Source organism: Myodes glareolus, chromosome 2 (assembly GCF_982192425.1).
Source record: "Myodes glareolus chromosome 2, mMyoGla1.1, whole genome shotgun sequence".
In the NCBI taxonomy this organism is placed as follows: Eukaryota; Metazoa; Chordata; class Mammalia; order Rodentia; family Cricetidae; genus Myodes; species Myodes glareolus.
In genome coordinates, this window is record NC_142027.1 from 91,204,789 (window position 1) to 91,348,967 (window position 144,179).

General features: G+C 38.2%; 1 protein-coding gene and 1 pseudogene across 1 annotated transcript; both read right to left on the minus strand.

Annotated features, from left to right (window-relative positions):
• Positions 1-18,145: 18,145 nt before the first annotated feature.
• LOC125396176 (vomeronasal type-2 receptor 26-like) lies at positions 18,146-95,866 on the minus strand. The gene is made up of 6 exons (XM_085678392.2): positions 95,646-95,866; positions 69,429-69,720; positions 67,333-68,145; positions 48,301-48,528; positions 45,433-45,556; positions 18,146-19,053 (listed from the first exon to the last, which is right to left on the minus strand). Exons 1-6 carry the CDS (start codon positions 95,864-95,866, stop codon positions 18,146-18,148), a joined length of 2,586 nt encoding a protein of 861 aa, XP_085534518.2.
• Positions 95,867-107,955: 12,089 nt separating this feature from the next.
• LOC146895564 (uncharacterized) lies at positions 107,956-108,882 on the minus strand (annotated as a pseudogene).
• Between the last annotated feature and the right edge of the window lie 35,297 nt (positions 108,883-144,179).

The window sequence follows — 144,179 nt, forward strand, 5'->3', positions numbered from 1 at the left end:
CAGCCCTCTCCATTTAACCCTTCCTGCTCCAGTATTTCCAGAGTCCTCTTCATACCACGTGTGTTCTATTCTCCTGCTATGGCATCCCCTCTCCATTTCATCTTACTAGTTTACTGACTTATGTGTACTCCAGTTAAGTAGAGACACTGGAAGACTCAAAACAAGCATCTGTGTATAAGAGAAGGAATTTGGTTTGCCTTACTGTATCTGGGTTATATCATTCATAATGATAATTCCAGCTCGATCTATTATATGTATATTTCATAATTCCTTTTTTGCACCCAAATAAAATTTGCACTGTGTATATGTACCACAGTTTCAATAGCCACTCAACAGTTAATAAATATCTAGTTTGCTTCCATTTCATGGGTATTGTAAGTAGAGCAAACAACATGGATGATCAAAATTTTCTATAGTATAATATGCAGTCCTTTAGGTATATGGCTAGGATCGATAAACATAGAGGTTATTGAAGATAACTTTCCACACTTTCAGAAAGCCTCCATACTAATGTTTATAGAACCACTACCAGGCCATGGTCCCTTTAGCCCACAAAAATGGCAGCATTTGTTGTAAATTATGTGCTTGGGTAAAATAAAACCTCAAAGAAACTTAATTTCACATTTCACTGATTTCTTTTTTTTAAAGTTTATTAAATTATAAAAGTTTCCATTTCCGCCCCTCCTCCCAACACCCTCCCACTTCCCCGACTCCCTTTCCTCCTCCCTCTCCATCCCTAAGAGTAGTCAGGGTTTCCTGCCCAGTGGGAAGTTCAAGTTCCTCCCCCCTCCCTCCAGGTCCAGGAAGGTGAGTATCCAAACAGACTGGATCCCAAAAATCCAGTATATGCAGAGGAAACAAGTCCCAGTGTCATTGTCAATGGCTTTTCAGAAAGCCTCAGGGCCAGCCACATCCAGGGAATCCGGCCACATTCAGAGAATCTGGTTAGATCACGTGCTCATTCAGTTCCAGTCCAGCTGGCTTTGGTGACCTCTCATTAGATCAGTCTCCTTGTAACAGTGGGTGATGGCACCCGTCGCATTCCTGATTTCTTTTTTCATTTTCTTCATCCTTCTGCTCCTCATTTGGACCGTGGAGGGTTCCGACCGGTGCTCCAATATGGGTCTCCGTCTGTATCGCCATCCAACATCGGATGAAGGTTTCCTCTGCTCTTGCCCTCTTTGTTCACGTTCTCCTTCCTTCTGCCTCTCGTTTGGACCTAGGGAGCAAAGTATTCATCAGTATGGTTGTGGGCCAAGGCCGGTTCAGGCACCCTCTCCTCTGTCCAGAGAACAATCTGGGGATCTCTCCTAGGACCTGGGATCCCCTTTATACTCAGGTCTCTTGTAAACCATCAAAATGACTCCCTTAGTTGAGGCATATACTTCCCTGATCCCATATCTATCCATTCTCCCTCCCCCCCATCCCAATCCACCGATCTTTCCCCATTCCTCCCCTACTCCCTTCTCTCTAACCCTCTCCCCTTCCAACAGCCCCCCCCATGCACCCGAGGTTACCTGGCACTCTTGTCTATTTCCAATCTCCAGGAGGATAGCTACATGATTTTCATCAGGTTCACCTTCTTATTTAGCTTCTCTAGGATCACGAATAATAGGCTCAAAGACCTTTAATTACGGTTAGAATCCACTTATGAGTGAATACATACCATATTCCTCTTTTTGGGTCTAGCTTACCTCACTCAGTAAAGCGTTTTCTATTTCCATCCATTTGCATGCAAAAGTCAAGATGTCATTGTTTTTTACTGCTGAGTAAAACTCTAATGTATATATGTTCCACACCATTTTTAACCATTCTTCTATTGAGGGGCACCTAGGTTGTTTCCAGGTTCTGGCTATTACAAATAGTGCTGCTATGAACATAGTGGAACAAATGCTTTTGTAGTATGTTAGGGCATCTCTTGGGTATATTCCCAAGAGTGGAATTGCTGGGTCCTGAGGGAGGCTGACTCCCAGTTTCCTGAGAAACCGCCACACTGATTTCCACAGTGGCTGCACAAGTTTGCATTCCCACCAACAATGGATGAGTGTTCCCCTCATTCCACATCCTCTCCAGCATAGGCTATCATTGGTGTTTTTGAGTTTGGTTATTCTGACAGGTGTAAGATGATACCTCAAAGTTGTTTTGATTTGCATTTCCCTGATCGCTAAGGAGGTTGAGCATGACCTTAAGTGCTTTTTAGCCATTCGAAGTTCATCTGTTGTGAATTCCCTGTTCAGATCAGTACCCCATTTTTTAATTTGGGTTGATTAGTGTTTTAGTGTCTAGTTTCTTGAGTTGTTTGTATATTTTGGAGATCAGACCTTTGTCTGTTGAGGGGTTTGTGAAGATCTTCTCCCAGTTAGAAGGTAGCCGTTTTGTCTTACTGACAGTGTCCTTTGCTTTACAGAAGCTTCTCAGTTTCAGTAGGTCCCATTTTTTTATTGTTTCTCTTATTGTCTGCGCTCCTGGGGATCTGCTTAGGAAGTGGTCTCCTGTGCCTATGTCTTGTAGACTACTTCCTACTTTCTCTTCTATCAGGTTCAAAGTGGTCGGATTAATGTTGATGTCTTTAATCCATTTGGACCTGAGTTTTGTGCATGGTGATAGATATGGATCTATTTTCATTCTTCTACAGGTTGACATCCAGTTATGCCAGCACCATATGTTAAAGATGCTATCCTTCTTCCATTGTATAGCTTTAGCTCCCTTGTCAAAAATCAGGTGTTCATACGTTTGTGGGTTAATACCTGGGTCTTCTATTCGATTCCATAGGTCTACTTCTCTGTTGTTATGCCAATACCAAGCTGTTTTCAATACTGTTGCTCTGTATTAGAGTTTGAAGTCAGGGATGGTAATGCCTCCAGAAGTTCCTTTATTGTATAAGATTGTTTTGGCTATCCTGGGTTTTTTGTTTTTCCATATAAACTTGATTATTGTTCTCTCAAGGTATGTGAAGAAGTTTGATGGGATTTTGATGGGAATTGCATTGAATCTATAGATTGCTTTTGGTAGAATTGCCATTTTTACTATGTTGATTCTCCCAATCCAAGAGCAGGGGAGGTCTTTCCATTTTCTGGTATCCTCCTCAATTTCTTTCTTCAAACACTTAAAGTTCTTATCAAATAGGTCATTCACTTCATTGGTTAGAGTTACCCCAAGATACTTTATGCTATTTGTGGCTATCATGAAAGGTGATGTTTCTCTGATTTCCCTCTCTGCTTCTTTATCCTTTGTGTATAGGAGGGCTACCGATTTTTTGGAGTTGATCTTGTATCCTGCCACATTACTAAAGGTGTTTATCAACTGTAGGAGTTCTTTGGTAGAGTTTTTGGGATCGCTTATATACACTATCATATAGTCTGCAAATAACGAAAGTTTAACTTCATCCTTTCCAATTCGAATCCCCTTGATCCCCTTATGTTGTCTTATTGCTATTGCTAGAACTTCAAGCACTATATTGAAGAGGTCTGGAGAGAGTGGACAGCCTTGTCGCGTTCCTGGTTTTAGAGGAAAGGCTTTGAGTTTCTCTCCATTCAATTTGATGTTAGCTGACGGCTTGCTGTATATTGCTTTTATTATATTTAGGTATGATCCTTGTATCCCCAGTCTCTCCAACACCTTTATCATAAATGGGTGTTGAATTTTGTCAAATGCTTTTTCAGCATCCAATGAAATGATCATATGGTTTTTTTCTTTCAGTTTATTTATATGATGGATTACATTGATAGATTTGCATATGTTGAACCAGCCCTGCATCTCTGGGATGAAGCCCACTTGATCATAATGGATAATTTTTCTAATGTATTCTTGGATTCGGTTTGCCAGTATTTTATTGAGTATTTTTGCGTCAATGTTCATGAGTGAGATTGGTCTGTAATTCTCTTTCTTGGTTGTGTCTTTGTGTGGTTTTGGTATCAGGGTAACTGTAACCTCATAAAAAGAGTTTGGCCATGATTCTTCTATTTCTATATTGTGAAATATGTTAAGGAGTATAGGTATTAGCTCTTCCTGGAAGTTTGGTAGAATTCTGCATTGAAACCATCTGGCCGTGGGCTTTTTTTGGTAGGGAGATTTTTAATAACAACTTCTAATTCTTCACGACTGACAGGTCTGTTTAGATTGTTCACCTGGTCTTGGTTCAACTTTGGTAAATGATACTTATCTAAAAAAATGTCCATTTCTTGTACATTTTCCAACTTTGTGGCATATAAATTTTCTTAGTAAGATCTAATGATTCTCTGAATTTCCTCTGGGTCTGTGGTTATGTATCCCTTTTCATTTCTGATCTTATTAATTTGCATGTTCTCTCTCTGCTGTTTGATTAGTTTGGATAGGGGCTTGTCGATCTTGTTGATTTTCTCCAAGAACCAGCTTTTTGATTCATTGATTCTTTGGATTGTTTTCTCTGTTTCTATTTTGTTGATTTCAGCCCTCAGTTTGATTTTTTCCAGTCTTCTACTCCTCCTGGGTGAATCAGCTTCTTTTTTTCTAGAGCTTTCAAGTGTGCTGTTAAGTCTCCAATGTGTGCTTTTTCTGTTTTCTTTAATTGGGCACTTAGTGCTATGAACTTTCCTCTTAGCACTGCTTTCATAGTGTCCCATAGGTTTGATTATGTTGTGTCTTTATTTTCATTAAATTCAAGGAAGACTTTAATTTCTTTATTTCTTCCTTGACCCAGGGGTGATTCAGTAGTTGACTGTTCAACTTCCATGAATTTGTTGGCTTCCTGGGTGTAGCACTGTTGTTGAATTCTAACTTTAATCCATGGTGATCAGACAAGACACAGGTGGTTACTAATATTTTTTTGTATCTGTGGAAGTTTGCTTTGTTACCCAGTATGTGGTCAATTTTCGAGAAGGTTCCATGAGCTGCAGAGAAGAAGGTATATTCTTTCCTGTTTGGGTGGAGTGTTCTATAGATGTCTGTTAAGTCCATTTGGTTCAATACCTCCAATAATTCTCTTATTTCTCTGTTAGGTTTCTGTCTGATTGACCTGTCCATTGGTGAGAGAGGAGTGTTGAAGTCTCCTACTATTAGTGTGTGAGGTTTGATGACTGCCTTGAGTTCTTGAAGTGTTTCTTTTACATAAGTAGGAGGCTTTATATTAGGGGCGTAGATATTCAGGATTGAGACTTCCTCCTGATTAATTGTTCCTGTTATGAGTATAAAATGTACATCTCCATCTCTTCTGATTGATTTTAGTTTGAAGTCAATTTTGTTGGAAATTAGAATGGCCACACCTGCTTGTTTCTTAGGTCCATTTGCTTGAAAAACCTTTTCCCAGCCCTTTACTCTGAGTAGATGTCTATCTTTGTGTTTGAGGTGTGTTTCTTGTAAACAGCAGAATGTTGGATCCTGTTTTCGTATCCAATCTCTTAGTCTGTGCCTTTTTATAGGTGAATTGAGTCCATTAATATTAAGTGATATTAATGACCAGTGGTTGTTGACTCCGGTTATTATTATTTTTTGTTTATTTGTTTAATAGAGTTTGTATGTGTCCCTTCTTTGAGTTAAGCTCGTGAAGGGTCGCTAGATGTCTGAGTTATTGTAGGCAGTGTTGGCGATGTTGGATTCCTTGGATTGCGATTTTCCTTCTATTACTTTCATTAAGGCTGGGTTTGTGGCTACGAATTGTTTAAATTTGTTCTTATCTTGGAATATTTTGTTTTCTCCATTGATAGTGAACGATATCTTGGCTGGGTATAATAGTCTGGGTTTGCATCCATGCTCTCTTAGTTTCTGCAGTACCTCTATCCAGGACCTTCTGGCTTTCATGGTTTCCATAGAGAAGTCCAGTGTAAGTCTGATAGGTTTACCTTTATAAGTTACTTGCCCTTTTTCCTTTGCAGCTCTTAATATTCTTTCTTTAATCTGTATGTTTTGTGTTTTGATTATTATATGGCGAGGGGATTTTTTTTTTTTGATCAAGTCTATTCGGTGTTCTGTATGCTTCTTGAACCTTCATAGGAATATCCTTCTTTATGTTGGGAAAGTTTTCTTCTATAATTTTGTTGAATATATTTTCTGGTCCTTTGATCTGCAGTTCTTCTCCTTCTTTGATCCCTATTATTCTTAGATTTGGTTTTTTTATTGTGTCCCAGATTTCTTGAATGTTTTGTGATGAGAATTTATTGGATTTGCTGTTTTCTTTGATCAGAGCATTTATTTTCTCTATGGTATCTTCAGACTCTGAGATTCGTTCTTCAATCTCTTGTATCCTATTGGTCATGCTTGATTCTGTAATCTCTGTTCGTTTACCTAGATTTTCCATATCCAGCCGGCCCTCGCTTTGTGTTTTCTTCATTGACTCCATTTCAGTTTTCAATTCTTGAACTGTTTCCATTACTTGTTTGATTTTTTTTCTTGGTTTCCCAGTGTATCATTCATGGATTTACTCATTTCTTCAAACTTTTTGTTATATTTCTCATCCATTTCTTTACTCATTTCTTCAATCTTTTTGTTGTACTTCTCATCCAGTTCTTTAAGGGAGTTATTCATATCCTGTTTAAGGGACTCTATTGCTTTCATCATGGCATTTTTTTCCCAATTCTTCTGAATTAAGAGGTTCAAGACCTTCTATTGTAGGGTCATTGGTATCTGGTGTTTTCATGTTGTTTTTAGATTGTTGGAGGAGTTCTTGCCTTGGCGTCTGCCCATCTCTTCCTTCAAATGCTCTCTATTGGAACCGCTGGTACCAGGTAAGGTTCCTTTGTTGTGCAGGGACTTCACTGACAGAAGGTCTACCTTTCAGCAGGTAGTCTATTGAAACACAGGCACTCCCTTCTGCCGAGTTGCACTCACAGCCCCGGCCAAGCACGCAAGGGAGCTGCTCTGGGGAGATCTTGTGGCCCCAGAGGGAAGGGGGGAAGAGAGGAAGGTGTGCCTGGATAAATACTGGGACAGGATTTGGGAGAGCTCTGCAGGGAGGAGCCTCCTCTGCCTGGTGACCAGAAAGTCGAGGGGGGTGGGGAAAGTCTGAATTCCTCCTAGCCAAAGCCCTCGGGCCAGTAGCAAACTCACCCCTCCTCCAATGGATGACTGCTAGAAGATTACTGTCTCTTGCTGACCAGGAGTGTGTCTGAGCTGAGACAGAACTTACCTGTCCTCAGGCAGGCTCTCAAAGCAAAGGAACTGCCCCTGCCAGCCTGAGCCCACAGCCCAGGCCCAGCGTGCAAGGGAGCAGCTCTGGGGAGATCTTGTGGCCCCAGAGGGGAGGGAAGAAGAGAGGAAGGTGTACCTGGATATAGTCTGGGATAGGATTCGGGAGAGCTCCGCAGAGAGGGCCCACCTCTGCCTGGTGACCAGAAAGTCGAGGGGGGCGGGAAAAGTCTGAATTCCTCCTAGCCAAAGCCCTCGGGACAGGAGAAAACTCACCCCTCCTCCAATGGATGTCTGCTAGAAGATCACTGTCTCTTGCTGGCCAGGAGTGTGGTTGAGCTGAGACAGAACTTACCTGTCCTCAGGCAGGCTCTCAAAGCAAAGGAACTGCCCCTGCCGGCCTGAGCCCACAGCCCAGGCCCAGCGTGCAAGGGAGCAGCTCTGGGGAGATCTTGTGGCCCCAGAGGGGAGGGGAGAAGAGAGGAAGGTGTACCTGGATATAGTCTGGGATAGGATTCGGGAGAGCTCCGCAGAGAGGGCCCACCTCTGCCTGGTGACCAGAAAGTCGAGGAGGGCAGGAAAAGTCTGAATTCCTCCTAGCCAAAGCCCTCGGGACAGGAGAAAACTCACCCCTCCTCCAATGGATGTCTGCTAGAAGATCACTGTCTCTTGCTGGCCAGGAGTGTGGCTGAGCTGAGACAGAGCTTACCTGTCCTCAGGCAGGCTCTCAAAGGAAAGGAAATGCCCCTGCCGGCCTGAGCCCACTTCCCAGGCCCAGCGTGCAAGGGAGCAGCTCTGGGGAGATCTTGTGGCCCCAGAGGGGAGGGGGGAAGTGAGGAAGGTGTACCTGGATAAAGGCTAGGACAGGATTCGGGAGAGCTCCGCAGGGAGGGCTCACCTCTGCCTGGTGACCAGAAAGTATTTCACTGATTTCTAAGGAGAGGGAGCTTATTTCTCATCTTTCTTATCCATTTGCATCTTACTTTTCTGAATTCTCATTTTAGTTCCATGTGTTTTAAATTGGGTTCTTCATTTTATCAATAATTTAATCTATGGGTATTCATAAGATATTGGGACTTCTGTTTCTTGTTATCTCAGCTTCTCTGTTTCAGGATCCATTGAGAATATTTGAGATGCTGTCTTTTTTTTTTGTAAAGATTCATTTGCTTATTATGTATACAACATTCTGCGTCCATGTATGCCTGCACACCAGAAGAGGGTGACAGATCTCATTAGAGATGGTTGTGAGTCACCATGTGGTTGCTGGGAATTTAACTCAGGACCTCTGGAAGAGCAGACAGTGCTCTTAAGTACTGAACCATCTCTCCACCTCCGAGATGCAGTCTTTAATTCATTAAGTATTGATGTGTGAATGGGTTATCTAGAATGTTTGTATAGGGGCTTCTCTCACCCTATTGGGTACCCATCACATGGAAAGGGATGGTACTCCTTTGTGATTTGGGTCATTTCCCTCTGACAAAGCTCTAAGTTTATTTGAAGATACCCTGGATTAAAATTCTTGTCATCAAGACACTTGTTCTCTTCTCTCCCATTCTGACTCCCCCTGCCAACATTTTCTCTGCCTACTCTTTGTTCTTGTACTGCATACTCCTCATGTGTGATCTCTAATCTCTTTTCTGTCTCAGATATAGAGATTCCATTAATCCTAGTTGTTGTATTAAAAATGGTTCGACCTCATATCAGCTCAATGACCAAAGATGGTACATTGGATTTCCAAAGGCCCATAGAATGGAACATCTCCTGCCACTTCACAGCCGTATAATCCAGAAGTTCCTCATTTCTAAACTCTTTCTGCTGTCTACTGTCAAAAATCTATTATATCTGTGTTTCCTTTGCTCCACAATCTTGTCTTCCTGTGGAACTTCTTTGTTCTCTACTTGCTCTAGTCACTTTGTCTGATTACTGGAAATTTGTTTCGCAGAAATTCAAATACCATTTGGGTATGAAGCTACTAAAAACTGTTTTATTCTGTTATATCCTATAAATAAGGTGGCTCTGGGGGTTGGTGTTAGCCCTCCCCGTCCTGACATGAGCATGCTGTTTAAAAGTTTCTTTCAAATCTGTCCCTGAATCTACGACCATGAGAAGGAAGACAAAACAGGAAATGGCATTTTGTGGCTTAAAATATCTAAAAAGAAAACCAGAATATTTTGTAAAGTTTCTGTATCTCTGGATTTCTAATATCTTTGGGTGTGGTTTAAAAATTTGTAGAATCTCTCAGAAAAGTTTAAAATTTGTAACAGAAAGGTCTGATATTTAAAAATCTCTAAATGCTTAAGTGTAACTTGGATTCGATTCTTTTTCAGAAAAATTCATATTGCACAGCATAGTGTACATTTTACTTGGATTTAATTCTTATTTCTTGAAAATAGAGTTTAGCAATGGCCAGTGTTTGATGAAAGTTTATGATTCCTAAGGTTATAAAAGTCTATAAAGGTTAATAGAAACCAGTTTAGAGATTTATGCCTAATCAGTTATGTGATTACTGAAAAACATACTAAGATTGTTCAGGCTAGCAGAAACTGACTTGAAGATGGAAGTATACCCTCTTTGTGTTTGTTTTCTCTGTTAATCTTTAATGAACAAACCAATCCATATAAGAAACTGATATTCTATAAATGTATACTACGAATGAGCCCAAGGTAATGTTCTCAGGCTCACTGTGGAATGCATTTATGGGTCTAAGCTTTTATTTCAGTGTTGAAGGATGTTCAATTAAATCATCAGTTCAAAATTTTAAGGCTCAAGCTTAACAGGGATAAATCTAAAATTCTAATCTTATAAAAGCTACCAAATTTTGTAAACAGTAGTAGATAATTAAGCCATGCAAGCTAATGGTCAGTCATTTTATAAATGATCTAATTCTTTAGCATGCTCAGAGCTGTGCTTTTTGTTTTTCATTATGATGAGTACAAATGCAGTTCATTTACAAAGGACAAACTTTGGCCTCCTGTATATACTATCAAAGACAAGTCTGAAGCAAGTTACTGATATAAGTAAAGTTGGTTTCAAATAAGGTATAGTTCATGAGTTATAAATGTCACCCAATTTCCTGGTAGAGACCTGCTGTATATGTAATTTAATGTATTTAAAGAGATAGACTCCCCTTGATAGACAAAAAGAGAATAAAAACAGCTAAACAGCTTCTAGAAATAGCAGCAGAGGCTATAAACAAATACGGTCGGTATGATGGGTGACACAGGCTCCCCCTGGATGTCACCTCAGCTGTGGTGATGCTGACCACTGAGATAATAATTGGCCTATGCCTCACCCACCCAATAATAATTGGTCTATGCCCAAACTGTGGATATTGTTGAGTTGAATGCCCTACTTTGTCTAACTAAGGTAGGTCAGTTTTCCCAAGTACTTTCTCCACAGAAAAGTCTCCCAGATCTCATGAATCTGATGATTTAAGGCTGATGCTGTCCTGCATGGCAGCCAAAACCTAAATGTTGTCATGTGTGACATCCAAAGACTGACAACATATGCTCCTAAGAAAATCATTGAGATCACTATGGAGAAAATCACCCAGATGATTGGCCAGGTATCAGGCAAGTCTCTGTCATTTTTACTGATACAGAGGCAATTTAGATTATATTGCCTGCTCATATTTATTTATGTCAGATCTCTCACGGTAATACTAAGAAGTTGTAGCTTTATTAGTTTTAGCAGCAGCAAGCAGACCTACTCAGTTCCTCTTAACAAGTCTGCAGCTGCATGGTCAGTTCATATCATATGTGAAAATCAGGTCTTGCTTTTTTCTATAACTAATATGTCCTTTACTGAAGAAGGCAGACTCACAGGCAGGTTTACCTTGGTGAACGGCTTCACACTGATAAAGACAATCTTAAAAAATAGGTTTAAATAAAAATCATACTGAAGCTATCATGCTATTACTAGCCAAACATTTACTTTTCACTATTCCATTATTTAAAAGAACTTGTTTTTCAATCATTTCTCCCATTAATTAACCATGCTTGTCTCCTGGTAAAAAATCAGGGGAATAAAAAAAGGTTTAAAGTTGATGGTAGTTTTGAAGGTCTAAGAAAATGATTTCAGATATGTAAATAAAAGTGGCAGAGATACAAGGAAGTGTTTTAACGAATGTGAAAATGAGACATAAAGACTTCAAATGTTCAGAGTTTTATCACATCAATAAGTTCTGAGAGTTTGAACAAGCTATTAATAATAGACTTGATAAAGTACTGCCTACTATTGTCATACCCAAAGGACAAAATTTTTAATTTCTTTTGATTGTTTTCTAAATACAGTTTTAAGTGTGGTTCTCATTGTGCTAAATCACCTCTGATATATATGTACACACACACACACACACACATATATACATATATACATACACACACAAATACATATATAAAACCCTGACAGAAGAAAGAGGCAAAGAATGTCCATCTTTGTATCCATTTTGGATCCCCCAAGCTTTGCTATGGCTCTAAAGCATTAGTCTACCTACAAAAGCTGTTTACAGGCATTGGTAAACTGCTTTTCTACAATGATGTTTCAGTGCAGATTAAAGACAGTGGTCATGCTAATATATCTAAAACTTTTATGTCCATATGTAAACTTAAAAATATTAATATAAGTTTCAGCAACTCATAAGATTGATTCATCTATGAAAGATCAAAGAGACTGCAGATACAATCAGTTGTTCAAGCTTTTCTGCCTACTGCATATACCTGAGGATGTGCTCTCTTCTCCTGGTCTTGGGATTCCTTCCACTTCTTGCACAGTGGGTACTGAACTAGAGACTTTCTAAACTGCAAAAGCTTCCTAAGAGTACTTTATGTGTTAAATAAATCATGCATCTTAGAATTTTTCTCTTTACATACTTCATAACACTCTACAAGAACTACAGGCCTAGAAGAGTGTTTTCTGTTCACAGAGCAGTGCATGGGTTCAACCTGCAAGAAGATACCTCTCAGTAGACAACCGTCCTAATCTAGAATTGATGTCAAAAGAACAAAGACACCAATTAGAGTAACAATTGAAATAAACAGTAAATGTGAAAAAGCAAGACCAAACAACTCATCTACAAAATCATAACTAACCAAAAAATGAACACAAAGAAGTTCAGAGAGATCAAATGCCTGATGAGTAATTCAAAAAGTAATAAGATGAATTACCAAAAAGAAGATAACAAGGTGACTTCAATTGGGGATTTAAACAAGATGCAGTGCTGTATAGGGGATCAAAGAAAGAGTAAAAGAGCAACTTATATAAAGGACTCAGTACCAAGAAAGACAAATTCTAAAGGGAAATTGAGATTCTGGGGGAGAGAAAAAGAGATAGAAATGTTGTAAATGAAAAACACAAATCCGACAATGAAATCACAGTGGAAAGTGACCTCAGCAGAACTGACTAAGCAGGAAACAAAATATTAAGTATGAAGAATGTGATTGTCAGAACACTACATTAAAACATCAATAAGAAAAATCTAAGTAACAAGCCTGATCACAGTGTTCAAACTCTGAAATACTTTAAAGAGAAAAATGCAAGAACATGTGGGAAAAGAGATGCTAAAATACAAACTAAAGGCACAGAGATTTAGCAGAAACTCTCCAAGTTTGTAAAAAGAAACACACATTCAAACACAACAGATTTAGATTCCCAAAGATACGTGAAGAGGGTGAAAGCTCTCCTTGACATATTAAAGTCAATCTGTAAGAAATTATAAGCCTGACTATGGACTCACAGCCTGGACAGACACAAATAGTGGTAATTTTCCTCTTTGATCTCTACTTGACTGGAAAAATAAAGAAGAGGAGAGTAAAGGCCTGTAGAAACATCACAAATGAGGAAAATTTGCAGCTGAGTTTCACATTTCTGTGTATACAGTTCATTATTCTTATATTCATTATATACAGTTCATTATTCTTAAAGGCATGTGCACAGATACACTGTTATGTATCACAAGCACCCTCAGCCCTGCCACACAAGTAGTTACATAAAGATTTCAAATAGTAGATTTGTTTTTTTTCTCAAAAGGTATCTGGATTTCCTTAAGTCCTTCTAGTGTGATGTAGATGGGGATAAATGCACCTAGGATTACTTCAGCCTTCATGTAGGTGCTGGGCTTCCAGTACTAAGAACAGCTTTGGTTAGTCATTTCCCCTAATGTAAACAAAGATTGTAGGTGTATCATGATACACAGCAAAGGAAGTGACATGTCAGAGTGTACACTACACAGAAGCAATGCTTTCCACCTAGGATGAACCAAGGAGATTATTGACTTAGCTCACAGAACAGACTCAGACATCAACAGTGTCAGAGAATACTCTGTATGCTGCTGTTGGTTTCTGATGTTGCATCAGTCTCTCAGGCTGCACATAGCCTATGGTTCTCATGCCAGACAAGAGCACTGAGAAAAGCAAAGTCCTGACAAGTGAGGGTAAATCAGAGAACTTAGATTTTCCTTTAACTGAAACCAGAGTGGGCCTGAAGGCACTGGCTTTCTGTTTTCCTCTCATACATGCCCTCTGGGGATCTAATAGCCCTGGGATTCTGCACCTGCATCCTCTATGCTGGTGAAAAACATGTTTATTTCTTTCCTTATTTCCCTACCTCTATGATTACATAATTCTTCACAGTGACTTTGGAGAGCACTATAGTCTGAGACTGACCTTTATGTCTCAATTCAGCTTGTTTGATTTGGATTGCTGTTTTGGAAGACACATAGAAGAAGTGTGAACAGGTGAGAGAAAAAGTCATAGCTGGACCCAAAAGAAGCACACACTTTCAAAATTCCATGAAATGCTTTTATGAGAGGAAAAAACAATGATGTCAGTTTCTAGTGTCTGCCATGCAGAAACTCATTTACCTTGTATCTGCCTTGATTCCCTAATTTCTCCTCCTTGTAGCACTAATTATGAAGATGTAGAAATGAGTAAGGACATTCCAGACAATTATAAAAGATCATCTCTCCTCAGCCATTCACAGTATTAAGTTTCCAAGTAGAAATATGCTATTAGTGCACTCTGGTACAGCTCCTCCCCCACTACATTTGTAACAAATAAAAACTAAATAGAATAATACTTTATACTATTTCCTATTTCCTGTAATACTATTTATTGTGAATGTACTTCATATAAATTCATGGTTTGTTATATATTACTAATAATTATAGTAGAAGACAAACCAAATTTTGGTATATGTTGCATAGGTCACAACAATCCATGGAAATTGAGGCCATGAGTTTCAAAAGAGTGAAGAGGTGTACACTGTCTCTAGAGGGAAGGAAACAAATGAGAAACCATATAATCATATATCAATACATGAATGAATGAGTAAATAAATAAATGCAAGTCTCTTATGTATAATCTTACAAAATTTACTTATTGGAATCCTTAAAACATACACAAAGTATTTTTCAACTGAACAATATGTTAATATTATTAATTGTTCTACACACGGCTTGAGGTATTACTTTAAATTATTTCTCTTTTGTCACTGAAATGTGTTCTTTGACAAGTAGTTGCAAAACACTCTGATGTCCAGACTCTCACAGTCACCTTTCAAACTTATTTCAGAGCACTGAGAGCTTAGGATTCAGTTGTGAGTGAGGTCAGACAGCATTTGATTTCTGTGCCTAGTTCATGTCGCTGAAAATAATTTCTGCATCCATCTACATACACAAAACAAATTAATCACTGTTCTTGAAAAGTTGAATGTCATTCATATGGGTAAAGGAATACAGATGTATATATACATATATAAACAAATAAGCATAATGCATGTAATAACAGTTACTCATGATATAAGTCCTCAAATTAAAAGAGCATATGAATAATTTGGAGAGAAGAAAAGGAAGTGTGAGAGAATATGATTATTCTACAGTCTCAAAATGTAAAAGTGTTTTCTATGAATGGAGGGAGGAAGGATGAATATGGGAGTAGGGAAGTATATATCTCAACTAAGGGAGCCATTTTAGGGTTTGCAAGAGACTTGATTCTAGAGGGGTTCCCAGGTCCAAGGAGAGATCCCCAGATTGTTCCCTGAGCAGCAGAGGAGAGGGTGCCTGAACTGGCCTTGTCCCATAAACATACTGATGAATATTTTGCATATCACCATAGAACCTTCATCTGGCGATGGATGGAGATAGAGACAGAGACCCGCATTGGAACACTGGACTTAACTCCCTAGGTCCAAATGAGAAGCAGAAGGAGGGAGAACGTGAGCAAGGAAGTCAGGATAAGAGGGAACCTTCATCCAACGATAGATGGAGATAGAGACAGAGACTCACATTGGAGCACTGGACTGAGCCCCCAAGTTCCAAATGAGGAGCAGAAGGAGAGAGAACATGAACAAGGAAGTCAGGAACGTGAGGGATGCGTTCACCCACTGATACAAGGGGACTGATCTAATGAGAGCTCACCAAGGCCAGCTGGACTGGGACAGAAAGAGCATGTGATCAAACCGGAGTCTCTGTGGCTGACATGGAGACTATCTGAGAAGCCATTGATAATGGCACTGGGACTTGTTTCCTCTGCATGTACTGACTTTTTGGAATCCTAGTCTGTTTGGATACTCACCTTCCTAGACCTGGAGGGAGGGGGGAGGAACTTGAACTTCCCACAGGGCAGGAAACCCTGACTGCTCTTAGGACTGGAGAGGGAGGAGGAGAGGGAGTGGGGGGAGTGGGAGGGTAATGGGAGGAGGGGCGGAAGTGGAAAATTTTATAAATTAATAATAAAAAAGAATGAACAGCTTGATGGCAGTCCCGAAAAAATAAACAATATTCATAAAAAATGAATAATATAATACCTTGCATTCTTTTTTAATTAATTAATTTATTAAAAATTACCACCTCTTCCCAGCCTCCCTTTTCCTTTTTCCTACCCACCTCCCCCTCCCTACCTCTCCCTCCTTCTGTAGTCTTAAGAACTGTCAGGGTTCTCTGCCCCGTGAAAAGTTCAAGGTCCTCCCCCTTCCATACAGGTCTATAAAGGTGAGCATCCAAACAAACCAGGCTCCCACAAAGTTAGTCCATGCAGTAGAATTAAATCCCAATGCCATTATCCTTGGCTTCTCAGTCAGCCTTCATTGCCAGCCACGTTCAGAGTGTCCATTTTGATCACATGCTCTATCACTCCCAGTCCAGCTGGCCTTGGTGGGCTCCCATTAGATCAGTCCCACCATCTCAGTGGGTGGGTGCACCCCTGATGGTCCTGACATCCTTGCTCATGTTCTCCCTCCTTCTGCTTCTCATTTGGACCTAGAGAGCTAAGTTCAGTGCTCCAATGTGGGTCTCTAGAGACATCTCCATCCATCGCCAGATGAAGGTTCTATAGTAAAATACAAAATATTCATCAGTATGGCTATGGGACAAGGCCAGTTCATGAACTCTCTCCTCTGCTGCTCAGGGAACAATCTGGGGATCTCTCCTTGGACCTGGGCACCCTCCAGAATCAAGTCTCTTGCAAACCCTAAAATGGCTCCCTTAGTTGAGATATTTATTTCCCTGCTCCCATATCCATCCTTCCTTTATCCCATCCATCCCATCCCCTCAAGCTATCCCGAATCCTCCCATTCTCCCTTCTCTCTACCCATCTCCCCTTACATACAAGCCCATACCCCTGACACCCAAGTTTGCCTGGCAATCTTGTCTACTTCCAATATCCAGGAGGATAGTTATATGATTTTCTTCAGGTTCACCTTCTTATTTAGCTTCTATAGGATCACAAATAATAGGCTCAAAGATCTTTGATTATGGCTAGAATCCACTTATGAGTGAATACATAGCATATTCCTCTTTTTGGGTCTGTGTTACATCACTCAGTAAAGCGTTTTCTATTTCCATCCATTTGCATGCAAAATTCAAGATGTCATTGTTTTTTACCGCTGAGTAAAACTCTAATGTGTATATGTTCCACACATTCTTTAACCATTCTTCTATTGAGGGGCACCTATGTTGTTTCCAGGTTCTGGCTATTACAAGTAGTGCTGCTATAAACATAGTTGAACAAATGCTTTTGTAGCATGATAGGGCATCTCTTGGGTATATTCCCAAGAGTGGAATTGCTGGGTCCTGAGGGAGGTTGACTCCCAGTTTCCTGAGAAACCGCCACACTGATTTCCAAAGTGACTGCACAAGTTTGCATTCCCAACAATGCATGAGTGTTCCCCTCACTCCACATCCTCTCCAGCATAGGCTATCATTGGTGTTTTTGGTTTTAGCTAGTCTGGCAGGTGTAAGATGGTATCTCAAAGCTGTTTTGATTTTCATTTTCCTGATTGCTAAGGAGGTTAAGCATGACCTAAGTGTCTTTTGGCTATTTGAATTTCTTCTGTAGAGAATTCTCTGTTCAGTTCAGTACCCCATTTTTAATTGTGTTAATTATAGTTTTAGTGTCTAGTGTCTTGAGTTCTTTGTGTATTTTGGAGAACTAACTCATTATTTTGCTCCTCCCTTGAGAAAATTATTTCTTTCACTCTCAGCCTTTATTCATGCCTTGTAGATTCTTGTGTAAGGTTGAAACCTAATGGTTTCTTCCTAGTCCAGTTCAACATCTGTATTATCATTTCCCTTGTTCAGTTCATGTTCATGCAGTCATATTGGTAATGCTTATGGGTGTTACTTCTGACATTATTAGGAGACACAGTTTCAGTTGTAATCTCTGGTAGCGTGCCTTTTACAATATTTTAGTTCCATGTTGTGCATGTCTGTGAGCCATAAATATTATCACACAAAGCCCTGCTATACTATAAAACTAAATGACTGAGAGGAAAATCATTTAGTTAATGTGTTATTTATCTAGGTTATTATCATATAATGTATATTGAATATTTATAATGGCTACAACTTAATAAGTGACATGCATGACTTACTAACATGCATTTTCTGTAGTAATGGCTATTCTGAAATAGGTTGTCTCTATGTGAGATATAGCAAGGGACTCTTACATTTTTGTTTAAACAACATTTCAAAAACACACTGAGAAGTAGGTAATAGTTTCACTTGACTGTACTTAGATTTTATGAGAGAGACTTAGTTAATTCATCAAAATAATCAGGTTTTACTTGTTTTGTTCTTAAAACATTTCAAAGAGTTCTTATCAGGTCTTAGGAGTATTATGTAGCACTTTGGAAAAAAGATACAGCCTAGCAGCCCTGCACTGGAAGCCAAGATGGAGAAGACTTCTACAACCACCATGGTCCTGTCCTTGGTGCTGTGGTGGACAGGGAGGAAGGTGACCCAGACGCTGCAAAACACCAGCATGCTGAATGTCAGAAACCTGGCTTCGTTGAAGGTATCAGGCAGGTTCCTAGCCAGAAAAGCAACAGAGAAACTCACTAGGGCCAGGATCCCCAAGTATGCCAACACACAGTAGAAAGCAGTGACAGAGCCCTTGTTGCACAAAATGATGATGTGACCATATTCAGAGTGTGCATCTTCTTCAATATAGGGAGGCGAGGTTCCAAGCCAGAGTCCAAGGAGAATGAGTTGGATCAGGAGACAGATGGGGATGACAGAGTTATAGATGCCTGAGGCAAGGAGCCTTCTCAGTGTTCTCCCTGGTGTCATGGCTCTAAAGGCCAGAATTACTGTTATAGTTTTGGTCAAAACAGTGGAAAGAGCCAGAGTGAACGCCAGAGCAAATGTAATTTGTTGCAATATGCAGGAGGCTGTGTTTGGCTGGCCAATGAAAAAAAATGGGCACAGGAAGCAGAGGAGGAGGGAGATGAGCAGGATGAAGCTGAGTGTCCGATTATTGGCCTTAACGATGGGCGAGTCTTGGTGCTTGAGAAAGATTCCCAAAACTACAGCTGTGATGAGAGACAAGCATAGAGCTGTGCAGGCCAGAGCCATGCCCAGAGAATCCTCCAAGGACAAGAATGTCACTGACTTGGGCAGGCAGCTGTTTCTCTCAGGGTTTGGGTACTCTTGAATTGGGCAAGGGATACACTCCTGCTGATCTATGGGAGGAAATGAACCAACATGTCATCTCCTACAATTATTTACTCATTTCACAATCATGGCACAAAGAATGCCTTCTACTGTTGTGCTTTGTAGCCTGGCACATTCTGCTTTACTCTAGTGCCAAGAACGATAGTAACTATTTAAGAAGCCCATTTCTACTATTTGTCATGTCTACCTCAGAATAAGCCATGTCCTGTCAAGTTTATTACTGTTTTTCTAGAGAAATGAGAGTAAAATTGTAATCTACTTATTTAGATGAAATAAAACTGTCAAACAATCCTTTAAATAATTCTAAAATTAAGCCACACCAGCTTGTTCAATCTGTAGATGCACAGATTCAGTCCAAACCAGTCAGAGGAACATGAACCTCCTTCTGCAAGTTGAAACTAACTGCCAGAGATCACACCAGCCACCAGAAATCTAGGGCATGAAGAAAACCAAAGAAGAAATAAAAAATAAAAAAAAATACCCACCCAAGAATGACAAACTAAGAAATCAGTAACTAGAGCTAATAATCCCAAACCCATATGCCTAAATGTCCATGTAAAAATAAAATCAATGACAGCCAGGGCAATGTGGAGCCACCACAGTCCACCTACCTTATGACAGCAAACATGAGTTATCCAACACAGGCAAAACACAATAAAATGAACTTGAAGCAACTTTAATGTGGATGATATATATCCTTAAAGAGGAAGTAAAAACTCCCTTAAAAAATCAAGAAAAAGTATCCAAAGAATTAGAGAAAAATTAACTAATACATAAAAAATGCCAAGAAAAGATAAGAAAAAGAAACAATTGGAGGAAAATATTCATGACATAAAAAATCAAAATAGAAGCAATAAAGAAAACACAAAGTGATAGAATTCAGGAAATGCAAAATGGTTTCATGAACAGGAACTACAGATGCAAGCATCACCCACAGAATACAAGAGATGGAAGTGAGAATCTCAAACACTGAAGATACAGTAGAAGAAATAGATTCCTTGGTCAAAGTAAATGTCAAACCAAACAAATTCTTAACAGAAATATCAGGAAATTGGGACACCATGAAAAGACCAAACCTAAAAATAGTAGTACTAGAAGAAGGAGAAAAATCTCAGCATAAAATCCTAGAAAATAATTCAACAAAATCATAACAAAAATTTCCATAACTTGAAGAAGGATATACCTATGAAGGTACAAGAACACCAAATAGATTAGGTTAGAAGAGAACGTCCCTGTGTCACAAAATAATGAAAATGCTAAATGAACGGAACAAAGAAAGACAATTAAAAGCTGGAAGAGAAAAAGGCCAAGTAACATATAAATGCACACCTATATGTATTACACCCAACTTCTCTCTGGAGACTTTAAAAGTTAGAAGTGTTTGGAAACATGTTTTGTAGACTCTATAAGATCATAGATGTCAGCTCAGATTAATATATACAGCAAAATTTTAAATCACCATAGTTGAAAAAGAGAAGACAAGATACTGTATTATAAAGTGAAATGTAAATATCTATCCACAAATCCAGCCCTACAGAATGTACTAGAAGGAAAACTCTAATTCAAGGAAAAATAACTACACCTAGGAAAACACAGAAAATAAATAATCTCACACTAGCAAAACCCAAAGAAGGAACACACACATCTACACACACACACACATACACACAACCACTACTACCACAAACAACATTATAATAACAATAATTAACAATTACTTGACATTAATATCTCTCAAATACCAATGCACTCAGTTTCCCAATAAAAAGACAGAGCTTAACACAATTTATACCAAATAGCATAAATCCTTCTTCTGCATACAGGAAACATACCCCAACATCCAAGATAGATATTACCTCAGTGTAAAGCATTGGAAAACAATTTTTCAATTAAATGGACCTAACAAACAAGTTAGTGTAGTTATCCTAATATCTATCAAAATAAACTTCAAAAGAAACTAATTAATTAATTAAAATAAATAAAAAATACAAAATAAATAAAAAAGAAATTAATTAAAAGAAATGAAGAAGGACATTGCATATTTGTTCAAGGAAAAATCTACTAGGATGATATCTCAATTTTGAGTATATATGTCCCAAATGCAATAGCACTCACATTTGTGAAAGAAATGTTACGAAAGCATAAATCACACATTGAACCCCACACATTAGTAATGGCAGATTTCAATACCCCACTCTCACTCTGACATGTCATCGAGACAGAATCTAAACAGAGAAATAATGGAATTAATAAATTATATGATTCAAATGGACCTAACAGAAATTTACAGAAATTTTCACACAAACACAAAAGAATATGTCTTCTTCTAAGCACTTCATGGAACTTTCTTCAAATAAATCTTTGGGGGCTGGAGAGACTGTTCAGTGGTTAAGAGCAGGGGTTGTTCTTTCAGAGTTCCTGGGATCAATTCCTATCACTCACATGGCAGCTCATAACTCTCTGTAACTCCTGTTATAGGAGAACCCTATACCCTTACACAGACATACATACAAGTAAAACACTAATGCACATAAAATAAAAATGAATAAATTATAAAATTATATCCTCAGTCACAAAGAAAGTCTCTACAGATTCAAGAAAGTAGAAATCATCCCCTGTGCCCTATTAGACCACTGTGGATTAAAGTTGGTTTTCAAGAACAACAGAAACAACAGAAAGCCTACAAATTCATGAAAACTGAACAAGTCTACTGAATGATCATTAGGGCAAGGAAAAGAACAAAGGAAGAAATTAAAAATCTGTTAGAAAGAATTCAATGAAAATGAATGCACATCTACACAAACTTATGGGATACAATGAAAGTGGTGTCTTGGAGGACCCAGAAGGAGAGAAAGAGAGAGCTAGAGGGAAGATGCGCGGCCAAAAGGTTGGGGGGCGAGGCTTTTTGAGCCAGGAAAAGAACAGTGGCAGATGCTATAGTAGTTGCTTGTGATTCACTTCAGCTTATTTGTTGTTGTAATATTTATTTTTATTTTTTTCATAAATGGTAAAAGAAATCGCTAACATCTGATTCTCAACATTGGGCATTGTTAGACCACATGATAGTGCATGGTTCTGTTATGCCAACTGCTATCTGCAGAGGGGTGCCCGGGTGTACACTTCATTTTTTCCCCATCCCCCTTCTGAGATGCTTTCCTACATTTGGGGTTTTCCAAAGCCCTCTCTGGGCTGCCAATTCACGCAGCTTGACTCACCTTGAGACTGCTTGCCTTGAGACCTTAGAACCTTGGAACTTTGCAACCGCTGTGACCAATTCACTGGAGGTAGGCAGAAAAGTCAAGGTATGTGTAACAAAGCTGCACCTCTCACTCTTTTCTGCCTGATACTTACAGGCAACAGGGTGTAGGCTAGCCCAGGTGCTTGGCTGAACCGCCCCAACAGGGTCACCATGGTTCCTGGCTGGAATGAAATACCTTCATGATATACAAGCCTTAGAAAGGGTTACTACTCATAACATGCAGACTTTCAATTAATTAATTTTAACTGATAATGTAGGTGGAAGTTGATAAAATACAAACTTTAGGAATATTTACTGATGAAGAGAATGAAAAGGTGACTGATAACAGAACTTTAGAAAAATTTACTACATATAAGATACAAGCCTTACAAGATACAAACCTTAGATAAGTTACTACTGATAATATGCAAGCCTTTAAACAATTACTAAATGAGATTGTCTGGGAGGTCCTTGGCCCAGGAACAGGAACAGGTCCTGCTCCTTCACTGAGGCTATCCACCCAGAGGGGTGAGTGCACACCCTCCCAGCCAGAGGGGAGTGCAGGGCACCTCCAGCTCTGCTGCAGGGGCTTCTTGGCTCTGCACAACTCTCCCATTCCCCTCAAGTTAGCCCTTTTGTCTGCAGGGTCCTTAGACCTCCAAGAGTTCTGTCCCTGTGCTGAGGACAAACTTTCAGACTGGCCAGCCGGAGAACAGTTCCTGTACCTGCACTGAGGAGATCCACCCAGAGTCAGTCACAGCAAAGGTTGGACCAAGACACCAAGACTCTCCTGGCTGCATTTGATGGAAGTGATGGGCATACGCCAATGGAAAAATTCCTCCAGCAGGGGTTCTCAGACCCAAGGAGAGGTCCCCAGATTGTTCCCTGAGCAGCAGAGGAGAGGGTGCCTAAACTGGCCTTGGCCCATAACCATACTGATGAATAATTTGCATATCACCATAGAACCTTCATCTGGCGATGGATGGAGGTAGAGACAGAGACACATATTGAAATACTGGACTTAACTCCCTAGGTCCAAATGAGAAGCAGAAGGAGGGAAAACATGAGCAAGATAGGCAGGACCAGAGGGAACCTTCATCCGATGATGGATGGCAATAGAGATGGAGACCCACATTGGAGCACTGAACTGAGCCTCCAAGGTCAAAATGAGGAGCAGAAGGAGGGAGAACATGAAAAAGAAAATCAGGACCGTGAGGGATGCATTCACTCACTGATACAAGAGGACTGATCGAATGAGAGCTCACCAAGGCCAGCTGGACTGGGACTGAACGAGCATGTAATCAAACCGGATTCTCTGAATGTGGCTGACATGGGGGCCCAGTGAAAAGCCATTTACAATGGCATTGGGTCTTGTTTCGTCTGCATGTACTGGCTTTTTGTGATCCTAGTCTGTTTGGTAGCTCACTTTCCTAGACCTGGAGGGAGAGGGGAGGAACTTGAACTTCCCACAGGGCATGAAACCCTGACTGCTCTTAGGACTGGAGAGGGAGGAGGAGAGGGAGTAGGGGGGGGAGGAGAGGGAGTGGGGGGAATGAGAGGGTATGGGGAGGAGAGGAGGATGTGGAAATTTTTTTTCAAAGTTTATTAAATTATAAAAGTTTCCATTTCTGCCCCTCCTCCCAACAACATCCCACTCCCCCAACTCCCCCTCCTCCTCCCTCTCCATCCCCAAGAGCAGTCAGGGTTTCCTGCCCTTTGGGAAGTCCAAGTTCCTCCCTGCTCCCTCCAGGTCCAGGAAGGTGAGCATCCAAACAGACTGGATCCCAAAAATCCAGTGTATGCAGAGGAAACAAGTCCCAGTGTCATTGTAAATGGCTTTTCAGAAAGACTCCGGGCCAGTCACATTCAGAGAATCTGGCCACATTCAGAGAATCTGGTTGGATCACGTGCTCGTTCAGTCCCAATCCAGTTGGCCTTGGTGAGCTCTCATTCGATCAGTCCTCTTGTATCAGTGGGTGAACGCACCCCTCGCGGTCCTGATTTCCTTTTTCATGTTCTCCCTCCTTCTGCTCCTCATTTGGACCTTGGAGGCTCAGTCCAGTGCTCCAATGTGGGTCTCCGACTCTATCGCCATCCATCATCGGATGAAGGTTCCCTCTGGTCCTGCCTATCTTGCTCATGTTTTCCCTCCTTCTGCTTTTCATTTGGACCTAGGGAGTTAAGTCCAGTGTTCCAATGTGGGTCTCTCTCTCTATTTCCATCCATCGCCAGATGAAGGTTCTATGGTGATTTTAGTTAAACAAATATATAAAAAAAGAATTCCTCCAACAACCTGAAAGGCAACATGACATCACCAGAATCCAGGGATCATGAAACAAGAAGAATTGCACACCCTACTACAACAGAAATAGAAGAATTCGACTTTAAACAGAATTATATGATAATAATAGAGGAACTTAAACAGGAGGTGAACAACTGCCATAAAGAAATGGAGATAACAAACAAAAAGGGAGATGAAATGAATAAATCTCTCAAAGACACCCAAGAAAACCAAGAAAAAGCAAACAAACAGGTAAGGAAAACAATTCAAGACTTGGAAAATGAAATGGAGGTAATGAAGAAAACGCAAACTGAGGGAAGGCTGCATATGGAAAATTTGGGTAAATGAACAGGAACTGCAGAGACAATTATTACCAACAGAATACAACAGACAGAAGAAAGAATCTCATACACTGAAGATAATATCGAGGAAATAAAATTACTGATTAAAGAACAAAACAAATCCAACAAATTCTTAACACAAAACATACAGGAAATCTGGGACACCGTGAAAAGACCAAACCTAAGAATAATAGGGGTAGTAGAAGGAGAAGATTTACAGCTCAAAGGCCCAGAAAATATATTCACCAAAATTATTGAAGAAAACTTTCCCAACATAAAGAAGGATATTCCTATGAAGGTACAAGAAGCATACAGAGCACCAAATAGACTGGATCAAAAAAAAATCCCCTGGACATATAATAATCAAAAACAAAACATACAGAATAAAGAACAAATATTAAGAGCTTCAAGGGAAAAAGTCAAGTAACGTATAAAGGGAAACCTATCAGAATCACAACTGACTTCTCAATGGAAACCATAAAAGCCAGAAGGTCTTGGATAGATGTGCTGCAGAAACTAAGAAACAAAAGATGCAAGCCCAGACCACTATACCCAATGAAGCTTGCATTCACCACTGATGGAGAAAACAAGATATTCAAGGACAAAAACAGATTTAAACAATACGTAGCCACAAACCCAGCCTTATAGAAAATACTAGAAGGAAAATCACAAACCAAGGTAGCCAACAACACCCATAATAACACAAGCATCTGACAACCCTCCACCAGCACAACTCAAAGAAGGGAAACATACAAACACTACCACCATGAAAAATAACCAGAGTCAACAACCACTGGTCATTAATATCGCTTAATATCAATGGACCCAACTCACCTATAAAAAGGCACAGGTTAAGAGAATGGATACAAAATCAGGATTCAACATTCTCCTGCCTACAAGAAACACACCTCAAACACAAAGACAGACACTATCTCAGAGTAAATGGTTGGGAAAAGGGTTTCCAATCAAATGGACCAAAGAAACAACCTGGGTGTGGCAATATTAATATCTAACAAAATTGATTTCAAACTAAAATCAATCAGAAGAGATGGAGATGGACACTTTATGCTCATATCAGGAACAGATCATCAGGAAGAAGTCTCAATCCTGAATATCTACCCCCTAAAATAAAAGCACCCACATATGTAAGAGAAACATTACTAGAACTCAGAACATACATCAAATCCCACACTCTAACAGTGGGTGATTTCAACACTCCTCTCTCACCAATGGACAGGTCAACCAGACAGAAACTTAACAGAGAAATAAGAGAACTAACAGATGTAATGAACCAAATGGAACTATAGAACATACCACCCAAACAGAAAAGAATATACTTTCTTCTCAGCATCTCAAGGAACCTTCTCAAAAACTGATCACATAATTGGTAAAAAAGTAAACATCCATAGATATAAAGAAATTGTAGTAATCACCTCTGTACTTTCGGATCACCACGGAATAAAGTTAGAATTCAACAACAATTCTAACCCCAAAAAGCCTACAAACTCATGAAAACTGAACAGTCAACTACTGAACCATCACTGGGTCAAAGAAGAAATAAAGAGAGAAATTAAAGTCTTCCATGAATTCAATGAAAATAAAGTCACAACATACTCAAACCTATGGGACACTATGAAAGCAGTGCTAAGAGGAAAGTTCATAGCATTAAGTACCCTCACAAAGGAAACAGAGGAAGCACACATTAGAAACTTAACAGCATACCCGAAAGCTCTGGAAAAAAAGAAGCAGACACACCAAGGAGGAGTAGAAGACTGGAAAAAATCAAACTGAGGGCTGAAATCAACAAAGTTGAAACACAGAATACAATCCAAAGAATCAATGAAACAAAAAGCTGGTTCCTGGGAAAATCAACAAGATTGACAAACCCCTATCCAAACTAATCAAATGCCAGAGAGAGAACACACAAATTAACAAGAGCAGAAATGAAAAGGGGGACATAACCACAGACACAGAGGAAATTCAGAGAATCATTAGATATTACTACAAAAGCCTGTATGCCACAAAATTGGAAAATGTGAAGAGAAAGTGGGAAATAGTCTACAAGACATAGGCACAGGTCACCATTTCCTAGGTAGAACCTCAGTTGCACAGACAATAAGAGAATCAATGAATAAATGGGACCTCCTTAAACTGAGAAGCTTCTGGAAAGCAAAAGACACTGTCATTAAGACAAAAAAGGCAACCTACTGATTGGGAGAAGATCTTCACCAACCCCTCATCAGACAAAGGTCTGATCTCCAAAATATACAAAGAACTCAAGATACTAGACACTAAAACTCTAATTAACCCAATTAAAAATGGGGTACTGAACTGAACAGAGAATTCTCAACAGAAGAACTTCGAATGGCCTAAAGACACTTACGGTCATGCTCAACCTCCTTAGCGATCAGGGAAATGAAAATCAAAAGAACTTTCAGATACCTTCTTATACCTGTCAGAATAGCTAAAACCAAAACCACCAATAATAGCCTTTCCTGGAGAGGATGTGAAGTAAGGGGAACACTCATCCATTGTTGGTGGGAATGCAAATTTGTGCAGCCACTTTGGAAATCAGTGTGGCAGTTTCTCAGGAAACTGTGAGTCAACCTGCCTCAGGACCCAGCAATTCCACTCTTGGGAATATACCCAAGAGATGCCCTGTCATTCTGCAAAAGCATTTGTTCAAGTATCTGTATAGCAGCACTATTTGTAATAGCCAGAACCTGGAAAAACCTAGGTGCCCCTCAATCGAAGAATGGTCAAAGAAAGTGTGTAACATATATACCTTAGTGTTTTACTCAATGGTAAAAAACAATGACATCTTGAATTTTGCATGCAAATGGATGGAAATAGAAAACCCTTTACCGAGTGAGGTAACCCAGACCCCCCAAAAGGAATAAGGTATGTACTCACTCATAAGGGGATTCTAGCTATATGTAAAGGACATTGAGCCTATAATTCGTGGTCCGAGAGAAGCTAAATAAGAAGGTGAACCTGAAGAAATTCATATAGTTATCCTCCTTGGTATTGGAAGTAGACAAGATTGCCAGGCAAAACTTGGATGCGCGGGGGTCTGTGGGATGCATGTAAGGGGAGATGGGTAGAGAGAAGGGTCAAGGGGGCATTCGGGAGAGTTTGGGGAATGGGATGGGTGGGATGGAGGATGGGTAGATATGAGACCAGGGAAGTAAACATCTTAATTAAGGGAGCCATTTTAGGGTTTGCAAGGACTTGACTCTAGAGGGGTTCCCAGTTCCAAGGAGAGGTCCCCAGATTGTTCCTTGGGCAGCAGAGGAGAGGGTGCCTGAACTGGTCTTGTCCCATAGCCACACTGAAGAATATCTTGCATATCACCATAGAACCTTCATCTGGCGATGGATGGAAATAGAGACAGAGTCCCACATTGGAACACTGGAGTGAGCACCTAAGGTACAAATGAGGAGCAGAAGCAGGGAGAACGTGAGCAAGGAACTCAGGACCACGAGGGGTGCACCCACCCACTGAGACGGTGGAACTGATCTAATGGGAGGTCACCAAGGCCAGCTGGACTGGGAGTGTTGGACCATTTGATCAAACTGGACACTCTGAATGTGACTGTCAATGAAGGCTGACTGATAAGCCAAGGACAATGGCACTGGGTTTTGATCCTACTACATGGACTGACTTTGTGGGAGCCTGGTTTGTTTGGATGCTCACCTTTATAGACCTTGATGGAGGGGGAGGACCTTGCAGTTCCCACGGGGCTGTTAACCCTGACAGTTCTTAAGACTAGAGAGGGAGGGGGAGGTGTGGAGCTGGAGGGAAATGGGATTTGGTGGAATTTTTAAATAATATAAATAAATAAATAAACGAGTAGAAAGTAATTACTAAATGAAATAATAATATTTTGACTAATAAGTTTCTAGCCCTCAGAAAACTTGCTAATACAGATAGCAAAAATATTCAAATTGAAACAGAGTAATTTAGAGAAGAACCGACATTACCTTTACATAATGAAATTAAAGATGACTGGCCCAAGGCTATTCAAAAACCAATCTTAATTTATCCAGTCACCATTCAGGAACAACCAACAAATGATAGGTATCTCAAAGGCTATGGAATCATTCACTGGTGTCCTTTGAAGTGTTAGATTTGAGAAGATTTAAGAAAGTAATAGTCCCATATTGTATACATATTCCTTTCTTGAGGTATATGTTAATTTTATGGTTGTCTAGTAACAGAATTATCCCACAAGACTGAGAAGATTTGGATACAGCAGTACTGGGACCTGGTCCTCAATTACATTGGAGGTCCTAGTAGAAAGAGGAGGTTAGAGCCACTGAAACATGAAATAGGGTTAAAGATATTGTAATTAACAAAGATCAATTTATTGGAGAGGGTAATTACGCTGACGTGTGAGGACAGTCTATATATGATTAATGCACATTGACTCTATGCCATACAGTAGCTTTTAATGAAGTTGAAGAAGTTGGAAATGGAGCTGAGTAGTTTAATAAAATTTGACAGGCCACAAAAGAAACTTTCACTTTTTTTCAAAGTTTTAATTCAGTTGTAAATAAAATGATACCAAATCCAGAAACTAGACAAATATTACCTGAATATTTGGCATTTTAAAATGGCAATTAACAATGCTGGAGGTAATTGAGCCTTTAAAAGCAAGATCATCAGTCAGAAAGGAATATATCCAACATACAGTCTATATGAAGTCTATTAACCATGATGATATTAGAACTGGTAATTTCCAAAGCTTGAAAAAAATCAAAATGTCAGATATTGTGATAATCAAGGTCATCTCAAAAGAGATTTTAGTCAGGGAAATACTAGAAACAATGTTTTTTCTTAGAAATAATCTAAAAAAAACCCCACAATCTTCTGGAATATGAAGAAGGTATGGCAAAGGCAAAAACTGGATCATTAAATCTAGGTCAACAAGGGACAGACAAGGTAAATCTTTGATATCTTTACTTGCCTTGGGGGAGCCTCTTGTAGGACCCCTGGTCAAATTTGGTTCAATCATTCCCTGTCACTATGGGGGAAATGCCTCCACAGAGCAATTAAACACCATAATGCCTGGTGTAAAAACAAACAAACAAACAAACAAAAAACCCCATACTTCTTCAGATGATAGAACAACTTGAGGAGATAAAACAAAAATTTCAGAAGAAATCATAAAAACTTGTATAAATGATCAAAGATCAAATTTAACAATATAATTAAATGGCATTGAAATTGAGTGTTTGGTAGATAAAGGAGAAGATGTAATCATAGTTGCACCAAAATCTTGGCATGCAAATTGGCCTCTTCAGGGACTAAGCATGGATATTCTAGGGATTGAAACTTTATTTCAGGTAAAGCACAGCACAAAATGGGTTGAATGCATAGTACCAGAAGGACAGAGAGGGAAATTAAAACAAGATGTGGTCAACATAGCAATGAACTTCCAGGGACATGATTTATTATTACAGTGGAAAACACAGATCTACATTATTCCAATCTCTAAAATAAACCATAAAATAGAGAATGATTCAGGGAGAAATATAAAAATGTGTTCTTTAGAGTAGCCACAGAGTGTTCAAGTTGTACACAAAAGAACACAAGAACTGGTGATCTCTTGAAGATGTCAACAGTCATACACTTAAAATGATAAACCTGTCTGGGTGGAAAAATGGCCTTTAACATCAGAAAAGCAAGGGACATCAAGTTACAAAAGGAACCAATTGGTGGTCCTTTCTCATATTGTTCAGAGAACACCAATATCTGTAGCCCCTACATTCTAAACTGGAAGAGCAGGTTATAAAAGGTTATAAATCAGAAAATTTAATTAAAATGGCTCAAAATGCTTCTGACTCTGTTAAAAGTCTGAATTATATGGTATTCTCTTGGTATTGTTAGGTTTTCTAGAATCCCTCAATATAGTTACTGATTCTCATATGCAGGAAGTGTTGTTTTATATATTGAAATAATTAAACTTCAACCTGATGATTCACAATTAACTTCGTTATTTATCCAGTATAGGAAATAGTCAGAAATGGGAACCATTCCTTATATACAACAAATATGAAACTCCTTATAGGCCTATTAGGCCCTGTATCACAAGGTAATGATGAAAATTTTCAGCTATTAGTAGGAAATGTGTTAGAAGCCCCAGAATATCATAAGAACTACCATGTTAATATTTAGGGTTTGAAAAAAGATTTTTTAATTACTTGGCAACAAACCAAGGAAATTATAAGCAAATGTCCTACTTATTCTTTGTATAATCAAACTCCATTACCTAAGGAATTAATCTAAAGGGTACTAAAAGAAATAAAATTTGACAAATATATGTGTTTCCTTTTGCCAAGTTTGGAAAATTAAGATATGTACATCATGCCATCAATACATATTCAGGATTTTAGTGGGCAACTGCTTTGAGATCTGAAAAGATAAATTATACAATTATACATCTATTAAAAGTTATCATCACCATGGGATTATCTGTACAAATTAAGACTGACACTGTTCAAGCATATGTCTGTATATATGTATATATATATTACAACATAAAGCATGTTATAGGCATACCAAATAATCATGTAGGACAAGCAATTATTGAAAGATCTAATCACTTTAAAAGAAATGCTTTAAAAAACAGAAAGAGGTAATAGTAATCCTGAGAGACAGATTATAAAATGTTTTGTTGCCTTTAAATTTGTAAAATGCTAAATGAAACGGGAACAACAGCTGCAGAGAGACAGTGGACAATAAAAAACTGAATTAGTAAGCATATTTTAAAGATGTGTTGACCTCAGAATGGAAACTAGGATATGTATTACAATGGGGAAGAAGTTTCACTTTTCTTTCCACAGGAGAAGAAAAGCTATAGATACCATCAAAGATGATAAAAAAACTAATTTACATATGAAAGACCTTTTGATTAGGAAAGGAAATAGTTCATCAAATGACATGACAATTCAACCTGACAAAAGGGAAAAGTCCCCCAAAATAATGTCTGGGCATCATTTCATTTTTGTCTTCCCTGGAGAATAAAACCATCCAACTGAGGGATCTATGATCTAAAGATCTTTGGATAAGTAATGGGGAACCTTGTTAGCCAATTATCTTTAAGAGGTGAGTCTTAGCTAAGGTGTAACTTTCTCAGACCCAGAGAGGTAAAACATTTGCCCATCCAGGTGCTTGCTCTCTCTGAGGTATTCCTACAGGATGTAGCAGAACTTGGAATTCTCATTTCCTGTTTTGTGAATTTTCCCCTGATAATAAATAAAAATGTAATTGGTTTATCCTTTAACTAGCCTGGTTATTTCTACACTTGGAACCCAAAGTTTAATATGCAATTCATGGTCCTGAGTGCCCTCACATCCTCTGTTGGGCTAGATGTGCATTTAGCCCACGCCCCCTCTATCAACCCACCAAAGCCTTGGCCTGTGCTCAGAGCCAGCAGTTTATTTGGGTATAGAATCCTTGTGCAGCAGCCTTTCTTGCTACAGATTGACCACAGTTCTTTATATTTCCTCATTAAACACCTCAAGGTGCCTGAGGACTTAGAGCTGCTCTGGGCTTGCCCTGTGTGAGCCTACTGTTCCACTGTCCCTAACAATTTGTCTGCATTTGCTATTCTACTGCTTGGGTGACCATCAAGCAGTCAGGAACATACACAGAGCACACAGTCTGTGATGAACATTAAATAATTGTTTTTAATTTGAGCATTGTTTGTCATTTAGCACCAGAATCAGACTCAAACCAACCACACAACTACAAGTGGGCTGAGGCACCTACTGACAGGCAACAGTTATTGCAACTACTCCAGTTAGCTAACTAAACCACATGTAAGATTTAGTATCAAAAATATAAATTATAAATTTATAATTGAAAAGATCAAAATGATAGGCGATTTAACCATCCAGGAATTCACTAGCTTTTTTACTTATACTATTTATTATGTCATACAAGATTTATATGATTTTCATCCTACATCATTATATTTCATTCTGAGGATTAGTATTGTTCTCCGTATTTTTTCCTTAAAAACATGGTATAATAATAGGCCCAAGAATGAGGCACTTTTAGAAATAATGCAGTCTTTACAGACTGACATTGACCAATTAAAAGGAAAATTCAAAATTCTGGAGAAGGATACAAACAATTTGACTAACAAAACTCAATCGAACGAGGTACTTTTAGAAATGTTACAATTTTTACAGACTTATAGTAATTGCTAAATGGAAAATTCGACACTCTGGAGAAAGATATAGCCAGTTTGATAAACAAAACTCAGTCTGTTACAGAGGGTGCTGACATATTGAGAAAACTTGTACCATTGAATGTATTATTTGGACTCTGTCAAAGGGATATGATAGACTGACTGATAGAATGTCTCTCCAGGAAGGAAATATACATGCTATAAAAATTAGTGCAAGGATGACATATTATTTCTATTAGACATACTTCACACCTTGGAATCCTTAATGAGGGCATTAGAAAAGAACAGTGGACAAGAGATCCAGACTTTACAAAAGGCAGTGGTAAATAGATTTTAAAAGATTGAGGAATTTATCGAATTTGAAGACCAAATGGTACAGAGACAAAAAATTGAACCTCATCAGTATGTACCAAACTTACACAGATTTCTACCTGCCTTTCCAGTGATATCATCAGAAATAACATCTGGCACAAAATATCCTAAGGTAATCAAAGAATATGCATGGGAGCCCATATGTATGACTGATATAAAGGATATTAAATAAGCCATTGTATTTTACAAAATACATTTGTACTTTGTTAGGGAAATAGTCAAAACGTGGTCTTCTAGTAACAAAGCAACAACACAAGACTGGACTCAGTTAATTTCAGTGGTCTTAGAAAATGGATTCCAGTTGCTTTGGTGGTGCTACTTTAGGGAAGAAACTAAACTTTTAGAGCAACTGGAAAAAGCAAAAGGACTTGAGATTTCCCAAGATCAAATTTTGGGCAAGGAACTCTACTCTGATTCTCAGAATCAGGCTATTTACAATGAGCACACTTTGTCCCTAAGTATCACAGCAGCTTTAAATACTTGGGACAGGATTTAGAAACTAGGATATAGAGTTGAATCATATCTTAGGGTTAAACAGGAACTGAGAAAATCTTTTGGTGACTTTTTACAAAGATTAACTAAGGCTGTACAAATAGGGGTATCTGACCCAGAAGCTAAATGTATACTAATTAAATCTTTGGCTTATGAGAATGCCAACTTAGAATGCAAAAGGATCCTTGGACCTTTAAAGAACAGATCAGTACCCACGGTTGAATGGGTCTTGCATACAATGAATGTCGAGACACTTGACTATGGTACAGAAACATGGGTAGGAGAAGCAACACCCAATAGTAAGAGGAGGCATCAAAATACCAAATGTTTTAATTGTAGAATCATGTAACATGAGGGCCGGCTTGTTGGGGTTTTTGTTCTGCCTGGTTCCCGCAGCCCTTCAGCCCCAAAGAAATACACAGAGAGTCTGTATTAGATATAAACTGTTTGGCCCATTAGCTCAGGCTACTTATTAGCTCTTGTAGCTTATATTAACCCATTATTCTTATCTATGTTAGCCACATGTCTTGGTTCCTTTTTTGGTGGTGCATGTCATATCCTGCTTCTTTGGTGATCTGGGCAGGAGTCCGGGAAGAGCATACTTCTTCCCAGAAATCTCCTGTTCTCATTGCCCCAACTCTACTTTCTGTGTGGTTGAACTGCCTATACTTTCTGTCTGGCCAATCAGCATTTATTTAAAACATGATTGACAGAATACAGACTATTCTCCCACACCAGAATGGGACATTTGAGAGGATATTATAGACAAGAAATTTTTAGGAAGACTGTTTCCTTTGCGGATGGCAAGAATATGAAGACTCAGCCTTCAAGTATATGTAGAATGTGTTGCAAAGGCCAACATTAGTCCAATGAATTGAAGTCAACAAAAGACAGTCAAGGCAACCTAATACCTTTGGGAAACTCCATGGGGGGCCTCTTGCAGGACCTCATGATGAATGTGGTCCAGTCATTCCCAGTTACTGTGGAGAATGTGTCTCACCAGGACAATTAAAAAAATACAATGCCTACTGCAAAAAACAATATTGGTCTGAATGATGGATAAATGTGGATGATGAGTCAAAAACTTCAGTAGGACATAGGAAACATATATTCTGGCAGATGTCTATAAATGACCAAACACCAAAGCTAAGAGTGTGTATGAATGGCATTTTTTTGAAGGCTTACTAGACATTGGTGCTGATGCATTATTACTCCAGAATCTTGTTCAGACAAAAGGGGAGAGATGATGGGGAACCTTGTTAGCCAATTATCTTTAAGAGGTGAGCCTTCATTAAGGTGCAGCTTTCTGGGATCCAGAGATAAAAACATGTACATGGTCAGGTGCTTACTCTTTCTGGGTGATTCCTGTGGCATGCAATTTCCTGTTTTATTAGTTTTCCCTTTATAATATAAAAATATAATTGTTTTATCCCTTAACTAGCCTGTTTTTTTTCTACAAATAAGGTCCCCACCAGCATGCAGTCAGGTGAGGGACATCCCTCCAGGCTGTGCCCAAACCCCTACCACCCACTGGACAGTGTCCCACCATCAGCCACTCCAGGTCACACAAAAACCTCTAATAGCCACTGGAAGTTGTCCACCAAGACTCACTCTGCGCCCAACCCCATGAACCTAAACATTTTTCCCTTGGCCAGTTCTCCACCACAGACCCATAAGATTATGTAGGCATAGGCTCAAATCACACCATTTGGAAAATTAGGCACAAGTATAAACCACAGCAGTTGAAAGAACAGACACAGGCACAAGCCACATTGTTTGGAAGAAAAGATTAGTAAACACCAATGTAAGAATACATTCAATAGCCAAAAGAGCAATATTGCACCATCTCCAGAACTCAGAGATTCTACAACAGCAACACCTGAAGATTCCAATGCAGCCAAACACAAGAAAATAAAATTAAAATTACTTTAAGGAAGATGAGAGAAGTTCTTAAAGAAGAAATGAAAAATTCCCTTAAAGAAGTCAAGAAAAAGACAAATAAAAAATTGGAAGAAATCAATGAATTTCTGAAAGAAAGCCAAGAAAAACAAAAAAACAAATGAAGGAAATGGTTCAAGGCTTGAAAACTGATAAAAAAGCAATAAAGAAAACACAAACCAGGGAAATTCTGGAAATGGAAAATGTGAGAAAGCAAGAAGGAACAACAGATATATCAGTAACAAAACACAAGAAATGGAAGAGAGAATAACAGGTGCTAAGGATATGATGGAAGAAGTAGATTCATCAGTCAAAGAAAATGTTAAATCTAATGAATTCCTAACACAAAATATCCAGGAAATCTGGTTTGCCTGAAAGACCAAACCTAAGAATAATAGTGATAAAATGCTGCGGGAGCTACTACAGCTCCTTCAGCCAATAGTCTTTAAGATAACAGCCCACTTGGGCATGGTATCTTTTGTTTTATAAAGAAGTGGTAGCTGTGTTTTCACTCTCTTGCATCCAGCTCTGCTTCCGGCTGTTAGACTTCGTTCCTGATCATGCAGAGGGCTGTAAGTTTTTCTCCCTTTATATAAATAACCCTTTTATTAATCATAATTCCAAACTTGTGAGTGATTATTTTGTGACTTACTCCTTCAATAGAAGAAGAATCCCAACTCAAAGGCACAGAAAATATATTCATCAAAGTCCAAGAAGAAAACTTTCCTATCTTAAAGAAGGACACACCTATAAAGGTATAAGAAGCTTACAGAACACCAAATAGGCATGACCAAAAAAGTACTCTTATCACATAATAATGAAAACACTAAACATCAGAATAATGAAAGCATCCTATTGTTCAAAAGAAAAAAGACAAATAATGTATAAAAGCAGACTTATCAGAATTACACCCGAGTTCTGAATGGAGTCTCTGAAAACCAGAAGGTTCTGGACAGACATTTCACAGATACTAAGAGAACATGGATACTAGCCCAGACTACTATACACAGCAAAAGTTTCAATCACAATAGACACAGAAAGCAAGATATTTTATGACAAAACTTGATTTAAGCAATGAATAAGAAATGAAATTTATGCCCTGGCAATTCTGAAACATGCATGGGTAGCTCACATATGGCAGTTCTGCTGAATTGGTCCATGTTGGATTTCATGGTCTAAGTTGATAATAATGACTGACCAGGTCACTTCCTCAAGAGGGCACCAGATCTTATTACAAATAGTTATGAGCTATCATGTGGTTGGTGGGAATGGAACTTAGGACCTTTGGAAGAGCAGACAGTGTTCTTAATTGCTGAGACATTTCTCCATCCACAAATGCAGCACAAAAGAAAGTACTAGAAGGAAAACTTCAACCCAACAAACGCACTTATATTCACAAAAATACAGACAAAAAATAATCTCACAACAGCTAAACCCAACGATGGGAACCACAAATATTAGCATCACTACCACCAAAACCCAAAATAAGAAAAAATAACAATCACTGATCAATCACATCATTTAGTATCAATGGACTCAATTCACTATAAAAGAGACAGACTATCAGAATGTACATGAAAAGACGTTGTCTCCTTCTATTGTAGGCAAAAAAATACCTCAACCTCAAAAAAAGATATTACCTCAGAGTATATGGTTTGATTTTCCAATCAAATTGTCTGAAGAAAGAAGTCAGTGTAGTTACCCTAATATCTAACAAAACAGAATTTCAACTAAAATTAATCAAAAGAGGTGGAGAAGGACACTGCATACTGATCAGAGGATAAACCCATCAAGATGAAATCTCAATTCTGAACATCTATGCCCAATATACAAGAGCACCCACATTTGTAAAAGAAACATTTATAAAGCTTAAATCAAACATTGAATTATAAAGCTTAAATCAAACTAACAGTGGGAGATTTCAACACCCAGCTTTAACCAATTGACAGGTCTGATCAACAGAAGTTAAATGGGGGAAAAGAGGGAATTAACAGATGTCATGACTCAAATGGACTTAACAGAGCAAACATTTCACCCAAACACAAAAGAATATACCTTCTTCTCAGCACATCATGGATCCCTCTCTAAAACTGATCACATACTCAGGAATCAGGAAACTCACAAAACATACAAAAAACTAGAATAACACCTTGTTATCAGATCACCATGGGTTAAAGTTAGAGTTTGATAACAACACAAACTATGGAAACACTACAAACTAATGGAAATGGAACAATTCTCAACTGAATCATCAGTGTGTCAAGAATAAATAAAGAAATCAAAGACTTCTTAGAATGCAATGATAATGAGTCCACAACATACCCAAACTTATGGGACACTATGAAAGCAGTGCTAAGAGGAAAGTTCATAGCACCAAGTGCCTACATAAGAAATTTGGATATATCACTCATAAGCAACTTAACTGCACACATGGAAGCTCTAGAACAAAAAGAACTAAACTCATCCAGGAGTAGTGGACCACAGAAAATAACCAAAATGAATGTTGAAATTAATAAAATGGAATCAAGAAGAACAACATATATAATCATTAAAACAAAGATTTCGTTCTTCGAGAAAATGAACAAGATAGACTAACCCTTATCCAAAATAATCAAATGGCAGAGAGAACACGCTCAAATTACGAAAATCAGAAATGAAAAGGAGGATATAACACAGACACTGAGCAAATCCTGATAATCATTGTCATACTTCAGAAACCCTCTACTCCACTAAATTGGAAAACCTAAAAGACATAGACAACTTTCTTGATAGGTACAAAGTACCAAAATGAAATCAAGACAAGGTAAACAATTTAAACAGACATATAACTTCTAAGGAAATAGAAACAATTATTAACATTCTCCCAACCAAAAAAGGTCAGGATGAGATGGTTTCAGTACAGAATTCTTTTAGAAATTCAAAGAAGAGCTAATATTAATACTCCTCAAATTGTTGCACACAATAGAAACAGAAGGAATATTGTCAAATAGACTTGATCAAAAAAAATCCCCTTGCCATATAATAATCAAAACACAAAACATACAGATTAAAGAAAGAATATTAAGAGCTGCAAAGGAAAAAGGGCAAGTAACTTATAAAGGTAAACCTATCAGACATACACTGTACTTCTCTATGGAAACCATGAAAGCCAGAAGGTCCTGGATAGAGGTACTGCAGAAACTAAGAGAGCATGGATGCAAACCCAGACTACTATACCCAGCCAAGCTATCGTTCACTATCAATGGAGAAAACAAAATATTCCAAGATAAGAACAAATTTAAACAATTCGTAGCCACAAACCCAGCCTTACACAAAGTAATAGAAGGAAAATCGCAACCCACGGAATCCAACATTGCCAACATTACCTACAATAACTCAGACATCTAGCGACCCTTCACGAGATTAACTCAAAAAAGGGACACATACAAACTCTATTAAACAAATAAACAAAAAATAATAATAACCGGAGACAACAACCACTGGTCATTAATATCACTTAATATTAATGGACTCAATTCACCTATAAAAAGGCACAGACTAAGAGATTGGATACGAATACAGGATCCAACATTCTGCTGTTTACAAGAAACACACCTCAACCACAAAGACAGACATCTACTCAGAGTAAAGGGCTGGGAAAAGGTTTTTCAAGCAAACGGTCCTAAAAAACAAACAGGTATGGCCATTCTAATTTCCAACAAAATTGACTTCAAACTAAAAACAATCAGAAGAGATGGAGATGGGCATTTTATACTCATAACAGGAACAATTCATCAGGAGGAAGTCTCAATCCTGAATATCTACGCACCTAATCTAAAGCCTCCTACTTATGTAAAAGAAACACTTCTAGAACTCAAGGCAGTCATCAAACCACACACACTAATAGTAGGAGACTTCAACACTCCTCTCTCACCAATGGACAGGTCAATCAGTCAGAAACCTAACAGAGAAATAAGAGAATTATTGGAGGTATTTATTCAAATGGACTTAACAGACATCTGTAGAATGTTCCACCCAAATAGGAAAGAATATACCTTCTTCTCTGCAGCTCATGGAACCTTCTCGAAAATTGACCACATACTGGGTAACAAAGCAAACTTCCACAGATACAAAAAAATATTAGTAACCACCTGTGTCTTGTCAGACCACCATGGATTAAAGTTAGAATTCAACAACAGTGCTACCCCCAGGAAGCCAACAAATTCATGGAAGTTGAACAGTCAACTACTGAATCATCCCTGGGTCAAGGAAGAAATAAAGAAAGAAATTAAAGTCTTCCTTGAATTTAATGAAAATAAAGACACAATGTACTCAAACCTATGGGACACTATGAAAGCAGTGCTAAGAGGAAAGTTCATAGCACTAAGTGCCCAATTAAAGAAAACGGAGAAAGCACACATTGGAGACTTAACAGCACACTTGAAAGTTCTAGAAAAAAAAAGAAGCTGATTCACCCAGGAGGAGTAGAAGACTGAAAATATTCAAACTGAGGACTGAAATCAACACAATAGAAACACAGAAAACAATCCAAAGAATCAATGAATCAAAAAGCTGATTCTTGGAGAAAATCAACAAGATCGATAAGCCCCTATTCAAATTAATCAAACGGCAGAGAGAGAACATGCAAATTAATAAGATCAGAAATGAAAAGGGGGACATAACCACAGACACAGAGGAAATTCAGAGAATCATTAGATCTTACTACAAAAATTGATATGCCACAAAGTTGGAAAATGTAAAAGAAATGGACATTTTTTTTTAGATAAGTACCATATACCAAAGTTGAACCAAGACCAGGTGAACAATCTAAACAGACCTGTCAGTCGTGAAGAATTAGAAGCTGTTATTAAAAATCTCCCTACCAAAAAAAGCCCAGGACCAAATGGTTTCAATGCAGAATTCTACCAGAAATTCCAGGAAGAGCTAATACCTATACTCCTTAACATATTTCACAATATAGAAACAGAAGAATCATTGCCAAACTCTTTTTATGAGGCTACTGTTACCCTGATACCAAAACCACACAAAGACACGACCAAGAAAGAGAATTACAGACCAATCTCACTCATGAACATTGACGCAAAAATACTCAATAAAATACTGGCAAACCGAATCCAAGAATACGTTAGAAAAATTATCCATTATGATCAAGTGGGCTTCATCCCAGAGAGGCAGGGCTGGTTCAACATACGCAAATCTATCAATGTAATACATCATATAAATAAACTGAATGAAAAAAACCATATGATCATTTCATTGGATGCTGAAAAAGCATTGGACAAAATTCAACACCCTTTTATGATAAAGGTGTTGGAGAGACTGGGGATACAAGGATCATACCTAAATATAATAAAAGCAATATACAGCAAGCCGTCAGCTAACATCAAATTGAATGGAGAGAAACTCAAAGCCTTTCCACTAAAATCAGGAACACGACAAGGCTGTCTACTCTCACCATACCTCTTCATTATAGTGCTCGAATTTCTAGCAATAGCAATAAGACAACATAAGGGGATCAAGGGGATACGAATTGGAAAGGATGAAGTTAAACATTCGTTATTTGCAGACGATATGATTGTGTACATAAGCGATCCCAAAAACTCTACCAAAGAACTCCTACAGCTGATAAACACCTTTAGTAATGTGGCAGGATACAAGATCAACTCCAAAAAATTGGTAGTCCTCCTATACACAAAGGAAAAAGAAGCAGAGAGGGAAATCAGAGAAACATCACCCTTCATGATAGCCACAAATAGCATAAAGTATCTTGGGGTAACTCTAACCACGGAAGTGAAAGACCTATTTGATAAGAACTGTAAGTCCTTGAAGAAAGAAATTGAGGAGGATACCAGAAAATGGAAAGACCTCCCCTGCTCTTGGATTGGGAGAATCAACATAGTAAAAATGGCAATTCTACCAAAAGCAATCTATAGATTCAATGCAATTCCCATCAAAATCCCATCAAACTTCTTCACAGACCTGTAGAGAACAATAATCAAGTATATATGGAAAAACAAAAAACCCAGGATAGCCAAAACATTCTTATACAATAAAGGAACATCTGGAGGCATTACCTTCTCTGACTTCAAACTCTATTACAGAGCAACAGTATTGAAAACAGCTTGGTATTGGCATAACAACAGAGAAGTAGACCTATGGAATCGAATAGAAGACCCGGGTATTAACCCACAAACGTATGAACACCTGATTTTTGACAAGGGAGCTAAAGCTATACAATGGAAGAAGGATAGCATCTTTAACAAATGGTTCTGGCATAACTGGATGTCAACCTGCAGAAGAATGAAAATAGATCCATATCTATCACCATGCACAAAACTCAGGTCCAAATGGATTAAAGACATCAACATTAATCCGACCACTTTGAACCTGAAAGAAGAGAAAGTAGGAAGTAGTCTACAAGACATTGGCACAGGAGACCACTTCCTAAGCAGAACCCCAGGAGCGCAGACAATAAGAGAAACAATAAATAAATGGGACCTATTGAAACTGAGAAGCTTCTGTAAAGCAAAGGAAACTGTCAGTAAGACAAAAAGCTACCTTCTGACTTGGAGAAGATCTTCTCAAACCCCTCAACAGACAAAGGTCTGATCTCCAAAATATACAAAGAACTCAAGAAACTAGACACTAAAATTCTAATTAACCCAATTAAAAAATGGGGTACTGAACTGAACAGAGAATTCACAACAGATGAACTTTGAATGGCTAAAAAGCACTTAAGGTCATGCTCAACCTCCTTAGCGATCAGGGAAATGCAAATCAAAACAACTTTGAGATATCATCTTACACCTGTCAGAATAGTCAAACTCAAAAACACCAATGATAGCCAATGTTGGAGAGGATGTGGAATGAGGGGAACACTCATCCATTGTTGGTGGGAATGCAAACTTGTGCAGTCACTGTGGAAATCAGTGTGGCGGTTTCTCAGGAAACTGGGAGTCAACCTCCCTCAGGACCCAGCAATTCCACTCTTGGGAATATACCCAAGAGATGCCCTAACATACTACAAAAGCATTTGTTCAACTATGTTCATAGCATCACTATTTGTAATAGCCAGAACCTGAAAACAACCTAGGTGCCTCTCAATAGAAGAATGGTTAAAAAAAGTGTGGAACATATATACATTAGAGTTTTAATCAGCGGTAAAAAACAATGACATCTTGAATTTTGTATGCAAATGAATGGAAATAGAAAACGCTTTACTGAGTGAGGTAAGCTAGACCCAAAAAGAGGAATATGGTATGTATTCACTCATAAGTGGATTCTAACCGTAATTAAAGGTCTTTGAGCCTATTGTTCATGATCCTAGAGAAGCTAAATAAGAAAGTGAACCTGACGAAAATCATGTAGCTATCCTCCTGGAGATTGGAAATAGACAAGAGTGCCAGGTAACCTCGGGTGCATGGGGGGGTGGGGAGGGCTGTTGGAATGGGAGAGGGTTAGAGAGAAGGGAGTAGGGGAGGAATGGGGAAAGATAGGGGGACTGGGATGGGGGGAGGGAGAATGGATAGATATGGGATCAGGGAAGCATATACCTCAACTAAGGGAGTCATTTTAGGGTTTACAAGAGACTTTAGTATAAAGGGGATCCCAGGTCCAAGGAGAGATCCCCAGATTGTTCTCTGAACGGAGGAGAGGGTGCCTGAACCGGCCTTGGCCAACAACCATAATGATGAACATTTTGCATATCACCATAGAACCCTCATCTGGCGATTGAGGGAGATGGAGGCGGAGACCCACATTGAAACACTGGACCTAGCTCCCTAGGTCCAAAGGAGAGGCAGAAGGAAGGAGAACGTGAACAAAGAATGCAAGAGCAGAGGAAACCTTCATCCGACATTGGATGGCGATACAGATGGAGACCCATATTGGAGCACCGGACGGAGCCCTCCATGGTCCAAATGAGGAGCAGAAGGATGAAGAAAATGAAAAAAGAAATCAGGACTGCGATGGGCGCCATCACCCACTGATACAAGGGGACTGATTTAATGAGAGTTCACCAAGGCCTGCTGGACTGGAACTGAACGAGCACGTGATTTAACCAGAATCTCTGAATGTGGCCGGATTCTCTGGATGTGGCTGGCCCTGAGGCTTTATGAAAAGCCATTGACAATGACACTGGGACTTGTTTCCTCTGCATATACTGGATTTTTGGGATCCAGTCTGTTTGGATACTCACCTTCCTGGACCTGGAGGGAGGGGGGAGGAACTTGAACTTCCCACAGGGCAGGAAACCCTGACTACTCTTAGGGATGGAGAGGCAGGAGGAGAGGGAGTGGTGGAATTCGGAGGGTGTTGGGAGGAGGGGCGGAAATGGAAACTTTTATAATTTAATAGACATTAAAAAAATAAGTAAATAAAACCTGAGAAAAGATAATGCTGTCTCCATATCTATTCAACATAGTACTTGAGGTTCTAGCTAGAGCAATAAGAATACAAAAGAATTACCTCACTCAATATGATTGGAGTATTTTTTCCCAACCCTTTACTCTGATATGATGTCTGTCTTTGAGGGTTGAGGTGAGTTTCTTTTATGCAGAAGAAGGATGGATTCTGTTTTTATGTTCAACCTGTTAGCCTGTGACTTTTTATAGGTGAGTTGAGTCCATTTATATTAAGGATAATAATGACCAGTGATTGCTATCTCTCGTTAACTTAAATTTCATTGTTGGTGATGTTAATTTGTGCATTACCCCCTTCTTTGGAATTTACTGCTATGAGACCATCAATTGTTAGTGTTTTTGTTGATGTAGCCAACTTTCTTAGGTTGGAGTTTTTCTTCTAGATATTGAGTGAGGTAACTCAGGCACAGAAAGACAATTATTACATGTACTCACTCATAAGTGGGTTTTAAACATAAAGAAAAAAGCAGCCCACAAAACACAATCCGAGAGAACCTAAACAACAATGAAGACCCTAAGAGAGACATACATAGATCTAATCTACATGGGAAGTCGAAAAAGACAAGATTTCCTGAGTAAATTGTGAATATGGGGACCTCTGGAGAGGGCTAAAGGGGGAGGGGAGAGTCAGGGAGAGGAGCAGAGAAAAATGTAGAGCTCAATAAAATAAATAAAAATAGTGTTGTATACTTCAATTCTATGTGTGGGATATTTTGGAAACAGGCCCCGTATGTACTTATCCTGTGAAGGCTTATTTTCAGGAAAGAATTATTGAATTCGTTTATTCAAGGATCACACAGGTAGCATGGTCATGTGCACACCTCACATTGCCTGAGAAGCCTCTACCCTGGATCACAGCTAGAGCAGAGGTGAAACTATCATGTAAAGAAAGACAGGTTTTGGAAAAATGGATGCAGATGACACAATAACATGAGGATGGCCACACAAATGTACACACATTGTGTAGAATCATCAGTGACTACTAATGTATATGGGGATGAATCAAAGATACATGGGTTCTTCATGCTGCATTACAGCATCATGGTCACTTCTTATCTTTCTCCTTCTACATTAAAAAGAAGTTTGAGAAAAAGTCTTTTATTACCAGTTTGATTGGAAATGTGTCTCTCTGGACAAAACAAACAAGAAAAACAGCAGATAGGTCTGTCTTCTTCTAGAATTTTCCAGAAACCTGGACCACAGCTCTTTGTACATACTGATACAGGAGTCTAAGGGCAAAACAGAAAACCTGGTCATAATTTTGTACCTCAATCACAGGCTTAAGACAATTTAAAGCCAAGCAATTTAAACTGCATGAAGACTATGAAAGTTGTACATATTTATGAGGCACTCTGAAGTCTCCATATGGGAATTTGGAATGTAGAGTGTAGAGTTGAAGTTAGCACACTTCAAGATGCTAAATGTTCAAAATTTCTTTATGCTGACCAAACTGTGACTCACTTCTGTTAGCATTTGAGATAAGTGTAGAACATCCATATAGTTTCTTCCTGTGAAACAGCAAGCCAAAACTCCTTCCTTGTATGAATTACAAATTAGTTGAACTGTCAGACAGAAACCCAGTCACTCTTGCCTATCTGCTTCTACTTTTAGCTTCCCAAGTTTGTAGTCACAACCATTCACTTTGATTGCCATGTACCATGAAAGAGAGTTTGACCATTGGTAGGTGATCAAAGATTCTTCTGACTTCATGACATGTTGATGTTCCAGAGAACCAAAATTATGATCCATTACTGTGAGTTTCATCCTTCACCCCCTATGCTCAGAATAATACCATGCTTTTTCTTTCAAACATTAGCAACTTAATCATTTAGAATTTTTTAAACCAATTTACTTCTAAGTTAATTACATTGATCACTATACTTTTAACAAAACTTCAGTTTGTTGATATTTTGGGAAAATGTGTATGCAAAAAATATTTCTATCTTTCCTTTAGACATGCTTCTTGTCATAATTTGGACTCAGTTTCTGTCTTTTAAATATCTACATATTGGGATGGAGAACTTGCCCAGCATATAAGAGTGTATATTACTCTTGCAGAGAAACCTGAGGGCAGCTCCCAGCACACAAATACAGCACTTTACAAACATTGTTTATAGAGATGATTTATTTACATATTCATAATTTACTTCTTTATAAGGACTGTGGACAAGTTTGAGTATGAATTGTGTTCAATGGAGAGATGCACTGAGCATCTACATGCATGTATAATAAAATGTGTATATGTATGCACATGATTGTGGGCATGGGTATATACACTGGAAATATACACATACAATCATATATATATATATATATATAGCCATAAACACTTTTCTATTCATTCATTATAATATGAATAAATGCATAAAAGTTCAAATTCAATTCAAACTAATTCTATCTACAGGAGTTAGCTAACAATACGTTCTTGTTTGTTTGTATATGCCTATGCATATGTTCATGTATATATATATATACATATATCAAAGTCAAATTTAAAAAATTTATTTATTTTTAAAATAAAGACATCAAATAGAACAAAAGAGATAGCTCAGTATTTAATGTGCTTCCCACATAAGCAAACAGTCCTGAATTTGATTATGCAGAATGGAAGTATAGAAAATTCAGGTGACAAACTGTATGCCTTTTATCTAATTATGGCAGTCACGGAGACAAGTAGACAGTGTGTGGCATGATGGACAGACAGGAAAGCTAAATGAGAGGGCAAGGAGTTGAGAGAGAGATTGTGTTTATAATAAAATGGAGAACAATTGCAGATGGTATCCACTCTGACTTTGGCCTTAACAGGCACATGCACTCACATGCATGAGCATTCACACACAAGCTCACAACAGAGCTAAAAACTTACAATATCAGCAAAACATATGCATAGATCCACATCAAAAAAGGAATTAGATAAGATTTACTGACAAAATTGGGAGCATGTGGATGGGGGAGAAGAGAGAGAGGAAGGGGAAGAGGAGGAGAGGAGAGTGGGAGAATTTGAGGGAATGAGATGATTGAGATGGAGGAAGAACAGAGATGAGAACAAAAAATAAAGAGATATCTTGATTGAGGGAGATACTATGGGGCTAGCAAGAAACCTGGCTCTAGAGAAAATATCAGGAATCAACAAGGATGACCCATCTAAGATTCTGAGCAATAGAGGAGAGGGTATCCAAACTGGTCTTGCCCTCTAGTCAGATTGATGAATACCTTAAATATCACCATAGATCTTCACCCAGCAACTGATGAGAATAGAGGCAGAGACCTGCAGTGGAGCACTGAACTGAGCTCCCAAAGTTCATTTGAAGAGTGATAGGAGTAAGAATATAAGGAAATATGTCAATACCATCATGGGGACACTCATCGAAACAGCTTACCTGAGCTAATGGGAGCTCACCAACTCCAGCCGAGCCGGACAGGGAGGGAACAAGCATAGGACCAATCTCGATACTCTTTCCTTACTCTCATCTCTATTTTTTCCTCCATCTCATCTATTCTGGTCCCTCCAGTTCTCCTCCTCCCTCCCCTTCTCCCCTCTCTTCCTCTTCCACTGTCCCTTCTCCCCCCACCCCATATAACAATGAAAGTTGTATGGCTGGGGCAGACTGCAGGGCCATTGGCAGTGGCACCATGATTTATTCTTACTGCTTGTATTGGCTTTTTAGGAGCCTATTCTCTCTGGATGGATACCGTACTCAGCCTAGGTATAGTAGGACCTTCCCCAAAATAATGAACATTACTCTCTCTGAGGAGTGCACGGGGGTAATGTTTAGGGTTAGGTAAAAAAATGGGAAGAGCAGAGGACATGTGGACTGGGATTGATATGGAAAATAAAAAAGATTGTTTTCTTTCTTAAAAATAAAATAAGTATAAAAAAGAATTATTTGAAAATTTCAAAAAGACATAATACAATTCACAGAGCTCTTGGTAGAGATTTTTCAATATATTAAAGATTGAAATTTTGTCAGACCTGATTGTAGTGGCTCGGCCATTTGATCATAACTTCATTGATGAACAAGCCGTGATCTTGTGGATTCTTGAAGACAAACTCTCCTACTTTAACTAGAAATGTATAATGATTCGTATTTACCATAAAATTTTGTATGTCATACTTTTCCACATGATTCTTTTTCTCATCAAAGCATATTTGGTCTCCATCAGTGTTTGTAAATTGAATTTTCCTCAGGAATGGATGAAGCTGGAGAGAGACAACATTTGGGTATGAGTGGTGCATACAAGTTTCTCACTGATGGTTTCTCAGAACAAGCCCCCTTCTCTCTCCCTATCGTGGCTTTCTTTTTGAAAAGCCTTCATTTGAGTCATTGTCTTCCAAGTTGTTCCAGTGAGATGAACTTTGTTCCTCATGAAACCAAAGCAGGATTAGCTGAATGTAAATAGAAATGGCATCTAAGGGGTAAAACATAGGATAGTTGGAAGCATGTTCTATGTGGAACCAAGGCCCTGTGTCTCCAGTTAGACAATTTACATGTTTTCAGAGTGAAACTGAAGTAAAAGTGTAAGCAACACTATGTATTTGGGTGTACAGGTGTTAAGATATTTATATTTTTATAACACAATGAACATATGTGTGTATAGTTAGTTAAGTAGATAGGTATACATGTAGATATACAGAGTATCTTGACCTTATAATATCAGCAATATTAAATATGCAGCAATTTTGTGTGTCATTTATGCTTCAGAAAACTGTAAAGAGACCTACTAACTGCCTCCATTCTTTCTTTCTTTAGCTTGAATAACATAATTTGCCTTCTATATTTGGTATGAACATTGTTGGATGCAAATTAAAATCCAAATATTCAGTGCTTTAACTAGAATTTTAAAAGATTTATTCTTATATTAATTCCTTTTAATTTTGTATTGAGTTGCTTTGAAGAATAGAAGATGGTGCTGGATCCTTCATAACCAGGGTTACAGAGAGCTGTAAGCTGCTTTGTGGATACTTGGAACTGAACATGGGTCTTCTATAGAGCAGAATGTATGCCTGACCACTGAGCAATCTCTGGCCCTTAGATTGTGTTCTTTTTATTTCTGTGTACTGTCTATATGTATGCATATACAAAAACTACATTTTTGAGTTCTACAGGGGACATAAATGTGTGTCACATTCCTTAGAATGGACTTACATATAGTTGTGAGCCACCAGGTGGGTATGAACAACCAAACTCAGGTCCTCTGCAAGAGGATCAAGTCCTCCTATCTCTATCATAATTTAATTACATATTTAAATTAATACGATGGGTTAACACTTCAACTTCTGAGAGTTGCTGCTGTGTTAACTAATTTGCAACTTGCAATAAAAAGACCTATTTCCTAGGTATTCAGTTATCTGTCCAAGAGACACACTAACATAAGTAATATCACATCTGTGGAAGCCATGTTCACAAAATTTGTCAAAGTCTATGTCAAATATTATTGTTATCCATAATAGTAAAATCTACATAATAGAGTAAACATTAAGACTTAATTTTTTACTTATTTATCTTTGACTGAATTAAAAGTTTACTTGATTTGGTCAATAACTTTATTGATGATAACGTATTTGAAGGTGAATGCTCAAAAGTATAAGTGATTCCAAGTTTATAAGACTGGTTTATAGAATTGGTTTAATACCCAAACATATCCAGTTACCACTAATAGATGGAGATTCAGTCTATGTGTTAGCACCATCTGTGTTCTAACCTTTAATAATGGAAGCACAGTCTTGAGTTTCATCTTTTTTTAAACCTCATTTAGGAATAAATAAACTGAAGCTTACTAGCTGGTCAGCAGGCAAGTCTTCTGAAGGTAGACTGCTCCATCCACTCCATGGATCATACCCAGTAATCTTCAACTCCCACTCTGCTCCCAAACCCACCCATCCCAAGTGACCTCATCAGATCTCTAACACACAAACTGCAACTGCACAGAGCAGACTGAGAGGTAAGTGACCAGCTTCCCAGCTGTATATTTTAGTCTCTAGGCCTAGGGCAAAACTCCAGGCTCCTCCTCTACCTGCCTCCACCAAACTTGCCTTTCTGAAGGCAAACCTCTTGTAGGTAGGCTGCTCCAACCCCTGTCAATTAGACCCTGTAAGCTACACATCACACTCCACTCCCATCCTCCCATCCAAAGAACCATGTGAGACACAGACAGTGACTGCACAGAGCAGACCAAGAGCAGCTGCCTAAGACACAGACAGCAATGGCAACAATTGGTCTAAGAGAGGATCACTGAGACACATAAACCAACTGCAAGGATTGTAGAAAGAGGCAAAGACAATGCCAGCACCATTTCAAGGAAGAGATGGGTAGTTGCCAATGCAAAAATACATTTAACAACCTAAAAGCAACATGGTAACATCAGAACCTAGTGGTCATACAACAGGAAGACTTGAACACCCTAACAAAGAAGATGTAGAAGAAAACAACCTTAAATAAAATTTTATAAAGATGATGGAGACACTTAAAGAGGAAATAAAAATTATTCTTAAAGAAATGGAGCAAAAGACAAAAATAATTGAAAGAAATCAATAAATTTCTTAAAGAAACCCAAGAAAAACAAGAAAAACCAAACAGGTGAAGCAAATAGTTGAAACAGTTCAAGACTTAAAAACTGATAAAGAGGCAATAAAGAAACACAAACTGAGGGAATTCTGGAAATGGAAAATCTAGGTAAGCAAACAGGAACTACAGATGCAAGCATAACCAACAGAATACAAGAGATGGAAGGGTGACTGTCAGGATTTGAAGATACAATAGAGGAAATAGATTCATTGGTTAAATAAAATGGTAAATCCAACAAATTCTTAATCCAAAACATTTCAGAAATCTAGTTCATGATGAAAATATCAAAACTAAGAATATTAGGGTAGAAGGAGAGGAACCCCAGTGCAAAAGACAGAAAATATATTCAACAAAATAATATAGAAAACTTTCACAACCTAAAGAATGACATGCCTTTGAAGGTCCAAAAAACTTGCAGAACTCCAAATAGACTGGACAAAAAGTCACCTCACCATATAATAATAAAAGCACTTAAATATAAGAATAAAGAAGTAGTATTAAGAGTTGTAAAGGAAAAAAGGCCAAGTAACATATAAAGGCAGACCTAACAGAATTACATACTTGACTACTTCTTAATGGAAATCCTGAAAGAAAGAAGATTCTGGACAGACATGCTCAAGACACTATGAGGTCATGGTTGCAAACCCAGTCTACTGTATCCAGCAAAACTTTGAATCACCATAGATAAAGAAAGCAAAATATTCCATGACAAAACCAGACTTAAACAATACCTACCTACAAACCCAGTCTTTCAGAAAGCATTAGAAGGAAAACTCAAACCCCAAAAAGCAAGCTACACCCATGAAAACACATCAACAGATAACCTCACACCCTCAAAACCCACAGAAGGGAAACACACAATAACTACAAGAGAAAAATTACAGGAATCAACAACCATTTGTCATTAATATCTCAATATCAATGGACTCAATCCACCTATAAAAAGGCTCAGGATAACATAATGAATATACAAACAAGATTCATTTATTTTCTCCTACAAACAATAAACGTGTCTCATCCATAAGAAAGACATTACTTTAGAGTAAAGGGCTGGAAAAAGATTTTTCAATCAAATGGACCCAAGAAACAAGCAGGTATAGCTATCATAATATGCAACAAAATAGACTCCAAATTAAAATCAATAAAAATAGAGGGAGGACACTTCATACTCATCACAGGGAAAATGAATCAAGGTGAAATCTCAATTTTGAGCATCTATGCTATAAAAGCACCCGCACATGTAAAAGAAATATTAGTAAATCTTAAATAACACATTAAATCCTACACAGCAATAGCAGGAGACTTCAACACTCCATTATCATCAGTGGGCAGGTAAGTCAGACATAAACTTAACAGAGAAATAAGAAATAACAGATGTCATGACTCAAATGAACTTAAAAGACATCTACTGAACATTTCATCCAAATACATAAGAATATACCTTTTTTTTATCAGCACCTTATAGAACCTTCTCTAAAACTGACCACATACACAGTAACAAAACAAACTTCAACAGAGACAAAAATTTGGAATAACCCCCTGTATCTTACCAGATCACCATGACTTAAAGTTAGAATTCAACAACACTAATTGCAGAAAGCTGACAAACTCATGGAAATCGAGCAATACTAAATTTGATCACCTCTGGTTCAAGAAAGAAATAAAGAAAGAAATTAAAGACTTTGCAGAATTCAATGAAAATGAGTGTACACATACCCAAACATATGGGACACTATGAAATCAATGGTAAGAGGAAAGTTTATATCTCTGAGTGCCTACATAAAAAAGTGGAGAAATCTCACACTAGCAACTTAACAGCACACCTAAAAACTCTGGAACCAAAAGAAACATACTCACTAAGGAGGAATAGATGACAAGAAACAATCAAATTGAGGGCTGAAACCAGTAAAATAGAAATAAAGAAAACAATTCAAAGAATCAATGAAACAAAAGGCTGACTCTTTGAGAATTTCAACAAGATAGACAAACCCCTACCAAAACTAATCAAAAGACAGAGAAAGAACATCCAAATTAAAAAAAAATAGCTGAAAAGGAGGACAAAACAACAAACATTGCAGAAATCCAGAGAATCAGTAGGTAATACTTTGAAAATCTATATTCTAAAAAATTGAAAAATGTAAAAGAAAAAGATAAATTTCTGGATGGATATTATTTATGAAAATTAAATCAAACCAGCTGAGCAATTTAAATAGAATTATTACCTGTAAGGAAATAGAAGAGGTTATCAAATTCTCCCAAACAAAACAACCCCAAGACGCGATGACTTCAGCACAGAATTCTATCATAACTTCAAAGAAGAACTAATATATATACTTCCCAAATTGTTCCACATAATAGAAACAGAAGGAACAATGTCAAATTCTTTTTGTGGGACCACAGTTACCCTGATACACAAACCACACAAAGACTTAATTAAGAAAGAGAGTTACTGACCAATCTCCCTCATGAACACTGATGCAAAATGTTCAATAAAATACTTGTAAACCGAATTCAAGAACACATTATAAAAAATTTCATGATTTTTTTTATGAAATCATGATTAAGTTGGCTTTATCACAGAGATATAGGGATAGTTCAATAAGTGAAAATCTATCACTATAATCAACCATATAAATAAACTGATAAAGAAAAACTATATGATTCTCTTATTAGATGTTGAATAAACATTCAACAAAATCTAACACCCCCTAATGATAAATGTCTCAGAAAGATGAGGGATACAGGGAACATATCTAAACATAATACAAGCATTACAGCCAACAGCCAACTTCAAATTAAATGGAGGGAAACGCAAAGAGATTCCACTAAAATTGGGTACAAGACAAGGCTTGTCTGCTCTCTCCATATCTATTCAACATAGCACTTGAATTTCTAGCAAGAGCAATAACACAACAAAAAGAGATCAAGTTGATATAAATTGGAAAGGAGGAAGTCAAACTTTGCTTATTTGCAGATGACAGGATGGTATGTATAGTTTACCCCAATAATTTTATGAGGTTATTCCTATAGCTGATAAACACTTTCAGTAATGTGGCAGGATACAAGATCAACTCAAAAGAGTCAATAGCCCTCATGTATACAAATGATAAAGGAACTAAGGAAGAAATCTGAGAAACATCACCATTTACAATAGACACAAATAATCTAAAATATTTTGGAGTAGCACTAACCAAAGAAGTGAAAGACCTGTACAACATGAAATTTAAGTCTTTCAAAAGAGAAATAGAAGAAGATATCAGAAAATAAAAAGATCTCCCAAGCTTTTGAATAGGTAGGATTAGCATAAGAAAAATGGCAATCCTATCAAAAGTAATTTACAGATTGAGTACATTTCCTAATAAAATTCCAACACAATTCTTTACTGACCTCAAAAGAACAATACTCAACTTTAAATGGAAAAGCAAAAACAAAAACAAAACCCAAAATAGCCAAAACAACCATGTATTATAAAGAAACTTCCAGAGTCATCACCATCCCTGACATCAGGCTCTATTAAAAAGCTACAGTAATGAAAATAGCTTGTTTTTGACTAAAAAAAGAATCAGGTGGACCAATGGAATTTAATCAAGAAGCTGGTATCAATCCACACTACTATAAGCATCTGATTTTTGACAAAGAAGCTAAAATTATACAATGCAAAAAAGAAAATTTTTTAACAAATTGTCTTGGCATAACTGATTGCCAAGATCTAGAATAATGCAGAGAGATCTATATCCTTCCCCATGTACAAAACTTAAATCCAAATGGATTAAGGACCCCAATATAAATCTAGCCACACTGAGTCTCATAAAAGTGAAAGTGAGATGTAGCCTTAAATGAAGGGGCAAATCAGGCAAAAATTGAGAGCTTGGGGGTGGGGGTGGTATAGGAGTAAGGGGAGATGGGGAGAGAGAAGGGAGAAGGGAAGGATGGGAAGAGCTTGGAGGAATGTGATGGTTGGGATGGAGGAAGTGTGAATATGGGAACAGGGAAGTAAATATCTTAATTAAGGGATCCATTTTAGTGTTGATAAGAGACTTGACTCTAGAGGGGTTCCCAGGTGTTCAAGGACATGTCCCCTGCTTGTTCCTTGGGCAGCTGAGGAGAGGGCGCCTGAACTGACCTTACCCTATAGCCACACTGATCAATATCTTGCATATCACCTTAGAACCTTCATCTGGCGATGGATGGAGATAGAGACAGAGACCCACATTGAAGCACTGGACTGAGCTCCCAAGGTCCAAATGAGGAGCAGCAGGAGGGAGAACATGAGCAAGGAAGTAAGGACCATGAGAGGTGCACCCACCAACTGAGACGGTAGGGCTAATCTAATGAGAGCTCACTAAGGCCAGCTGGACTGGGACTGATGGAGCATGTGATCAAACTGGACTCTCTGAATGTGGCTGACAACGAGGGCTGACTGAGAAGCCAAAGACAATGGCACTGGGTTTTGATTATACTGAATGTGCTGGCTTGGTGGGAGCCTATTCTGTTTGTATGCTCACTTTCCTAGACCTGGGTGGAGTGAGAAGGATCTTGAGCTTCCCACAGGGCAGGGAACCCTGACTGCTCTTTGTACTGGAGAGGGAGGGGGGATGGGGCTGGGAGGAGGAGGAGGAAAAGGAGGAGTGACAATTTTTAATTAAAAAAAATGAAGGGGCAAAGGAGACTTCTTCCTAAATATAGAAACTCCAATAACACAGACACTGAGGTCAACAATTAATTAATGGTACCTTCTGAAACTGAGAACTTTCACTAAGGAACACGATAATATCAATAAAACAAAACTTTAGTCTACAGAATGGAAAAAGATCTTCACCAACCACAGATCTGAAAGAAGACTGATCTTCAAAATATAAAGAACTCAAGAAACCAGACATCAAAATACCAAATAATCCAGTTAAAAATGGAATATAGAACCACACAGTGAATTCTCAACAGAAGAATCTCAGAAAACTGAAAGACACCAAAGAAACTGGTCAACATCCTTAGCCATCAGTGAAATGCAAATCAAAACAACTCTGAGATACCATTTTACAACAGTCAGAAGGACTAATATCAAAAATATCAATGGTAGCTTATGCTGGAGAGGATGCAGAGTAAAGGGAATACTCCATTGATAGTCTGCATGCAAAGTCATATAACCACTTTCCATATCAGTATGGCGTTTTTTAAGAAAATTGGAAATCATCCTATTTCAATATCCAGCAATAACACTCTTGTGAACATACGCAAAGGATGCTCAATCATATTACATGGACATTTATTCAACCATGTTTATTACATTACTTGTAATAGCCAGAATGTGAAACAACCTAGATACTCTGCCACATCCACGGCTGTCACACCGGTGGAGCAGAAATGCTGACTGGACAGACTGTTGCCATAGGATTGGGGCCTGTGCTCCACGGAGTTGCATCCCAGGCTGTCCCTTGGCAATCAGCTGTGGTCATGATGCCACCTGTGTTGCCATCTGCACTGACTCGACCTCGCTGCCCTTGGTGCCGATATGTCTGTCTTATCCTTGTCTTTCTGTTCTTTGTGATTCTTGCATCTTACCAACAGATCAGACTATTCCAGGAAGTTGTGGATACAAACAAGACTGCTGAGGACATTTTGAGCTCTGCCCCACCATTCATTAAAGGCTTTAAGGAAGTAGCTAGTTCTGGGAATTGGGGATCATTGTTAGGATAATTCCTTGATAATATGGAACAAAAGGAGTTACTTTTACTAGGAGAAACCTTAGAAGCCTTCTGCAGAAAAACAGTTGCAGCAGTCCCCATTAGGCATTTGCCTGGGAAAAACGTACAGTTGCAAACAGGAGGACTATGAAGCCTTTCTTGTGGGCAGAAAAGACCTAGGCTGATAACAACATCTGAGCCTGAGAATCAAAAAGGGAGGAGAGTTGAGGTCAATGGTGTGAGACGAGTTTCAGAGAAGTTTGAAATCATGTCTTTAAAATTTCCTAGCAGAATATCTTCCCAGGAAGATAATGGCCTTCCCCTTTCCCACCCAGGATATTCTGAGCACAAGGTCACTTAGCCCAGCCAGCCATCTGGTACAGGCTGATAAAGATAGCCTAACTCAAGAACAGTGTCCTCTCTAAAAACAAGAAAAGAGGTTATTTAACAAAATATGAGGGTGCAAAAGTCCTTGTACCAATGCCAAAGCATCTTCAAAGATTCATTTTGTAAAACTGTTTCATGATGTTCTTTTCTATTTTATGATTTGATGATGTATACCTTTGCAAAGTTCTTTGATTGTAAAAGAATATAAACCTTGCGCTAAAAAAATAAAGTTGCAGCAGCATATTCAACCACATTGAATGTGTCTGTCTGTCATTTCCTCGCCGATTTCTGAATTGTCCTGAGCCTTTGCCCTGCTTATCCCACTGTCTGAGTCACTCCCTTGAGCTGGTCTGTGGCAATACCCCACAACTGAAGAATCAATAAAGAATATGTGATACATTTACATAATGGAATACTACTCAGTGGTAAAAAAAACAATTACATATTGAAATTTGCATGCAAATGGATGGCAGTAGAAGAAAACATCCTGAGTGAGGTAACCCAGTCCCAGAATGACAAGGATGGTATGTACTCACTCATAAGTGAATACTATATGTGAATCAAAATATAGCAAGCCTATAGTTCATCACCTAAGAGAAACTAGGTAACAATGAGAATCTTAAGAGAAACACACATACATTACATGCCCCTGGGAAGGGAAAATAGAAAAAGTCAGCTAAGAAAATTACAAGTTTGGGGGTGTGGGAAGAAGGGAGGGTAGAAAGGGAGGGGAAGGGGAGAATAGGAGGGGGAGAAGAGCTTGAGAGGATGGGATAGATGAGATGGGGGAAAGGAAGAGAGATAAAGCAAGGAAATAGCTGTCCTGATTGAGGGAGCCATTATGGGACTATCCAGAAATCTGACAGCAGAGAAATTTTCAGGAGTCTGCAATGATGCCCCCATCTAAGACCCTAATGAATAGTAGAGAGGGTTCCTGAACTGGCCTTCCTCTGTAATCAGATTGATTACTACCTTAATTGCTATCATAGAATCTTCATCCAGCAACTGGTAGAAGCAGAGAAATCCATAATGAAGCACTGGGCTGAGTTGCAAGAATTCAGTCAGAGAGGGTAAAACAATAATATAGGCAAAGGGGTCAAGACCATGATGGGGCACCTACTGAAACAGCTTACCTGAGTTAGGCGGAGATCACTTAATCCATTCTGACAGTGGGGGAACCAACATAGGACCAAACTAGGCACTCTTAATATGGGTAACATTTGCATGTCTGGGGTAGACAGTGGGGCACCTGGTAGTGGGACTAGGATTAACCCCTACTGCTTGTACTGTTTTTTTGGAACCTATTCTCTTTGTGGGGATACCTTGCTCATCCATCCAAGATAGAGTGCGAGGGGCTTGATTCTGCCTCAAAGCAATGTGCTAGACTTTGTTGACTCCCCATGGAAAGTCTTACCCTCTCTGAGGAATGGATGGGTGATAGGGAAGGTCGGGGAAATGAGAAGAGGGCAGGGAGGGGGAACTCTTATTGGCATGTAAAATGAGAAGATTGCTTGACCTATGGAATCGAAAAGAAGACCCAGATATTAACCCAAAAATATATGATTTTTGACCAGAGAGCTAAAAGTATACAATGGAAGAAAGAAAGCCTCATTAACAAATGGTGCTGGCATAACTGGATGTCAACCTGTAGAAGAATGAAAGTAGATCCATATCTATCACCATGCACAAAACTCAAGTCCAAATGGATTAAAGACCACAATATTAATCTGACCACATTGAACTTGATAGAAGAGAAAGTGGGAAGTAGTCTACAAGACATAGGCACAGAAGACCACTTCCTAGGTAGAACCCCAGTAGCACAGACAATAAGAGAATCAATGAATAAATGGGACCCCCTTAAACTGAGAAGCTTCTGTAAAACAAAGGACACTGTCAGTAAGACAAAAAGGCGACCTTCCGACTGGGAGAAGATCTTCACCAACCCCTCATCAGACAAAGGTCTGATCTCCAAAATATACAAAGAACTCAAGAAACTAGACACTAAAACTCTAATTAACCCAATTAAAAAATGGGGTACTGAACTGAACAGAAAATTCTCAACAGAAGAACTTCAAATGGCCAAAAGACACTTAAGATCATGCTCAACCTACTTAGCCATCAGGGAAATGCAAATCAAAACTACTTTGAGATACCATCTTACACCTGTCAGACTAGCTAAAATCAAAAACACCAATAATAACCTATGTTGGAGAGGTTGTGGAGTGAGGGAAACACTCATCCATTGTTGGTGGGAATGCAAACTTGTGCAGTCACTTTGGAAATCAGTGTGGTGGTTTCTCAGGAAACTGGGAGTCAATGTACCTCAAGATCCAGAAATTCCACTCTTGGGAATGTTCCCAAGAGATGCCCTATCATACCACAAAAGCATTTGTCCAACTATGTTCATAGCAGCAATATGTGTATTAGCCAGAAGCTGGAACAACCTAGGTGCTCCTCAATTGAAGGATGGTTAAAGAAGGTGTGGAACATAGACACATTAGAGTTTCACTCAGCGATAAAAAAAAAATGACATCTTGAATTTTGCATACAAATGGATGGAAATAGAAAACGCTTTACTGAGTGAGGTAACCCTGACCCAAAAAGAGGAACATGGCATGTACTCACTCATAAGTAGATTCTAGTCATAATTAAAGGTCTTTGAGCCTATAATTCATGATCCTAGAGAAACTAAATAAGAAAGTGAACCTGAAAAAAATCATATAGTTATACTCCTGGATATTGGAAGTAGACAAGATTGCCAGACAAAACTTGTGTGCATGGGGGTGGGGGTGGGGGATGGATGTAAGGGGAGATGGGTAGAGGGAAGGGAGAAGGGGAAGATTCGGGAAAGCTTGGGGAATGGGATGGGTGGGATGGGAGCAGGGAAGTAAGTATCTTAATTAAGAGATTCATTTTAGCTTTTGCAAGAGACTTGATTCTAGAGGGGTTCCCAGGTCCAAGAAGAGGTCTCCAGATTGTTCCTTAGCAGCAGAGGAGAGGATGCCCACACTGGCCTTGTCCCATAGCCATACTAATGAATATCTTGCATATCACAGTAGAACCTTCATCTGGCGATGGATGGAGATAGAGACAGAGACCCACATTGGTGCACTGGACTTAGCTCCCTAGGTCCAAATGAGGAGTAGAAGGAGGGAGAACGTGAGCAAGGAATTCAGGATCACTAGGGGTGCGTCCACCCACTGAGACGGTGGGACTGATCTAATGGGAGCTCACCAAGTCCAGCTGGAAGGGAGTGATGGAGTATGTGATCAAAATGGATACTCTGAACGTGATTGACAATGAAGGCTGACTGAGAAGCCAAGGACAATGGCACTCGGTTTTTATTCTACTGCATGGACTGACTTTGTGGGAGCCTGGTTTGCTTGGATGGTCCCCTTTATAAACCTGTGTAAAGGTGGGAGGACCTTGTACTTCCCACGGGGCAGGGAATCCTGACTGCTTTTAAGACTAGAGAGGGAGGGGAGGGAAAATGGGGGCGGGGAAGTGGTGTAAATTTTTAATAAGTAAATAAATAAATTTAAAAATAAATAAATAATTTTAATAACAACTGAGTAAATAAAGTATAAAAAGCAATTTCTTCATCTGTTACTTTTTATTCTATGGGAGGTTATTTTTATCTTTTAAAAAAGTTTAACCCTTTGGTCTTGGATTAAATATGGTCAGTATATCTCTACATGGTGGCACCAGACATATTCCATGAAAACATGTAAATTTGATTGTTGGCACTCTCTGGGACCTGTCCAGTGTGACAGAACCCAGGGCCCTCTCCCAAACTCCATAATCTTTTCTAGCCAGCCAGTGGGAAGTATTCCTGCTGCTGGGCTTTCTTCATTACCACAACCCACTCTGCTACCAAGCCTGCTCTTTCCCCATCTTAGGTCCTAGAAACTCTGCAACACAGCCTGATCAAGTGCTGAAGGGACCAGAGAAAACCCTGCAACAGAGCTGTTTCCAATACTGGGGGACTTAAGAGATGGCAGACCAAGAAAAACTCCCAAGTACTCAGACAACCACAGCAAAAGATCAGAGTAAGACACTAAGAATGTACTGGCCTCATTTGAAGGAAGATGTGGGTAGGAGCCAATACCAGTATTTCTCCAACATCCAAAAAAGCAACATGATAATCACCAGAATCCAGTAGACACAGAAAAAGAAGACTTGATCATTCTGATTCAGAAGAAGTAGAAGAAAACAACTTTAAATGTAACTTTATGAAATTGATGGGGACCTTAAAATAGAAAGTGAAAAACTCCCTTAAAGAAATGAAAGAGAAGACAACATAAAATTGGAAGAAATTAAAAAATCCCTCAAAGATACCCAAGAAAACCAAGAAAAAGCAATCAAACAGATGAAGGAAACAGTTCAAGATATGAAGACCAAAATAGAGGTAATAAAGAAAACACAAACTGAGGGAAAACTGGATATGAAAAATCTGGGTAAATGAACAGTATAACCAATGGAATACAAGAAATAGAAGAAAGAATCTCAGGCACTGAAGATACTATAGAAGAAATAGACTTACTGGTCAAAGAAACACTAAATCAAACAAATTCTTAACACAAAACATTCAGGAAATCTGGGACATGGTGTAAAGAACAAACCTCAGAATAGTAGGGGTGGAAGCAGACAGATATGCTGCAGAAACTGAGACCATGGATGCAAGCCCAGACTACTAAACTCAGCAAAGGTTACTTTCATTTTCAATGGAGAAAACAAGATATTTCATAACAAAAACATATTTAAATGGTACATATGCACACACCCAGACTTACAGAAAGTACTACAAGGAAAATCTCAACCCATGGAGGCTAACAACACCCATAACGATGAAGATATCTGATAACCTTCAATCTTCACAACCCAAAGAAGAGAAACACACAAACATTACCACCAAAATATAACCAGAGTTAACAACCATTTGTCATTAATATCACTTAACATCAGTGGACTCAATTCACCTATAAAAAGACAGAGGCTACGAGAATGGATATGAAAACACATTCAGCATTCTGCTGTGTACAAGAAGCATATGTCAACCTCAAAAACAGACACTACTTCAGAGTAGAGGATTGGGCAAAGGTTTTCCAATCAAAGAAACAAGAGGGCGAGGCTATTCTAATATCTAACAAAGTTTATTTCAAACTAAAATCAATCAGAAGAGATGGATAAGGACACTTTATTATATTCATAACAGGAACAATTCATCAAGATGAAGTCTCAATCCTGAAAATCTATGCCCCTAATATAAAAGCACCAACCTATGAAAAAGAAACATTACTAAAATTTAAAATGCATATCAAATTCCACACACTAATATTAGGAGATTTCAACACTTCTCTCTCACCAATGGAAAGGAAACCAGACAGAAACTTAACAGAGAAATAAGAGAACTAACAGATATAAAAAATCAAATGGACATAACAGACATCTATAGACCATTCCACCCAAACAGAAAAGACTATACCTTCTTCTCAGAACCTCATGGAACCTTCTCTAAAATTGATCACATACTTGGTAACAAAGCAAACATCCGCAAATACAAAAAAAAAAATTGAAGTAACTACTTGTCTTAATGGATCACCATGGAGTAAGTTTGAAATTAACAACAAAACTACCTGCAGAAAGCCCACAAATTCATGGAATCTGAACAGTAAACTATGGAACCCCCCTGGGTAAAGGAAGAAATAAAGAAAGAAAAAGTCTTCCCTGAATTCAATGAAATGAAGGTAAACATATCCAAAACTATGGGATACAATGAAAGCAGTGTTAAGAGGAAAGTTTGTAGCACTAAGTGCTCACATAAAGAAAATGGAGAGAACTCACATTACCAACTTAACAGCACACCTCAGAGCTCTACAAAAAAGAAGCAGACTCAACCAGGAGTAGTAGAAGTCTGGAAAAAAATCAAACTGAAATCTGAAATCAACAAAATAGAAACACATAAAACAATATAAAGAATCAATGACACAAAGTGCTGGTTCTTTGAGAAAATCAACAAGATTGACAAACCCTTATGCAAGTTAATCAAAGGCAGAGAGATAATATCCAAATTAACAAAATCAGAAATGAAAAGGGGCACATAACACCAGATACTGAAAAAATTCAGAGAATCATTAGATCTTACTACAAAAGCCTGTACTCCATAAAAATGGAAAATGTAAAAGAAATGGACAATTTTTTTAGATAAATATCCTATACCAAAATTAAATCAAGACCAGATGAACAATCTTAATAGACCTGTAAGTCATGAGGAAATAGAAGCTGTCATCAAAAACCTCCAAACCAAAAAATGCCCCTGGCTGGAATTTTTTTTTAGTGTAGAATTCTACCAGAACTTCTAAGAAGAGCTAATACCATACTCCTCAATATGCTCCGCATAATAGATACAGAAGGGTCATTGCCAATCTCTTTTTATAAGGCTGCAGTTACCCTGATACCAAAACCACACAAAGACTCAACCAAAGAGAATTACAGAACAATCTCACTCATGAACATCGATTCAAAATTTCCCAATAAAATATTGGCAAACCAAGTCCACGATCACATCAAAAAGATCATCCATTATGATCAAGTGGGCTTTTTCCCAGAGATGCAGGACTGGTTTAACATACAGAAATCGATCAACGTATTTCATCATATAAATAAACTGAAAGAAATAAACATATACTCATTCCATTAGATGTGAAAAAGCATTTGACAAAATTCAACACTCCTCCATGAAAATGTCTTGGAGAGATTAGTGTTACATAGATGATATCTAAATATAATAAAAGCAATATACAGAAAGCCAACAGCTAACATCAAATTAAATGGAGAGAAACTCAAATAGTTCACTAGAATTAGGAACAAGACAAGTCTGTCCACTCTCTTCATATCTCTTCCACATAGTGGTTGAATTATTAGCAATAGCAATAAGACAACGTGAGATCAAGGGAATTCAAATTGGCAAGAAATCAAACTTTTGTTATTTGTAGATGATGTGATAGTATTTATAAACGACCCCAAAAGCTCTACCAGAGAAATCCTATAGCTGAAAAATAGCTTCAGTAAAGAGACAGGATACAAGATCAACTCAAAAAAAAATCAGTAGCCTTCCTCTACACAAAGGATAAAGAAACTGATAGGGAAATCAGAGAAACCTCACCTTTCACAATAGCCACAAATAGCATAAAGCATCTTGGGTTAACACTAACCAAGGAAGTAAAAGACCTATTTGACAAGAACTTTAAGCCTTTGAAGAAAGAAATTGAAAGAAGATATCAGAAAAATGGAAAGGTCGCCCATGCTCTTGGATAGGAATGATGAACATAGTAAAAATGGTGATGCTACCAAAAGCAATCTATAGATTTAAATCAATTCCCATCAAAAAACCAACACAATTTTTCACAGACCGTGAAAGATTGATAACTAACTTCATATGGAAAAACAAAAATCACAGGATAGCCAAAACAATCTTATACAATAAAGGAACTTCTGAAGACATTACTGTCCTTGACAACAAACTCTATTACAGAGCTACGGTAATGAAAACAGCTTGGTACTAGCATAAAAATAGACATGTTGACCAATGGAATCGAACTGAAGACATGGATATTAATCCACACACCTATGAACACATAAATTTTGATAAAGAAACTAAAATTATACAATGAAAAAAGAAGCATCTTCATCAAATGGTAGTAGTATAACTGGATGTCTGTAGAAAAATTAAAATTGATTCATATCTATCACCATACACCAACCTCTAGTCCAAATAGATCAAAGACCTCAATATAAACCCAACCACATTGAACTTAATAGAGGAGAAAGTGGGAAGTATCCTGCAATGCATGGGCACAGAAGAACACTGCCTGTGTATAACCCCAAAAGCACAGACAATAAGAGCAACAATGAATAAATGGGACCTCCTAAAATGGAGAAGTTTCTGTAAAAGCAAAAGACACAGTCATTCAGACAAAAAGTTAACCTACTGAATGGGAGAAGATCTTGACCAACCCCAAATCAGATAAATGACTGATCTCCAATATATATTAAGAACTCAAGAAATTAGTCATTACAAATCTAAATAACCCAATTAAAAATGGTGTATTGAACTAAACAGAGTTTTCTCAACAGAAGAATTTCAAATGGTCAAAAATACTTAAGGACATGTTCAACTTCCTTATGACAGGGTAAGATGGTTTTGAAAAATCTTTTGCCTGTTAAAATCTGGAAATGGATAAAATCTGGAAATGGATAAAATCCAGAAATGGATAAAATCCAGAAATGGATAAACAGAACTGTTAAATCTTGCCAAGACAGGGTAAGATGGTTTTGAAAAATCTCTTGCCTGTTAAAAATAATCTGTCAGTTATTTGTAGGCCTTAGTCAAAGTTGGTTGCTTCAACACTGCAAACAGGTCTTTGGTGATTGCCCAGGTAGCCAGTTGTCTCTGTGATTTGTTGCATGTTTTGGAAGTTCTTTGATTGCACTTCATAATTACTCAGGTAACATTATTTTCCTTCTCGGATCTTCTATGGGGTTGAAGACTAGATAAATGTAGCTACTTTCCTCTCATAACTTGGCCAAGTTATTTATTATACAAGAATTTAGCTAATTAGAATAGGATATTTGTACTTATTGTATATAATTGTATAGGTTTGTACTTACTGCATACAATTTCGTAGTAGGCTTAGAACTCTCTTACTTAAACAAAAGGGGGAGGTGCTGCGGGAGTATCTTCTGCTGCTTCAGCCAATAGTCGCTGAAGCACGAGCCCACGGTGCTGCAGGAGCGCCTTCTGCTCTGTCAGCCAATAGCCGCTGAAATACCAGCCCACTGGGGCATGGTATATTTCTCTTTAAAAAAAAGTTGCAGGTCTCGGTTGGGGCCTCTTGGTTCCGGTGCTTGGTTCTGGCTCCTGCTCCCGGCTCCTGCTCCAGCGACTAGGCTCCCTTCCTGACGGTTTATGGTGTATGTAAGTTTTACCCCCCTAAATAAATACCCCATTAAAACATAATTGGTGTGGGATTGATTCACTGTTATCCTTAGCTATCAGGGAAATGCAAATCAAAACAACTCTGAGATACCATCTTACACCTGTAAGAATTGATAAAATAAAAAAAAAACCAATGATAGCTCATGCTGGAGAGGATGTGGAGTAAGGGGAACACTCATCCATTGATGGTAGTAATGCAACCTTGTGAAAACACTTTGGATATCAGTGTGGCAGTTTCTCAGAAAATTGGGAATGTACCTACATTAGTATCCAGCAATATCACTCTTGGTCATATTCCCAAGAGATGCCCAATCATATTACAAAAGCATTTGTTCAGCTATGTTCATAGCAGCATTACTTATAATAGTCAGAACTTGCATACAACTTAGATGCCCCTCAATGGAAGAATGGATAAAGAAACTGTGGCACATCTACACATTAGAGTACTACTCAGTGGTAAAAATCAATGACATCTTGAATTTTGCATGCAATTGGATGGAGTTAGAAAACACTATCCTGAGTGAGATAACACAGAATCAAAAAATGAATGTAGTATGTATTAACTCATAAGTGGATTCTAGCCATGAAGAAAATATATTGAGCCTATAGTTTCTGATCCTAGAGAAACTAACTGATAAGTATAATTCAAAGAAAAACATATGTAGATTCACCTGGAAATTGGAATCAGACAAGATCCACTGTCAAAACATTTTATCGTGGTGTATGGGGGTAGAAGGAAGAGCAGAAGATGAAGGGGAGGGGAGAAGGGGAGTGTTGGGGGAGAGCTTGAGGGAATGGGATAGTTGAGATGAAGGAAGGAGAGATATGAGATCAAGGAAAGAAATATCTTGATTGGGGAGCATTTTGTGGGTTAGCGAGAAACCTGGCTCTAGAAAATTTCCCAGGAATCAAAAAGGATGACCCCAGCTAAGACCCTAAGCAATAGAGGAGAGTGTGCCTGAACTGGCCTTTCAGGTATATGGAGGGTATGTGAGAGGAGGTCAGGGACAGAGGAAGTGGTAATTTGGATTTGTATTTTTAAAGTAATAATAAAAAAGAAAAGAGAAAAAAATTGATTATTGAATTTAAAAATTTTGACATTAATTGATTTTGATATCTTACAGAATTTCAGTTCATACTATGAAACTATTTGGTGAAATTTGTACAGAATTAATGTCTTCAAAGCAAAGCTACCATTTCCCAAAGCATGCACCATATCACAGGCACACATACACCCACTGTGAAAGAACCCCTTTACACTTTGCCTTACTTTTTTATTTATAAGGTGAAAATGTGTTATGTGCTTGCATACCATGAATTACCTACTAATAATATAAGTGTCCAGTGCTTCCCTTGGTTATGAGTAGGCTTACCTGCCAAGGTAGAAGCCTGTCCTTTTTTGTTTCTTTGTGAGGTGTTATTTCAGTTTTACTCAAAAGCATTTTATGGAGGGCATGGGCTACTGCATACACAGCGTTCCATATGGAAACCCTGGGTTCAGAAGTGATCACAAACTTTTCTTCTTGTTTAGTTTCTAGGGATATATTTGGTGGACAGGGTATATAATTTCCGCAATGTAAAGGAGGAGGTGCACAATAAAAAGTGTCAATCCAGAATTTACGAAAGTAAAGATCATCTGGGTACTGGGAGGGCATAAGTGCTTCAATAAAGTGCTTGAATCCAGGAAGTTTTTTCTTTTTTGAAACTGAAAAGCTTCCTCCAAAAATGTACATAAAAACATTTAACTCATATAATTCAGACTCCAAGTAAAATAATTGTGGCTTTGTCATGATCCACACTTTCCTTCTGTTTGATATGATTTCATTGGTCAAGTAGAAAACCAATATGTCATTTATATCACCAAAAAATATATGTACATTTACTTGTGTATCTTGATTTAATTTCAGCAGCCCAACCTCAGATACTAACTGAATCTTCCAATTAGTTGGGAGTTTTACTGTAAAAGCTACACAGATATCTTCTGACGCCATCTGTGCTTTCAGATCAGAGATGAACTCCTTACCTTTTAGATCATCAGACACAATGACCCCCACCCACTTCCAGCCAAAGTGCAGCAATAAAGAGATTACCAGTTGGATTAGTGCTTTATCTTTTGGAGATATCTGGTAAAGGGATGGGAATGTGTCTTTGTCAGTTAGTGCAGAATCAAAATTTCCATATGAGACCTGATGAAGCAAACAAAAAAAGTCATTCGGAGTTTCTGGGTATTTGTAGTCATCACCCTTAGAGAGGAAATGAGCTTATTATTCACAGAAGAGGATCAAGGAACTGAAGGTTGGTAAAGAGAGTGTGTTCTGTGACATTAGCTTCTCTCTCTCATCATGTGATGGAATATGGTTACTTTCAAGTACTATGGCCTCCAATGTTACTGAGTTCTGAAGCACCTAAAAAGTGATCAATATAATTTTCATGACAGATTTGAAAGGTACAATCGAATTCTAATGTTCCAATAACAGCTGGGCGGGGCATCCGTTGTAGAGAAAGACTGCAGAAGCATTACCAAGTGCTGAAGTCTGACTATATATCAATATCTTTACTAGAATCTCTAGTTTTAGGAAAGTAAATAACAAATTAGTTCATAGATTTAGATCCTGCATTTAGAAAAGAGCAAGGCATGAAGATCTAGGGGAACATCAGTAAGTTTTGTTGCCTCCTCATTCCCTAATGATAGATTTGATGAGTCATCACTGAGAAAATAATATAAAATGCAAGTATCTGAGAACAATGAAAATTATCATGTATTTCATTTTTTCTTATATCAGGATCCAGTACATTTATCATTTTTTAACTGAGTGATAATAATCAATGTTGCACTGTATGATCTTCTAATGTTGATTATTCCTGAGCATGGTCCTCATCTAATGTTTTTCTGTTTGTAGTGATGTCTAATGATGACTGCTTTGCTTCAACAGTGCCTGGCAAGAGCCAGTGTGGGGATTTATCTAAGCAGTTCTTCTGTGAGTGCTATTCAGAGATCTACTTTCCTGAATGAGAAAATAAATTTCTTGTAACATTTTTATTAATAATATCTTTGAGGATTGTCCAAATTCGTTTAAATGTCCTTAACTTTCTGCTCCTCTCTCTGTCAGTAATCAACTCCTGGATGCACTATGAGATATTTATGACCCATATTGGTCATAAATACACAGATACAGTTATCTGTGCTGTAGACTCTGACTTGTGAGCAGAACTCAACTATAATCTACCACAGTACATACTGCCAATGTTTGGAGATTAAATCATAAATACTAGTAAGTTACCAGTTTGGAAATTCAAATATTTGCTGCTCATGTTTTTCACCACACACTTTCCCCTGTTCATTATAGCAGAATCCAGGTAATTCATTTACTTTTATTTTAAATCACTGGAGGTAAATATATAAGCTTCTTCAGCTTCTTTTGGTCAGGTATCCTAAGTGAGTGTAGTCACAAGAACATTATTAACTTACTTGTGGAACTTTGTAGAGTTCCAGAAGTGTTGCAATTGCAGTAGAAAATTCAGGCCTGACTCCTGCAATGACTGCAAGAGCTTTGTATTGAGTTTTGCATTTGTAGTTAGGGACAAACTCACTCCTTTCAGACAGCCACATCAGAGGTCCTTCTAAGGTTCTGTAGTGATAGTCAAAAGCATTGTAGAGATGGAAACCTAAGGTCACATTGGGAAGCAGTTGGGCATCTTTATTGATCTCCTCAATGGCAAAGTATAAGGTCAGTAAATATTGATAGTTCTTCCATTTCCCTCTAAACAGGAGGAGCAGAATGATGAGTACAGTCAGACCATTATTCTCAGAAACTCCGTAGCAGATTCAGAAAGAGGTCTTGAAGCCTTGACTTCTCTTCTGACACATAAAGCTTGTATGAACGAACTACTGACAGCTTAGGAACATCATGGCATGGCTCATGAAGTTCTTGGTATTTGAATTATATTTTAGTATTCATTTCTGAAATTACTTGCTGCTCTTGTGTAGTATTCTGATTCAGGTTACAGAAGTTATTCTTTGGGTTACTATACTTTGCAACACCTGTTTTCTGGGAATCCATGTCCTCCTCTGGCCTCTGTAGGCACCAGGAACACATGTGAAACACATACACATGTAGACAAAACAATCATACACATAAAATAAAAACGAAATATTTCTAAAATTTTAGAAACTTGTAAACAAAGAAAAAATTGTTCTCTAAACTTGCAGATTAAATGACTGAAGAGTCTCCTACCAAGGAATAAGAAAAATAAGTAAAATAATAAGTAAAATTAGAATACGAAAAATAGGAAAAGCTCCCAAATTCATGAGGGCAGTAAAAGAATTCTCAAAATGAGAGGAAAAGAAATCTTGGAAGCAGGAAGGTGAGCTAAACTTTCTCACTCACTTGTGGTATGCAGTGATTGGAGAGGGGATTTTAGGAGGTACTTTCAAAACCTGGATTAGATGAGAGCCTGGTTAGCCCTACTGGAGGCAAGTAAGAGAAATCATGAATCCACTGAGTTCTCTTAAAGGAGAGATTCTACATAGAGATATGTTGGCAGCAGAAAAAAAAATGACATTTGTTTACACCATGTGACTTTGAGGTCTATAACTAGATGCTAGGGTAAGAGAGAATCTGTTGTTCATAACTGATGAATAGTCACTATTGAGAAATTGAAAAATCAGTCTTTTCTGTGCATTATTCAATACTGAGTGTTAGCAGAATAAATGTACACATGTGCATAAATACATACATGTGTAAATGTGTGTGTATAATTAACATGTGTATAAATGTATATAAATGCATACAGAAGAACCCCTGGAAAGAGCCGTGTCTGCAGAGACTGGCTGATATCAACTTTAGTGATGTGGAGATGTTGGAATTTTGCAGATCTAGAAGCTCACTACCTCACTCCAGGCTAACTGCACCAACGCGAACAGCCTGTTATGGACAACTTTGGAGGTGAGTTAATCTCTTATAACTAATGAGTAAAATTTCCTTGAAATCTTGTAATTTAGTAGAGAACTGTCTTCCAACAACCTAAAAACTAAGAATGGCATCAGATGTCATATTGGGCTTGTAGGATAATTTTTCCTGACTTGCCTGTGACCTCCTGGTTGATGTATCCACTAACTTATTTGATTTACAACTTGCTTTATATTTTACTATGAAATCTTCATGAAACTGTCCCCTCAAATGAACATGAATCTTGGGTCACCTAAATCTGTGTTCACTAGCCATGATCACACTAATTTGATTCTAGAATAAATTCTTTCTTTTTCGATTTGAGTTCAGGGCTGAGGTTTTTCCAATGACACAAAACAATTCTATAGAGCAAACAATTGATTTAGTTGGTTATATATGTAAACTTATTTATTTATATGTGTAGAATTTGTTAAAAAACAATAATTATAAAAAATGAATTGAATGGCCCTGGGAGACAAGACAGAGTTTAATGTAGGTAAAGAGGAGGAAATAAGAAAATTATATTTTAAATGTGGAGGTATTGGAGAGAAAAAATGATCAATACAAATTGTCTGCAATTTTTTAGTAAAAAAGAAAAAGTATATAAAAATTTCAATATTCAAAAAATTCAAAGATTTATCAATATAGCACACCAACATGAAGGAAACCCCACAGGGTGTAGGTACTGAATTTAGTCTTTCACAAATTCTGAGTGGAAAGAACAGAATGTGGATTTTAGAGAACAGATATGCAGGAAAGTTATGCACCAGAGAATCATGCAGCAGGTAAGCTAGTCTATCAGTTAATCTAGAGTCCAGCCATGGGCAACCACAAATCAAGCTTCTTACTAGAGAATTATAATGAAATTTGAATGAAACCTCTGAGCCTTAGTCCACTGAGGTGGTAAAAATACAGATCTATGAATCTGTTGACATTAAAATTAAGCCCAATACTGAGAGGTTATTGTGGTGTGTCTGAGATCACACAGTATCCTCCTGCCTCTTGTTTAACAACCAACAGGTTTTCAAAGTGTTAACACCTGTACTGTTCTCATGCTAAACTGGTTTTCCAGTTTCATGTCACTAAGGAGACACCCTCCAGCTATACAACAACAAGAACAGTATGATCTGGGGTGTTCCTAAAGAGTGAGAGAATTCATAGCTCAATGTGGCTACAGATTTCTATTGTTCAAAGAAGGAAATGGCTCCCATTAACACAGGCTGGTGAACATCAGATCCTCATTCAATAAAGACACAGGAACAATATAAGCCAAAGAAGGAGAGGTGTTCACACTGTTAACTGAACACCCTCCATATGCACAAGTGAAAGTCTGCAATTACTGAAGACAGGGATATCCCTTTCTGCTAGCCCTTAACTTCTTTTTTTTATTTTTAAACTTGATTCAAATTTTCCCCACTACATTTAAAAGAGTTTGTATATCACTTTTTCTTTTGCGAGGTCCTTGGAATCCCCAACACAGCTTGCTTCAGGGCTGAGGGGACCAGAGAGCCAGCAAGAAGGGCTTCTTCCACTGGGTCTTCTTTTCTCCATCCTACCCTGCCCCAAGCAGGCCTTTTCATCTGCAAGGTTCTTGGACCCTGTAAGAGACCAAGCTCCCCTGATGAGGGGACCAAAGAGGTGAGTTGATGGCCACAAGGCCAACAGCAAGAAGTGCCACTCTCTGGGACCTTACCAGGGGACAGAATACAGGCTTCTCCAGGTCCCTAAGCTTTTCTGGCCATCCAGTCAGGTGTGTTTCTGCTTCTATCTTTCATTACCCCACCCCACCCTGCCCCCAAGTTCACCTTTTCTTCCACAAGGTCCTGGAATCCCACAACACAGCCTGCTTCAGGGCTGCGGGGACCAGAGAGCCAGCAGGGAGTGCTTCTGCCACTGTGCCCACAGTGCCTTCTATCTCCCATCCACCCTGCCCAAAAGCCAGCCTTTCCATCTGTGAGGTCCTTGGAACCCTGATAGAGACCCTGCACCCTTACTGAGGAGACTGGAGAGCCTACCTTATTGTCTGCAAAGTTCTTGAAACTTTGCATCACAGCCTACTCCAGTGTTGAGAGAACCTAAGAGGGGATAGGCCAAGAAAAACTCCCACGTACTCAGTCAGCAACAGAAAAAACTGGATTAAGGTGTTAAGACTCTGCTGGCCTCATTTGAAGGAAGAGATGGGTAGGTGCCAATGCCTACATTACTCAAACATCCTGAAAAGCAGCATGGTAATATCAGAATCCAGTGAACATGCAACAAGAAGACTTGAACATCCTAACCCAGAAGAAGTAGAAGAAAACAACTTAAAACAAAACTTTATGAAAATGATGGAGTCCTTTAAAAACGAAGTGAAAAACTCTTTTAAAGATATGAAGGAGAAGACAAACAAAAATAAGAATAAATTAAAAAATCACTCAAAGATACTCAGAAAATAAAGAAAAAGCAATAAAACAGGTGAAGGAAACAGTTTATGATATAAAGACCAAAATGGAGGTAATAATGAAAACACAAACTGAGGGAAGGCAGGATATAAAACACATGGGTAAAGAAACAGGAACTACAGTGAGAAGTATTACCAACAGAATAAAAGAGATAGAAGATACTATAGAGGAAATAGAATCATTGGTCAAAGAAAACAGCAAATCCAACAAATTCTTAACACAAAACATCCAGGAAATCTGGGACACCATGAAAAGACCAAACCTAGGAATAATAGTGGTAGAAGAAGGAGAAGAATTACAGCTCAAAGGCCCAGAAAATTTATTCAACAAAATTAAAGAAGAAAACTTTCCCAACCTAAAGAAGAATATTCCTATGAAGGTACAAGAAGCTTACAGAACACTAAATAGGATGGATCAAAAAAGCACCCTCACTATATAATAATCAAGACACAAAACATACGGAATAAAGAAGGAATATTATGATCTGCAAAGAAAAAAGGTCAAGTAACATATAAAGGTAAACCTATCGGAATTACATTTGATTTCTCAATGGAAACCATGAAAGCCAAAAAATCTGGGACAAATGTGCTGCAGACTCTAAGAGAACATGGATGCAAGCCCAGCCTACTATACCCAGCAAAGCTTTCTTACACAATCAATAGAAAATACAAGATATTCCATGACAAAAACAGATTTAAACAATACGTTGCCACAAACCCAGCCTTATAGAAAGCCAACAACACCCACAAAAGCACAGACATCTGATAACCCTCCACCAACACAACTCAAAGAAGGGAAACACACAAACAATACCACCAAAAAATAACTAGAGTTAACAACCACTTGTCATTAATATCACTTAATATCAATTGACTCAATTCACCTATAACAAGATGCAGGCTAAAAGAATAGATTTAAAACCAAGATCCAGCACTCTGCTGTTTACAGGAAACACACCTCAATGACAAAGACAGACACTAACTCTGAGTAAAGGGTTTGAAAAAGGTTTTCCAATCAAATGAACCAAAGAAACAAGCTGGTGTGACTATACTAATATCTAACAAAATTGACTGCAAATACAATCAATCAGAAGAGATGGAGATGGACACTTTATACTCATAACAGGAAAAATTCATCAAGTCTCAATCCTGAGTATCTATGGTCCTAATATATAAGCACCCACTTATGTAAAAGAAACATTACTAGAACTCAAGGCATCCATCAAACCCCACACACTAATATGAGTTTTCAACACTCCTGTCTCACCAATGGACAGGTCAATCAGACAGAAACCTAACAGAGAAATGAGAGAACTAATGGAAGTAATGAATCAAATAGACTAAACAGACATCAAGAGAACATTCCACCCCAATAGGAAAGAATGTACCTTCTTCTCAGCATCTCAAGGAACCTTCTCAAAAATTGATCACATACTCGGTATCAAAGCAAACTTCCACAGATACAAAAAAATTGTAGTAACCACCTATGTCTTAACGGATCACCGATAAGTTAGAATAAAGTTAGAATTCAACAACATTTCTAACCCCAGAAAGCCTACAAACTCAGGGAAACTGAACAGCCAACTACTGAAACATCCCTGGATCAGTGAAGAAATAAATAAAGAAATTAAAATCTTTCTTGAATTCAATGAAAATGAAGACACAACATACCCAAATCTATGGGACACGAATGAAAGCAGTGCTAAGAGAAAAGTTCATAGCTCTAAGTTCCCACAATAAAAACGGAGAAAGCTCACATTAGAGTCTTAACTACACAGCTGAAAGCTCTAGAAAAAGAGAAACAGACTCACCCAGGAGGAATAGAAGACTGGAAATAATTAAACTGAGGGCTGAAATCAATAAAATAGAAACACAGAAAACAATCCAAAGAATCAATGAAATAAAAAGCTGGTTCTTTGAGAAAGTCAACTAGATTGACTAACATTTATCCAAACTAATCAAACAGCAAAGAGAGAACACACAAATTATCAAAATCAGAAAAAAAGAAAAGAAAGACATAACAACAGACACTGAGGAAATTCAGAAAATCATTAGATCTTACTACAAAAGCTTATATGCTTCAAAGTTGGAAAATGTAAAAGAAATGGACTTGTTTTTAGATAAATATCATTTACCAAAATTGAATCAAGACCAGGTGGACAATTTAGATAGACCTGTAAGTCGTGAGGAAATAGAAGCTGTCATAAAAATCCTCCCAAACAATAAAAGCCCAGGACACGATGGTTTTAATGCAGAATTTTATCAGAACTTCCAAGAAGAGCTGATACCTATACTCCCTAATGTGTTCCACATAATAGAAAAATAAGAGTCATTGCCAAACTCCTTTTCTGAAGCTACAGTCACCCCGATTCGAAAAATCACACAAAGATCCAATCAGAAAGAGAATTACAGACAAATCTCACCCATGGACATCAATACAAATTTTTTAATAAAGTTCTAGCAAACAGAATCCAAGAACACATCAAAAAATTATTCATTCTGATCAAGTAGGCTTCATCCCAGAGATGCAGGGCTGGTTCAACATACGAAAATCTATCAATGTAATCCATCATATAAATAAACTGAAAGAAAAACCATTTGATCATTTCTATGATGTTGCAAAAGCATTTGACAAAATTCAACACCCCTTTATGTTAAAGGTTTTAGAGAGGTTAGGGATACAAGGATCATGCCAAGATATAATAAAAGCAATATATGGCAAGCAAACAGCTAATATCAAACTAAATGGAGAGAAACTCAAAGGCATTCCACTAAAATCAGGAAGAAGACAAGGCTGTCCACTTTCACCATATCTCTTCAAAATAGTGCTTGAAGTTCTAGCAATTGCAATAAGACAACATAAGGTATACAAGGGAATTCAAATCGGAAAGGAAGAAGTCAAGCTTTCGTTATTTGCAGATGATATGATAGTGTACATTAGTGACTCCAAAAACTCTACCAAAAAACTCCTATAGCTGATAAATACCTTCAGTGATGTGGCAGGTTACAATATCAACTAAAAAAAAATCAGTAGCCCTGCTATACACAAAGGATAGAGAAGTGGAGAAGGAAATCAGAGAAACTTCACCTTTTACAATAGTCACAAATAGCATAAAATATCTTGGGGTAACTCTAACCAAGGAAGTGAAAGATCTATTTGACAAGAACTTTTAAAATTATACAATGAAAGAAAGAAAACATCTTGAACAAATGAAGATAGCATAACTGTATGTCAACCTGTAGAAGAATGAAAATAGATCCATATCTATCACCATGATCAAAACTGAAATCCAAATGGATTAAAGACCTTAATATAAATTTGACCACATTGAACCTGATATAAGAGAAAGTAGGAAGCAGACTGCAACACATGGACACAAGAGACCACTTCCTACATATAACCCCAGTAGCACAGACAATAAGGACAACATTGACTAAATGGGAGCTCCTGAAACTGAGAAGCTTCTGTAAAGCAAAGGACACTGTTATAAAGACAAAAAGGTATCCTACTGAATTGGAGAAGATCTTCACCAACCCTGTATTAGACAAAGGTCTGATCTCCAAACTATATAAAGAACTCAAGAAACTAGACTTTAAAATTTCAATTAACCCAATTGAAAATGGGTCACTGAACTGAACAGAGAATTCTCAACAGAAGTCCAAAAGGCCAAGAGACACTTAAGGTCATGTTTAACTTCCTTATCGATCAGGAAATGAAAATCAAAACAACTTTGAGATACCATCTTACACCTGTCAGAATGGCTTAAATCAAAAAACACCAATATGAGCCTTTGTTGGAGAGAATGTGGAGTAATGGGAACACTCATCCATTTTTGGTTTGAATGCATACTTGTGCAATCACTTTGGAAATCAGTGTGGTGGCTTCTCAGGAAATTCGGAATCAACCTACCTCAGGATCCAGCAATACCACTCTTGGGAATTTACCTTAGAGATGTCCAATCATACTATAAAATCATTTGTTCAACTATGTTTATAGCAGTAATCTTTGTAATAGCCAGAACCTGGAAACAACCTAGATGCCCCTTAATGGATGAATGGATAAAGAAAGTGTGGAATATATATGCATTAAAGTACTACTCAGTGGTAAAAACAATGCTATCTTGAATTTTACATGCAAATTGATGGAAATAGAAAACACTATCCTGAGTGAGATAACCCAGACCCAAAAAGATGAATATGGTATGTATTCACTCATTTGTGAACTACAGCCATAAACCAAGGTAATTAAGCCTATAGTTCACAAGCACAGAGAAGCCAAATAACAAAGTGAACCCAAAGAAAAACATATGTAGATCCTCCTGGAAATTTGAAGCAAACAAGATTGCAGAGCAAAAGTTGTAAGCATGGGGCTGGGGACAGGGGTTGGGGTAAGGTTGGTGGAAAGAGGTGAGGGAGAGAGGTAAGTGAGAAGGGAAGGACTGGCAACAGCTTAGGGGAGTGGGAGGTTAGAGAAGGAGGAAAGGCGAATATCAAAGCAGGGAAGAAGATACCTACATTAAGGGATCCAGTTTAGGGTTGGCAAGAGACTTGGCTCTAGAGGGGATTCCAGGTGTCCACAGGGATGACCCAGCTAGGTCTTTGGACAGCAGAGGAGAGGTTGCCTGAACTGTCCTTGCCCCACTATCACGCTGATGATTATCTCGAATATCACCATAGAATCTTTGTCCAGTGAGGGATGGAGATAGAGACAGAGACACTCATCAGAGCACTGGACTGAGCTCCCAAGGTCCAGTTGAAAGGCAGAAGGAGAGAGAAGATGAGCAAGGAGGTCTGGACTGCGAGGGGTTGGTCCACCCACTGAGACAGTGTGCCTGTTCAAATGGAGCTCACCAAATCCAGTTGGACCAGGACTGAATGAGAATGTGATCAAACCGGACTCTCTGATTGTTGCTGACAATGGGGACTGAACTGATAAGCCATTGATAAAGGCACTGGAACTTGTTTTTACAGCATGTTCTGGCTTTTTGGGACCCTAGTCTATATGGATGCACAGTTCTCTAGGCCTGGATGTTGGGGGAAGGGCCTTGGACTTTCCACAGGGCAGGGTTCCCTGCCCTCTCTCAAGTAGGGTGGGAGAGGGAGGACAGGGTATGCAGGAGTGGGAAGCAATTGGGAGGAGGGAAGGAAGTGTAAATAATTGAAAGGAAAAATAAAAATAAAAAATAATAACAAAATTAAAAAAGATTAATATAAATAATACATAAGTAGATCAAGGGGATTAGAATTGGAAATGAAGAGGTCAAACTTTTGTTATTTGCAGATGATGTGATAGTGTATATAAGTGACCCCAAAAACTCTACCAGAGAACTCCTATAGCTGATAAATACCTTCAGTGATGTGGCAGGTAACAAGTCAACTCAAAAAAATCAGCCCTCCCCTCCGGGGCCACAAGATCTCCCCAGAGCTGCTCCCTTGCACGCTGGGCCTGGGCTGTGGGCTCAGGCCTGCAGGGGCAGTTCCTATGCTTTGAGAGCCTGCCTGAGGACAGGCAAGCTCTGTCTCAGCTCAGCCACACTCCTGGTCAGCAAGAGAGAGTGATCTTCTAGCAGACATCCATTGGAGGAGGGGTGAGGCTGCTACTGGCCCGAGGGCTTTGGCTAGGAGGAATTCAGACTTTCCCCGCCCCCCTCGACTTTCTGGTCACCAGGCAGAGGCAGGTCCCCCCTGCAGAGCTCTCCCGAACCCGTCCCAGCCTTTATCCAGGTACACCTTCCTCTCTTCCCCCCTCCCCTCTGGGGCCACAAGATCTCCCCAGAGCTGCTCCCTTGCACGCAGGGTCTGGGCTGTGGGCTCAGGCCTGCAGGGGCAGTTCCTTTGCTTTGAGAGCCTGCCTGAGGACAGGCAAGCTCTGTCTCAGCTCAGCCACACTCCTGGCCAGCAAGAGAGAGTGATCTTCTAGCAGACATCCATTGGAGGAGGGGTGAGTCTGTTACTGGCCCTAGGGCTTTGACTAGGAGGAATTCAGACTTTCCCCGCCCCCCTCAACTTTCTGGTCACCAGGCAGAGGCAGGTCCCCCCTGCAGAGCTCTCCCGAATCCCGTCCCAGCCTTTATCCAGGCACACCTTCCTCTCTTCCCCCTTCCCCTCTGGGGCCACAAGATCTCCCCAGAGCAACTCCCTTGCACACTGGGCCTGGGCTGTGAGTACAACCCAGCAGGAGGGAGTGCCTGTGTTTCAATAGACTGCCTGAGGAAAGGTAGACCTTCTGTCCGTGAAGTTCCTGCCCAACAAGGGAACCTGACCTGGTAACAGAAGATCCAATAGAGAGCATTTGAAGGAAGAGATGGGCAGACGCCAAGGCAAGAACTCCTCCAACAATCTAAAAAACAACACGAATACACCAGATTCCAATGAACCTACAATAGAAGGTCTTGAAGCTCTTAATTCAGAAGAAGCGGAAAAAATGCCATTATGAAAGCAATAGAGATCCTTAAACAGGATATGACTAACTTCCTTAAAGAACTGGATGAGAAATACAACAAAAAGATTGAAGAAATGAGTAAAGAAATGGATGAGAAATATAACAAAAAGTATGAAGAAATGAGTAAATCCATGAATGATACACTGGGAAACCAAGAAAAAAACAATCAAACAGGTAATGAAAACAGTTCAAGAATTGAAAACTGAAATGGAGTCAATGAAGAAAACACAAAACAAGGTCTAGCTGGATATGGAAAATCTAGGTAAATGAACAGAGACTACAGAATCAAGCATAACCAATAGGTTACAAGAGATGGAAGAACGAATCTCAGAGTCTGAAGATACCATAGAGAAAATAAATGCTCTGATCAAAGAAAACAGCAAATCCAATAAATTCTCATCACAAAACATTCCAGAACTCTGGGACACAATAAAAAAAACCAAATCTAAGAATAATAGGGATTGAAGAAGGAGAAGAACTGCATATCAAAGGACCAGAAAATATATTCAAAAAATTATAGAAAAAAACTTTCCCAACCTAAAGAATGATATTCCGATGAAGGTTCAAGAAGCATACAGAACACCAAATAGACTTGATCAAAAAAAAAAAACATCCTCTCGCCATATAATAATCAAAACACAAAACATACAGATTAAAGAAAGAATATTAAGAGCTGCAAAGGAAAAAGGGCAAGTAACTTATAAAGGTAAACCTATCAGACTTACACCGGACTTCTTTATGGAAACCATGAAAGCCAGAAGGTCCTGGATAGAGGTACTGCAGAAACTAAGAGAGCATGGATGCAAACACAGACTACTATACCCACGTTTACTATCAACGTAATAAATGTAATAAATGATAGTATCGTTTACTATCAATGGAGAAAACAAAGTATTCTAGGATAAGAACAAATTTAAACAATTCGTAGCCACAAACCCAGCCTTACTCAAAGTAATAGAAGGAAAATCGCAACCCAAGCAATCCAACATTGCCAACACTGCCTACAATAACTCAGACATCTACCGACCCTTCACGAGCTTAACTCAAAAAAGGGACACATACAAACTCGATTAAACAAATAAACAAAAAATAATAATAACTGGAGTCAACAACCACTGGTCATTAATATCACTTAATATCAATGGACTCAACTCACCTATAAAAAGGCACAGACTAAGAGATTGGATACGAAAACAGGATCCAACATTCTGCTGTTTACAAGAAACACACCTCAACCACAAAGACAGACATCTACTCAGAGTAAAGGGCTGGAAAAGGTTTTTCAAGCAAACGGACTTAAGAAACAAGCAGGTGTGGCCATTCTAATTTCCAACAAAATCGACTTCAAATGAAAAACAATCAGAAGAGATGGAGACAGACATTTTATACTCATAACAGGAACAATTCATCAGGAGGAAGTCTCAATCCTGAATATCTACACCCCTAATATAAAGTCTACTACTTATATAAAAGAATCACTTCTAGAACTCAAGGCAGTCATCAAACCACACACACTATTAGTAGGAGACTTCAACACTCCTCTCTCACCAATGGACAGGTCAATCAGACAGAAACCTAATGGAGAAATTAGAGAATTATTGGAGGTATTGAATCAAATGGACTTAACAGACATCTATAGAACGTTCCACCCAAATAGGAAAGAATATACCTTCTTCTCTGCAGCTCATGGGACCTTTTCGAAAATTGACCACATACTGGGTAACAAAGCAAACTTCCACAGATACAAAAAAATATTAGTAACCACCTGTGTCTTGTCAGACCACCATGGATTAAAGTTAGAATTCAACAACAGTGCTACCCCCAGGAAGTCAACAAATTCATGGAAGTTGAACAGTCAACTACTGAATCACCCCTGGGTCAAGGAAGAAATAAAGAAAGAAATTAAAGTATTCCTTGAATTTAATGAAAATAAAGACACAATGTACTCAAACCTATGGGACACTATGAAAGCAGTGCTAAGAGGAAAGTTCATAGCACTAAGTGCCCAATTAAAGAAAACGGAGAAAGCACACATTGGAGACTTAACAGCACACTTGAAAGCTCTAGAAAAAAAAGAAGCTGATTCACCCAGGAGGAGGAGAAGACTGGAAATAATCAAACTGAGGGCTGAAATCAACACAATATAAACACAGAAAGCAATCCAAAGAATCATTGAATCAAAAGCTGGTTCTTGGAGAAAATCAACAAGATCGACAAGCCCCTATCCAAATTAATCAAACGGCAGAGAGAGAACATGCAAATTAATAAGATCAGAAATGAAAAGGGGGACATAACACAGACACAGAGGAAATTCAGAGAATCATTAGATCTTACTAAGAAAATTTATATGCCACAAAGTTGGAAAATGTACAAGAAATTGACATTTTTTTAGATAAGTACCAGATACCAAAGTTGAACCAAGACCAGGTGAATACATTAGAAAAATTATCCATTATGATCAAGTGGGCTTCATCCCAGAGATGCAGGGCTGGTTCAACATGTGCAAATCTTTCAATGTAATCCATCATATAAATAAACTGAAAGAAAAAAAACCATATGATCATTTCATTGGATGCTGAAAAAGCATTTGACAAAATTCAACACCCATTTATGATAAAGGTGTTGGAGAGACTGGGGATACAAGGATCATACCTAAATATAATAAAAGCAATATACAGCAAGCCGTCAGCTAACATCAAATTGAATGGAGAGAATCTCAAAGCCTTTCCACTAAAATCAGGAACACGACAAGGCTGTCCACTCTCACCATACCTCTTCAATATAATGCTTGAAGTTCTAGCAATAGCAACAAGACAACATAAGGGGATCAAGGGGATACAAATTGGAAAGGATGAAGTTAAACTTTCGTTATTTGCAGACGATATGATAGTGTACATGAGAGACCCCAAAAACTCTACCAAAGAACTCCTACAGCTGATAAACACCTTTAGTAATGTGGCAGGATACAAGATCAACTCCAAAAAATCGGTAGCCCTCCTATACACAAAGGATAAAGAAGCAGAGAGGGAAATCAGAGAAACATCACCTTTCATGATAGCCACAAATAGCATAAAGTATCTTGGGGTAACTCTAACCACGGAAGTGAAAGACCTATTTGATAAGAACTTTAAGTCCTTGAAGAAAGAAATTGAGGAGGATACCAGAAAATGGAAAGACCTCCCCTGCTCTTGGATTGGGAGAATCAACATAGTAAAAATGGCAATTCTACCAAAAGCAATCTATAGATTCAATGCAATTCCCATCAATATCCCATCAAACTTCTTCACAGACCTGGAGAGAACAATAATCAAGTTTATATGGAAAAACAAAAAACCCAGGATAGCCACAACAATCTTATACAATAAAGGAACTTCTGGAGGCATTACCATCCCTGACTTCAAACTCTAATACAGAGCAACAGTATTGAAAACAGCTTGGTATTGGCATAACAACAGAGAAGTTGCCCTATGGAATCGAATAGAAGACCTAGGTATTAACCCACAAACGTATGAACACCTGATTTTTGATAAGGGAGCTAAAGCTATACAATGGAAGAAGGATAGCATCTTTAACAAATGGTTCTTGCATAACTGGATGTCAACCTGTAGAAGAATGAAAATAGATCCATATTTATCACCATGCACAAAACTCAGGTCCAAGTGGATTAAAGACATCAACATTAATCCAACCACTTTGAACCTGATATAAGAGAAAGTGGGAAGTAGTCTACAAGATATAGGCACAGGAGACCACTTCCTAAGCAGAACCCCAGGAGCTCAGACAAAAAGAGAAACAATAAATAAATGGGACCTACTGAAACTGAGAAGCTTCTGTAAAGCAAAGGGCACTGTCAGTAAGACAAAAAGGCTACCTTCTGACTGGGAGAAGATCTTCAGAAACCCCTGAACAGACAAAGGTCTGATCTCCAAAATATACAAAGAACTCAAGAAACTAGAAACTAAAACTCTAATTAACCCAATCAAAAAATGGGGTACTTATCTGAACAGAGAATTCACAACAGATGAACTTCGAATGGCTAAAAAGCACTTAAGGTCATGCTCAACCTCCTTAGCGATCAGGGAAATGCAAATCAAAACAACTTTGAGATACCATCTTACACCTGTCAGAATAGTCAAACTCAAAAACACCAATGATAGCCTATGCTGGAGAGGATGTGGAATGAGGGGAACACTCATCCATTGTTGGTGGGAATGCAAACTTGTGCAGTCACTGTGGAAATCAGTGTGGCGGTTTCTCAGGAAACTGGGAGTCAACTTCCCTCAGGACTCAGCAATTCCACTCTTGGGAATATACCCAAGAGATGCCCTAACATACTACAAAAGCATTTGTTCAACTATGTTCGTAGCAGCACTGTTTGTAATAGCCAGAACCTGGAAACAACCTAGGTGCCCCTCAATAGAAGAATGGTTAAAAAAGGTGTGGGACATATATACATTAGAGTTTTACTCAGTGGTAAAAAACAATGACATCTTGAATTTTGCATGCAAATGGATGGAAATAGAAAACGCTTTACTGAGTGAGGTAAGCCAGACCCAAAAAGAGGAATATGGTATGTATTCACTCATAAGTGGATTCTAACCATAATTAAAGGTCTTTGAGCCTATAATTCGTGATCCTAGAGAAGCTAAATAAGAAGGTGAACCTGATGAAAATCATGTAGCTATTCTCCTGGAGATTGGAAATAGACAAGAGTGCCAGGTAACCTCGGGTGCATGGGGGGGGTGGGGGGACTGTTGGAAGGGGAGAGGGTTAGAGAGAAGGGAGTAGGGGAGGAATGGGGAAAGATCGGGGGACTGGGATGGGGGGAGGGAGAATGGATAGATATGGGATCAGTGAAGTATATACCTCAGCTAAGGGAGTCATTTTAGGGTTTACAAGAGACTTGAGTATAAAGGGGATCCCTGGTCCAAGGAGAGATCCCCAGATTGTTCTCTGGACAGAGGAGAGGGTGCCTGAACCGGCCTTGTCCCACTACCATACTGATGAACATTTTGCATATCACCATAGAACTCTCATCAGGCGATGGAGGGAGATGGAGGCGGAAACCCCCATTGGAACACTGGACCTAGCTCCCTAGGTCCAAAGGAGAGGCAGAAGGAAGGAGAACGTGAACAAAGAAGGCAAGAGCAGAGGAAACCTTCATCCGACGTTGGATGGCGATACAGACAGAGACCCATATTGGAGCACCGGATTGAGTCCCCCCACGGTCCAAATGAGGAGCAGAAGGATGAAGAAAATGAAAAAAGAAATCATGACTGTGATGGGTGCCATCACCCACTGATACAAGGGGACTGATCTAATGAGAGTTCACCAAGGCCAGCTGGACTGGAACTGAATGAACAGGTGATCTAACCAGATTCTCTGAATGTGGACAGATTCTCTGGATGTGGCTGGCCAGGAGTCTTTCTGAAAAGCCATTGACATTGACACTGGGACTTGTTTCCTCTGCATATACTGGATTTTTGGGATCCAGTCTGTTTGGATACTCACCTTCCTGGACTTGGAGGGAGGGGGGAGGAACTTGAACTTCCCACAGGGCAGGAAACCCTGACTACTCTTAGGGATGGAGAGGGAGGAGGAGAGGGAGTGGGGGAAGTGGGAGGGTGTTGGGAGGAGGGGCAGAAATGGAAACTTTTATAATTTAATAAACTTTGAAAAAAATCAGTAGCCCTGCTGTACACAAAGGATAAAGATGCTGAGAGTAAAATCGGAGAAACCTCACCTTTCACGATAACCACAAATAGCATAAAGTATCTTATGTTTACACTTACCAAATAAGTGAAAGACCCATTTGACAAGAACTTTAAGTCTTTGAAGAAGGAAATTGAAGAGGAGACCAGAAATGGAAAGGTCTCCCATGGTCTTTGATTTGTAGAATCAACATAGTAAAAATGGAAATCCTACAAAAGGCAGTCTATAAATTAAATGCAATCCCCATCAAAATCCCATACTTTGAGAGAACAATAATCAACTTTATATTTTTCAAATACCTTGAGAGAACAATAATTGATTCTATATGGAAAAACAAAAAAATTCAGGATAGCAAACACAATCAAATACAATAAAGGAACTTCAGGAGGCATTGCTATCCTTGACATCAAATTCTCTTACTGAGCTACAGTATTGAAAATAGCTTGGTATTGGCATAAAAATGGACATGTTGACCAATGAAATTGAACTGAAGATCCAGATATTAATCCACAGACTTATGAACACCTGATTTTTGACAAAGAAACTATTCTAAAATTAAACAATGATAAAAAGAAAGCATCTTTATCAAATGGTGCAGGCATAACTGGATGTCAACCTGTAGGAAAATGAAAATAGCTCCATATATCACCATGCACAAAACTCAAGTCCAAATGGATTAAAGACCTCAATATAAATCTGACCACACTGAACCTGATAGAAGAGAAAATGGGAAGTAGCTTGCAATGCTTGGGCATAGGAGACCACTTCCTATGTATAACCCTAGTAGCACAGACAATAAGAGAAACAATGAATAAGTGGGTCCTCCTGAAACTGAGAAGCTTCTGTAAATCAAAGGACACATTAATTAAGAGAAATGGCATCCTACTGAATGGGAGAAGATCTTCACCAATGTCACTTCAAACAAAGGATTAATCTGTAAAATATTTAAATAAGTCAAGAAACTTAACATTAAAATTCTAAATAACCCAATTAAAAATTGTATACTGAACTAAACAGAGAATTCTCAACAAAAGAATTTCAAATGGTCAAAAGATACTTAAGGACTTGTTCAACATCTTTAGCTATCAGGGAAATGCAAATCAAAACAACTCTGAGATACCATCTTATCCATGTCAGAATGGCTAAAATCAAAAACACAAGTTATTGCTTGTGCTGGAGAAGATGTGGAGTAAAGGTAACATTAATCTATTGCTGGTGGTAATGCAAACTTGTACAACCAGTTTGAAAATCAATGTGGTGGTTTCTCATCAAATTGGGAGTCAACATACCTCAGGATCCAGCATTATCACTCTTGGGAATATACCTATAAGATTCCCAATCATCCTACAAAGCATTTGTTCAACTATGTTTATAGCAGCATTATTTGTAATATCTGGGACCTGGAAACATCCTAGATGTCCCTCAACAGAAGAATGGATAAAGAAAGTACGGCACATCTACACATTAGAGTAAAAAGCAATGACATCTTGAATTTTGTATGCAAATAGATGGAAATAGAAAACACTATCCTGAGTGAGATAACCCAGACCCAAAAATATGAGTATGGTATATACTCAATCATTAGTGGATCTTAGCCATAAACAAAGGACATTGAGCCTATACTTCAAGATCTCAGAGAAGCTAAGTAATAAGTTGTATCCAAAGAAAAACACATATAGAACCTCCCGGAAATTGGAAGCAAACAAGATTGTCAGACAAAAAAATAGTACATAAGATATGGGGTGGGGGGAGCTCATTCGAAGGGAATAGGGGGAGAGGAGATAAGAGGAGGGTTGGTGCGAGCTTGGGTGAGTGGGATGGCTGAGATGGAGGAAGGACAGATATTTAATCAGGGAAAGAGATATCTTAATTGAGGAAGCTATTTTGGAGTTTGCAAGAGTCTTGGCTCTGAAGGAGTTCCCAGGAGGCCATGGGGATGACCTTAGCTAGGACACTGGGCCGTGGAGATGGTACCTTGTCCCATAGGTCTACGTGCTGTGAAGGATGCAGACAATGACAAGGACCCACATAGGAACACTGGACTAAGCTCCCAATGTCCTGTTGAAGAATGGAAGGAGGCTTCTCAGTCAGCCATGGGTCTTGTTTCGTCTCCATGGACTGGTTTTTTGGGATCCTGGTCTGTTTGAATGCTCACCTTCCTGGACCTGGAGGGACGGGGGAGGAACTTGGATTTCCTACAGGGCAGGAAACCCTGACTGCTCTTGGGAATGGGGAGGGAGGAGGAGAGGGAGTGGGGGGAGCAGGAGGGTATTGGGAGGAGGGGAGGAAGTGGAAATTCTTTAAATAAATAAAGGAAAAAAAAGAATGGAAGGGGAAAGATTATGAGCAAGGAAATCAGGACCCGAGGGGTTGGTTCACCCACTGAGACAGTGTGCCTGAGCTAATGGGAGCTGACCAACTCCAGCTGGACTGGGAATGAATGAACATGGGATCAAATCGGACCCTCTGAATGTGGTTAACAGTGGGGGAAGACAAAGGGGCCAATGATAATGGCACTGGGATTTGTCTCTACTGCATGTACTGGCTTTTTGGAATCCTATTCTTTTTGGATGCATACCTTCCTAAGCCTGTATAATGGGGGGAGGGCCTTGGACTTCTCAGTGCAAGGTGCCTTGCCCTCTCTTAAGACTGGAGGGAGTGAGAGAGAGGGTGTGTGGGGGAGCTTGAGGAAAGTGGGAGGAGGGGAGGAAGTGGAAATTTTCATGGGTATTATTTATAAAATAATAAAAATAGTATGTATGTCTTTATTATTTGAGAATATCTTACATGCATAGAATGTTTTTCATCAAATCCACACCACACCCTAACCACTTCTTGTTCCCTTATCCTTCCTTACACTTTCTCCACCTAAATTCAAGTGCATTCTCTGTAAATCCCCATAGAGGGCAGATTGGATTACCAGCACACACATGGGAGTGAGGCCTTCTACTGAAGAATGGGAATCCTCTCAGTGCTCACATCCTGAAGAAAACCGATTTTCCTACCCCGAGTAGCTACAAACTGTCAATGACTCCTTAGGCAGGAGCAGTATTCATGATCCTCTCTCCCATTAATGTGGGGATTTTAAATTCATTTCCTGATGGTTCTGTGCAGTCAGTTCATGTGTGTCATGGCCATGCCATTTAAGGAACAAACATTTTCAACCCAATCATGCACTATCTCTGACTCTTAGAAAGTTTTACCCTCTCTTCTGAGTTTTGAGGGGAAAGAATAAATGATAAACGAGTCCCATGTAGAGCTGGGTACTCCACAATCTCTCATTATCTGGTTGGTGACTACTTATAGGTTTAAGTATTAATCATCATCTGTTGGAAAATGAAGCCTCCCTGAGAAGGTATGAGGGAAGTATGCAGTGAAATTCCCATTTTAAGGTAAGAACTAAGCAGGTAGGTAAAATATTTGTCTATTTAGCATAATAATATTATTACGCCCTCATTTAGGAAAAATGACACAACTAACCACAGTTTTTTAGGTCAATGGGGCCTGATATCTGACTACTGGAGCTGGACTTTAATCTAAAAAGAATGTTGTGGGTTATTCCTATAATATTCAAGCCAGTATAAAGAAATGTCATCAGTGGGCATATGTTTTCCTACCAGTCATAATTGTTGGTTTCAGAGATTGCTGGTATGTTAGACATTTATTACATTTTTATTAATGTGTATAAAACTTTTCCTTACTGTGGATGCTAGCAGGTACAAATGAAATTTCCATTTCAGTCACAGCTTAATTACTCCATGTACTGTGACTCATCTATGTGATGTTCTCATTAAACAGGTCCTGTCATCAAATTCTGTAGGGTAACCAAGAGCAAAGGAAAAGCTGGTAATGTTTGTGAGTATAGGGAAAAACATTTGCAAACAACTTAAGACAGTTAACTCATACCTAGCATTTGTCTTTGTCTTAATGGTTCATGATCTTTGGGAGAGGCATTCTGTTTCAGCAATAGTGCTTTATAAGTGTATGTATTTAGGAAGCTTCTATAGTAGTACATTTCCATAAACTTTCTCCAAGGTCTTAGAGTTAGTCGTTCCTTCACACGCTCCTTCTGGTCTGCTCTCACATCACTTGCTACTTAACCCTTTCTGCTCCAGTATTTCTGCTCCCCTCTTCATACCACATGTGTTCTATTTGCCTGATAGTGAAATCCCCTCCCCTTTTCACCTTAGTAGTTTCCTGGCTAATATGCATACTCAAGTTAAGTAGAGACACCTGAAGATTCAAAACTAGCATCTGCATATGAGAGAAAGCATTTGACTTTGTCCTATTGTGTCTGGGTTACCTCATAGAGTGGTAATTCCAGCTCCATCCATTACATGCAGATTACATAATTCTATTTGTATTTGCTGCCAAATAAAATTTAGTTGTTTACATGTACCACAGTTACAATATCCATTCATCAATTGATTGACATTGAGGCTGCTTCCATTTTAAGGCTATTGTGATTAGCCTTATGAACAATGAACATAGATGTTCAAAAATTTCTACAGTAGGATACGCAGTCTTTTACACATGTGCCCAGGACTGATAGACATAGAGAACAGTGTAGATATCTTTCCACACTTTTAGAAATCTTCTACTCTAATTTTCACAGGGCTTACCAGTTTGCAATCCCCTTAACGCGTATATATTCCAGCATTTCTTGTAATTTATATTCTTGGGAAATATAAAATATTAAAGAAGTTTTGATTTGTATTTCACTAATTACTAAGGAACTTGAGCATATTTATTTTCTTTCTCAGTTACTATACTGAATTCTCAGTTTCGGTCCATGTGTTTTAAATTTGATTGTTTGTTTTATCAATAGATAAGTCGATTTTGTTGATAAGACATTGGAACCTCTAGTTTCTGTTATCGTAACTTCTTTGGAATTGGATCAAGTGAGAATTTTTGAGATGCAGTCTTGAAACCACTCAGTATTGATATGTGAATGAATGGGTTATCTAGAGTTTTAGCTTGTGCACGAGGCAGTTTCTCTTGCCCTATTGGACACCCATCTCATGGAAAGGGATGCTGCTCCTTTGTGATTTCAGACATTTCGCTCTGACAAATCTCTCAGACTTCTTGACAATTCCAGGAAACTTACCCTTGCTCTTCCTCCAAACATGTTCTTTGCTTACTCCTTGGGATTGCTCTACATACTTTCATGTGCCTTCTATGATCTTTTTTTCCTTCTCAGATTTAGAGTTTTCCTTAATACTAGTTGTCTTCTTGCAAATGGACTGTCATCAGGATAGCTCAATGGCCAAAGACGGCACTCTGGAATTCCAAATGCCCCAAAATTGTAAGAATTTTCTTCACGTCAGATGCGTATAATCCCAAAGTCCCTTATTTTCAAACTCTTTCTGCTATTTTTTCTCAAAGTCTCTTATATCTGTGTTTTCTTTGTACCCCACTCTTGTCTTCTCATAGATTATATTTTACTCTCTGCTTGTTCTTGTGCCTTTTTCTGACCACTGAAATAATTTTACAGAGATTCGAATATCTTTGCACTATGGATAATAATAAATACTGTTTTATTTTGATGTATTTGATAAAGAAGTTGGCTATGTGTTTTAGCCCACTCCCTCCAGACCTGAGCATGATGCTTACAAGTTTCATTCAAATCTGTTCTGTGTCAGATATACCAGAATCTATAATAAGGAGAAGGAGAACAAAAAGTAAAATATACCATATGCTTAAAAATAACTAAAAACCAAAATGTTTGCAATAGTTATTATGGCTGCTAATCTTATTCCCTCTCTTATATCAATAAAACTTTTGATAAAGTATTGGTCTTAAGATTTGTAAGACTATTTTCTAATGCTTATATAGCTATGAATTTGTGAATTCATTGAGTGTAGTTTAAAAATCTGTAAAATCTGAAACAAAAAGTCAGGTTAAAATTTGTAACAGAAAAACTTTAGAGTTAAAAAATATAGAATATGCTTATTTGTCACTTGAATTCAACTCTTGTTTAGAAAAATGGATACGACACAGCAAACTTCACATGTCATTTGATTTAATTCTTGTTTGTTGAGAAAGGAACTTGCTAGCAGCAAAAGTTTGAAGACGACTTATGATTCCTAAGGTTTAAGAGCCTATTTACCATAATAGAAACTGCTTTAAAGATGTACCCTTTTTGAATTTGATATCTTTGGCGATTTGAATAAAATATGTCACATAAGAAACTGATATTCTGTAAAGTTACACTATGAATGATCATGAAGTTGTGTTCCCAGACTTGCTATGGACTATATTTTTTGTTTAAGATTTTATTTTGTTGCCAAAGGATCCTTTTTTTTTTCTTTTGGTTTTTCGAAGGAGTGTTTTTCTGTGTAGCTTTGGTACCTTTTCTGAAACGAGCTCTTGTAGACCATGCTGACCTTGAACTCACAGAGTTCCAACTGCCTCTGTCTCCCTAGTGCTGGGATTAAAGTCATGTACCACCACTGCCCAGCAAGGGACTTCAATTAAATGTTCAATTCATAATTATAAGGCTCACTTAACAAGGATGAAACTGTAAATTCTATTCTTATAAAAGCTACCAACTTGTTGCAAACTATAGAAGATAATTAAAACATGCAAGCTAATGGTCAGTCACTTTATAAATGATCGACTTCTTTACCATGCTCAGAACCTTGTTTTGGTCATGATGAGTACAAATGTATTTCATTTACAGAGGGACAAGCTTTAGCCTTCTGCTTATGCTATCAATGACAAGTCTGGAACAAGTAGCTAAAAAGAAGTAAAGTTTGTTTAAAATCAGATATAGTTAATAAATTAGATGATATCCCTCAAACCCCTCAGAGAGATCTGCTGAACATGGCATTTAAGGTACTTAATAAAAAGACTTCACCTTATAAACAAAAATACCAGCTTCCGTAATCAGTCGCCACAAATACCACGGAAAAAACAGACTCCACTTGAATATTACCTCAGCTGTGCAAATGCTGACCACTGGGCCAAAAGCTGGCACATGTATCACCTACCACCTGGTCCCTGCAGAAACTGTGAACACTGTCATGTTGAATGCCCCACTCTGCCTTGGCAAGTAGGTCAGTTTCCTCAAGTTCCTCCACAAAAACATTTCTCAAATCTCATGAGTCTGGTGGTTGAAGGCTGAGATGCTGTCCTGTGTGGCAACCAAAGTCCAATGGTGTCTCATGTGACATCTAAACATAACAATCTCTGCTCTTAATAAAGACATTGAAATCATAAGAAGGATCCCAACTGGTTGCCCCAGTATCAGCTAAGTCTCTATCATTTTCACTGATACAGAGGCAATTTAGATTATATTTTCTGCTCACATTTATCCTTCCCAGATATCTGACGGTGGTGATAGCAAGTTTCAGCTTTATATGTTTAGCAGCAGCAAGCAATCCTACTCAGCTCCTCCCAACAAGGATGCAGTTGCATGGTCAGTCCATATCATATGCAAAAGTCAGGTCTTGTTATATTCTACGGCGATCAGGTCATCTGCTGAAAAAGGCAGACTCACAGACAGGGTTACCTTTCTGACAGGGCTAACACTGAAAAAGATAATCTCACAAACAGGTTAAACATAAAACAAAGAAAACCAGTCCACAAATCACAATTCCAGAGAACCTAGACAACAGTGAGGACACTAAGAGAGACATACACGGATCTAATCTACATGGGTAGTAGAAAAAGACAAAATCTCCTGAGTAAATTTGGAGCATGGGGACCTTGGGAGAGGATTGAAAGTGAGGGGAGAGGCAGGGAGGAAAACAGAGAAAAATGTAGATCTCAATAAATATTAATAAAAAAAGAAAACCAAACTGAAACTATCAGGCTATTACTAGAAACAAACATACATTTTACTATTTTTTTAAATAATGATTTTTTAGTTTCATTAAGATATAACTGACAAAGAAAAATTGTAGAATTTAGAAAATACAACTTTGGAGTATAGAACGGTGGTCATCAGAGATGCAGAGATGTGGCAGGAAGGCATGGCTGAGGTTTGGGGAAATAAGAAATGTCAATGAAGGTCACAGAAACTTTTAGTTCTAATATGAATGAGTTACAGAGAGCCTAGCTAATAGTGTTGTACCTATAGTTCACAATAATGTATTGGCTATTTGAAATCTGTTAATGAAGTAGATACTAAGCCCTATCATTTTACTATTTTTTAGTGTAAAGAACCTCCTTTTGAATTATTGCTTCCATAAGTCAACCATATTAGTCTTCTGGTAAAAGATTGGATGGAAAAAAGTTTGATGTTGTTGATAGTTTTGAGGTTCTAGGGAAGTGATTTAAAGAAGGTAAATGAAAATTGCAAAGGTGTGTTTAACTTATCTAAGGTATATGAAAATGTGACTTAAAGATTCAAACATATATAGTTTATCATATTAATCAGTGGAGTTCTGATTAGCTATTAATCTAGCCTCGGTAAAGTACTATCTACTATTTTCATAGGCAATGAGCAAAATTTTTAATTTTCTTTCATTGTTTTCTAAATAAGACTTAAAATTGCCTCTCATTGTGCTGAATACTTATCTGATATACATAGATAAAATCTGGACAGAGGAAACAGGGAAAGAGTGTTCATATTTGTATCCCCCTTTGAATCACCAAGCTTTTGATATGACACTAAATCATGAGTCTATAATAGCTATAAATAGACACTGGCTAACTGCTTCTTCTACAATAAGGTTTTAGTATAGATTACAAAGAATGGAAATATTAGTATATCTTAGTCTTTCATCTTTATCTGTAAACTAAGACAAATTAATGTAAGATTCACTGAGTTGTGACTTGAATTCACCTATGACACATCAGACAGATAAGTACTGCTGTCAGCTAACATTTAAAACTTTCCTGCCCACTGCTTCTCCCTGAGGATTGGCTTTCTCTCCTCCTGGTCTTGGAATTCCTTTCTTCTCCTGCTGTAGTGGGCTACTGAACTGTAGTCCTTCCATCCTGTGAGAGCATTCCTAAGAGTACTGTGTGTTCCAAATAAATCTAACATCTAGGAATTTTTTCATTCACATACTCCATAACACCACAAGTACCAGGAGTATAGGCCTGGAAGCCTGTTTCCTTCTTACAGAGCAATGAATAGATTGAACATTTAAGAAGAAACTTCTTAGTATAGGATCATACAAACCTATGATTGATGCTTAAAAGGTACTGTTAAAATTATAAAATCAAGCAAAAAGAAATACTAAACAGAAAGGCCAAATTATTACTGAAAAATATGTTAACTAACCAACAAATAAACTAAAAAAATTCAGAAAGATCGAATGTGAGATTAGTAGTTAAAAAGTAAAAAGATGGATGACAAAAAAAATAGAAACAAGTAATTGAATTCAACTGGGCATTGAGACAAATACAATACTGTACAGGAGAACATGGCTGAGAGGTGAAAAAAAAACAATATATATCAAAGGCTCAGTACCAAAAAAGTCAAATCCTGAAAGAAAATTGAGATTCTTGGGTAAGGAAGGAAGAGATAGACATGTTGGAAATACAATCAAGAAACTGTCAATAAAAACAAAGTCGGAAGTGACTCCAAAAGCACTGACTAAGCAGAAGACAGAGCATCAGGAATGAAGGATGCGATTTACAGACACTGCATTAAAATATCAATGAGAAATAAAAAAAGTCAGAAACATGATCACAATGCCAAAATCTTGAGATACTTAAAAAACTAATGCAAGGACATGTGGGATAGGAGATGCTAAGGTTTGCACTAAAGACATGGGGATTTAGCAGAAACCATCCTAGTCTATAGAAAGAAACATTCAAACACTACACATTCAGATTCCCAAAGATATGTGAGCAGGGTGCAACCTCTCTCAATCTGTGAAAATAATATAAGTCTTACTATGAACTCACAGCCTGGACAGACACAAAAGTTGGTCATTTTCCTCTTTGATCTCTACTTGACTAGAGAAATAAAGAAGAGGGGAGTAAAGGTCTGTAGAAGCAAAATGAACGAGAAAAGTTTGCAACTGATTTTCACATTTCTGTGCATACAGTTCATTATTTTTAAAGGAATTAGATGTGCACAGATGAGCATGCACTGTCATGGAGCTAGAACATCCTTATCACAGTGACACAAGTACTTACATTAAGTTTGAGAATAATCCTTAGCACAGTGGTACAAGTACTTACATTAAGCTTTCAGATAGTGGATTCTTTTTTTCCTCAAGAAATATCTGGATTTGCTTGGGTCCTTCTAGTGTGAAGTAAATGGGGATAAATGCACCTAGAATTAAGTCAGCCTTCATGTACGTGGTGGGCTTCCCATACTCAAAACACTTCTGAATAGTTATTTTCATTAAAGCACACATAGCTTGCAAGATTAGAAAGAGGCAAAGCAAAGAAAGAGACATGCCAGGGTCTGCACTACACAGAGAAAATGCCCTGCAACTAGGATGAGCCAAGAAGGCTATTGGCTTAGTTCATGAACAGGTTCAGACCTTGACAGTATCAGAGAAGACTCTGTTGGATACAGGTGGTTCCTGATGTTGCATAGTTTATGGTTCTCATGCAAGACAAGGACACAGATAGAAGAAAGTCCAGAAAATCGAGGTGAGAGTGTTGACATTCTCCTCTAAATAAATCAGAGTGAACAAGAATGCACTGGCATTTCTTGCTTTTCACTCTCATACATGTGCTCTGGGGATCACATTGCCCTGGGATTTTGCACCTGCATTCTCTATGCTGGAGAAAAACATGTTTGGTTCTTTCCTTATTTCCCTATCTCTATGATTTCATAATTATTCACAGTGACTTTGGAGAGCACCATAGCAATAGGCAGGATTATAGGTCAAGCTTGTTTGATTTGAATTGCTGTTTTGGAAGACACTTGGAAGTGTGAACAGATAAGAGACAAAGCAATAGCTGAACTCCACATTGCAAACACTTGCAATATTTCATACAATGCTTTCACATGAAGGTGAAGTGGTGACATTATGTTTAAATGTCTGCTATTCACAGGCACACTGACCTCATATCTATCCCGACTCTCTGATCTGTTCTCTCCTCCTTGTAGCAATGATTGTAAAGATGTAGAAATGAGTAATTACATTCCAGACAAGTACAGAAGATAATTTCTCACTTCATCGTTTCACAGTATTAAGGTTCCCAAGCAGTAATCTGTGTTCTGCTATTAAGTGCACACTGGTACAGCTCCTCCCAAGTACACTTGTAAAAAAATCATTAAATAGAATAATTCTTCATATCTATAATTCTTCTTTCCTGTAATACCACTTATCAGAAATAGTCTTTTATTTATTTATTTAATAAAAATAAAGCAAACTGTCTTTTCAATTTTACATACCAATCCCATTTCCCACTTCCTCTACTCCTCCCATTCCTTCCACCTTTCCCCCATACTACACTCCATCCACTCCTCAGAGAGAATAAGGCATATTGCTTTGTGGAAGGTCCAAAGCCCTCCCTACTATATGTAGGCCGAGCAAGGTATCCATTCCAAAGAGAATGGGTTCCAAAAAAACTGCAGAGTCAGATGGTTTTAGTGCAGAATTCTACCAGAACTGCAAAGAAGAGCTAATACCTATACTCCTCAAAGTGTTCCACATAATAGACAGGAACATTGATAAACTCTTTTTTATGAGACTGAAATTACCCTGACATCAATATGACAGAAATTCTTTTGTTCTAGGAATAATTTCATCATTTCATTATACACTACTGCTAATTATAATCCAGCATAAAACAAATCAATTTTTACTTTAATTTATTTTATAAATCTATCTTTTCTCATTTTACATGCCAAATACATTTTCCACTCCCTCTAATCTTCATGGTCCCTCCACTTTCCCCCCTGCCCACTCTTATCCCGCCCTCCATCCAGTCCTCAGAGGCGATAAGGCTCTCCATGGAGAGTCAACAAAGTCTAACACATTGAGGTAGGACCAAGGCCCTTCACACTGTATCTAGACTGAACAAGATATTCCTCCAGAAAGAATAGGTTCCAAAAAGCCAGAACAAGTAGTAGGGATAAATCCTGGTCTCACTGTCAGTGGCCCCACAGTCTGCCCAGCCATACAACTGTTATCCACATTCAGAAGGCCTAGTTTGTTCCTATGTAGGCTCCCTTGCTGTCAGGCCGCTATTGAAAGACTTCTACTAGCTCAGGTAAGCTGCTGCAGTGGGTAACCCCATCATGGTCTTGACGTCTTTGCTCATATTCTCACTCCTCCTTATTTTCAACTGGACTTTTTTTGTTCAGCCCTGTGCTCCGCTGTGGTTCTCTGCATCTGCCTCCATCAGTTGTTGGATGTAAATTCTTGGAAGACATTTAAGATATTCATCAATCTGACTGCAGGGCAAGGCCAGTTCAGGCACCATCTTTACTATTGGTTAGCTTCTCTGCGGTTGTGGAGCAAAGCCTTATCCATGGCTTTACAGCTAGTTTTCACCTGTGAGTGGGTCCATACCTTGTTCATCTTTTCTAGTCTGGGTTACCTCACTCAGGATGACTTTTTCTAGTTCCCTCCATTTTCTTGCAAATGATGTGTTCTTGGATACGATTTGCCAGTATTTAATTGAGTATTTTTGCATCAGTGTTCATGAATGAGATCGGTCTGTAATTCTCTTTCTTAGTAATATCTTTATTTGGTTTGGGTATCAGGGTAATTAATTATAGCCGCATAAAAGGAGTTTGACAATGTTCTTTCTGTTTCTATGGTATTGAACAACTTGAAAAGTATTGGTATTATTTCTACGTTGAAAATTTTGCAGAATTCTGAGCTGAAACAATCTGGTCCTGAGCTTTTTTGGTTTGGAGAATTTTGGCGACTGTTTCTATTTCTTTCGCCATTATAGGTCTCTTTAATTTGCTTATCTGGTCTTGATTTAATTTTGGTAAGTGATATTATTCCAGAGAGGTATCCATTTCTTTTAGTTTTACAACTTTGTAGAGTACAGGTTTTCAAAATATGACCTAATGATTCTTTGGATTTCTTTTTTTTGCTTTTTTTTTTAGAAAGTAATTTTATTAAATTATAAAAGTCTCCATTTCCGCCCCTCCTCCCAACACCCTCCCACTCCCTCTCTTCCTCCCTCGCCATCCCTAAGAGCTGTCCTGCCCTGTGAGAAGTTCAAGTTCCTCCCCCTTCCCTCCAGGTCCAGGAAGGTAAGTGTTCAGACAGACTGGAGCCCCAAAATCCAGTATATGTAGAGGAAACAAGTCCCAGTGTCATTGTCAATGGCTTTTCAGATAGACTCCAGGCCGGCCACATTCAGAGAATCTGGTTGGATCGCATCCTCGTTCAGTCCCAGTCCAACTGGCCTTGGTAAACTCTCATTAGATCCATCCCCTTGTATCAGTGGGTGATCGCATCCCTCGCAGTTCTGATTTTCTTTTTATTTTCTTCCTCCTTCTGCTCCTCATTTGGACCTTGGGGGGCACAGTCCGGTGATTCAATGTGGGTCTCCGTCTGTATCGCCATCCATCTTCAGATGAAGGTTCCCTCTGGTCTTGCCTTCTTTGCTCAAGTTCTCTTTCCTTCTGCCTCTTGTTTGGACCTAGGGAGTTAAGTCCAGTGTTCCAATGAGGGTCTCTGTCTCTTACTCCATCCATCGCCAGATGAAGGTTCTATGGTGATCAGCAAAATATTCATCAGTATGGTTATGGGCCAAGGCAGTTTCAGGTACCCTCTCCTCTGCCCAGAGAACAATCTGAGGATCTCTCCTTGGACCTGGGATCCCATTTATAATCAAGTCTCCTGTAAAACCTAAAATGACTCTCTTAGTTGAAATATATTCTTCCCTGATCCCATATCCATCCTTCCTCCCTCCCCCCCATCCCAGTCCCCCGATCTTTCCCCATTCCTCCCCTACTCCCTTCTCTCTAACACTCTACCCTTCCAACAACCCTCACACACCCCCCATGCACCCGAGGTTACCTGGGACTCTTGTCTATTTCCAATCTCCAGGAGAATAGCTACATGATTTTCATCAGGTTCACCTTCTTATTTAGCTTCTCTAGGATCACGAATAATAGGCTCAAAGACCTTTAATTATGATTAGAATCCACTTATGAGTGAATACATACCATATTCCTCTTTTTGGGTCTGGCTTACCTCACTCAGTAAAGCGTTTTCTATTTCCATCCATTTGCATGCAAAATTTAAGATGTCATTGTTTTTTACCGCTGAGTAGAACTATAATGTGTATATGTTCCACAACTTTTTTAACCATTCTTCTACTGAGGGGCACCTAGGTTGTTTCCAGGTTCTGGCTATTAAAAATAGTGCTGCTATGAACATAGTTGAACAAATGCTTTTGTAGTATGTTAGGGCATCTCTTGGGTATATTCCCAAGAGTGGAATTGCTGGGTGCTGAGGGAGTTTGACTCCCAGTTTCCTGAGAAACCGCCACACTGATTTCCACAGTGACTGCACAAGCTTGCATTCCCACCAACAATGGATGAGTGTTCCCATCTCTCCACATTCTCTCCAGCATAGGTTATCATTGGTGTTTTTGAGTTTGACTATTCTGACAGGTGTAAGGGGATATCTCAAAGTTGTTTTGATTTGCATTTCCCTGATCACCAAGGAGGTTGAACATGACCTTAAGTGCCTTTTGGCCATTCGAAGTTCATCTGTTATGAATTCTCTGTTCAGTTTAGTACCCCATTTTTTAATTGGGTTAATTAGAGTTTTAGTTTCTAGTTTCTTGAGTTCTATGTATATTTTGGAGATAAGACCTTTGTCTGATGAGGGGTTGGTGAAGATCTTCTCCCAGTCCGAAGGTAGCCTTTTTGTCTTACTGACAGTGTCCTTTGCTTTACAGAAGCTTCTCAGTTTCAGTAGGTCCCATTTATTCACTGTATCTCTTTTTGTCTGAGCTCCTGGGGTTCTGTATAAGAAGTGGTCTCCTGTGCCTATATCTTGTAGACTACTTCCCACTTTCTCTTCTATCAGGTTCAAAGTGGTCGGATTAATATTGATGTCTTTAATTCATTTGTACCTGAGTTTTGTGCATGGTGATAGATATAGTTCTATTTTCATTCTTCTACAGGTTGGCATCCAGTTATGCCAGCACCATTTGTTAAAGATGCTTTCCTTCTTCATTGTATACCTTTATCTCCCTTGTCAAAATCAGGTGTTAATAAGTTTGTGGGTTAATTCCCGGGTCTTCTATTCGATTCCATAGGTCGACTTCTCTGTTGTTATGCCAATACCAAGCTGTTTTCAATACTGTTGCTCTGTACTAGAGTTTGAAGTCAGGGATGGTAATGCCTCCAGAAGTTCCTTTATTGTATAAGATTGTTTTGGCTATCCTGGGTTTTTTGTTTTTCCATATAAACTTGATTATTGTTCTCTCAAGGTCTGTGAAGAAGTTTGATGGGATTTTGATGGGAATTGCATTGAATCTATAGATTGCTTTTGGTAGAATTGCCATTTTTACTATGTTGATTCTCCCAATCCAAGAGCAGGGGAGGTCTTTCCATTTTCTGGTATCCTCCTCAATTTCTTTCTTCAAGGACTTAAAGTTCTTATCAAATAGGTCTTTCACTTCCTTGGTTAGAGTTACCCGAAGATATTTTATGCTATTTGTGGCTATCATGAAAGGTGATGTTTCTCTGATTTCCCACTCTGCTTCTTTATTCTTTGTGTATAGGAGGGCAACCGATTTTTTGGAGTTGATCTTGTATCCTGCCACATTACTAAAGGTGTTTATCAACTGTAGGAGTTCTTTGGTAGAGTTTTTGGGGTCGCTTATGTACACTATCTTATCGTCTGCAAAAAACGATATCCTTTCCAATTCGAGTCCCCTTGATCCCCTTATGTTCTCTTAATGTTATTCCTAGAACTTCAAGCAATATATTGAGGAGGTATGGAGAGAGTGGACAGCCTTGTTGTGTTCCTGATTTTAGTGGAATGGCTTTGAGTTTCTCTCTGTTCAATTTGATGTTGGCTGTCGGCTTGATACATATTGCTTTTATTATATTTAGGTATGATCCTCGTATACCCCATCTCTCCAATACCTTTATCATAAAGGCGTGTTGAATTTTGTCAAATGCTTTTTCAGCATCCAATGAAATGATCATATGGTTTTTTTCTTTCAGTTTATTTATATGATGGATTACATTGATGGATTTGCGTATGTTGAACCAGCCCTGCATCTCTGGGATGAAGCCCACTTGATCATAATGGATAATTTTTCTAATGTATTCTTGTATTTGGTTTGCCAGTATTTTATTGAGTATTTTTTGGGTCAATGTTCATGAGTGAGATTGGTCTGTAATACTCTTTCTTGGTTGTGTCTTTGTGTGGTTTTGGTATCAGGGTAACTGTAGCTTCATAAAAAGAGTTTGGCAATGATTCTTCTGTTTATATATTGTGAAATATGTTAAGGAGTATAGGTATTAGCTCTTCCTGGAAGTTCTGGCAGAATTCTGCATTGAAACCATCTGGTCCTGGGCTTTTTTTGGTAGGGAGATTTTTGATAACAGCTTCTAATTCTTCACGTCTGAGAGGTCTGTTTAGATTGTTCACCTGGTCTTGGTTCAACTTTGGTATATGGTACTTATCTAAAAAAATGTCCATTTCTTTAACATTTTCCAACTTTGTGGCATATAAACTTTCATAGTAAGATCTAATGAGTCTCTGAATTTCCTCTGTGTCTGTGGTTATGTCCTCCTTTTCATTTCTGATCTTATTAATTTGCATGTTCTCTCTCTTCCGTTTGATTAATTTGGATAGGGGTTTGTCAATCTTGTTGATTTTCTCCAAGAACCAGCTTTTTGATTCATTGATTCTTTGGATTGTTTTCTGTGTTTCTATTTTGTTGATTTCAGCCCTCAGTTTGATTAATTCCAGTCTTCTAGACTTCCTGGGTGAATTAGCTTCTTTTTTTTCTGGAGCTTTCAAGTGTGCTGTTAAGTCTCCAATGTGTGCTTTCTCCGTTTTCTTTAATTGGGCACTTAGTGCTATGAACTTTCCTCTTAGCACTGCTTTCATAGTGTCCCATAGGTTTGAGTACATTGTGTCTTTATTTTCATTAAATTCAAGGAAGACATTAATTTCTTTCTTTATTTATTCCTTGACCCAGGGGTGATTCAATAGTTGACTGTTCAACTTCCATGAGTTTCTTGATTTCCTGGGGGTAGCACTGTTGTGGAATTCTAACTTTAACCCATGGTGATCTGACAAGACACAGGTGGTTACTAATATTTTTTTGTATCTGTGGAAGTTTGCTTTGTTATCCAGTATGTGGTCAATTTTTGAGAAGGTTACATGAGCTGCAGAGAAGAAGATATCTTCTTTCCTATTTGGGTGAAATGTTCTATAGATGTCTGTTAAGTCCATTTGATTCAATACCTCCAATAATTCTCTTATTTCTCTGCTAGGTTTCTGTCTGATTGACCTGTCCATTGGTGAGAGAGGAGTGTTGAAGTCTCCTACTATTAGTGTGTGTGGTTTGATGACTGCCTTGAGTTCTAGATGTGTTTCTTTTACATAAGTAGGAGGCTTTATATTAGGGGCATAGATATTCAGGATTGAGACTTCCTCCTGATGAATTGTTACTGTTATGAGTATAAAATGTCTGTCTCCATCTCTTCTGATTTATTTTAGTTTGAAGTCAATTTTGTTGGAAATTAGAATGGCCACACCTGCTTGTTTCTTAAGTCCATTTGCTTGAAAAACCTATTCCCAACCCTTTACTCTGAGTAGATGTCTGTTTTTGTGGTTGAGGTGTGTTTCTTGTAAACAGCAGAATGTTGGATACTGTTTTCGTATCCAATCTCTTAGTCTGTGCCTTTTTATAGGTGAGTTGTGTCCATTAATATTAAGTGATATTAATGACCAGCAGTTGTTGACTCCGGTTGTTATTATTTTTTGTTTGTTTGTTTAATAGAGTTTGTATGTGTCCCTTCTTTGAGTTAAGGTCGTGAAGGGTCGCTTGATGTCTGAGTTATTGTAGGCAGTGTTGGCAATGTTGGATTCCTTGGGTTGCAATTTTCCTTCTATTACTTTCTGTAAGGCTGGGTTTGTGACTACGAACTGTTTAAATTTGTTCTTATCCTGGAATATTTTGTTTTCTCCATTGATAGTGAATGATAGCTTGGCTGGGTATAATAGTCTGGGTTTGCATCCATGGTCTCTTAGTTTCTGCAATACCGCTATTCAGGACCTTCTGGCTTTCATGGTTTCCATAGAGAAGTCTGGTGTAAGTCTGATAGGTTTACCTTTATAAGTTACTTGCCCTTTTTCCTTTGCAGCTCTTAATATTCTTTCTTTAATCTGTATGTTTTGTGTTGTGATTATTATATGGCGAGGGGATTTTTTTTTGATTCAGTCTATTCAGTGTTCTGTATGCTTCTTGAACCTTCATAGGAATATCATTGTTTATGTTGGGAAAATTTTCTTCTGTAATTTTTTTGAATATATTTTCTGGGCCTTTGATCTGCAGTTCTTCTACTTCTTCAACCCCTATTATTCTTAGATTTGGTTTTTTTTATTTTGTCCCAGATTTCTTGAATGTTTTGTGATGAGAATTTGTTGGATTTGCTGTTTTCTATGATCAGAACATTTATTTTCTCTATGGTATCTTCAGACTCTGAGATTCGTTCTTTCATCTCTTGTATCCTATTGGTTATGCTTGATTCTGTAGTCTCTGTTCGTTTACCTAGTTTTTCCATATCCAGCCGGCCCTCGTTTTGTGTTTTCTTCATTGCCTTCATTTCAGCTTTCAATTCTTGAACTGTTTCCATTACCTGTTTCATTGTTTTTTCTTGGTTTCCCAGTGTATCATTCACGGATTTACTCATTTCTTCGAACTTTTTGTTATACTTCTCATCCATTTCTTTACTTATTTCTTCAATCTTTTTGTTGTATTTCTCATCCAGTTCTTTAAGGGAGTTATTCATATTTTGTTTAAGGGACTCTATTGCTTTCCTAATGGCACTTTTTTCTACTTCTGAATTAAGAGGTTCAGGTCCTTCTATTGTAGGGTCGTTGGGATCTGGTGTTTTCATGTTGTTTTTTAGATTGTTGGAGGATTTCTTGCCCTGGCGTCTGCCCATCTCTTCCTTCAAATGCTCTCTATTGGATCTTCTGGTACCAGGTCAGTTTCTCTTGCTGGGCAGAGACTTCACTGACAGAAGGCCTACCTTTCCTCAGGCAGTCTATTGAAACACAGGTACTCCCTCCTGCCGGGTTGTATTCACAGCCCTGGCCCAGCACGCAAGGGAGCTGCTCTGGGGAGATCTTGTGGCCCCAGGGGGAAGGGGGGAAGAGAGCAAGGTGTACCTGGATGAAGGATGGGATGGGATTCGGGAGAGCTCCGCAGGGTGGAGCCACCACTGCAGGGCGACCAGAAAGTCGAAGGTGGCAGGGAAAATCTGAATTCCTCCTAGCTGAAGCCCTCGGGCCAGGAGCAAACTCACTCCTCCAATGGATGTCTGCTAGAAGTTCACTGTCTCTTGCTGACCAGGAATGTGGCTGAGCAGACACAGTGCCTGCCTGTCCTCGGGGAGGCTATCAAAGCACAGGAACTGCCCCTGCCGGGCTGAGCCCACAGCCCAGGCCCAGCGTGCAAGGGAGCAGTTCTGGGGAGATCTTGTGGCCCCAGGGGAAATGGGGGAAGAGAGGAAGGTGTACCTGGGTGAAGGCTGGGATGGGATTCGGAAGAGCTCCCTTGGATTTCTTCTATGTCTGTTATTATGTGCCTTTTTCATTTCTGATTTTGTTAGTTTGGATATTCTCTTTCTCTGCTTTTTGGTTAGTTTGGATGAATGTTTGTCTATTTTGTTGATTTTCTTGAAGAATCATCTCTTTGTCTCATTGTTTCTTTATATTGTTTTCTTTATTTCTATTTTGTTGGTTTCAGCTCTCAATTTGATTATTTCCTACTGTCTAGTTCTCTTGGGTGAGTTTGCTTCTTTTTGTTCAAAAGTTTTCAATTGTTCTGTTAAAACAATAGTGTAGGATTTTTTCAACTTCTTTATGGACGCATTTAGTGCTATGAACTTTCCTCTTAACTCTGCTTTTATTGTGTCCCTTAAATTTGGGTATGTTTTGTGGTCATTTCCTTTGAATTTTAGAAAGTTTTTAATTACTTCTTTTATTTCTTCCTTGGCCCATTGATGCTTCAGGTGAGCATTGTTTAATTTCCATGTTTTTGTGGACTTTCTGCAATTATTGCTGCTGTTGAATTCTAATTTTAAGTCATGGTGATCTCATAAGATAAATGGGGTTATTCCAATTTTTTGTATCTGTTAAGATTTGTTTAGTTATCTATTATATGGTCAGTTTTTGAGAAGGTTTCATGAGGTGCTGAGAAGAAGGTGAAATCTTTTTTGATTGAGTGGAATGTTTTTTAGATATATGTTAAGTCTATTTGCGTCATAACATCTATTAGTTCTCCTATTTTCCTGTTAAATTTTTGTCTGACATACATGTTCCATGGTTTGAGTGGAGTGTTGAAATCTCCCAAAAAATCCACATGGAGAAAGAAGGAAATCATAAACACCTGGATTCAGTAGTTTGTGTTGACTCCAACTTCTAGAATTTGACTCCGGTTTTCTCAAGATACAAGATACATTGAGGTCAGCATTTAGCACCTCTTTTCACCATATTTTGTTTAATAGTTATATTCTGATATCCAACAACAATAATCATGAATTGTAAATTGAATGCAAATTTGTTTCAGGAAACACAATATCCCATCCAAGAACATGCCGTTTAACACAATGCACTTGAGCTAAAAGTCTTTTCCTTTTTCTTCCTGGAGACTCTCATATTTCACCAAGGCATTAATTGGTATACTTCATTTTGACTATAATTTGACACTTTAAATTATTGAGTTTGTTCATTATTGCTTTGGGGAGTTATTATGTCCTGGTCACTGATAGTACAAGGACAGTATGTATGGACTATTATCTACCTCCAGCTCCAGGTATCAAAGTAGAAAATGTAATATACATATTTTCATTAAATTGACAACCCTGTGTATTTAACATTCCTGTTTTCCCCAGTTCTATCTTTGAGCACATGAACCTTTGTACTCCCTACAAATCACAGCAATTTCCTACCTTCAACTCTCCTATATACTACACATTCCTGTCCTCCTTCAAGTTTATGTCCTTTTTTCATGCATTAGTATTTTTAAACATAAATTTGTATGTACATATAAGCCTAAACACAAGAAGACCAATACACACAATGTTACAATTCTGTATGTTTTTAGGGCTATACATTGGTTGTTGCAAAATCAATTTATGTGCTCTACTCTGGGGAAGATTACCACTTCCACTCCCTGCTTTCCTAAATGACTATAGAGGTCTTTGTTTGATGTTGTTTCCTTGTAGCTTTTGTGACCAGTTTAGCATACCCACTGGTATCCTCCAACTACGTCTCACTGATTTGAACCATAATTGTAGAAAATTTCTAATAATCTATGTAGTGTGTCATTTACTGTCCTACCAGATCCATAATAATGACAGGGAGACTGCTTAATATGGATGCTTGGTGTTAACTTTGGCTTGTTTCCAATTAGGTTCAATAACTTAAATTAACCATTATTTTTAATCTACATTCTGCCACACACTGCAAATGCTGCTTTCTCATTGTCTACTGGAAGCCCATCTGCCTGTTTCAATTTCTCCTTCTAATTCTACTCTCTGCCAGGGAGTCCTTCCTATGCCTCATGCCTAGATATTATTTATTCATTATCCTATTATACCAATCATTGCAATCCACATTCACACACTATAGACATATTCCAGGACAATTATACTCTACGCATGTTTTCATTGTTGCTGTCGACCTTGGAAGAACTCACATTTATTAGACACTGCCATTAGAAAATAGATAATCAGAACCAAAAATTGCAATGAAAATTGGTCAAAATCTTTAACATTTTTATTGAAAAGACACAGAATAAAAAGATTTGAAGTTTAAATCAAGCTTATATTGATGTAAAATAACTAAAAAATGAAGGAAAATAATATATAGAATATAATATCATTACATAAGCAACCAAAAGCTAAGAAATGAAATATTCATCAAAATCTGAAATAATTTGACTTTGTCTGGTTCTTTAACTAGGTATGTTAATGTACAATTGAGAAATGTTACTGCTTAATTATTTCTACTAAAAATATTTACTTCTTCTTAATAGTTGATGCTTGAATAGTATATTTAAAACAATGATGCATTTATTTCATTTTCAATGAATGTTTGATGACAATAAACTTTAAATCTGGAGAAAATATTTTTAAATTTATAAGAACTACATATCTGTATAAATATTGACAAAACTTTTAAATTAATTGAAAGATGTATGTCTATGTAATATCATGGTCAATGTATGAAGATTTACACAATGAATTAATGTGAGGTACAATAAAAAAATTTATGAAATGTATCCATTATACACTATATGATTTTTGTGATGCACTCTAATAGGTGAGTTTGTGTTAAAGTATTTGCCATACTCTTTATTTATATTTGTAAGGTTTGTCAGCAGTATGGAGTCTCTGGTGAGTGTGAAGAGTTGATAGCTGTGTAAAGGACTTGCCACATTCTTGACATCTGTAAGGTTTCCCACCAGTATGGATTCTGTGACGATTATGAAGAGTTGATACATGGGTAAAGGACTTGCCACATTCTTGACATCTGTAAGGTTTTTCACCTGTAAGGATTCTGCAGTGTCTGTGAAGATCTGAGGACTTGATAAATGACTTGCCACATTGTTGACATTAATAAGGTTTCTCACTAGTATGAATTCTACTGTGTGAATGAAGATTTGAGAAAGTTGTAAAGTTTTTGCCACATTCTTGACATCTGTAAGGTTTCTCACCAGTATGGATTCTGTGATGATTATGAAGAGTTGATACATGGATAAAGGACTTGCCACATTCTTGACATCTGTAAGGTTTCTCACCAGTATGGATTCTGCAATGTCTGTGAAAATCTGAGGACTTGATAAATGACTTGCCACATTGTTGACATTTATATGGTTTTTCACCAGTATGAATTCTATTGTGCAAATGAAGATTTGAGAAAGTTGTAAAGTACTTGCCACATTCCTGATATTTGTAAGGTTTTTCACCAGTATGGATTCTTTGATGATTATGAAGATTTGAGACCCTTGTAAAAGACTTGTCACATTCTTGACATCTGTAAGGTTTCTCACCAGTATGGATTCTGTGATGAGTATGAAGATTTGAGTCCTAGGTAAAGGCCTTGCCACATGTTTGACATCTAAAAAGTTTCTCACCAGTATGGATTCTTTGATGAGCTTGATGTTTTGCAAGTCGGGTAAGTGATTTGCCAAAATCTTTACAAATGTATGCCTTCTCTTTGAGATTAATTCTCTTATGCCTTGTGAGGCATGAACATCTGTTGTCATACTCATATTTCATATTGTTGTTTTGTCTCTCATCATTTTGATTGCTTATATAATGTTTTCCATCTTTCTGGTCATGATGGAAAAAAAAGGTGTGTGTTATAAAAAAAACCTTACAATTATCCAATTATCATGTATGCATTGACCCTTAGGATAAACAGACTTCTTCTTTGTATTTAAATAATGAATAAAGCCATATTGTGATTTGATGTTTTGAGAGTTTCTTTTTTTAAGATGATGATCCTGGTAACTAGTCTTCCTAGAGTTCCTAAGAAAGGCTTTAATATCATCATTAAATGTATGAGGCTTCTCACAACTAGAAAAGCTATAATATACTTTTAGTATCATTTCCTTGAGAAAAACCATCCCATGTATATGTCAATTGAATTGCTTGTCACAAACTATAATTATTAACTAAGAGAAATTTAATGAATATTTAATAGAATATATTCTGTTCAATCTTTAGGTTTTTAAAAATTATTCATAGAATAAAAATGTTTTGTGGGAGGTCCTTCTATCTATATCTTGCTTTTATTGGTTAATGAATAAAGAACTGGCTTTGCCTATAGCATGGGGGGAGGAAGGTGGAGTCAGTGAGAAGTGATGGTGCTGCCAGAGACAGATTCTTGGAACTTTAGTTGATAAGCCACAGACATGTGGCAATACACAGATTAAAGCAAATGGGTTAAATTAATATGTAAGAGTTAGCCAATAAGAATTTAGAGCTCAGTGGGCCAAGCAGTGATTTAATTAATATGATTTCTGTGTGATTATTTCCAGTCTAAGCTAACCAGGTGACTGGGAAACAAAAGGCAGCTTCTCCAACAAATTAGTAACAATGTGGCTATCTAAATTCACTTAAAACTGAAGAGTGCTTGCAAAGAAATTCTAGACACTAAGAAAAAAAGAATAGCAACTTTTTTCAGCTAGTAGCTTGCCACAGCTACTTTATGAAAGATTTTCCTGATTCAGTGGTATCAAAAGAAAAATAGCTGCACTCCTTTGAAATACTGACTTTCTGGGCCATGCAACCTTTGATGGAGTTGAAGAATTTATAGTTATAGTTATAGTTTTCCTTAGATATGATAAAATATATAATAGATATAAATATTGTAACTGTAATTCTTATTTTATACCTGTTTTGTTATATGTAATTTTTCTATGTTAGTGTTAAAGCCTTCCTTTTTGTTTAAACAGAAAAAGGAAAATGGTGTGGGAGGTCCTTTTGTCTATGTGTTGCTTTTATTGGTTAATGAATAAAGAACTAGCTTGGTCTATAGCATGGCTGGAGGAAGGCAGAGTCAGAAAGAAGCCATGGAGCCTCTGGAGACAGATGCTGGGAACTTTAGCCAGTAGACCACAGCCATGTGATGATTCACAGATTAATAGAAATGGGTTAAATTAATATTTAATAGTTAGCCAATAAGAACTTAGAGCTAAAGGGTTAAGCAGTGATTTAATTAATATGGATTCTTTGTGATTATTTTGGGTCTAAACTAGCTGGACAACCAGGAGCCAACAAGCAGCTTCTCCAACAAAAACATGCTTTAAAACTTTATTTATATTGTTTTACTCAAGAAAGTGGTCATGAAAATGTAAATAATTTAATGTGAAATCTTTGAAGATAAGGTAGAGATTATTGACCTTTTTCCAGGAATACCAAGGGTGGTTGCTGAATATAGATTCTTTCAATCATGACATAATCCATTCTCTTTTCATTCTTCCCCAATTTTTGAGAACATCCTTAAATGCAACTTTTTAAGTCACTACTTACAGCTATCCCTGATACAAACTTCGGGATAGAATCTTTTCTCTTCTCCTCGATGAATAGATCTTGAGTTTGATGAGAATACAAAATGGAAGAAAGAAAAATATATAATTTCTTAATTAGCATACATGGGTGAAACTTTTTCAGATATATAAGTGACACAATTCTATGAATATGTAGACCCGTATACAAGGTGGCATATTACAAAAAATATACTCTTTAAACCATTTATTCTAATGAAACAATATATTTAAAACAAATGGATAAAATGTCTTGTTTGACATACATTAAATAAATTATAAAACTGGAATGATTAAAGTTAGGTTAACTTAGAGATTCCAAACATAATTTTGAAAATAATAAATAAGACTATGATGGGTGGAGTGAAATGACCCCATATAAGCAGATGTCTGATTATATATATGGCCTGAAATTGGTAGATATGTATGGAGATGATAAAGAGGTATCAACTTCCTGGGACTCCTAAGTCCCTGGAGGGTGATTTGAGAATTTTAATGCCTTCAACTGCCAACAGTGACCTCTCTGCTTCCTGCTGTGGTTCTAGAGGGGACCTCTCACTGTTGCTCTCGCCCCTTGCCAGCTACTAACTCTGATTCATCATAATAGCTCTTTATTCCGTATATTGCCTTTGTCTTGCAGTTTTATCACAACAATTGAAAATTCAAGTGATTAAGATAGCTTGCATCAGACTTGAGCAAGCTCAAGGCAGATTAAAATCTTATGGAGAAAGTAAGAGGGGACATGGAGATCCACACCTTGATGAGAAACCCCTATCATCTGAAATATGCTTGTAGAAAGGAAATAATGTTTATTTTAAGAATGTGTTACTTCTGATGCTTCACCTATATTGCACACATGCACAATAGGCAGAATTGTATGAGAATTACAGATGAAAACTCTGTAATTGTAAAAAAAAAAGTAGAGAAGGAAACAATGAAGTATGGAGGAAGTGGAACGTGGGAGGATTGGGGAGTTTATTTTGGTCAAATGTCCCTTTAAGATATTCTTAAACAACTAATAAAGGAATTAAAAATAAAATATCATGCATATACAAATCTGCTTCTCCAAGCAAACTAAAATATAGATAGAGATAAACAATGAGGGAAAACAAGAGAATACACAACCATTATGTGAAAAGTAATATACAAATTTTGATATTCAGAGATTTGCATATGATGTTAAAATAAGCTAATAACATGAATAAAACAAACAACTCTTAATTTCGAATGAATATTTTACAGAAATAGGAAAATATACTTTTTAAATTCTGTAGAGTCTAACACAAAGAATAAACTCTACAATCTTCCAAAATGGATACAACTATTAAATTTATATTTATAAAATTTATTATAAATTTATATTTTTTGATTTTATGTGATACTACAAAACAGTGAAAACCATGTAATACTACCATAAGTTCAGACAAATAGACATGAACATATACAGAGAAATACTCTTTCAAATACTGTGAGATTTTTTAATGTTAATTTTCATTTCAATATAGTTTATTTCTGAGCCTGGTGGCATTCATGGATATAGTAACAAATCATCTTCCTTTCCCTTTATAACATAATTTAACTATTCAAAGTGAACTTTTAAGTCATTTTATGTGAATGAAACCTATAAATTAAATTTGGGATAATTATTCAGTATGAATTTTGATGTAGGCAGGCCTTCTGCCTATGTGTTATTTTCATTAGTTAGTAAAGAGACTGCCTTGGCCCTTTGATAGGACAGAAAATTACGTAGGCGGAGTAAACAGAACAGAATGCTGGGAAGAGGGCAATGAGGCAGATGCCATGGAGCCAGCCACCAGGTCAGACATGCTGAATCTTTCCCGGTAAGCCACCACTTTGTGGTGCTACACAGATTATTAGAAATGAGTTAATCAAGATGTGAGAGTTAGCCAGTAACTAAGTATCTAGAGATAATGGGCCAGGCAGTGTTTAAATGAATACAATTTGTGTGTTGTTATTTCCGGGGCTAAGCTAGCTGTGCGGGAGCCGGGTCGGACAAAAAGCAGGCCTGCCCGCAGCTCCTTGCTACAGAATTTTTATACTATTTCAAGTAAGGATCTTGCAAAGCCCATTTCAATGCAGAATTCCTCCATGCCCTTGGTTTCCCATATTTGCCAATGCTTCATTCTGGCTTACTTTGTTCATTGCCTTCTAGCTCTCTTATGTCCACAACTCAGGGCTCTTTTCCTTGTTCAAGAGAACTGATCAGGTCTGGTTTTGACATTGAAAGACCTGCATCTTGGAAGAGACATATGGCCATACCTTGGAATAATAGTAAAACACATGGATTTCTAGTGAACGACCATACTGACTATATAAGTTGGTATATAATAAAAATTCTAAATATAATAACCTATTTGCTATCTTACAATATTGTCAAACACTCAAAATCATTTTTGTTAATATTATATATCTTGAGTTCCTTTGTAAATTACCACTGAATCTAAATGCAATATGTTGTAAATCAATAAGTTGCAAAACGGTATTTAATCTATGATATGTCTGAAAAGTAAAATGTATTATAAATGTTTGAAAGACGAATGTCATCTCCAGGGACCAGAAATATATTGGCAAGATAAAGTTACACAAAACATTGTGTTTTACATGATGAACTCCAAGATTTTTCTTCAACTGGCATCTGAAAGTAAGGCAGACAATTCAGACACACATGTAAAACATACTTGTAGGAAACAATTATGATAAAGAAGGAATCAGGAAAGAAAAAAGTCTCACCCACAGAGACCATGTTACTGTAGTTCTCCAACACGACTTCCCTGTACAAAGCCCTCTGTGCAAAGCTGAGGCAGTCCCACTCATCTGGAGAGAAATCAACTGCCATATCCTGGAATGTCAAGATTCCCTGTCATGAAAGGAAAGAGTTTATCAAGTGCCCATGTACAAATTTCATTACTTGGACTAAGGATGCAAGAATTCTTCACAGAACTTGATATTTTCTTGCTTAGAATTATAATAAAATCATTCTCCAAAATACAGTCTATGCTTAAAACCTGTGTGCTGAAAACATTAAGCCTTGTAGGACAAACTTAACCTGCATATGGACAGGATGAAAGGGGGTATATGAATGGGAGCCAGAAAATCTTCGTGGGAAGTTTCAATCTTTATCATTTAAGGCCTCTATCCTCGTGGCAAATTGTTTCTTTAGGAACCACAGGTTGAAGAACTATGAGTTGTGAAGGTGCAACCATACCTGCATGCACTGGTGTCAAATGAAAATGGGTCAAAATTAAGATGCGTAGAAAGGGACAGAATATAATTTGGAAGCAAACTTCTGTACTGGGATATAGGATAATTGCATTTTTATAAGGGCAGAATTGTTAACTGTACATGTGAAACAAAAGAGTAAGTCAAGAGCTCATATGTTTGTTTAATACTTAAGTTTAAATCATTTGCTTAGTTTTGTGCTAGCTGGGGATGTTCACTGTTTAACCTCAAAAAAAATGCTAACCCCTCTCATATTCTTATGATATAAAAGACAGTTATAGGTTTAAAAAGTAAATTACAGGTGAGTTATAGATCGACACCTTTATCAGGATCTCGGTAATGCAAGTGTACATTTGTTTGCTATATTGTCATCTTATTGTGGCATAATTACAACATTATCATCTGACAGAGCTATTCAAATTTTCAAAAACATTCACTGCTTAGGCTAATTATATGCACAATATTCAGATGCACTTCACAATTACTGGGCATATAAAAATCAAATGTAAAACAAAAGGGCAATGCATTAACATGCAATAAATAATATATTGTTGCTTGAAAAATTATCAGTTATCATAATCAACTAAGAGCTGACATAATCAACACATGATTTCTCTATAAAATATCTTTCAGTATAAAATCAAATCATCAAGTAATTTTTTACCAACAAGAAGTATTTTAAAAAGAATTGGCATAATTGAATATTCATGGATATCTCATTGCATTCTGATAGATGGAGCTTCATCATAAACTAGGCGACAATGTGAGGTTTGCTTAGTTTGTGTGGTTTAAAGCAATAGTGTCAAATGTTTTTACTAGGTTCAGAATCATGTTAGGAGAGCTTTGTTAATTTGTTCCATAATGAGGATAATTCTAAAAATGTGGTAAGAATACAGCAAGCTTATTAACTACAAATTCATCTTAGGGATGGAGAGGGAGGAGGAGGGGGAGGGGAGAGTGGGAGGGTGTTGGGAGGAGGGGAGGAAATGGAAACTTTCATAATTTAATAAACTTTGAAAAAAAAAGATGAAGTCTATACTGAAATCTATGCCCGAAATACAAAAGCACACATACACATATGTATAAGACATATTACCAAAGCTTGAATTGCACCTCAAAACCCACACAGTAATAGGAGGATATTTCAACACCCCACCCTCCCTAATGAACATGTCAACCAAACAGAAATTTAACAGAGAAATAAAAGAACTAAGAGATGTCATGACTCAAAGGAACTTAACAGACATCTATAAAACATTTCACCGAAACACTAAAAAATATACCTTCTTCTCAGCACCTCATGGAACCTTGTCTAAAATTTAACACATGTTTGATAACAAAGCAAACCTCAACAGATACAAAAAATAGGAATAACCATTGTATCTTATCAGATCACCATTTTTTAAAAGCCAGAAATTAACAACAACACTAATTGCAGAAAGTCTACAAACTCATAGAAATTGATCCACCAGGAGGTAGGAAATAGACAATAGTCCCAGGTAACCTCGGGTGCATGGGGGGGTGGGAGGGTCGATGGAAGGGGAGAGGGTTAGAGAGAAGGGAGTAGGGGAGGAACGGGGAAAGCTTGGTGGCCTGGGATGGGGGGGGAGGAAGGATGAATATGGGATCAGGGAAGAATATATTTCAACTAAGGGAGCCATTTTAGGGTTTACAGGAGACTTGATTATATATGGGATCCCAGGTCCAAGGAGAGATCCCCCAGATTGCTCTCTGGACAGAGGAGAGGGTGCCTGAATCGGCCGTGGCCCATGACCATACTGATGTATATTTTGCATATCGCCATAGATCCTTCATCTGGCAAAGGGCGGCGATACAGTCGGAGACCCACATTGGAGCTCCGGACTGAGCCCCCCGAGGTCCAATTGAGGAGCAGAAGGAGGAAGAACATGAAAAACGAAATCAGTACTGCGAGGGATGCTATCACCCACTGATACAAGGGAACGGATCTGATGAGAGTTTACCAAGGCCAGTTGGACTGGGACTGAACGAGGACGTGATCTAACCAGATTCTCGGAATTTGGCCGGATTCTATGACTGTGGCTGGCCCGAAGTCTTTCTGAAAAGTCATTGACTATGACACTGGGACCTGTTTCCTCTACATATACTGGATTTTGGGGATCCAGTCTGTTTGGACACTCACCTTCCTGGACCTGGAGGGAGGGGGAAGGAACTGGAACTTCCCACAGGGCAGGAAACCCTGACTGCCCTGGGGGACGAAGAGGGAGGAGGAGGGGGAGTGGGGGGAGTGGGAGGGTGTTGGGAGGGGTGGCGGAAATGGAAACAAAATATTAAAAATAAATAAAAAAATGCTCAATTGTACCACTCTTTTGTCAAGGAAGACCTAAAAAAAAAAGACATTAACGACTTACTACAATACATCAAAAATGAAGGAACAATGTACCCAGAACTATGGTACACTATGAAAACAGTGCCAAAAGGAAAGCTCATAGCACTAGGTGCCTACATAAAGAAAGTGGAAAAATTCCACACTAGCAACTTAACAGCATACCTGAAAGCTCTAGAAAAAAGGAGCAGACTCACCCAGGAGTAGTAGAAGACTGGGAATAATCAAACTGAGAGCTGAAATCACCAAAATGTAAACACAGAAACAATCCAAAAAAATCAATGAAACAAAGAGGAGGTTTTTTGAGAAAATCAACAAGATAGACAAATCAGATCCAAACTCATCAAAAAACAGAGAGAAATTTGCAAATTTAGAAAATCAGAAATGAAAAGGGGACACAACAACAGACACTGAGGAAATCCAGAGAATCATTAGGTCATATGACAAAAATCTGTACTCCACAAAATTGGAAAATGAAAAGGAAATGGACACTTCTCTGAATAAGTATCACATACCAAAAATAAACAATGATCGGGTGAACAATTTAAATAGTCCTATAACCTAAAAGAAAGAGAAGCTGTCATCAAACGTCTCCAACCCCCACAAAAAAGCCCAGGGTCAAATGATTTTCACATAGAATTTAACAAGAACTACAAAGAAAACCTAATACCTATACTCCTCATATTGTTCCACATAAGAAATACAGAAGGAACATTGCCAAACACTTTCTTCACAAAACTCACACACACACATACACACACACACACACACACACACACACACACACACACACAATATCCAAGTCCATATGGAAAAACTCAAAACTCAAGATAGGCAAATAATGATGTATAATGAAGGAACTTCTTGGAGATATTTCCATCCCTAACATCAAGCTCTAGTATAGAGCCACAGTAATGAAAACACCTTGATATTGGCAGAAAAACAGACAGGTTGACCAATGGAATCAAAGCAAAGAACTGGATATTAATCCACACACCTATGATCACCTATGATTTTAATAAAAACCCTAAAATTATACAATGGGAAAAAGAAAACATCTTCAACAAATGGTGCTGGCATAACTGGATGTCAGCATGTAGAATAATGTAAATAGATATATACCTACAACCATGCAGAATACTCAAGTCCAAATGCATTAAAGACCTCAATATAAATCCAACCACACTGTACCTGATAGAAGAGAAAGTGGGAACTTACCTTCAATGCATGGGCACATGAGACCACTTTCCAAATACAAATTGAACATCAGCACAGACACTGAGAGAAATAATAAATAAATGGGACCTTCTGACCCTGAGAGGCTTATGCAAAGAAAAGGACACTTTCAATAAGACAAAAAGACAACCTACTGAATGAAAAAAGATCTTCACGAACCCATTATCAGACAGAGGAAGAACCTCCAGAATATGTAAAGAATTCAATGAATTAGAGATCAAATTATCAAATAATCAGATTAAAATATGGGGTACAGAACTAAACAGAGAATTCCCAACAGAAGAATTTCAAATGGGTGAAAGACACTTAAGGAAATGTTCAGCATCCTTAGCCATCAGGGAAATGCAAAACAAAACCATCTTACACCAGTCAAAATGGCTAAGATCAAAAACATCAATAATAGCTTATGCTGAAGAGGATACAGAGTAAGAGGAACACTCCATTGCTGGTGGGGATGCAAACTTGTACAACCACTCTGGAAATTAGTATCGCAGTTTCTTAAAAAATAGTGAATCAATCTACCACAAACCCAGCAATATCACTTTTGTACATATACCCAAAAGCTGATCAAACATACAGCAAGGATATTTGTTCAATTATGTTCATAGCAGCATTATTTATTATAGGCAAAACATGAAAATAACCTAGATTCCCCTCAAGTGAAGAATGGATAAAGAAAATGTGGCACATTTACAGAATGCAGTACTACTCAGCTGTGAAAAAAATGACATCTTGAAATTTCCATGCAAATGGTGTAAATAGTAAATCAATCCTGAGTGAGTTAACTTAGACCCAGAAAATGAGCATGGTAAGTACTCACTCACAGGTGAATACTACCTGTAAGGCAAAAGGTAAGAAGCCTATAGTCCACAACTCTAGAGAAGCTAAGTAATAGGGAAAACACTTACAGAAATATACATATATTCATCTGAAAGAAAAAATAGTAAAGATCTTCTGAGAAAAATGGGAGTATGGGGGTGGTGGGTGAAGGAGAGGAGGGGGGGAGAAGGGGATAAAGATAACTTAAGGGAACTGGATGTCAGAGATAGGGTAAGGGCAAAGATGGAGAACAAGGAAAGAGATATCTTGATTGAGGGAGTCATTATGGAGCTAGCAGGACACCTAGCACTAGAGAAATTCCCAGGAATCTACAAGAATGTTTTCAGCTAAGGCCCTAAACAATAGTGGAAAGGGTATCTGCTGGTCTTATCCTCTAGTCAGATTGATTGACTGTCTAAGCCACCTTAGAACCTCCATCTAGGAACTAATGGAAGCAGATATAGAGAAACACATCAGAGCATCGGGCTAACTTCCCAATGTTCAGCCGAAGAGACGGAACATGATGATGGGGATATCCACTGAAACACCTTACCTGAACTAATGGAAGCCTTCCTACTCTGGCTTGAGAGCAAAGGAAGCAGGATAGGACCAAACTAGGCCCTCTGAATGTGGGTGACAGTTGTATGGCTGGAGAAGACTGTGGGGCCACTGGTAGTAAGACTAGGGTTTATCCCTACAGCTTGTTCTCTATTTTGGAACCTATTCTCTCTGTGTGTGTATCTTGCTCAAACTAGATATAGTGGGGAATGCCCTGGTCCTGCCTCGATGCAATGTGCTAGCCTTTGTTGACTCCTCATAGGAAGAAGCCTTACCCTCTATGAGGAGATGAGGGGTGGGATTGTGAGATAGAAGGGTCCCAGGAGGAGGGAAGGAAGTGGGAAATGGATTTGGCAAGTAAAATGAGGAAAGATAGTTTTTCAATAAATTAAGAAATGATTTAAAGAAGGAAAAACTATATCATGCAAATATTATTATATTTTGTTTTAGCTCAGTTCAGTTTAGAACTTGATATGTACTTGAGTCTGGCCTTGAAATCCTGATCCTCCTTCCTCTATATCCCAAGGTCGGAGATTATAGTCATTGTCACCACACGTAGCCCCCAAAAGTAAATTGAATCATTAAAGACTCAATAGGGATTGACCCCTCTTGTTACTATATAAAAATAAAACAACTTTTATTTGTTAAGCCATACTCTCATACTTTTTGAAGTTTTTATTTCAAACCTAAAGAATGTATGGGTATGTGTATAATTGAATATATGGACTATATTTAAAAAGAACAATCACTAGAGATATAATAATGGTAAATGACAGTAAGGAGACAATAGGGTTGACTCAGTGTGTAACTCTGGCCACCAAGTCTGTTGACCTAAATTCATACCCCAGGACCCTTGTGCTATTAGATAAGAACTGACTTTCTCATATTATCCTCTGACCACACATGCACCCCAACAAGGATACACACACAGAGAGAGAAGGATATATTAATGCATGCATACACATTGTATAAATAAATAAATGACTAGAAAAATGTGAGAAGGTAAAATCAGTGGGAATAATTGGACAGGTTTTTATGCGATCAATTAATTTAGGTAGATTATTAGAATGGTCTGGGTTTTAGTTCATTCTAAGAAATATGGGTATGAGAGAGTTTTTAGAAGCCTGCAACTTAAGACCACGTATTGGCTTACTTGGAAAAGAATCAAAACATTTACGGAAGGTGGATATTGATCACAACTGAATGATCTTCACCTCTTCTCTTTCAGTCATCCACATGTATGTTTTAAATTAAATAAGATTGAGTGCTTTTAATTTCTTGACCATGCCGATCATAAATACTGTGTGAACTTGATGACATTACTCAAAGGCCTGGAATATGAGATTGAAACTGTGCTGATCTGGCATGCTGTGCAAGAAATTTTTGTCTCTCTATTACCAAAACCCGGACAAGCTTTTAAATAATTGTTAGAGTTGATTATGACTTGCTTTATTATACACATTGCTGTACAATTTTGACGTATTTACCATGTGTTAGCTTGTCTGGCTGGGGAAAATATTGTCATTCTGTTTTATGGATTACAGCAAGATTCCACCTGAAACATTCAGCTAAAATGAAGCAAAAACTGTAGTTTTTGAGAATGATAATGCATTGTTTTTTCTGAATTTACTGATGAAAATAAAATCAGTGTTAATTTTAAAAATCATTGATCACATAGAAGTGGATCTGGTGTCTATATCAAGTCTTTACCACTATCTGAGTCTTTGGTACAGCAAGGTAGAATACACACTACTAAGAACAAACATAAGCATCAAGTCCAAATAGAGACCATTTGATCTACATTAGTGGCCTGCCCATAAGATTTGTTAGTATAAGTATGGCAAAAAGCATTTTGGGGTAATAACCCAAAACCTGATGAGACTTAAGGCTAACTCCATGATATGAAACTCATACCTCACACTGCTCTGTTGACCAAGAACCAGAAACTAGATAACCCAGAGACCTGAGGTAAAACCTAACACTACTGTTCTAAAAAATACAAATAAAATTGCTTCTAAATGACATTCTACTATACAGAAGGTACTCATAGATCAAAACCTTGTTCAGCCAAGCAGAGGATATTCCTCCTGTAATAGGTGGAGAGAAAAAATAGAGAGGCTAACAGCCAGACAATATGCCAATATTGAGAGACCTTGAAACACTGCTGAATGGGAGGTCACCATCAAATACCTACCCTCAGGAATCACAGGACCATATAAAAAGGAGGAAGATACCCACATGCCCCTCCCCCACACAAACATACACAGCCCTCTACCTCTACTGGATTGGAACTCATATTAACAAGCAGAAACTGAGGCAGTATATACAGGTCATACACAGTTCTGCATCAAATTTAGTACTAGAACTGAAATAAGAAGTGGACACATGCCCAGATCCCTAGACCAGAAACAATCTCTGACTGGTAACCCCTTGCAAATGAAAATTTGGTTTTCTTCAAGGGATTGTCACTGAGATAAAAAACTACTCTCAAAAGTAGACTGCATGCTAAGCCTCAAGAAACTCAACAGCATCTTGGAAGTTTGTGCCTTGTGTCATAATGTCATCTTAGAACTTTACATCTTTTCTTTCTCTTATATTTTATTTATACATTTTCTTATCATTTTTTACCTTAAATGATATACATACATTACAGTTTAGTGTTTTAGGAAATTCATGGTATTGAAAAGCAGTGGATCTCTGCATCTATATCTGTCTCTTGTGACTTCTCTTGGGACAATTTCCATATAATTGTTTGTTTTTTCTATTATTCTGTGTTTGTTTTGTTTTATCATATTACATCATATACTATTTTTTTTAGTAATTTTATTAAATTATAAAAGTTTCCATTTCCGCCCCACCTCCCAACACCTTCCCACTCCCCCCACTCCCTCTCCTCCTCACTCTTCGTTCCTAAGGGCAGACAGGGTTTCCTGCCCTGTGGGAAGTTCAAGCTTCTCCCCCTCCCTCCAGGTCCAGGAAGGTGAGAATCCAAACAGACTGGATCCCCAAAATCCAGTATATGCAGAGGAAACAAGTCCCAGTATCATTGTCAATGGCTTTTCAGAAAGACTCCGGGCTAGCCACATTCAGAGAATCTGGTTGGATCACGTGCTCATTCAGTCCCAGTCCAACTGGCGTTGGTAAGCTCTCATTAGATCTGTCCCCTTGTATCAGTGGGTGATAGCATCCCTCGCAGTCCTTATTTCTTTTTTCATTTTCTTCGTCCTTCTGCTCCTCATTTGGACCTTGGGGGCTCAGTCCGGTGTTCCAATGTGGGTCTCCGTCTGTATCGTCGTCCATCTCCAGAAGAAGGATCTATGGTGATAAGCAAAATATTCATCAGTATGGTTATGGGCCAAGGCCAGTTCAGGCACCCTCTCCTCTGTCCAGAGAACAATCTGGGGATCTCTCCTTGGACCTGGGATCCCATATATAATCAAGTCTCCTGTAATCCCAAAAATGACTCCCTTAGTTGAACTATATTCTTCCCTGATCCCATATTCATCCTTCCTCCCTCCCCCACATCCCGGTCCACCGAGCTTTCCCCATTCCTCCCGTACTCCCTTCTTTCTAACCATCTCCCCTTCCAAGAACCCTCCTACCCACCCCCCATGCACCCGAGGTTACCTGGGACTCTTGTCTATTTCCTACCTCCTGGCGGATAGCTAAATAATCTTCATCAGGTTCATCTTCTTATTTAGCTTCTCTAGGATCACGAATAACAGGCTCAAAGACCTTTAATTATGGTTAGAATCCACTTTTGAGTGAATACATACCGTGTTCCTCTTTTTGGGTTTGGCTTACCTCACTCAGTAAAGCGTTTTCTATTTCCATCCATTTGCATGCAAAATTCAAGATGTCATTGTTTTTTACCGCTGAGTAAAACTCTAATGTGTATATGTTCCACACCTTTTTTAACCATTCTTCTATTGAGGGGCACCTAGGCTGCTTCCAGGTTCTGGCTATTACAAATAGTGCTGCTATGAACATAGTTGAACAAATGCTTTTGCAGTATGTTATGGAATCTCTAGGGTATATTCCCAAGAGTGGAATTGCTGGGTCCTGAGGGAGGTTGACTCCCAGTTTCCTGAGAAACTGCCACACTGATTTCCACAGTGGCTGCACAAGTTTGCATTCCCACCAACAATGGATGAGTGTTCCCCTCATTCTACATCCTCTCCAGCATAGGCTATCAGTGGTGTTTTTGAGTTTGGCTATTCTGACAGGTGTAAGATGGTATCTCAAAGTTGTTTTGATTTGCATTTCCCTGATCGCTAAGGAGGTTGAGCATGACCTTAAGTGCCTTTTGGCCATTCAATATTCATCTGTTGTGAATTCTCTGTTCAGATCAGTACCCCATTTTTTAATTGGGTTAATTAGGGTTTTAGTGTCTAGTTTCTTGTGTTCGTTGTATACTTTGGAGATCAGACCTTTGTCTGATGAGGGGTTTGTGAAGATCTTCTCCCAGTCGGAAGGTAGCCTTTTTGTCTTACTGACATTGTCCTTTGCTTTACAGAAGCTTCTCAGTTTCAGTAGGTCCCATTTATTCATTGTTTCTCTTATTGTCTGCACTCCTGGGGTTCTGCTTAGGAAGTGGTCTCCTGTGCTTATATCTTGTAGACTACTTCCCACTTTCTCTTCTGTCAGGTTCAAAGTGGTCGGTTTAATGTTGATGTCATTAATCCATTTGGACCTGAGTTTTGTGCATGGTGATAGATATGGATCTATTTTCATTCTTCTACAGGTTGACATCCAGTTGTGCCAGCACCATTTGTTAAAGATACTATCCTTCTTCCATTGTATACCTTTAGCTCCCTTGTCAAAATCAGGTGTTCATAAGTTTGTGGGTTAATTCCCGGGTCTTCTATTCGATTCCATAGGTCGACTTCTCTGTTGTTATGCCAATACCAAGCTATTTTCAACACTGTTGCTCTGTAATAGAGTTTGAAGTCAGGGATGGTAATGCCTCCAGAAGTTCCTTTATTGTATAAGATTGTTTTGGCTATCCTGGGTTTTTTGTTTTGCCATATAAAGTTGATTATTGTTCTCTCAAGGTCTGTGAAGAAGTTTGGTGGGATTTTGATGGGAATTGCGTTGAATCTATAGATTGCTTTTGGTAGAATTGCCATTTTTACTATGTTGATTCTCCCAATCCAAGAGCAGGGGAGGTCTTTCCATTTTCTGGTATCCTCCTCAATTTCTTTCTTCAGGGACTTAAAGTTCTTGTCAAATAGGTCTTTTACTTCCTTGGTTAGAGTTACCCCAAGATATTTTATGCTATTTGTGGCTATCATGAAAGGTGATGTTTCTCTGATTTCCCTCTCTGCTTCTTTGTCCTTTGTGTATAGGAGGGCAACCGATTTTTTGGAGTTGATCTTGTATCCTGCCACATTACTAAAGGTGTTTATCAACTGTAGGAGTTCTTTGGTAGAGTTTTTGGGGTCGCTTATGTACACTATCATATCGTCTGCAAAAAACGAAAGTTTCACTTCATCCTTTCCAATTCGAATCCCCTTGATTCCCTTATGTTGTCTTATTGCTATTGCTAGAACTTCAAGCACTATATTGAAGAGGTATGGAGAGAGTGGACAGCCTTGTTGTGTTCCTGATTTTAGTGGAATGGCTTTGAGTTTCTCTCCGTTCAATTTGATGGTAGCTGTCGGTTTGCTATATATTGCTTTTATTATATTCAGGTATGATGCTCGTAAACCCAATCTCTCCAACACCCTTATCATAAAGGGGTGTTGAATTTTGTCAAATGCTTTCTCAGCATCCAATGAAATGATCATATGGTTTTTTTCTTTCAGTTTATTTATATGATGGATTACATTGATAGATTTGCGTATGTTGAACCAACCTTGCATCTCTGGGATGAAGCCCACTTGATCATAATGGATAATTTTTCTAATGTATTCTTGGATTCAGTTTGCCAGTATTTTATTGAGTATTTTTGCGTCAATGTTCATGAGTGAGATTGGTCTGTAATTCTCTTTCTTGGTTGTGTCTTTGTGTGGTTTTGGTATCAGGGTAACTGTAGCTTCATAAAAAGAGTTTGCCAATGACTCTTCTGTTTCTATATTGTGAAATACATTAAGGAGTATAGGTATTAGCTCTTCCTGGAAGTTCTGGTAGAATTCTGCATTGAAACCATCTGGTCCAGGACTTTTTTTGGTAGGGAGATTTTTGATAACAGCTTCTAATTCTTCAGGACTGACAGGTCTATTTAGATTGTTCACCTGGTCTTGGTTCAACTTTGGTATATGGTACTTATCTAAAAAAATGTCCATTTCTTTTACATTTTCCAACTTTGTGGCATATAAACTTTCGTAGTAAGATCTAATGATTCTCTGAATTTCCTCTATGTCTGTGGTTATGTCCCCCTTTTCATTTCTGATCTTATTAATTTGCAAGTTCTCTCTCTGCCGTTTGATTAGTTTGGATAAGGTTTTGTCAATCTTGTTGATTTTCTCCAAGAACCAGTTTTTTGATTCATTGATTCTTTGTATTGTTTTCTGTGTTTCTATTTTGTTGATTTCAGCCCTCAGTCTGATAATTTCCAGTCTCCTACTCCTCCTGGGTGTATCAGCTTCTTTTTTTTCTAGAGCTTTCAAGTGTGCTGTTAAGTCTCCAATGTGTGCTTTCTCCGTTTTCTTTAATTGGGCACTTAGTGCTATGAACTTTCCTCTTAGCACTGCTTTCATAGTGTCCTATAGGTTTGAGTACATTGTGTCTTTATTTTCACTAAATTCAAGGAAGACTTTAATTTCTTTCTTTATTTCTTCCTTGACCCAGGGGTGATTCAGTAGTTGACTGTTCAACTTCCATGAATTTGTTGGCATCCTGGGGGTAGCACTGTTGTTGAATTCTAACTTTAATCCATGGTGGTCTGATAAGACACAGGTGGTTACTAATATTTTCTTGTATCTGTGGAAGTTTGCTTTGTTACTGAGTATGTGGTCAATTTTCGAGAAGGTTCCATGAGCTGCAGAGAAGAAGGTATATTCTTTCCTATTTGGGTGGATTGTTCTATAGATGTCTGTTAAGTCCATTTGATTCAATACCTCTAATAATTCTCTTACTTCTCTGCTAGGTTTCTGTCTGATTGACCTGTCCATTGGTGAGAGAGGAGTGTTGAAGTCTCCTACTATTAGTGTCTGTGGATTGATGACTGCCTTGAGTTCTAGAAGTGTTTCTTTTACATAAGTAGGAGGCTTTATGTTAGGGGCATAGATATTCAGGATTGAGACTTCCTCCTGGTGGATTGTTCCTGTTATGAGTATAAAATGTCCATCTCCATCTCTTCTGATTGATTTTAGTTTGAAGTCAATTTTGTTGGAAATTAGAATGGCCACACCTGCTTGTTTCTTAGGTCCGTTTGCTTGAAAAACCTTTTCCCAACCCTTTACTCTGAGTAGATGTCTGTCTTTGTGGTTGAGGTGTGTTTCTTGTAAACAGCAGAATGTTGGATCCTGTTTTCGTATCCAATCTCTTAGTCTGTGCCTTTTTATAGGTGAATTGAGTCCATTAATATTAAGTGATATTAATGACCAGTGGTTGTTGACTCCGGTTATTATGATTTTTTTGTTTGTTTGTTTAATAGAGTTTGTATGTGTCCCTTCTTTGAGTAAGGTCGTGAAGGGTCGCTAGATGTCTGAGTTATTGTAGGCAGTTTTGGCGATGTTGGATTCCTTGAGTTGCGATTTTCCTTCTATTACTTTCTGTAAGGCTGGGTTTGTGGCTCCGAATTGTTTAAATTTGTTCTTATCCTGGAATATTTTGTTTTCTCCATTGATAGTGAATGATAGCTTGGCTGGGTATAGTAGTCTGGGTTTGCATCCATGGTCTCTTAGTTTCTGCAGTACCTCTATCCAGGACCTTCTGGCTTTCATGGTTTCCATAGAGAAGTCTGGTGTAAGTGTGATCGGTTTACCTTTATAAGTTACTTGACCTTTTTCCTTTGCAGCTCTTAATATTCTTTCTTTAATCTGTATGTTTTGTGTTTTGATTATTATATGGCGAGGGGATTTTTTTTTTTTTGATCAAGCCTATTCGGTGTTCTGTATGCTTCTTGAAACTTCATAGGAATATCATTCTTTAAGTTGGGAAAGTTTTCTTCTATAATTTTTTGAATATATTTTCTGGGCCTTTGATCTGCAGTTCTTCTCCTTCTTCAATCCCTATTATTCTTAGATTTGGTTTTTTTATTGTGTCCCAGATTTCTTGAATGTTCTGTGATGAGAATTTGTTGGATTTGCTGATTTCTTTGATCAGAGCATTTATTTTCTCTATGGTATCTTCAGACTCTGAGATTCGTTCTTCCATCTCTTGTATCCTATTGGTTATGCTTGATTCTGTAGTCTCTGTTCGTTTACCTAGATTTTCCATATCCAGCCGGTCCTCGTTTTGTGTTTTCTTCATTGACTCCATTTCAGTTTTCAATTCTTGAACTGTTTCCATTACCTGTTTCATTGTTTTTTCTTGGTTTCCCAGTGTATCATTCACGGATTTACTCATATCTTCAAACTTTTTGTTATATTTCTCATCCATTTCTTTACACATTTCTTCAATCCTTTTGTTTTACTTCTCATCCAGTTCTTTAAGTTAATTATTCATATCCTGTTTAAGGGACTCTATTGCTTTCATCATGGCTTTTTTTTTCAGTTCTTCTGAATTAAGAGGTTGAAGTCCTTCTATCGTAGGGTCGTTGGGATCTGGTGATTTCATGTTGTTTTTTAGATTGTTGGAGGAGTTCTTTCCTTGGCGTCTGCCCAGCTTTTCCTTCAACTGCCCTATATTGGATCTTCTGGTACCAGGTCAGGTTCCCTTGTTGAGCAGGGACTTCACTGACAGAATATCTATCTTTCTTCAGGCAGTCTATTGAAACACAGGCACTCCCTCATGCCGGGTTGCAATCACAGCCCCGTCCCAGCACGCAAGGGAGCAGCTGTGGGTTGATCTTGTGACCCCAGGGGGAGGGGAGAAAGAAAGGGAGGTATACCTGGATGAGGGCTGGGATGGGATTCGGGAGAGCTCAGCAGGGTATAGCCACCACTACAGGGCAACCAGAAAGTCGAGGGGGGTGGGGAAAGTCTGAATTCCTCCTAGCCGAAGTCCTCGGGCCAGGAGCAACTCACCCCTCCTCCAATGGATGTCTGCTAGAAGATCACTGTCTCTTGCTGGCCAGGAATGTGGCTGAGGTGATTCAGGGCCTGCCTGTCAGGCAGGCTCTCCAAGCACAGGAACTGCCCCTGCCCAGCTGAGCCCACAGCCCAGGCTCAGAGTGCCAGGGAGCAGCTGTGGGGAGATCTTGTGGCCCCAGGGGGAAGGGAGAAAGAGAGGGAGGTGTACCTGGATGAGGGCTGGGATGGGATTCGGGAAAGCTCAGTAGGGTATAGCCACCACTACAGGGCAACTAGAAAGTCGAGGGGGGTGGGGAAAGTCTGAATTCCTCCTAGCCGAAGTCCTCGGGCCAGGAGCAACTCACCCTTCCTCCAAAGGATGTCTGCTAGAAGATCACTGTCTCTTGCTGGCCAGGAATGTGGCTGAGGTGATTCAGGGCCTGCCTGTCAGGCAGGCTCTCAGAGCACAGGAACTGCCCCTGTCTGGCTGAGCCCACAGCCCAGGCTCAGAGTGCCAGGGAGCAGCTGTGGGGAGATCTTGTGGCCCCAGGGGGAAGGGAGAAAGAGAGGGAGGTGTACCTGGATGAGGGCTGGGATGGGATTCGGGAGAGCTCAGCAGGGTATAGCCACCACTGCAGGGCAACTAGAAAGTCGAGGGGGGTGGGGAAAGTCTGAATTCTCTGAGCCGAAGTCCTCGGGCAAGGAGCAACTCACCCCTCCTCCAATGGATGTCTGCTAGAAGATCACTGTCTCTTGCTGGCCAGGAATGTGACTGAGGTGATTCAGGGCCTGCCTGCCTGTCAGGCAGGCTCTCAGAGCACAGGAACTGCCCCTGCCCGGCTGAGCCCACAGCCCAGGCTCCTCATATTCTATTTTGTGTCATTGTTCTCCTTTTTGAACTTGTTATTTTTTTCTTTTGAGAGACAGAAAGAGGAATGATCTGGATTGGAAAAGTTGTGGAGATGAACTAGAAGTAGTAGAGGGAGGGAAAGCCACAATAATGAAATTATTTTCAACCAAAGAAAATTAAAACTAATAAACCTATAAATATGTAATCAATTTTTCTGAAATCTTGATGTAAAAAAATGTGTTCATGGGGTGGGGTGTTGGGAGATCACATGGAAGGAAGCCTCCAATGCAAGGGAACAAATCAAAATAATTTGGTAAAGGTTCAGTTTCCACATAAAATTTGATAGTTTATGTTCCTCAATTGGCAATGCTCCAAAATAATTATCACTGATACTGTAAATCCAGTGCATCTGGCTATAGAATGAAACACTATATACAATACCAGGAACACAAAATCTAAACTAATAATTTCTGAAGTGGTAAAGAAAATAACAGAGAATCGAATACAGGTGAATGAAGTCAACATCAATCCATTAAAGTAAGTTGAGTACAGGTTTTCAAACACAGTCACATCATTATTAGTGATAGTGATTGTCCAAGAAAGGAAGAATGGAAGCTGTAGTGTGAATGAAACAGCATCAGTTTTATGCTAAGTATTAGCTACATGTATCTGCCATATTTAAGATTCTCAAGTTTATTCTATATACGTAGTTTTGTTTTCCATGAGAATATGACATTTCTTAGTCTACTGTCTCATAGCTGAAAGAGTTATGCTAAGCAATGCATTCCAGGTGATTTAATGTGCGTCTTTATAAATCAGTAACAAACAGAGCCCTCAGATGGAAGCCATGCCATACACCTGCATTTTCTGTCTTTATCTGAGGATATGAGCTAGTCTATAGAGGAAATGGCCATCAGTAAGTAATAATATTCATCTGTCACAATGGAATTCACAGTGATGAACATCATCAGTTCACTGAGGATACACGTCCTGAAAACATGAGTGAGCAAGAACAAACTGGAGGTAAATCCACACTGTGTAAACAATATAAAATTAAAGAATGAATCATAACTCTCATAAGAAGTGCAGACAAGCAATTTTCAGTTGAAATAAACTTCATAGACTGGACTATGACAAACAGAGAAGTAAAGGCATGCAACATGAGTATATAACCTTTACAGAAGAAATGGAGAATAGTTTCTGAACAGAGGCATACTTTCTGTAGAATCAGCCATTTCTACTGTCTCAGGGAAAGCAATGTACCCTGGTAGCTCCTGCTTTCACTTTTGAGGAATTTGCATTAAAAGTATCAACAAACACCATTCACCTGCTACAAGCACACTCACCATCTGTAGAAACAGAGAAATCAAGAGAGTGTTTACTCCTGGAATGGTCACACAGATAAGTCCTGAAAACTGGAGACCTTAAAATGATGAGTTTCCCTTGCTGGGCTCAAGTGGTCTGCTCAACAGTGAAGTTATATAGTCAGAGCTTGGGCTGTCCTGGCATGCTGTGCTCAACCAAGCCAAAGCAAAAATGATAAAAGGAAAGCTGAACTCAAATGTAGATCAGAATCCTACAAAGTTAATTAAGAACTTCACTGTGTTTTTACTGGCCAGGTTCACAAAGATGGGGTTGCTACTTAGATTGATGAATGGAACCTGTGGAATAGAATGAAGCACAACTGAAATCAATTTTATGTCAACATGCAGTTATTCATGACTGAAATTTTAAGGGAACTACACCTATTTTTGGATTCTCTTAATGGAAGCAGTAGAGTTCAAAATGTATCAACACTAGACATTGTTAATTAAGCATATAACATATTATATATATTCATTTATACTGATATGCATAAAAAATAGAAACTGAGTTTACCAAAATTCACATGATGATTCTACTTTTATGAACCATCTTTTTTAATGAAACATAAGTGACAAAGAGCTCTCTGTAAGAAAGATGTGGGGAAAGGTAACAAAGGAGCCCAACAATCTAAGAATGTACTTCTGACATGTTTTCAGGTGGTTTACACAATATCTGTACAAGCTTGAAAGATGTAGGTGATTTTTAATTGTACCTGTTAGCTAGTGATCAATTCAGGGCAGCAGTATGTATGAAGTTAACTGTTATCAGTGTGGCTTTTAGTTATTTTTTTATAATTTCATGCATACATATTTGCACATATTTACATCCGTGTGTGTGTGTGTGTGTGTGTGTGTGTGTGTGTGTGTGTGCAATATGCATAAGAAGATTTCATAATACTCATCACCTCTTTCCGGCTTATATTTTCTTTTCATCCTCTTTTCTATAAAGATATTACTTTATTACAAATATTTAGTGCATTTGGTATTCCTCACACAAAACAACAAAATATATAACTTTAAACGCACATTAATACTATACTCAATGTCACCTATAATGCATCAGTGCACTAAGGAGAGAAATCAGTAAATCACTCCTCTTTATGTCATTTGACCAGGAGTATCTCCAGATTTAAAATAATTCAGTCATCAGGTGTCATCCATTTTATCCTGTCTTATGTGTGAGTCTGAATCTATGCCTTCCTATAGGCTATCTTAACACTTTGTTGTTGGGCCTCAGTGTATATCTAGCAAGGGCTTTATTCTCTTTCTCTCATTGAACAGCACAAGGAGCATCACAAGAGGAAGGGTAGAGGAATACTGTGCAGAAATCTTTAAAATGACTTCACAAGATTAGTCACTGAATCTACTTGATCCCATCTGAAACCAATAAGAGACAGTACTACAAACACCATTGTTTACCAAGTTATATCTCTATACTGTATTTAGCATTTATTGTGAAACAAGATCACTTAAAGTTTCAGCTATACCTTAGTTTATGTTATGACCGTTTATTATGTGGAAAATCCAAAAGAATTAAGATTGATTGTTACAGGGTTCTCTTACAAAGACAGATTAATCAAACACTTTATAGTAAGCAAAGGGAAGAGTTTTGAAGAGAATTCCTTGAGCAAAGTATTTAAAACCATGTAGTGACAAATGAGACATAGCAAAACTAAATTCTTTCCATATATTGGAGGCTACTACCGTTTGGAAAAACGGGATAGTGGAAAAATTAGGAAAATAACATCACCAGCTAAATATCTGACAGAGATTCTAAAACATTCCAAGAACTAAAAAACTAAATACCAAAACAATGAAACAAACAAACAAAAGCAAATAAAAGCCACTGGCATTAAAACTGTGTCATGAACAAAACTCTGAAGAGAAGATATAAATATGTCTGATAAGTGTTTGTTAAAAATGATTAGTTATCAGTGAATGCAAATTAACAATACTTTGTCATTTCTTAGCCATGTCATAATGACTAAGAAACAAAAACAATAACAAAAAGATAACACAAACTGATATAGAGCTGATGAAAGTAAATTAATGTATACACATTTACTGAGAGTTCACACTGATGAAGCAGTACAAAATCAGTGTGAATTTGCCTTAAAATGCTAAAAATTGTTTACCATTCACTTTCTTTTCAGGTCTTTATGTGGCTTAGGTATCATGGTCACTGTCCTCATCAAAAGAATTTCACACTGTTCCTTCTGCTTCTACTTTGTGCAATTATTTGAGGAGAACTCATGTTCATTCTAGAAGAACTATTAGAAGTTAGAAAGTACCACAACAGCCATTACCTACAATAAGGATGAAGCTTAAGTATTATTCCTGATGTCTTATTGTTTACCCACTGTACAGAAGCTTCCTGGAGAATTTTATAGCTAAAAGAGGGACCCATATGTGGTCATAGTTCAGACTGTAAGAAAAGGTTCAGCTTTTAGTGTTATGTCAAAATCATCCTCTCCAGGCAATGTTCCTGTATTGTTCAGGACAGAATGATAAAAGACACTAAGGGCAGTGGACAACTACAAGGAAACAATGTTTTCTGAACACAGTTGGAGATTTCCACATATGAACTCGAGTGGTCAGGATAGCATGAATAATACCTGAAAAAACACAGGCCAGAATGAAATCAAAGTATGAAAATGGGAGGGCAGCATAGAGCCACGCCCCTTGAAGGTGCTCTTCTCACCTGAAGGCTGCTTGGAGGAGGAGAATAAGTTTCATTTTAAGAATGTGACTTCTGGTGATTTGAACCTACTTCAGGACAAGCCTAATAACAAGGAATACTTGGGAGTACAAAGTGACTCCAATGAGTGTGAATAAAATGAGAGAAAAAACACAAAGATGTCAGGGGAGGAAGGTAAAAAATGTGAGAGAAGTTTAATAGTTGAAACTTGAAAGATATTCTAAAAGAACAAAGAAAAGTATTAAAAATAAAATAAATTATATAAACTAATTTTTGTAAATGAACTCAAATATAGACATATAATACAATGGAAAGCTGAAGAATTAACAACTATCATGTGGAAATTAATATATTTTTAAAATTTGCTATTCAGAGATTGAGAGGTTATATAAAGATAAGCTAATAATATAAATAATTAATTATAGCCAAATTTACATTGATTTTTTGCAGAAATAAATCCAATTAAAATACTTTGAGAATTCTGTAGAATCTGAAGTAAAGAAAGATCTCTGTAAAGAGACAGCCTTCAAAGTCTTGAATAAACGTCAGGTACACAGTTGGCAAAGAGATAAAAAAGAAATGCAAGTAGTACATTGAGTATCTGACCCAAAGCATGCACAACTGAAGTTGAATTTCACCTGAAGCTACAGGATTTCATCACTGTTTCAGAAATACAAAAGGCACATGAGAACTAAACAATACTACTTTACTAAGTAAGGTTGTACCCAGATCATCAAAAAAGCAATAACAATGAATAAAAAGGAAATTTTAGAGTTTGTCTAAATTTATTTTTTAAATAAACTAACTTTTCTCATTCTACATTTAATATCCATTTACTGCTTCCTTCCCTCCTGCTGCCTTTACATTCTAGCTCCCCACCCATCCCAACTCCCACCACTCATCAGAGACAGCAAGGCTTCCCAGGGGACGTCAATGCAGTCTAACAGGCAGAATCAAGGCCCTCCAAACTATATCTAGGCTGAGCCAATGTCCCTTCAGAGAGAATGGGTTCATAAAAGACAGAACAAGCATAAAGCTAAATCCTTGTCTCACTGCCAGTGGCCCCACAGTCTGCTACAGCCATACAATTGTCACCCAAATTCAGAGGGCCTCATGTTTTCTTATGCTGGTTCCCTGGCTGTCAGGCCGGAGTTGGAAGGCTTATATTATCTAAGGTAAGCTTTTTCAATAGGTACCTCCTTCATGGTCTTGACCTTTTAGCTTGTATTCTGACTCCTCCCTCTCTTTGACTAGACTTTGGGAGCCTAGCCCAATGCTCTGTTGTGGTTCTCTGTATCTGCTTCCATCAGTTGCTGGATGTAGGTTCTATGATGATATTTAAGATAATCATCAATATGACTACAGGGCAAGGCCAATTCAGGCACCTTTTTCATTATTCCTTAGTGATAGCTGGGGTCATCCTTGTAGTTTCCTGGGATTTTCTCTAGTGCTACGTATCTTGCTATCCCCCTTATGGCTCCCTCAATCAAGATATCTTTTTCATTGTTCTCCACCTTGACCATCCAGTATCTTCTACCTTCCTTCCCCCTCTTCCTCTCCTCACTTCTTCCTCTTTTGCCTTGCCTTCTCCTCCACCCCCCAACCTCCCAATTTTCTCAGGAAATCTTGTCTCTTTCCCCTTACCAGGTGGATATATGAATGATTCTCTTAGGGTTCTCCTTATTACTTACATTTTCTGGGGTTGTGGAATACAGATTCCTTATCCTTTAGTTTATAGTTAGTATTTACCTATGAGTGGGTTCATACCATGCTCCTCTTTCTGGGTCTGGGTTACCTCACTCATGATAGTTTCTTTTAGTTCCATCCATTTGAATGGAAATTTCAAGATGTCAGTGTCTTTTACAGCTGAGTAGTAATCCATTATGCAAACTTGCCATATTTTCTTTATCCATTCTTTAGTAAAGAGATATCTAGGTTATTTCCAAGTTCTGGTTATTACAAATAATGCTGATGTAAACACAGTTGAACAAATGTCCTTGTGGTATGATTGAGCATCTTTAGTGATTATGCCCAAATTGGTATTGCTGGGATTCCCAATTTTCTGAGAAGCCAACATACTTATTTCTATCATGGTTGTACTACTTTGCATTCATTGCAGCAATGGAGGAGGGTTCTGCTCACTCCACATACTCCCTAGCATATGTTATTATTAGTAATTTTTTGGTCTTAGTTATCCTGACAGGTGTTTAAGATGGTATCTCAGAGTCATTTTGATTTGCAATTCCCTGATGCATAAGGATGTTGAACATTTCCTTAAGTGCCTTTCAGTTTTTGAAATTCTTTTGTTGAAAATTCTCTGTTTAGATCTGTACCCTATTTTTTAATTGGATTATTTTGTAACAGGAGGGATACTTGTTCATCCAGGCTGCCTTGGTAGCTTAATCCCAAAATAACCACACCGAGACTGTATTAATTAAATCACTGATTGATCCATTGGCTCTAACTTCTCATTAGCTAACTCTTACATTAATTTAACACATTTCTATTCATCTGTGAATGTCCACCTGGCAGTGGCTTGCAGGCAAAAATTTAGCATGTCGTACTCTGGCAGTGGCTCCATGGTGGCTCTCTGACTCTGCTTCCTTTAACCCAGCATTCCATTTAGTTTTCCCCACCTGCCTAAGTTCTGCCCTGTATACAGTCAAAGGCAGTTTCTTTAATCATTAACCAAGAAAAGAAACACACAGATAGAAGGACCTCCCATACTTGATATTTTGACGTCTAATTTCTTGGGTTTTTATATACTTTGGAGATCAGTTCTCTGTCTGATGTGGGGTTGGTGAAGATCTTTGCCTATTCAGTAGGCTGCTTTTTTTATTGTCTGTGTGCTTTGCATTACATAAGCTTCTCAATTTCAGGAAGTCCCATTTATTTATTGTTGCTCTCAGTGTCTGTGCTACTGGGGTTATAGTTAGGAAGAGGTCTCCTGTACCTGTGCATTGATGGCGACTTCCCACTTTCTGTTCTATAAGGTTCAGTATGGTCAGATTTATATTGAGGTATTTAATCCATTTGAGTTTTGTGCATGACAATAGATATGGATCTATTTTTTTATATGCTGACATCCAGTTATGCAAGGATCATTTATTGAAAATGTTTTCTTCTTTCCATTGTATAATGTATCTCCTTTTAAAATAAAAATCAGGTGCTCATAGATTAATATCTGGGTCTTTGATTTAATTCCATTGGTCAACTTGTCTGTTTTTATGCCAATATCAGTTTTCATCACTGAAGCTTTATAATAGACCTTGGTGTCAGAGATATTGATGACTCCAGAAATTCCTTTATTGTAGAGGATTGTTTTGGTGTTGGAGGTTGAAGCCATTTGTTCTTCCTGACTGCCCAGCTATCTTAGACCAAAAATAATCACACAGAAACTGTATTAATTAAATCACTGCTTGACCCATTAGTTCTAGCTTCTTATTGGCTAATCTCTTACATCTTACTTTAACTCTTTTCTATTAATTTGTATATCACCACAAGGTTTTGGCCTCCCAGCAAAGTTTCAGTGTATCTATCTCTGACAGTAGCTCCAAGGCATCTCTCTCTCTGACTCCACCCTTCTTTCTCCCAGCATTCAGCTTAACTTTCCCTGCCTACCTAAGTTCTGCCTTGCTATAGGTCCAAAGCAGTTTCTTTATTCATTAATGGTAATCACAGCACACAGATGGGACTCCCACATCACCTCCTGTTTTCTGTTTTAAATGAGAAGGAGGGTTTTAACTTTAATATATTAAAATTACATATAACAAAACGGGTATCAAGCAAGAATTACAGTTACAATATTTAGATCTACTTTATTTTTAATCATAACTAAGGAAAACAATACCTATTACTATAAATTCTTCAAATCTATCAAAGACTCCAGTGGATATACTATTACCTAATTAAACAGGAAGTACATCATAAGCATCTTCCAAAACTCTAGACATCTCGCTGCCTGGACAGTCACCCAAAGTTCCTCTGTACCGTTCAGGCATCTATCTTCAGCCTTTAGGCCCCAACATGGTGCACTAAATCCATATAAAACCTGAGAGGTCTTGGAAAAAATTTTAGACACTCAAAAACAAAGTTTAGCCTATTTATTACCCTGAATGGGCTTTGCTTGTTGATGGCATGCTGTAGCTCCTTTCAGAGAGGTTTTCCTGATTCAGCATTAGCAAAGGAAAAAAAAGCTATGCCTTTTCGAAATGCCAGATTTCTGGGCCATGCTGCCAGTTAGATCTCTGGCTCTTTTAGCAGACCAATATTTGAATTGGGTTTGGGAGCAATGTGCTGCAGCATACTGGATGACAACTAGGACCAGCTGTGTGCTTTGAAGTGGGAAGGTGTGCATGGCTCTCAGAGGTGGCCAGCGGCTCCACCATGCTGGACTGGGTGGGACAATCAGGCACTGCCATATTTCCCCTAGCAATGATGCAGCTTAAGTTTTTAAAAGTGCTTAGCATTTTAAGAAGTGTGCCTGGACAGTAAAGAATTACAGACTCCCAATAGCACAGATTCAGACATAAAAGACCTCTAAATGGATCACAGTGTTCAATAAATGAATGTATGCTTGGGAGAGAAAAGAAAAGGAGTATAGAGAGTTATAAAAAGAAGTAAATATTTTTTAAAAAATTAAGTCTTTAAAGAAACAGAGTACAGACACTCAGAGATTAAAGGAGTAAAGAAAAATAAGCCACATTAAGAAATAAAAACCCAAAGAGAGTTGGTATTATGTATATTATTGTGTTATCTTTTAATATTTTGACTGTAGAGAGGACTAGGGACTGCTAAGCTAAGTCAACATATATACTTCAAAGGCATCTTGAATGCAAAATTTTAGTCTAAATATATGTTGCTTTGGAAAAGAGGTTCTTCTTTTGTTTCCACAGAGGATGAGAACCTGTGGATTCATTCCAGGCTAATAGAGTGTGATGGACCAAGATCTCCTGAAAGGTCACTTTGAACACTCCTCAAAAAACTACTTTGTCAAATAAACAGCAGAAAGAAGTTTAGAGAGAACTGTGCCCATATTCCTAAATATTGATTACAAATTCTTCTTATTTATTTATTTATTAAAATTTCCACCTCCTTCCATCCACCTATTTCCCTCTAACTCCCCTACTCACCCTTGCCCTCCCTATCCAGTCATAAGAGAAGTCAGGTTGCCCTGGCCTCTGTGATGTCCAAGGACCTCCCCCGTCCATCCAGGTTTAGGAAGGTAAGCATCCAAACAGATTAGGTGCCAAAAAAGCCAGTACACGCAGTAGAATCAAAACTCAGTTTCATAACCATTGGCTTCTCAGTCTGCCCTCATTGTCAGCCACATTCAGTGAGTCTGGTTTGGTCACATGCTCATTCAGTCCCAGTCCACCTGGCCTTAGTGAGTTCCCATTAGATCAGTCCCACCATCTCCGTGGGTGGATGCACCCCTCGTGAACCTGAGTTCCTTGCTCATGTTCTCCCTCATTCTGGGCCTTGGTATCACAGTCCAGAACTCCATTTTGGGTCTCTGGATCTATCTCCAACCATCTGCAGATGAAGGTTCTATGATGATATGCAAGATATTCATCAGTGTGGTTATGGAAGAAGGCCAGTTTTGGCATACTCTCCTCTGCTACGCAAGGACCTAGCTGGGGAAATCACCTTAAACAACGGGGAACCTCTCTAGAGCCAAGTCTCTTGCCAACCTTAAAATGGCTCCCTTAGTTAAGATATCTTCTTCCCTGGTCCCTTATCCACACTTCCTCCTTCCCACCATCCCATTCACTCAAGCTCTCCCCAATCGTCCCCTTCTCCCTTCTCTCTACCCATCTTTCCTAACCCCAAACCACCTTCACCCCTGCTCCCAACTATTGCCCAGCAATCTTGTCTATTTGCAATATCCAGGAGAATAAATATAGGTTTTTCTTTAGGTTCACCTGCCTATTTAGCTTCTCTAGGATCACAAACTAAAGGCTCAATGCCCTTGTTTATGACTAGAATCCACATATGAGTGAGTACATATCATATTCCTCTTTTTGGGTCTGGTTTATCTCATTCAGTAAAGTGCTTTCTATTTCCATCCCTTTGCATGCAAAATTCAAGATATCATTGTTTTTCACCACTGAGTAAAACTCCAATGTGTATATGTGCCACACCTTCTTTATCCATTCTTCTATTGAGGGGCACCTAGGTTTTTTCCAGGTTCTGGCTATTACAAATAGTACTGTTATGAATATAGTTGAACAAATACTTTTATAGTATGATTGGGCATCTCTTGGGTATATTCCCAAGAGTGGAATTGCTGGATCCTGAGGTAGGTTGACTCCCAGTTTCCTGAGAAACCGCTACATTGATTTCCAAAGTGGCTGCACAAGTTTGCATTCCAACGAACAATGGATGAGTGTTCTCCTTACTCCACATCCTCTCCAGCATAGGCTATCATTTGTGTTTTTGATTTTGCCCATTCTGACAGGTGTAAGATGGTATCTTAAAGATGTTTTGGTTTGCATTTCCCTGATCGCTAAGGATGTTGAACAACAACAACAAAAAAAATCCTAGGCCCAGATATTTTCAATGCAGAATTCTACCAGAATTTACAAGAAGGGCTAATACCTATACTCCTTAATGTATTTCACAAAATAGAAACATAAGAGTCACTGCCAAACTCCTGTTATGAAGCTACAGTTACCTGATACCAAAACCACACAGACTCAACCAAGAAAGAGAATTACAGTTCAATCTCACTCATGAACATCGATGCAAAACTTCTCAATAACATACTGGCAAACTGAATCCAAGAACACATTCAAAAATTATACACTATGATCAAGTAGACTTCATCCAAGAGATGCAGGGCTGATTCAACATATGAATATCTATCAGTGTAATCCATCATATAAATAAACTGAAAGAAAAAGAACCCATGTGATCATTTCATTAGATTCTGAAAAAGCATTTGACAAAATTCAACACCCCTTTATGATAAAGGTCTTGGTGAGATTAGGGATACAAGGTTCATACCTAAATATCATAAAAGCAATATACAACAAGCCGACAGCTACCATCAAATTAAAAGGAGAGAAACTCAAAGCCATTCCACTGAAACCAGGAACAAGACAAGGCTGTCTACTCTCTCCATAACTCTTCAATATACAAGGCTGTCCACTCTCTCCATACCTCTTCAATATAACCTACTACTGGAGTATGGGTCTTGATGTATGCTTTGAGTTCTAGTAATGTTTCTTTTACATATGTGGGTTGCTTTTGCATTAGAGGTGTAGATATTTGGGATTGAGACTTCCACCTGATGAACATCATTTTTCTTGTTATGATAATAAAGTGTCCTTCTCCATCTCTTCTAATTGATTATAGTTTGAAGTCAATTTTGTCAGATATTGATATAGCCACACCCACTTGTTTCTTTGGACCATTTAATAGGAAATTCTTTTCCCAACCCTTCACTCTGAGGTAGTGTCTGTCTTTGAATTTGAGGTGTGTTTCTTGTATACAGCAGAATTTTGGATACTATTTTCGTATCCATTCTCTTAATCTGTGTCTTTTTATTTGTGAATTGAGTCATTGGTATTAAGTGATATTAATGGCCAGTGGTTGCTAACTCCAATTATTTTTTCTGGTGGTAGTGTTTGTGTATTTCCCTTCTTTGAGTTGTGCTGGTGGAGGGTTGTTAGATGCTTGTGTTATTATGGGTGTTGTTGGCTTCCTTGGTTTGTGGTTTTCCTTCTAGTATTTTCTGTAAGGCTGGGTTTGTGGCTCTGTATTGTTTAAATCTGTTTTTGTCCTGGAATAACTCATTTCCTCCATCGATGGTGAATGCAAGCTTTGCTTGGTATAGTAGTCTGGGCTTGCATACATGGTCTCTTAGTGTCTTCAGTAATCTATCCAAGACCTTCTGGCTTTCATGGTTTCCAATGATAAGTCAGCTGTAATTCTGGTAGGTTTACATTTATATGTTACTTGACCTTTTTCTCTTGCAGCTCTTAATATTTGTTCTTTTTTATTTTTGTTTTGTGCTTTGATTATTATATGACAAGGGGATGCTTTATTTTTGATCCAGTTTATTTGGTGTTCTGTAGGCTTCTTGTACCTTTATAGGAATATCCTTCTTTATTTTGAGAAAGTTTTCTTTTATAATTTCGTTGAATATATTTTCTAGGTCTTTGAGCTGTAATTCTTCTCCTTCTTCTACCGGTATTATTCTTAGGTTTGGTATTTTCATGGTCTCCCAGATTTCCTGGATGTTTTGTGTTAAGAATTTGTTGGATTTGTTATTTTCTTTAATCAATGATTTTATTCCCTCTATAGTATCTTTGGTGTCTGAGATTCTTTCTTCTATCTCTTGTATTCTGTTGGTTATGCTTGTCAATGTAGTTCCTGATCGATTACCCAGATTTTCCATATCCAGTCTTCCCTCGGTTTGTGTTTTCTTCATTATCTCCATTTCATTTTTCAAGTCTTGAACTGTTTCCTTTACCTGTTTAATTTTCTATTTTGGTTTCCTTGGGTATCTTTGAGAGATTTATTCATTTCTTCTACCTTTTGTTTGTCTTCTTCATTTCTTTGTAGCAGTTTTTCACCTCCTGTTTAAGGTCCTCTATTATTTTCATATGTTACGTTTAAAGTCAATTTCTTCTACTTCTTCTGGAATAGGGTGTTCAAGTCTTCTTGCTGCCTGATTCCTGTAATCTGGTGTTGTCATGTTGCCTTTTAGGTTGTTGGAGTAATTCTTGCATTGGTGCCTGCCTACCTCTTCCTTCAAATGCAGCCAGGAGAGTCTTGGCTTCTTGGTTCAATCTGTGCTCTGAATGACTCTGAATGGATCTCCTTAGTGCATGAGCAGGAACTTTTCCCCTCTGGATGGATAGCCTCAGTGCAGGAGTAGGCACTGTTCCTGGGCCAAGTACCTTGCAGGCAATAGGGCAGGCTTGTGGGGGCAGGGATGTGTGGAACAAAGAATCCCCTGCAGCAGGAGCTGAAGTGGCCCACTGCTCCTTTCCCGAACTTTCTGACCCGCCCCCGAATGGCACCCACTCAGCCCTCTGACAGGTTGTCCTCAGCACAGGGACAGGACTCTTGGAAGTCCAAGGATCTTGCAGACAAAATAGCAAACTCGAGGGGGGGGGTCTTGAAGAATCAAGAAGCCATTGCAGCAGGAGTTGGAGGTGCCCTGCACTCCCCTCTGACTGAGAAGGTACAGACTCACCCCTCTGGGTGGATCCTTACTGCTTTTCTTCGTGGAAAACCATATCATTTCAACCAAAAGGAAAAGTGTGTATAAATGACAAAACCCTACTTAATGTACTTTGACTCTGTATTACCTGGGCAGAAAGGTTGGATGAATCTTTTCAAAGGAAGCCTCTCAATTCCAAAGAGAAAACTCCCTGGTTTCAATCACTTTCTAGAGGCACTTACACCCTCCCAGTACCCAGGTGATCTTTACTTCGATAAACCCTGGATTGACAATTTTTATTGCCCACCACCTCCTTTGCTACGTGGAAATCATAAAGCCTGCCTACTGAATCTATTCCTAAAGACTAAGCAAGAAAAAAAAATTGTAATGATAACCTCTGAGCCCAGCTTTTCCATATGGAATGCAGAGTATGCACTGGCCCATGCCCTCCATAAAGTGATTTGGAGGAATACAGAAATAGGAACTCATGTAACTGCAATCAAAGACATTCTTCTACATTGGCAGATAAGCCTACATCATACGCAAAGGTAGAGTTATAAACTTATATTATTGTAGATAATCCACTATGGTTAAAAACACAAAACATTTCCAGCTTATAACTAAAGGAATGAAGTAAATGGAAAGGGGTTCTTTCACTCTGTGTGTGTGTGTGTGTGTGAGTGAGTGTGTGTGTGTGTGTGTGTGCGCGCGCACGCGCATAATTATGCTGTGTGATTTTGGGATTGGTAGCTTTGGTTTCAAGATATTAAATTTGCACATGTTTCAACAAATGGTTTCCTAGTTTGGCATGAAGTTCTAATGTCAAGATTAGAAAGTTTGCTAATCAAGATTTGCACATTCTCATGCATTGTGTCTGGTGCCATTACATAGAGCTATAGTGACCATATCCAATAGCAGTGCTTTCACATAAAATACAATTCATATTTAATGATACAAGACTATGAGGTTAAACTTTTTGGAAAATAAATCCACCTGCCCTAGACACAAATGTAACTAAGGAGAAAGTTGCTTTTTACTGATTATTTGCTCTTAAATAGAGAAAAGCGAAGACGAAACCCAAGTTATACTTCCAGTATTAAGCACTGTAACATAGATAGTGCTCATAAACCTAGACCACATCTCCATCTATTAGTGGTAAGTGAATATGTTTGGGTTTTTAGACATCCTGATACAAACTTAGGTCTCACCTATACATATGAGACTTGATGTATACCTTCAAATAGGTTATCACTAAGAAGGTTGTTAAAAAAACAAATAAATTTTTCATTCAGTCCAGGATAAATAAATAAAAATGAACTCTAATTGTGTGCCATAAAGAAGGTAAATATTTCAACACCTACACACTCATAGTTGTAGTATTACTTCCATTTTGCTTCAGTTTCACTATGAAATATCTATATTTTCTAATTTGAGACATTTTTACTTCGCAGAAAGAGACACAGAGCCTTGTTGCAACTAAAAACATGCTTCACACCATGCTATGTTCCACCCATTAGACAACATTTCTTTTTGCATTTAGCTATTCCTAAATTAATTTCATGGGGAAAAAGTTCATCTTACTGGAACAATTCTGGAGAAAATTACTCAAGCGAAGCCTCTTCATAAAGAAAGCCAGATTAGGGAGAGAGAAAGAGAATTGCTCTTAGGGACAATTAGTGAAAAATTTATATGCACCACTCATATCCAAAGGATGTCTCTCTCCAGCTTCATCCATTTCTGAGGAAAATTCCAGTTACAAACATGACTGGAGACCAAATATGCTTTGATGTGAACAAGAAACACACTGCAAAGTATGATATACAGAACTTTAAGGGATATATTAATCATTTTTCTGCATGAGTCCACAAGATCAAGACTTGCTCATCAATGAATGTTTAATCTAATGGCTAAGAAACTTTAATCAGGTCTTGTAGAATTTCAACCATTAATATGTCAACAGTTCCCTTGAAAGAGTTATGATAATTTATTGTGTGATGGCTCTTGAAATTTTCAATTGATTTTCATATTTTAAATTCTTAGCTGTGTTGTGAGCTTCTGTGCATATTCCCATGTATATGACTGTATTCTTGTTAAAGACAGA

Coding starts and splice junctions, on each gene's coding strand:
- LOC125396176 (XM_085678392.2), bottom strand. CDS start 95,866: ATGTCTCTTTCTTTGCTTTGCCTCTTTCTAATCTTGCAAGCTATGTGT. Junction 68,146..69,428: donor AACTCTACAAAGTTCCACAA/GTAAGTTAATAA, acceptor TTGCTTCATCAG/GTCTCATATGGAAATTTTGA. Junction 45,557..48,300: donor GGCCGAGCCACTACAATCAG/GTCTGACAAAAT, acceptor TTTTGCCCTTAG/ACTCCTGTATCAGTATGTAC.